The 144,179-nt window shown below is 42.1% G+C and overlaps 4 protein-coding genes, 2 long non-coding RNA genes, 6 other non-coding genes and 1 pseudogene across 15 annotated transcripts; 9 read left to right on the top strand and 4 right to left on the bottom strand.

Annotated features, from left to right (window-relative positions):
• Positions 1-19,135: 19,135 nt before the first annotated feature.
• On the bottom strand, positions 19,136-22,345 carry LOC143742379 (uncharacterized; annotated as a pseudogene).
• A 4,176-nt stretch (positions 22,346-26,521) lies between these two features.
• Positions 26,522-35,814, top strand: LOC143741613 (uncharacterized). Its single transcript, XR_013205171.1, has 3 exons — positions 26,522-27,128; positions 27,786-28,340; positions 35,552-35,814. It is a non-coding gene; the product is annotated as an uncharacterized LOC143741613 (long non-coding RNA).
• Positions 26,997-27,068, top strand: trnag-ucc (transfer RNA glycine (anticodon UCC)). The gene has a single exon. It is a non-coding gene; the product is annotated as a tRNA-Gly (tRNA).
• Positions 27,871-27,942, top strand: trnag-ucc (transfer RNA glycine (anticodon UCC)). Its single transcript has one exon. It is a non-coding gene; the product is annotated as a tRNA-Gly (tRNA).
• Positions 35,076-35,147, top strand: trnag-ucc (transfer RNA glycine (anticodon UCC)). The gene has a single exon. It is a non-coding gene; the product is annotated as a tRNA-Gly (tRNA).
• A 135-nt stretch (positions 35,815-35,949) lies between the features above and the next one.
• Positions 35,950-36,021, top strand: trnag-ucc (transfer RNA glycine (anticodon UCC)). Its single transcript has one exon. It is a non-coding gene; the product is annotated as a tRNA-Gly (tRNA).
• Positions 36,022-43,154: 7,133 nt separating this feature from the next.
• Positions 43,155-43,226, top strand: trnag-ucc (transfer RNA glycine (anticodon UCC)). The gene has a single exon. It is a non-coding gene; the product is annotated as a tRNA-Gly (tRNA).
• An 802-nt stretch (positions 43,227-44,028) lies between these two features.
• On the top strand, positions 44,029-44,100 carry trnag-ucc (transfer RNA glycine (anticodon UCC)). The gene has a single exon. It is a non-coding gene; the product is annotated as a tRNA-Gly (tRNA).
• A 28,660-nt stretch (positions 44,101-72,760) lies between these two features.
• LOC143741610 (uncharacterized) lies at positions 72,761-78,421 on the bottom strand. The gene is made up of 2 exons (XR_013205169.1): positions 76,165-78,421; positions 72,761-73,088 (listed from the first exon to the last, which is right to left on the bottom strand). It is a non-coding gene; the product is annotated as an uncharacterized LOC143741610 (long non-coding RNA).
• Positions 78,422-88,370: 9,949 nt separating this feature from the next.
• On the bottom strand, positions 88,371-131,039 carry LOC143741591 (uncharacterized). Of its 2 annotated transcripts, XM_077233857.1 has the most exons (3): positions 130,967-131,039; positions 95,233-95,463; positions 88,371-90,001 (listed from the first exon to the last, which is right to left on the bottom strand). In XM_077233857.1, the coding sequence occupies exons 2-3, from the start codon at positions 95,399-95,401 to the stop codon at positions 88,905-88,907; spliced, it is 1,266 nt and encodes a 421-aa protein (XP_077089972.1). In that variant the 5' UTR covers positions 95,402-95,463; positions 130,967-131,039; the 3' UTR covers positions 88,371-88,904. The 2 variants fall into 2 exon arrangements, with proteins under 2 accessions (XP_077089972.1, XP_077089973.1); XM_077233858.1 differs by lacking the exon at positions 95,233-95,463 and having other exon boundaries at positions 88,835-90,001; positions 130,967-131,024.
• On the top strand, positions 105,448-107,583 carry LOC143741596 (uncharacterized). 3 transcript variants are annotated; one of them, XM_077233866.1, is made up of 8 exons: positions 105,448-105,608; positions 105,784-106,006; positions 106,089-106,176; positions 106,363-106,662; positions 106,806-106,896; positions 106,982-107,098; positions 107,219-107,296; positions 107,395-107,583. In XM_077233866.1, exons 4-8 carry the CDS (start codon positions 106,475-106,477, stop codon positions 107,446-107,448), a joined length of 528 nt encoding a protein of 175 aa, XP_077089981.1. In that variant the 5' UTR covers positions 105,448-105,608; positions 105,784-106,006; positions 106,089-106,176; positions 106,363-106,474; the 3' UTR covers positions 107,449-107,583. The 3 variants fall into 3 exon arrangements, with proteins under 3 accessions (XP_077089981.1, XP_077089979.1, XP_077089980.1); XM_077233864.1 differs by having other exon boundaries at positions 106,089-106,662; XM_077233865.1 differs by having other exon boundaries at positions 105,784-106,662.
• On the top strand, positions 107,670-108,592 carry LOC143741602 (uncharacterized). The gene is made up of 3 exons (XM_077233874.1): positions 107,670-107,838; positions 108,115-108,263; positions 108,367-108,592. Exons 1-3 carry the CDS (start codon positions 107,828-107,830, stop codon positions 108,546-108,548), a joined length of 342 nt encoding a protein of 113 aa, XP_077089989.1. The 5' UTR covers positions 107,670-107,827; the 3' UTR covers positions 108,549-108,592.
• On the bottom strand, positions 121,735-124,758 carry LOC143741586 (zinc finger BED domain-containing protein 4-like). Its single transcript, XM_077233853.1, has 2 exons — positions 123,566-124,758; positions 121,735-122,399 (listed from the first exon to the last, which is right to left on the bottom strand). Exons 1-2 carry the CDS (start codon positions 124,666-124,668, stop codon positions 121,895-121,897), a joined length of 1,608 nt encoding a protein of 535 aa, XP_077089968.1. The 5' UTR covers positions 124,669-124,758; the 3' UTR covers positions 121,735-121,894.
• Positions 131,040-144,179: the final 13,140 nt, after the last annotated feature.

The following is a 144,179-nucleotide window of genomic DNA, read 5'->3' as shown; positions in this document are numbered from 1 at the left end:
GTCCCCTGGCATAGTTACAGACACTTGTCACAATGAAAAACAAGCCATACAATCAATGCGGTTTCTGGTGAGTGGTATAGAGGAACTCACATTTCTGGGTCAGACTGCCGTAACATTAATTTTAACCTCACAGCGCATCTCACCTCTCAATGCTCTGCTGACCCCGGTGGCCTCCAGTAATCAGCGCTCAACTCTCATACCTTTCTCACAAATAACACCTCCATCCGGAGGTGCCCAATGTTCGTGACCCCCTGCGTTAGGCTGTCCCCTGGCCAGGAGGATCATCCCGTCATTGAGAAGCCACTCGTACACACGTACACACTGGTGACCGCTCTTTCCCAATACAATCAGTTTTCTTCAACAGAACTCAGCTGTTTTCTGGAGCTTAGGAAAGGCACGTTCAAGAGTCACCAGAGCCATTCCGATTGCCTAATAGTGTTCACAGGGAGACAGGTTAATAACAACAGTATTTAATCACTTAAATCCATTAACTATCTTAAAAGCAGCAACTTAGCTACTTAGACTATACTCAGTGAATTTAGATCACAACCGTACATTCAGTGTACTTCATCTGTAGCCGGAGCCATCGGTCCTGAATGGTGGAGACTAAATGAGACAAAGTTGTTACTGGTCCTAAAATACGCTAATCAAAATGTCACCTCTATCGTTTAAGGTCTGTATTATTATTTTAAAGACTTCTTTAAAGTCATTCAGTTTTACATTTAAAACATTTACAAATACAAATTGCCCTCTGAATGGTAATGATTTCTTTTAACATCTCTGTGTCTATGGTTTTCAACTGAAACACTGTGCTTTACTATAAATAGCTTATTATCACTTATGACACAGGCTCAGATAACAGCTTTTAGCTGACATTGAATGAGAGAGACTCTGAGGCATTCAAGACTGGTACACTGCCCTCTCATAAACTTCGAACATCAAACTTTATCTACCATATTTTAACTCTAGCCCAGCGTAAGGCCTCTTTGCCAGAAATTACATACGTTTTCAAATAAACATAATTTTATAGTTGTCTTTTGCCCATACATCAGGGAATTTAGACATAACAAATTTCCACTCAGATTGAGTCTGTCGCACTGGCACTTTCAGCCACAGCACACACCAGATTCAGATAAGCAAACTGTTTCAGCCAAATCACAAGCATATCTTTTGAAAGTAAAACTTTAGATTCTAGTTCTTTCCTGGTCAACACTTTTCAAGCTGTTTGTTCAATCAAATGCCTTTCTACACATTTTACATTTTAGCAACCGTACTACTTTACTCGATTTTAGTTGTTAATTTCTCAATTATCATAGTTTAATACTTAATTATTAAACTATGACTTAGTTACTGAATTAATTATTTTTTTTCTAGGAGTTTATCAATCTCCAATTAGGATTCACAATAACTTTTACGAGGCTATCACGCTCTGCTTATGATACATTTTGATACACATACATCTTTTGCAGTTATCATTTTAAATCATCCTTTTAGTTACTTTTACAATTTGCAACTCATTTTTTTAATCATTATCTGTAATTTTACATTAACCTGTATTCATCAGTTCACTTATAAAAAATTACTATTATAGATCTTTCCTTCAAAAGGATTCACTTTAAGACTTCAATCTTTTGACCTTGTTTTTATCTCTTATTCTTTCTCAGACGAAAACTTTAATATCGTCATATAAACACTGATCTACTTTCAAACCCACATTATTACCAGGAATGTGCCACTATCACATTTTCAAACACCTTCTCAGTGGGCATTTAAAGTTACATGTTAGATGGTCCTGCTGACCACAATTAAAACACTCTCTGTCGGTTCCAACTTACTGCACACCCTTGAAGTGTGTCCCAAACAGGAATTCAAACAGAGCTGATAAGCAGTTCTCTGTATTCTTTCACAGTCTAGCAGTGGTGGATTCAATCACAATAGCCGAATCATAATCTTCATCATTATCATTGGCAGCACATTAATTTTCATAAGCTGCACTGAAAATCACTCAACATTCTCTAAGGTGTTTTTCAAAGTTTCTGTTTAACTTTAGTCACACTTGTCCAAGGAAATCATCTTCGAGCCATAATTTAATATACTTGCTTTTTGTAATCATCGTAAGTAATACAAGGCTAAACATTTTAATTTTTCAGTTTCTTTGTTTGTTTGTAGCCAGTCAAGTTGTTGTTTAAATTTCCAAACAGAAGCAAAACTTATCAAGACAACCATTTACTTAATAATTTCTGCAAATTTCTCTGAAGTGAGGGCTTCAGAGCACAGCTGCTTACAGCGTTCGGTCTTTTCTGTCTCACTATTAGTTTCAGGACTGCTCACACAGGAGTTCGTAGGCCGCCCCGCTTACAGTTACCAAGATCACAGCAGTTATACGATTTCCAAGGTCTAAGCTACGTCATTGCTTACAGGATAAATGATTCTCATTGGCTATGAAATAGATAAACACAGTAATTTTCCACACATATACAGATAGACTGAAGCATATCTCCATCGATTATGCAGCTGAAGTTAGGCACGTCATGACCTTCCAGGTCGCAGATTTGGGTTGCTGGGCGCCAGCATGTCCAGAACAACAACTCAGTCAATCTCCAATAATGCCAGTGGTTCCTTAACCTGTAACCAAGAAGACTAACACACACACCGACACACAGCTTTTCCAAGGTTGGATTTGGCCAGGCTCTCACTATAAACAGGAGAGTCCTCTCAAAACATCAAGATAATGCGTTCTTTCTCTCAAGGATAGCTAAACTTTAGTCTAACTGGAAAGAAAGGCTTTAACAAAGAAATGGCCCCTTAAACTATTGGCTTCAATGACCCCTATATGTTTTAACACATTGAAGACCTTTCTCAAACACAAAACAAGTCCCTATTTCATTTCTGGAAGCTGTGTTAAATAAATAAAGAATACATGAAAAGAACATTTCAGTAATCACACTGGTAACTTATATAAATAAAGTAAAATCTCCAGAGAAGTCATTCAACTCATTTGATATTTAGAAGGAAAAATATTGATTAATACCTTAATTATAATCAATCATTAAATATACATTGAAGCAGCAGTGGATTCCAATCCACCCCCTTCAGAGCCCCGAAGAAGAGAACGCCGAAGAAGAGAACGCGGAAGCTGTGAATTATGTTCATTCATCTCTCTGTCTGAAATTGCTAAGTTACGTTCATTTATGTTCATATAACGCCGAAGAAGAGAACGCGGAAACTGTGAAGTATGCCATTCCTCTCTCTGTCTGAAACTGCTGAGTTACATTAATTTATGTTCATATCTCCCTCTGTCTGAGCCCCGAAGAAGAGAACGGGGAAGCTGTGAATTATGTTCATTCCTCTCTCTGTCTGAAACTGCTGAGTTACGTTCATTTGTGTTCATATCTCTCTCTGTCTGAGCCCCGAAGAAGAGGACGCGGAAGCTGTGAATTGTTCATTTCTCTCTCTGTCTGAAACTGCTGAGTTATGTTTCAACCCTGAAGAAGAGTGTCCTGAAATAGAGAATGTTCAACAGACTATTAATATTGTTTATTATTTAATAAAGAACATATTTTTTAACTAACATACTTTATTTTAAATTCAGTGTCTGCCTCCCTTGTGTCCACGGTCAGCTCCTTAGGGGCGGTACTCAAGTTAGGGGTGGGCGGCCCGCTGGCGCTCGCCCCGGCCTATGACATTAGAGAGTGTTTCAGTTCGGTGCATTGATGAATTTGTTGATGATCTGCACTTCACAGCAGATTCTGCATGCATATCTTCAGTTAAAAGTATAATTGTTTCTCATTTTATGAAAAATAACCAAACCATTGATGACACGATTGTTACATCTTTGGTGGAAGAATTGTGCAATTCCAATCCCCTAAGCGCAGCACTCAGTAGTACTGGTCCTCTATCCTCATCGTTCAAGAGACAGAAGTATTATAAAGAAAAATTTGAAGTTGTTGAGCCTGTTGAGTATATCCTTGAACCAAATGAGAAGAGAAGTTTCCAGTAAATCCAAATTCTTAAATCTTTGATTCACATTTTGGATAAAGATCTTAGAGAAAAAGTTCTGAGTAAAGAAAAGGACAAGTCATCTACTTAATATGAATCGTATCAAGATGGTACAATATATAAAGATAATTATTTTTATTCTGTAGAACTAAGAATTACGCTTGTACTGTAAATTGATGACTTCGACATTTGCAATCCACTGGGAACTTCAAGAAAGAAGCATAAGATTACAGCTGTATACTGGGTGTTTTGCAACATCCCACACTCATCTCGGTCAACTCTGAGCTCTGTGTACTTGGCCCTTTTTTGCATTGCAGTGGACATCAAAAGATTTGGCTATGAGGAAGTGCTTGCCCCTTTGTTAAAAGACATTGCTATCCTGGAGCGTGATGGCATCTACATTTCCTCGGTTGGACAAAATGTGAAAGGAAGTGTGTTTTGCGTTGCTGCAGACAATCTTGGGGCACAATCAATTTGTGGATTAGTGGAACATTTTTGTGGACCATTCATTTGCAGATTTTGTCTTGGACAGCGATCAGAATATCAGATAAAGGAGGTGAGGTCGGGTGCATTTCCTGCTCGCACCCAAGCACATGCAGCTCATGTATTGACTGTCAAAGAAAACCCTGCCTTGACATATTGTTTTGGTTGTAAGGAACTCAGCTTTTTGGAAATATTAATAATCAATAATATCTTGTTATTATTAATTATAAATATTTGGGTCAGTTAATTGGATTAACTTGATGTGGCTGAATTAATATTACAATCAATTAATCAGTTTTTCCAACGAACTCTTTTGATTATTAATTTATTCTAAGAAAAGGGTATCTTCCATGGCCACAGAAGAATAATTATTTCTTCGCCTGTACAGTACTTTGAGCCAGTAGCAAAAACCGTGATCGTAAAGTGACTTGTATTGCAAACAAAACAGAACCAAATACATATTATGTACAAGTTTTATTAACTAAATATAGATATTTATATGAATATAAATAAACTAAACAACATACACACATGAATACATAAATAGGTTAGTGATAGGATGAAATTGGAAACCGGAAGAGGGTCTATAAGAAGAACCATCAGAATTTCATTTTCACATTTCATTGAATTGAATACTTGCATTTGTAGTGGGAACAATTCTTGAAGTTGTTGAAAATTTAAGTCGTTGATGGTTCCGGCAGTGTCAAGTGGAAGATGGTTGAGAGTTCTCTTTCTCCAGGAACGCACGACTGGTTTGGTCAGGGCCTGGGGCCCTGTTTAGGCCATGCCGAGCACCCAGGAGAAGTGAGGAAGTCGGAAGAGTGGGTGATTGGAGTCGTTGTTGGTTGGAGTCTTTGTTCCAAAACTCCTGAGATTGTCCTTGGTTCTTTGTGAGCGAGTCTTCTCTCTCCTGCCTGAGCCCATATCTGGTTGGATCGAGGCCTGCCGGGCCCTGGGGCCCCCCTGGAGGGGGAGGGGGTTCCCCAGGATCACCAGAGCAGTGTTGCGGCTGGATGAAAGAACTAAGAGAGGGAGGTCACATGTGGACTGTCTCTAATAAGGCCTGGAAAAGATCCTCCCCTAAGGGTTGAACTCGACCAATCAGAAAGGTGACATGTCTGAGAGGGAAAGTGGCTCTTAGTTGATTTACGGATCTTTGTCCCTAGCATGATTATACCTTCATTAATGCTCAGATAGCTATAACACATCCACACTGCATTCTAGAAGAAGGTGATGTACATCAAAGTGTGAGTCATTAAATGAGGATTAATTAGGTAGGAGGCATGATACAGGTGAGGTTACATTGATCGTTAGTTGGTTGTATACCAGGATACATACCATAATATATACCTAATAGTACACGAGACAGTAAACCATTTACACTGTTTCTTTCACAGTTTTATGCATGTTCATTTATAGATCAGTTAGTCTATAATTAATGCAGCAAAGTCTGTTTTAAAGAGGGTTTCTGTTTCATAGTCTCTCTCTTGAGTATGTGGCCACATTCCTCGGAGGTCGTAAAATCTCCTTATCATGCCCTGTAACATGACACTGTTTCTGCCCTTGTGTTTGTTCATTTGGGCTGTGTGAGGAGTTTCATAAACCTTTGTATATAATGAATAATTAGTATGTGTCTGATTGGTCCATACCCTACATGGTGTTAAAAAGGCTTGCCCACTGACTGAAAATCTGAGCTACTTCCACTGTGATACTGGCTATCCACCTGACATATTACATGACATTTTTGAAGGGATTGTTCCCTTAGAACTCGGTCCGTGCTTCAGTTTTTTTTCATTTCTAAGAAATATTTCACATATAATGAGCTTAACAGTGCTATTTCACAGTTTCCATATAAGTGGTTTGACAAAACGAACTCTCCTCAGCCAGTCCCTGCTACCTTCTCCTCAAGAAAAAAGATTGGAGGAAACGTGCATGAAAATTGGGCCCTCATACGACTGTTGCCATTCATTATTGGACAACAAATACCTTTGAATGATCCAGCCTGGCCTCTGTTGATGTCTTAAGCATTGCATATCTTGACTCAAAAATTTCTGAACACCGACACGGATTCCAGGAAATGTTCCCTAATGAAGATATAATCCCGAAGCACCACTTTTTAGAGCACTATCCTGCATTGATAAAAGCTTTTGGACCAGTGACAGCTTTCTGGACGATGCGATTCGAAGCAAAGCACAGGCAGTTTAAACGGATTGTAAGGCATACTGGCAACTTCAAGAACATTCTCTTGTCCCTGGCTACAAAGCACCAGTTTATGATAAGCCACAACCTGCATTCCACAACAGTTTTGCCTGCTCTTAGTGTTGTAAGAGTAACATCAGTTCCAGTGGAGGTCCTACATGTAAATATTCAGGAGTCAATCAGGCTCCTTCTCAGTCTCAAGTTCAGCTGGCTGACACAGTCACCTATCAGGGAACGAGGTACTCAAAAGGCATGATTGTGGCCTACTGCAGGTCTTCCTGATTTTGCAGTGATTCTTCAAATTGCACTTATCGGGGAAAGAGTGTATTTTATTGTGAGAACACAGATACCCTGGTTTGATGAACACTATCGTGGATATTATCTGGAGAAGACAGACCACATAACTCTTGTTGAGCAACAACGCCTTACTGATGTATGTCCTCTGTCTGCCTATATTGTTGCAGGAAAGCAAATGGTGACATTGAAGCGCCACTTCTGACTCCAGTGTTTAGTATCATTGTACCTCTCTCTCCAGTGTTGATTAACATACCTCTCTGTCTTTTGTCTTCCTAGACATGGAGCAAACTGTGAGATTCCGGGTCCTCATCTATCATGAAATCAAGAAACTCACTCTCAGCAGTGGCATACCCTCAACTGTGGACGAGTTGGTTGCAGCTGTCAAAGAACATTTTTCCATCCCCACAGATATAAGTCTTCAATACAAAGATGAAGAATTTCATGATTTCTTTACCCTAACATCTACCATTGAGCTGAAAGATAAATGCACACTTAAAGTTGTGTATGCACCGCTGAATTTGACGCTGACAGTTGTTCCCCAGGAAAGCACCCCTGATGCCTCTGATGTCAGCTCTTTATGTGAGAGTACAAGTCTCAGTGAGAATCAGTGGATACCGTCATTCTGAGTCCCTCCCTCTCTGAAAGGTATAGCCCATGGCCTGCTGTGTTTCCCATTCCAACACTCTCACACAACACTGAACTGGCCTTAAGACAAGGAAACGAGATTTATTTAAGAGATGGTACCCCAATGACATCACCAAGTGTCAAATCAGACATCTTGGAGCACCTGGCAGAGGCCATGTTTTCCTACACAGCTTACCCCAATGATGCCCAGAGATGTGCAGTGGCAGAGGCACTAGTTGCAGAGCATCCCTGCTTAAAGGAGCCTAGATCTTTTAATGGAATGTATTGGTGGCAGCAAAGCCTAAAGTATAAGTGTGGAAACTACCGGACAAAACGGAAAGCACTTGGAAGCCCTGAACTCCTGAGAAACTCACTGAGAAACAAGTCAAATGATGAGCGAAAAGCTGCTAAAAAAATGTCAAGAAACCAAAGAGGGCAGAGGTGAATTACTTGCCCTCACACCCACATGGTGAAACAGATGACACCCTTGAGAATCTGAGACTTGACCTAATTGCTGCCCATCAAACAAAGGAATCTGCCAGGAGCACAAATGATATGATGGCCAGGACATAGAGCTGGAGAAGACAGGGAGTGGTTGCCAAGTCTCCTGGCGTGGCAGAATTTAAGGAAAGATGGCCTGCCCTCTTCGGACCATTCCAGGTAAGTGACTTATCATTCAGTTTTTAGTGACACTACTCGCTTCTGAGAACTTTTTGGAAATTGTGACTTGGACATGAGATAGTAGACTAATCTTTAAACCCCCTTAAATAACGGTCAAACATTTGCTGTCTGTAACAATGTTCAGGGAAGAAGGAGGCGGGAACCGGCGAACATTTAACAAACTTTATTTAAAATAAAATAAACAAACTAAAATACCGCCAGCAGCCCCTCGCGGACGACTGCTGGCTTACCCAAAATAAACATAACGGCCAGCAGCCCCTCGCGGACGACTGCTGGCTAAAATAAAACACAAATACAAAAACCAGAACAACTAAAATCAGGCCTGTTCCTCTCTCGATCATTAATGTCATCGCTCCCCCTTTATGCTTCCGCTCCTCCGTGAGAGATGCGAGACCGGTGTGCTATACAGGTGTTGCTCATTAGCAATCGCACCACCGGCCTCGCGCCGTTCTCTCACGTCCCTCGGCCGTCCCTCGCCACACTGTCTTACAGGTAAACGAGGAGTTCCGAAGATGTACTGCGGTTCCCTTGGAAGCATCGTTTATGTCACAGCTAGACAAGCACACCCCAAAGCTCCTAGAGCTCTTTAGTGCCAAGGGAGGAGCAACTTGTCAACGCATCAATAACTTGTTGATGGATCTGATACAGGTGAGGCAAAAGTGGTTACAAAGTTAAAATGTACAATATTAATCAATTGAGTTATCTGGCTTATCTGGGTGTTTTTTGTTAATTAGACCGTTTTTTTTTCTACGTGTTATTACTATTAATATATTATAATGAATAAAAAAGAAAAACTAAAGCAGACCTACAGTAATGATACAGGGTTGGAGTGAATTTACCAACAAAATAATTTATTCATTATTGTTCTATTAACTAGGACCCAAGTGCCACTGCAGTGAAGAAGAGAGATGTCACTCTGAGATGCATCTATGTGTATATGGGAGAGAGTGGACAGGAGCTCATCTTTGATTACTGTGTAAGTATTGTCTCAAAGCAGGTTTGGCTCAGTCTGGTGAACAGGTTTAAATTGTGCTGACTGTTAATGTGTACTGACTGAACCAGCATTTGGCAGGTAGTTGTGGAGTATTTGTTTTTCCATCAACAAATGAGATTGTTTGTCTTAAATACTTTATCTTTTATCTCAAAGGGAGCTGTAGAAACCACTGTTCACAAGGACCTGAAAATGAAGAATATGATTATCTATGTCTGCCATGAGCCAGATGCAGTAAGAATCATCATTGAGGGAATACCAGTCCTTACCAGTCTTGGAAATCTGGCCAAAGCATGCTGCTTCCTGCTTGGGTTGACATGTGTACTTAATCTTGAGTATCCATCCAAGCTATCCAAAACATTTGAGGTGTTTCAAAGACTTTTTGTGGGACTTGACACACTGGGCCCAAAACCAAGCCCCAAGTTCATGACCCTGAAAAACAAGATCCTTGCCTAGGCACTCAGACACGACACAGTCACTCTGCACTAGTGAACAGCTGTTTTCTTTGTCTGTTCAACATGGTTATATGGACATATCATTATCGGACATATCATTGAATTTTTCAGGATGTTGTTATGTTTTGTCCTTGTCATGTTTTATGCTATGCTGCAGGTCATACTTTCTGGTGTGAAAAAAACGTTTTTATTTTATACACACAAAATAGACCTGCTGTGAAGCTGCACTTTAAAAACTGGACAGTAGGTGAGATCAGTGAGTTTGACTAAAGATGTTCTCTTACGAGAGGTTCTCTAGTACTGCGTAATATCTTACGCTATAGGGAAAACCTCTTTTCCACGAGAAATTGAAGCCAAAAATTATCCTTAATTTTGAATTAATGTAAAACGCATTGCAGCAGCATGCAGACATAGGCAAGACGGCTTGCGTGCCTATTGGCTGACCTGCGGGAACAGCAGCAGCCTATCGAGAGAGGCCCTGCCTGACGCCATATCCAATGGGGGCACTTCGTGCCCACTACGTCACGTCCCGCCGAAATAGGCGTGGCCTTAAATATAGCTCGACAGGCTGATACAAACTGATTTTTCATCTCTTCAGCGAAGCTCACACATCGCTGGATCCAGAGTGAGAAGCCGCGCCGTTGAGAATAAGCCTTCTGCGGGACGAGCCTCCGAATCTGAAGCCGCTGGCCTTTACCTCGCCGCCTTCAGTCGCCGTACCTGCTACGCTTTCCGGCGTCTATATCCTTTTACCTCTACTGAGAGTGTGTGCTCGCCGCCGCGGCTCACACTCTCTCTCTCTTATCTAAAAGAGCAAGCGTCTTTTTAAAGATGCCTCATCCCTGTGGCTCGTGCCGAGCCGCACTCAGCGACGGGGACCGCCATGTCATCTGCGTTTCCTGCCTGGGTGAGGATCATGCAGCTCTCGCGCTCGCTGACGGCGGATGCAATCATTGTGAGTTATTGCCATGGCGACTCTGAGGAATCGCCTGTCATTTTTTCTCAGAGTCTGCACTTCCACCCGCTATAGTGCCGCGCCATATAAAGCTCTGTACTCAACGGGTCCTCTCGCTCTGCCGGACACCGCCCCCCTTCGCTTGGGCCCCGGCCGAAGATTGAGAAAAAGCCTGAGGCCTCAAAGTCTTCCTAGCCCTCCTAGGTAAGCAACGGTGTTTAAGTCTCGCCGCGGCCAGACTCGCACCGTAAATGTTCGCTCGTTCAGTTCTAGAAAATGTGACTGTTCCAGTGTATTCCGTTTACCACGGCCCGCTTGCCTGCACACAAAAGCTGTTTTATGGCGACCCAGATAAATCACATGAAGAATGTAATTTCTGGTATCCCGGCCATGGCCAATGGTGTTATGAGAAAATGTGACTGTTCCAGTGTATTCTGCAGTAAACAAGCCGGTACCACGGCCCGCATGCCTGCACACAAAAGCCGCTTTCACGGCGACCCAGAGAATTCACATGAAGTGTATTTTCTGTATTCCGGCCACGGCCGATGGTGTCAATTGTGCATTACATGTAGTGAATGTGCCCACAACTCAGTGCCCACAAACGCTACACAATGCATGTCCCACGTTTTCTGTGAAAACGAAACCAACACACACATTCAGTCAGCTCAGGCCGACGGTGTTTTCAGTGCAGTAAATGTGCCTGCTGTCCCGCGCCTGCTGTCCCACGCCCACATTATCTCACAGACATGTTGAACCCCACGGGGTTTTGTCCCGCACGCTCTCTCTCCACAAACTGCCTTAGAGAAATCGAGCGCGGCCAGCGACTCATGTCGAGTGTGCATTACATGTAGTGAATGTGCCGCCAACCCAGTGCCCACACACACTACACTATGCATGTCCCGCGGTTTCTGTAAAAACGAAACCAACACACATTCAGTCAGTTCAGGCAGATGGTGTTTTGAGTGTAGTATTACTGCTACGTTGCGGCCAGAACCCATATTTCATTCTACCTCTAGCTATTCATGCAAATGCGTGGGCAAAGCTTCCCGGTGTGTCAGAATGGGTGCTGAACACTATAAAAAGAGGCTATTCTCTGCAGTTCGCTCGACGTCCCCGCCATTACACAGCGCGAGTCGAAACTACGGTTAAGAACGAGGTAGCTCATCTACTTCGAGCCGAAATAGCGAAACTGCTGAGCAAAGGGGCCATAGAACCTTTATCTCAGGCTCAGAGCGAAGGGGGTCTATACAGCAGATATCTTCTGGTACCGAAAAAAGACGGGGGTCTCAGACCCATTCTAGATCTGTGACAGCTGAACAGAGTGCTAGTGAGAGAATGCTTACAACCAGGTAAGTCCTCGCGTAGGTTTGCCAAGAGGACTGGTTTATGTCAATAGATCTGAAAGACGCTTATTTCCAAATACAAATAGCGTCACGTCACAGGCGATTCTTGAGATTCGCCTTTGAGGGCCAGGCATATCAATACACAGTCCTGCCGTTCGGCCGGTCCCTGGCACCCCGTACATTTACGATGTGCATGGATGCGGCTCTCGCACCCCTGAGACTTCGGGGCATGCGAGTTTTGAACTACTTGGACGATTGGCTGATTCGAACATACTCAGAGCTAATAGAACACAGGACCATATTAATCAAGCATCTCGATAATCTGGCTCTCACAGTCAATTGGGCGAAAAGTTTGCTGTCTTCCAGTCAGTAAATGTCTTTTCTGGGCACAGTACTGGACTCGCTGTCTATGACAGCACGTCTGTCGCCGGAGCGCGGACTGGACATTCAGCGCGCCGTGAAATCCTTCCGCCGCGCCACTATAGTCCCGCTCAAAACGTTTCAGAAAATGCTGGGCCTCATGGCCTCAGCATCTTTGGTACTCCAGCTGGGTCTGCTTCGCATGCACCCACTGCAGTTATGGCTGAAAGCGCGAGTTCCACCCCAGACATGGACCTCCGGTCTGTTTCGCCTCAAGGTCGATCTGAAATGATCTGGATCCGGCAATTTGCGGTAGACCTCGGGATAAACAGAGAGACTAATATTAGCGTAGACGCCATCCTTCTTATGATGTACAAAGCTCTTTACGAGCCGCAATACAGCGAAGTGTCGGATTGCCGACATGAGTGGGTAGAACGACAGGACCTGTCCGCCTCAACTCGAGCCAGTGCGGGCTCCTCGTCCGTGACAGGCGGGTCTTCTGCATCGGCTGCACAAGCCGCAGCAGCCGCGCTCTGTTCCTCCATCAGCCAAATCAGAAGACCTGCCTGTTGCGACGAGGAGCCCGGACTGGCTCGAGTTGAGGCGGACTGGTCCTGTCGTTCTACCCACTCGCGTCAGATTGCCAACACGAGCGGATAGAACGACATGATCAGTCCGCCTCAACTCGAGCCAGTGCGGGCTCGCGTTCTACCTGCTCGTGTCGGCAATCCGACTGAAATATCCAGCTCCAGATTGCTAGTTCTGCGGGCACCAGTAAATTGAGGAAGCTCAGGAGGAACTATTGTTGTTACTATTGTATTGTTGAACTTTTATTGTTAACATAATTATTTTTGTTGATATCATTATTGAAATAAATGGTTCACATTTACGTTGTTTTCCTTATTAGTGTTTGTTATGGTATGTTTGGTATGTTAGATAAATTTGGACGACCAACATTCCATCAGTGGAACTAATGTTACTAACCTACGGTTACCTTACATGATAATAGATAACAAAAATGGTCATGCCTACATATTTTTATTTTTATTTTGCAAATCCAAATTGCATTACAATGTTCGGACTGAACATTCAACATAAATAGAAACGAGGTGTAATGCAATAATGATTTCGGCAACAAACTAGATTTTTTTTCTGTGAAATGAATTTCAAACTCTGGCGGCACCCAGCCTTGTAGACGGTAGAGTGCTTTTTCTGAATCTGATAGGCGGATACCTCCTCAGCGTTGTTCTGGATTAGTGGGAGTGGCTTGCGGAGCTGTGCAATGTGGTGCATTGTGGTAGTTGTGGTTTTCAGTACAAATACATCCTAAAGTTACTTTCTGTCTTTACTCGGTCAAGAAGGCACCAAATTCAAAAATGTTATTATATTTCGACTACATATATGACCCACTTTCAATAAAGATGAATGTTCCCACGGTTGAAATGCTCCTTTAAACGTGCAGGGCAACCACCCAGTAGAGCATTACAATAATCTAGCCTTGATGTCATGAACGCATGAACCAATTGTTCTGCATAGATATATCAAGTATATATATCAATTAGATATATCAAGTTCAAGTTCAAGTTGAGGTTTATTGTCATTACACTACATGTGGGAACATACAGTGGGACGAAATGTCGTGCCTCACAGGACCACGGTGCTACATAAGTACAAACATACAAAAATGTAACACACATTAACATTGTTTGTCAAGCAACTGGTTGGGGAACAGTACAGTAGTGCATGAAAATGTACATAAATATAATAATAGCTGAGTCTATTTTTATACATGCAGCAGTGTGTGTAAAGTGTCTAGTGCATAGTTTTTAAAGTGTCTTAGTATGTTTCAGGAGGTAGGGGTTTGAATGGGGTTTCAGAGGGTGTAGTTTGAGTTCAGGGCCCTCACGGCCTGGGGGAAAAAGCTGTTGAGCAATCTGGCGGAGCGGGCTCTGATGCTCCGAAACCGTCTTCCTGATGGTAGGAGCTGGAAGAGACTGTGGGAGGGATGGGTGGAGTCCTTAACGATACTGTTGGTTTTGCTGGAGCATCGTGTAAGGAAAATGTCTAGGATGGAAGGGAGAGGGGCACCGATGATCTTTGCAGCCGTGTTCACTGTCCGTTGGCGGGTCTTATGGTCAGCAGCACTGCAGTTCCCGTACCAAACAGTGAAGCAGCTAGTCAGCACACTCTCAATGGTGCCCCTGTAGAATGTGGTGAGAATAGGTGGAGGGAGGCTTGCTCTTTTCAGCCGGCGGAGAAAGTGTAGGCGCTGTTTTGCCTTTTTGGAGAGTGACATGGTGTTGGTGGTCCAGGTGAGATCCTCTGTGATATGCCCCCCCAGAAATTTAGTGCTGCTCACTCTCTCCACAGTCGAGCTGTCGATGGTCAATGGGGGGTGGTCAACCGAGTTTCTCCTGAAGTCTATCACGACCTCCTTTGTCTTTCCTATATTGAGGGACAGATTGTTAGTGTCACACCATCCAGCCAGCTGTGCCACTTCCTCTCTGTAGGGCGTTTCATCATTGTTGCTGATGAGACCTACCACTGTTGTGTCATCAGCAAACTTGATGATGTGGTTGGAGCTGAACTTGGCAGTACAGTCGTGGGTCAGCAGTATGAAGAGCAGCGGGCTGAGCACACAGCCTTGTGGGGCACCTGTGCTAAGTGTGGTAGTGCTCGAGGTGTTGTGGCCGAGACGGACTGACTGAGGTCTTCCGGTAAGAAAATCCAGGATCCAATTACAAAGGGAATTGTTGAGGCCCAGCAGGTTTAGTTTATTTATGAGCTTTTGTGGAATAATTGTGTTGAATGCCGAGCTGAAGTCAATGAACAGCATTCTAACATAGGAGTCTTTATTTTCTAGGTGGGTTAGAGCCAGGTGGAGGGTGAAGGAAATTGCATCGTCCGTAGAGCGGTTGGGACGGTATGCAAACTGAAGCGGGTCGAGTGTGTTGGAGAGGCAGGCTTTGATATTTTGCATGACTAACCTCTCAAAGCAATTCATTATGATTGAAGTTAGTGCTATGGGACGGTAGTCATTTAGGCAGGACACAGGTGTTTTCTTTGGTACCTGAATGATTGTTGTGGATTTGAGACATGTGGGGACGACTTCCCTGCTGCAGCGAGGTGTTAAAGATATCTGTAAGCACATCTGTCAGCTGTGCAGCACAGTCTCTCAGAACAGGTATGTTGTCGGGACCTGCAGCCTTGCTTGGGTTAATCCTAGATATGGACCTCCTTACGTCGGCTGGAGACAGACAGAGCGCCCGGTTGTTGGGCGGTATAGGCAGTCTTTGTGCAGGTATGTCATTCTGCATGTCAAACCATGAATAAAAGTGGTTGAGTGCATTGGAGAGGGATGTATCATCATCACAGGCTTGTGGCGGAGGCTTGTAGTCAGTGATGGTCTTAATGGCATGCCACAGGCTCTGTGTGTCTCTACTGTCGGAGAAGTGTTATTTGATTTTTTGAGCATATGACCGTTTTGCATTTTTAATGCCACAGGACAAGTTGGATCTTGCTCTTTTGAGGGCTGCTTTATCTCCTGATCTGAATGCTTCATCTCTGGTCTTTAGCAGCCCACAAACATTGTTGTCATACATGGCTTCTGGTTTGCACGTGTGGTGATGGTCTTGGTGACTGTCACATTATCAGTGCAATTTTTGATGTAGGCAGTCACAGTTTCAGTGTAGTCATGCAGGTCTGTGTGATTGTTATAGGTAGCTGCCTCTTTAAACATGTTCCAATCTGTGCATTGAAAGCAGTCTTGTAGTGTTGAGGTAGCATCATTTGGCCAAATTGTCACGAGTTTTTGAACCGGTTTGGCAAGTTTGAGAAGTGGTCTGTATGCTGGGATTAGCATAACAGAAATATGGTCCGAGTACCCAAGGTGGGGGCGGGGTACAGCCTTGTAAGCATTCTTTTCTGTTGTGTAAACTAAGTCCAGTGTGTTGTTTCCCCTAGTTTCAAAGTTCACGTGTTGGTAGAACTTTGGCAGAACTGTTTTTAAGTTTGCGTGGTTGAAGTCACCGGCTATGATAAAGAAGCCGTCAGGGTTATTTGTTTATTGTTCACTAATGGCACTATACAGTTCACGAAGCGCGTCTTTAGCGTTTGCACATGGGGGAATGTAAACCGCAACAATAACAATGGCCGTTAACTCCCACGGCAGATAGAACGGTCGACACTTCAAAACCATAAACTCCACCAGCGATGAACAGTGATTTGATAATACTGCAGCATTGTTACACCAGTCTTTGTTGATATACACACACAAGCCACCACCGCGGGTCTTACCAGATAGTGATGAATCTCTATCTGCTCTGTAGCAATATATTTTTAAGATGAAAAAATGCAGTTTTACAGATACTAGACACGTGACTTTCAAATGAAAGATTGGTATCAAAGAGCAGACTCAGGTTCCTAACTGACGACGAGGACTTGACAGAGCAGCCATCAAGTGTTGGACAGTATTCTAGGTTATTACGTGAGGATGTTTTTTGTCCAATAATTAGAATCTCTGTTTTTTCAGAATTAAGTAGTAGCAAATTACTAGTCATCCAGTTTTTTATATCAGCTATGCATTACGTTAATTTTGTGGATTGGTAAGTTTCGTCAGGGCGTGAAGAAATATAGAGCTGAGTATCATAAGCATAACAGTGAAAACTAATGCCATGCTTCTTAATGATATCTCCTAAGGGTAGCATGTACAGAGTGAACAGCAACGGTCCTAGTACTGAGCCTTGTGGTACACCATACTGAACTTTTGACCGATAAGACATCTCTTCATTTACTATTACAAACTGATGACGGTCAGATAAGTATGATTTAAACCATGCTAGAGCAATTCCACTAATGCCAACATAATTTTCGAGTCTATTTAAAAGAATGTTGTGGTCGATAGTGCCAAATGCAGCACTAAGATTGAGTAGCACTAATAGCGAGATACAACCACGATCGGATGATAAGAGCAAATCATTTGTGACTCAAATGAAATCCTCACAGATACCATTTCTTTCTAAAAAGGAACATAGTTGTGAGGATACTAACTTTTCTAGTATCTTTGACAGAAAAGGTAGATTCGAGATCGGCCTGTAATTGACTAATTCTGTGGGATCAAGTTGCGTTTTTTTAACAAGCGGTTTAATCATAGCCAGCTTAAACGTTTTTGGTACGTATCCTAATGACAAAGATGAATTAATGATATTAAGAAGAGGATCTATGACCTCTGGAAGGATCTCTTTCAATAGTTTAGTTGGTATAGGGTCTAACATACATGTTGTCGATTTAGATGATTTAACGAGTTTAGAAAATTCTTCCTCTCCTATAGCAATAAATGAATCGAATTTTTCTTCAGTGAGACTACACTGCACTGTCTGATGTGATACTGTAGTACGTAGACGGTTGCATAGTTTTTTTTTCTCTCTGATATTATCAATCTTAATATTGAAGAAGGCCATAAAGTCATTACTGCTGTGCTGCTTGCAAACTTCTGATCTTGAAAATTAGTTTTTTGTCAGTTTAGCAAGTGTTTTCCAATAAGTACCTTGGGTTTTGTTTATTTTCTTCTAATAGGGTTGAAAAAGAAGCAGATCTAGCAGTTTTTATGGCCTCTCTGTATGCAATCGAGCTCTCCTTCCATGAAATGCGAAAGACCTCTAGTTTTGTTTTCTTCCAGTTTCGTTCCATTTTTCTGGCTGCTCTCTTTACGGGCCCGAGTGTGCTCATGGTACCAGGGCGTTGGACTATTTTCTTTAATCTTCTTTAAGCGCAACGGAGCAACTGTGTCTATATGCTAGAAAAGAGAGAGTTAAAAGTTTCTGTCGCAATATCGAGTTCTTCTGTGCTTTCTGGAATGCTGAGATGATGACACTGATCAGGAAGATTATTAATAAAGCATTCTTTTGTGGCAGAAGTGATAGGTCTAACATATTTGTAACACGGAGTCGGCTTTGTAGCCTTGGCTAAATGAAGTTTACACGAGACTGGATAGTGATCTGAGATGTTCTGCTGCAGAATTTCAACAGCATCTACATTGATTCCATGTGATAATATTAGATCTAGAGTATGATTACGACAATGAGTAGGTCCTGACACGTGTTGTCTAACTCCAATAGAGTTAAGAATGTCTTTAAATGCCAATCCCAATGCATCTTTCTCATTATCTACACGTATATTAAAATCCCCAACAATTAGGACTTTATCTGCAGCCAGTACTAACTCTGATAGAAAGTCAGCAAATTCTTTGATAAAGTCTGTATGGTGCCCTAGTGGCCTGTAAACAGTAGCAAGCACAAATCTTAAACGTGATTTATCATTTGCACTATATATTTTTACATTAAGCACCAACACTTCAAAAAAATTATATTTGAAACTAGACTTCTTAGTAATTTTGAAAATATTACTATAAATTACAGCAACACCTCCCCCTTTGCCTTTCAGATGAGGTTCATGTTCATAGAAGTAATCTTGAGGGATGCACTCATTTAAAATAATGTAATTGTTTGGTTTTAGCCAGGTTTCTGTCATACACAGCAAATATAGGTTGTAGTCTGTAATCATATCATTAACAATAAGTGCTTTTGAAGTTAGGGATCGCTTTATTCAGCAACCCAAGCTTTATCATTTGTTCATTTGTATTATTTCTGTTTTTTATTTGTTGAACATCAATTACATTTTTACCCTTCGATGGGTTTGGAAGTTTTTTCTATTTCCTAATTCGGGGAAAAGACACAGTCTCTATATGATGTCTAGGTGAAAGAGCATCTATGTGATGGGATTTATCTGACCTTGGTGACGTGAGACAGCTGGCAGACGGTCGGTTTAGCCAGTTTGTCTGCTTCCTGACCTGAGCCCCAGATTGTCATGTTTCAGCTCTAAGACTATGTGCCATATTACTAGAGAGAAGAGCAACACCATCTCAGGAGGGATGAATACCATCTCTTTTCAACAGGTCAGGTCTGCCCCAAAAACTTTTCCAATTGTCTATGAATTCTATATTATTTTACGGACACCACTTAGACAACCAGCTATTTAGTGATGACAATCTGCTAACTATCTCATCACTCCTGGGAACAGGAAGGGGGCCATAGCAAATTACAGTGCCTGACATCGTACTTGCGAGTTCACACACCTCTTTAACATTAATTTTAGTGATCTCCAACTAGCGAAGTCGAACATCATTTGTGCTGACATGAATAATAATCTTAGAGAATTTACGATTAGCATTAGCCAGCACTTTTAAATTTGCTCTGATGTCAGGTGCTCTGGCTCCCGGCAAACATGTGACGATAGTGGCTGGTTTCTCTATTTTCACGTTCCGTGTAATAGAATCGCCAATAACTAGGGCACATTCAACAGAATTCTCAGTGGGTGTTTCACTGAGTGGGGAGAATCTGTTTGATGTTGTAATCGGAACGGAAGAGCGGTGTTTTGTCGCACGACTACAGCGCCTCACAGTCACCCAATTGCCCTGCTGCACAGGCTTTACTTCAGCCAGAACCGAACAATGTACAGTGTTCTCGCATCCAAAGTAGTATCTAAAGCCCTTGCACTCTCATAATTAACCTCAATTAAAGTTTGGATGCGTGTATCTAGTTCTGAAATCTTCTCCGTCAGCCTGACTATCTCCCTGCATTTATCACATGTAAATCGGAGAAGGCTATACTATGCATGTTACATGAAGTGCAAGTGACAATAAGAGGAGAAGATGACATGACTCCCCGTGTTTGTTGACTGATTCTACTTACCACAGCTTTGATGGATTTGTGAAAGGCACGAGAGCGCAAGCTAATTAAATAAATAAAGAGCGCATGGATGGCACTATAACAGGCTAGTGAATTAGTAACTTGTTGTGCTAGCAACGATTAAGTTTGAAGCTGTCGGGTTAATATGTGATGTTGAGTAAGTTGTATTTAGCAGTATAAACAACCACGGAAATGTAGTAAATAATGATTGAAAACAGAAAGATATACGAAGCTACAGACACAAACCAGCAGCAAGGCAGCAAGGCAGACAGGAGCAATCGAGCAAAGAACTTATTAGAACTTATGTGTCCCGCTCGTCTGTTTTCAGACAGACCGAGCAGCTCTTTGTTTTGTTTAGCGGGCGTTCTAAGGGACTAGCCGCATCAAAACAGAGCGTATCCAGGTGGTTAGTCGATGCCATAGCGCTGGCTTACACTTCTAAGGGCCTGCAGTGTCCTTTGGGTGTCAGAGCGCACTCCACAAGAGGCGTGGCCTTGTTCTGGGCGTGTTCTCATCATGGGCGTGGTCTAGCGGGATTACCTTGCAGGATATCTGTACGGCGGCAGGCTGAGCCTCGCCTTCTACATTTATAAGGTTTTATAACCTAGAGGTTGTCGCTTTACATGCTAAGCTTCTGTCGGTCTAGAATTCAGTACTATCTGCCCCGCTGCGCCGGCTCAGAATGCTGAGATTTGCTTGTGCATCGCTCACTGATCGATAGAACAACTCCATGGGTATTGAAAGACCCGTACTGCTACCCACTTCAGGCTGAACGCTGTTCACCCTGACTGTGTGGTGCACTGTTAATATGGTTATGTCCCGTGGGATGCTATTTATAGTGGGGTGGTGATGGCGCAGTGGATAAGACACATGCCTTTGGTGTGAGAGACCCGGGTTTGAATCCACTGTGAGACACCAATGTGTCCCTGAGCAAGACACTTAACCCCTAGTTGCTCCAGAGGCGTGCAACCTCTGACATATATAGCAATTGTAAGTCGCTTTGGATAAAAGCGTCAGATAAATGTAAATGTTATAGGGAATGATGCTTCTAGCCTCTCTTCCCTGACTCTCTGTGAGTCCATGGTGATTATGCACTATATGAGCCCCGGGCTACTGCCCTTGGGATTTTGGTGTCGGATCCCAGTACACACGGCTTTTACACTGTGTTCCCCATAGCGTAAGATATTACGCAGTACGAGAGAACCTCTCGTAAGAGAACGTACTCGGTTACTAACGTAACCTCGGTTCTCTCTAGAAGAGGGAACGAGTACTGCGTATCTTGCCGTGCTTACAACATGCTCTGGTTCGCTTCGGCGATAAAAAAACAGTTTGTATCAGCCTGTCAAGCTATATTTATAGGTCAAGGCCACGCCTATTTCGGCGGGATGTGACGTAGTGGGCGCGAAGCGCCCCCATTTGATATGGCGTCACGCAGGGCCCCTCTCGATAGGCTGCTGCTGTTGCCGCAGGTCAGCCAATAGGCACGCAAGCCGTCTTGCCTATGTCTGCATGCTGCTGCAACGCGTTTTACATAGATTCAAAATTAAGGATCATTTTTGGCTTCAATATCTCGTGGAAAAGAGGTTTTCCCCATAGCTTAAGATATTACGCAGTACTCGTTCCCTCTTCTAGAGAGAACCGAGGTTACGTTAGTAACCGAGTACGTTTCAAAATATTCACACACACTGTGAAGGTATTATGCTATTGTATTAAGTTGAGGTCAGATGCTCATGTTTTTGACCTGTAATGTAATTATGTACACACTGTACTGTAAAGGTGTTTTACAAACCTGCAATTTATAAGCTGAGGTCATGCTTTGTTTAATGCATGAAAACAGATGTTCTTGATTGTATTGTCCAGCTCATTGCTACTGTTTGAAAAAGGCATGTGAATTGTTACAAAAGTGCCCGTTAACTTGATATTAAAATGTTTTAATATTATGTACACAGTAAAAAACTATACTGTGAAGGTGTTCTTCTAACCTGCACTTTATAATCTGAGGTCATGCTTTACAGATGTTATTGATTGTTAACACTGTCCAGCTCATTTTGAATATGTCTTGTGTATTGGTACAAAAGTGCCTGTTGACTTCATTTTGAAACATACGGTTGCAAATGTAACAAATAACAAATTGTAACAAATGTTGTAACATACGGTGAAAAACTGTACTTTGAAGGTGTTCCACTAGCCTGCACTTTATTTGCTGAGGGCATTCTTTACACATGTTATTGATTGTTTATACTGTGTCCAGCTCATTGCTACTGTTGTGGATATGGCAATGATTTAATAAATGTTTGAAACAGACATAATAGCAACTAATTATTTGAAGCCGTTTACACTTCTAAAACAAAGAAAGGGCAAATTGGTCAAAATTAATAAATCAGAGGCCATTAACTAGTATTTATTAATTTAAATGTTACCTATTTTAATTAAGTCTAATGTGTATACCGTAATATGCTAATATTTTTGACATTGATTGTACTCAATTTATTGGCTTTTTCTGAAAATGGTACTTAATCTTTTCACATACATTGAAATGCATATTATTAAGTTATCCTTACTCAAAATATCAGTTAGTTCACTAAACTTGAAAAAAGTAGTTGGAAAATGTTGTCTTAATTTTATTTAATTTTTATTTAAACAATAGCTGAAGTAAATAAGACATTTACACTTTTTTTTAATTTCCTAGGGGATCCTGCTATTGGAGAGGGTGTAAACCGTTTTTTTTATGCGCTGGTTTAAAAGGGGATATGTATCGATAGTAGAAACATTGATCAACAATGCTGCTATTGGCTGCTCACCGTGGCCAAAGAGTGCGCTCAGTTTTTCTCATATACATATGGGTTTTTCTCCGCAGGAGAACAAGAGTTATTTCTTGAAGGTTATGCTGAATTCGAAAGCTTAATTAAACGCCAGGGAACACCTCAAAGTGTGCAAAAGCCAGGAGAGAGGGCAGGCAAAAAGTAGCAGACAAATTAAGTTTGTAGGGTCCAAGTTAAATGTTTTATCACTTATTACAGTATATATTTTTGTATTTTAATAATTTCTAAATTAATAACTTTGTTCATTGTAATGTCAGAGTCACCACCCCCACTACTAGAACAAGTAAAAGTGAAGTAATATAATATTATACATAATGGTAATTTGTACTACTTATACTAGTCTCTTTTAAAAAGGCACTGTTAATAAATGTTTGCCTGTTTATAAAAGCAACCAAGAAAAAGGCTGAGAAAAAAAGAAAAGAAAAACACACAGGTGGTGGTCCTGCACCCCCACGTTATACCCAGGCAGAAGAGCTAGCCCTTGGGTTGAATGTGAACCATCCCATTGTGAAGGGCATCCCTGGGTTCAGCTCTTCCTCAGACTCAAAGCCAGGGACCAGTAGCAGCAACACCTTCACTGCTGGTAAATTAACTTTAAATGATCTTAGTACACTGTAAAATAATTTTTTGCTGCATTAAATTAAGTAGGCCTATAATCCAAATGGCTGGTCCAGTCATATCAACTGTTAAACCTTGAGTAGTAATGAATTGCTTTGACTTGTGAAAGTGTACATGTGTGAAACTACATGTAGTTAATGTAAAAAAATATGTTGCCATGAGTTATTGATCACATATCTCCCAGTGTACTTCATGTCACGGTGTGCAGAGGCAGAGAATCCAAAAGGCGTGAAGCAAGTGAAACAAGTCTTTAATAGAAATAAGACAAAGCCGCCATAGTCGATTAACATAGGAATTCACAAATAAATTCTGGTTGAGATCGTGAGATGCTCAAGCGGCTGGTCCGAAAGGCTCGTGAGAGATGAAACCAAGACTGCTGGTGAGGCGTAGGACCCTCTGCAGCTCTCCACGGCTCGACACTGGGGACAGCACAAATCAGGTAACGTACAGCAGATAATAATTAGACAGCAATCCACAGGACAGGACAAGACAAGACAAGACTTCTGTAGATTAAACGCAATAGTCAATAGCATATGTGACGGTCAATAATAATCCGACAAGACAGAGGAGAAAGAGCTAGCTAGAAATAGAGAGGCTAATGACAAGAGATAGAGGTCAGGTGTGGGGATGAGAGAACGAGGAGCAGCTGAAGGGAATGAGTGAGTGATAATGGGTGTGTGTGTGTGTGAATGAGAGCAATGAAAAGGGAGCGGAGAGGAACCAGCAGATGGAGACAGAGAGACAGAAAAGATAGAGAGAGAACCAGGATCATGACACTTCATTGTAATGAAATTGTGTTTTCCTCTTTTGTGCAGTTTTAAACAATGTACCAACACTTTTATCTGTTCTCAAGCAAGTGGTGGCTGAAGCATGTGCAGTAAGACTTTTTCTAACTTTACATCAAAAGGGAACAAAGTACAACACTTTGTAATGACCATTATTCCCCCAATGCACAGGACAGTGAAGAAACCCTCTCAGGTGACTGTCTTTTGGAGAAAGTATCTGTAAGTGCATAAATAACTTTACTTAATTTACACTTGAATACCTATTGACAACTTAAAGAAAAAAACTGGCACTAGAGATAGAGTTGCTTCAAAGGAACTTCAGAGTAAATGCTAATATATTATTTCACACAGAGTACTATTGCTGACCTTGAATAATATCTCTTATTGCAGGCAAAAGATGACTTGATCACTGGCTTTTCTTTACAAAGAACAATTAAAATAAAACTCAAAGAACTAAGCATATTTGTCTTGTCTTTTATTAAACATTTAATGAAATGTTTTATATTTTTTTCTGATGGTGGCACTTTATTGTGTAATATGGCACATGCAACATAGAGGCTGACATTTTTTTGGGAATCCCGCGGGTCACGAGAATCCCGCGGGAATACCGCGGGATGGGAAACAAAATAACTATGTATCACGGGATTGGGACGGGAAAGGAAAAAGTGGGAGTGGGCGGGACCGGGAATCGTAATAAAACTATGATACCCAACTTTATACACAAATATACAGTTTCTATAAATAAACTATTTAAATTTTGAACTAAATTCTATTTGCCCCGTCTCTTTATGTTCTCCTGTTTGCTTTGGTGTGGCTGGTAAAGTGAATGACGTGCTCCACACACCCGTACCAGTTGGTGGCTGTAATATATGCAACATGTTGTAAACAATGCCAACCACCAATAATATAAGAGAAGCTTCCCTCATACACTGTTTTGCTGCGAAAATCACAATCAAAATGGAGTCAAACATAAAAAAACACACTGATACGACTACTGTCGGAAAACAATCAATCAGTTGTTCTCACCGACATTTCAGGGCGATCTCAAGAAGGAAATCTTAGTTCAAGAAGGAAATTTGGTTTTTATTTAAATTTTGTTCTTTCAGTTCAACAAAGTAACAAACTGTGCTATGCTCATATCTGAACTGTATTTTTTTTACTGTAACCGACAGATTCCGGTCAAAAAATCACAACACGGGAGTGGGAGGGAATATTAGTCATTCTTTTTTTATTTTATTTTTTTATTTGACCTTTATTTAACCAGGAAAATCTCTCTGAGATTAAAAATCTCTTTCACAGGAGAGTCCTGGCCAAGAATGGACAGCAGTTACAGTCACAACTTACAAATTGCAAATTATTCTGGGATTGGGATGGGATTGTATGTTTTTTCGTGGGATTGGGACGGGACAGGATTTTTTTTGTGGGAGTGGGACGGGAGAGGTTTGAAAATCCACTCCCGTGTCACCCTCTAATTCAACAATGACACAGGCCCTTTCAGGTGCAACCCTCAGGCTTTTCAGACACTGATATCTTCCCTTTAGTTGGCCAAAGTTCATTTCATTGTGTGCCCTTGTCCTGGCTAGATCTGCATTGTAACTGGTCTGGGGTTTGGGTCAGGGAATGGGGTCATAAAACACCTGTCTCCAAGTAGGATCCTGTTGTAATCACCTGTATAATGGAAAAATGCAGTTCTGTTAGGATCAGCATAAGTGTATGTAATACAGTGAGCTTGATATTTATAATTTTCCTTACCGGGTTCAAATAATGTGCATAAATGTGAATCTCTGGAAATTCTTGAGTCATGCACAGATCCTGGCCATTTTGCCTCCACATTTGTGATATGGAACATAGTCACACACCATCTAAGAGATTTTAGTCAGTCAAAATCCTTTTTTTTTAAATTTGATATAATATTACTAATCTGGAATATTAAGGATCGCAGAAGTAACTTGGCTGCACAATTACATTGTGATCCCCCTTTCTGTTCACAAAATTCCCTTCATTGAGGCCTTGATGGGACCGTGTGTGCAGTCTATGGTCTATAGTCTATGGCACCAATCACGTTAGTGAAGACTGAGGGACATACTGTAAGTCATAATCGGCATGGTCACGATTGCATAATCTTCATAAAAAATTATAATAGCCTACCTGCGTTGGCAATGTGTTGCGAGCATACTTGCTGACCGCACAATCCGGGATTCAGCCTACTTCCAACCCCCTGCGTTGGTGGTATAGTCGTGAGCATAGCTGCCTTCCAAGCAGTTGACTCGGGTTTGATTCCCGGCCAACGCATTGCCGATTGCTCAAGCTGTCGTTAAAACAGCCGTCCGGGGCCCCTGGCCAACTCGTTGCTGGAGCAAAACTATTATGTGTTTCTTTGGGCAGCAGTAAACAACTAGTACTCCCCGTCGGGGAATCGAACCCCGGTCTTCTGCATGACAGGCGGAGATATTGTCCACTATACTAACGAGGAGTTGCAAAGACAGGTAGTCGCCTCCGATCAGTGCGACTTCAGCTCACTGCAGACAGCCTTCCCATTTCCAGGAACGGCCTCATGCGTCATTTTAGGTCATCGCTTCCTGGTCGCGAGCGTTCTTGCTGACTGCACAATACGGCATCCAACGTCCATTTAAGCCCCCGCCTTGGTGGTGTAGTGGTGAGCATAGCTGCCTTCCAAGCAGTTGACCCGGGTTCGATTCCCGACCAATGCATTGCCTTTTGCTCAAGCTTTCGTTAAAACAGTCGTCCGGGGCCCCTGGCCAACTCCTTCTGTGGCTGGAGCAAATAAATTTTTGTATAGATTTTGGGCAGCTGTAAACGACTGGGTCTGGGTATGAATCTCACCCGTGTCTTCCGCGTGACAGGCGGAGATACTGTCCAATATACTAACGAGGAGTTGCAGAGACAGGTAGTAGCCCCCGGTCAGCACGACTTCAGCTCGCTGCAAACAGCCTTCCCATTTCCAGGAACGGCCTCATGCGTCATTTTAGGTCAGAGAAGCCAGTGAATCCCAAAAAAAACCATCATCCAATACCATTTAAATATGAAGTGTCTGTATAAAATGTGTTACGTTAATAAAATTAGAGAGCTTGTTTTTTAATAAAGAGCCTGGTAGGTCAGGTCAATAAGTTCATGCGTAGTTTTTTTCAGTGCTGGGTCCAAACAAAGAGAGTTTCAGTTCCTTCGCACCTGCCACTTGCTAATGTGTTGCGAGCAGACTTGCTGACCCCACAATCCGGGATTCAGCCTACTTCCAACCCCCTGCGTTGGTGGTATAGTCGTGAGCATAGCTGCCTTCCAAGCAGTTGACTCGGGTTCGATTCCCGGCCAACGCATTGCCGATTGCTCAAGCTATCGTTAAAACAGGCGTCCGGGGCCCCGTGCCAACTCGTGGCTGGAGCAAAACTATTATGTGAGTCTTTGGGCAGCAGTAAACGACTAGTTCGTCGCTTCCTCGTCGCGAGCGTTCTTGCTAACTGCACAATCCAGCATCCAACCTCCATTCAAGCCCCTGCGTTGGTGGTATAGTGGTGAGCATAGCTGCCTTCCAAGCAGTTGACCCGGGTTTGATTCCCGGCCAACGCATTGCCTTTTGCTCAAGCTTTCGTTAAAACAGTCGTCCGGGGCCCCTGGCCAACTCCTTCTGTGGCTGGAGCAAAAATTTTGTATAGGATTTTGGGCAGCTGTAAACGACTGGGTCTGGGTATGAATCGCACCCCTGTCTTCCGCGTGACAGGCGGAGATACTGTCCAATATACTAACGAGGAGTTGCAGAGACAGGTAGTAGTCCCCGGTCAGCACGACTTCAGCTCGCTGCAAACAGCCTTCCCATTTCCAGGAACGGCCTCATGCGTCATTTTAGGTCAGAGAAGCCAGTGAATCCCAAAAAAAAACATCTAATATCATTTAAATATGAAGTGTCTGTATAAAACGTGTTACGTTATTTAATTAGAGAGCTTGTTTTTTAATAAAGAGCCTGGTAGGTCAACAATAAGTTCATGCATAGTTTTTTTCAGTGCCGGGTCCAAACAAAGAGAGTTTCAGTTCCTTCACACCTGCCAGTTGCTAATGTGTTGCGAGCATACTTACTGACCGCACAATCCGGGATTCAGGCTACTTCCAACCCCCTACGTTGGTGGTATAGTCGTGAGCATAGCTGCCTTTCTAGCAGTTGACTCGGGTTCGATTCCTGGCTAACGCATTGCCGATTGCTCAAGCTGTCGTTAAAACAGGCGTCCGGGGCCCCTGGGCAACTCGTGGCTGGAGCAAAACTATTATGTGTGTCTTTGGGCAGCAGTAAATGACTAGTTCTCCCCGTCGGGGAATCGAACCCCGGTCTTCCGCGTGGCGGCCGTGGATTGTTCAGCTAAACGGCCCTAAACAGTTTCCCATTCGTTTTCAATGGTAGTGCTAAAACACTACGGATGTAATATACATTTGGCCGCTACGCCCTTTTGGCGCTGTTCCGAGTTTTTCAGAATCAGAATCAGAAAGAGCTTTATTGTCAAGCGTGCTTGCACACACAAGGAATTTTCCTTGGTACTGAGGCTTCCAGTGCACATATACAAATACAGATACAACAAGTAATAGTAATACAAATTGTAATACAAATTCTACAAATAAAATTAGAAAAAATATGAAAATACTATAAAAATATATAGTCACAGTTGGGTTTTGTCAGAATAAACATTTACAGATAATGAACATATTTACAGTATTTTGTATAGTATGAATAAATATAAATATCACCTGAATTTTTAAGATATTGCACTAAACAGGGGGAGTATTGCACTTACAGGCATATGCCTTGGGAGATATGTTAACTGTTCAGAAGGGAGATGGCCTGTGGGAAGAAACTGTTCCTATGCCGAGATGTTCTAGTGGCCAGTGATCTGAGTCGCCGTCTTGACGGTAACAGTTCAAACAGGAGGTGTCCAGAGTGAGTGGAGTCTGTGATGATTTCACCTGCTCTCTTCCTCACTCTGGAAGAGTACAGGTCCTGGAGGGATGGCAGGTGGGCACCAATAATCCTCTCCGCAGTCCGGACTGTCCGTTGTAGTCTCCTGATGTCTGATTTGGTAGCTGAACCAAACCAGACAGTGATGGAAGTGCATAAAACAGACTCAATAACGGCTGAGTAGAACTGAATCAGCAGCTCCTGTGGCAAGTTGAACTTCCTCAGCTGGCGAAGGAAGTACAGTCTCTGCTGGACCTTTTTCACAGTGGAGTCAATGTGATTGTCCCACTTCAGGTCCTGAAAGATGATAGTGCCCAGGAACCTGAATGACTGCACTGCTTCCACAGTGCTGTTCATGATGGTGAGTGGGGGGAGTGCTGGGCTGTTCCTCCTGAAGTCCACGATCATCTCCACTGTTTTGAGCGTGTTCAGCTCAAGGTTGTTATAACTGCACCAGACAGCCAGCTGTCCAACCTCCAGTCTGTAAGGAGACTCGTCACTGTTTTGGATGAGACCGATGACAGTGGTGTCGTCTGCAAATTTCAGGAGCTTGACAGTGGGGTCTTTAGAAGTGCAGTCATTAGTGTACAGGGAGAAGAGCAGTGGGGAGAGAACTCACCCTTGGGGAGCGCCATGTTTTTTGAAGACTCTGCTCACGTCCTCCACACAGACCTTAAGCTCAGGTTGGATGGCAGGAGGGGGGAGTAATGGGAGAGCAGGAGGTGATGGTGAATGTGTGAAGTGCAGATCAGACCGGGTGTGTGGTGTGAAAGAGGGCTTTTGAAACCGGCATTAAAATGAATTTAAATCGTCAGCCAGGTGTTGATTGTCCACAGATCGGGGGGATGGTGACTTGTAGTTGGTGATGTTCCTCAGGCCATTCCAGACTGATGATGGGTCGTTGGAGGAAAACTGGTTTTTCAGTTTATCAGAGTAGTTCCTTTTAGCAACTCTGATCTCCTTTGTCAATCTATTTCTGGCCTGGTTATACAAGATTTTATCCCCACTTCTGTAAGCATCCTCTTTGGCATGACGAAGGTGTTTGAGTTTCCCAGTAAACCATGGTTTATCATTAGTGAATCATAAGAATGTCCTGATAGGAATGCATGTATCCTCACAGAAACTTATATATGATGTTACAGTATCTGTGAGCTCATCCAGATCGTTGGTAGCAGCTTCAAAAACAGTCCAATCAGTGCAATCAAAGCAGGCCTGTAGATTCTGCTCTGCTTCATTAGTCCAAACAAAGAAAGGGCAAATTGGTCAAAATTAATAAATCAGAGGCCATTAACTAGTATTTATTAATTTAAATGTTACCTATTTTAATTAAGTCTAATGTGTATACCGTAATATGCTAATATTTTTGACATTGATTGTACTCAATTTATTGGCTTTTTCTGAAAATGGTACTTAATCTTTTCACATACATTGAAATGCATATTATTAAGTTATCCTTACTCAAAATATCAGTTAGTTCACTAAACTTGAAAAAAGTAGTTGGAAAATGTTGTCTTAATTTTATTTAATTTTTATTTAAACAATAGCTGAAGTAAATAAGACATTTACACTTTTTTTTAATTTCCTAGGGGATCCTGCTATTGGAGAGGGTGTAAACCGTTTTTTTTATGCGCTGGTTTAAAAGGGGATATGTATCGATAGTAGAAACATTGATCAACAATGCTGCTATTGGCTGCTCACCGTGGCCAAAGAGTGCGCTCAGTTTTTCTCATATACATATGGGTTTTTCTCCGCAGGAGAACAAGAGTTATTTCTTGAAGGTTATGCTGAATTCGAAAGCTTAATTAAACGCCAGGGAACACCTCAAAGTGTGCAAAAGCCAGGAGAGAGGGCAGGCAAAAAGTAGCAGACAAATTAAGTTTGTAGGGTCCAAGTTAAATGTTTTATCACTTATTACAGTATATATTTTTGTATTTTAATAATTTCTAAATTAATAACTTTGTTCATTGTAATGTCAGAGTCACCACCCCCACTACTAGAACAAGTAAAAGTGAAGTAATATAATATTATACATAATGGTAATTTGTACTACTTATACTAGTCTCTTTTAAAAAGGCACTGTTAATAAATGTTTGCCTGTTTATAAAAGCAACCAAGAAAAAGGCTGAGAAAAAAAGAAAAGAAAAACACACAGGTGGTGGTCCTGCACCCCCACGTTATACCCAGGCAGAAGAGCTAGCCCTTGGGTTGAATGTGAACCATCCCATTGTGAAGGGCATCCCTGGGTTCAGCTCTTCCTCAGACTCAAAGCCAGGGACCAGTAGCAGCAACACCTTCACTGCTGGTAAATTAACTTTAAATGATCTTAGTACACTGTAAAATAATTTTTTGCTGCATTAAATTAAGTAGGCCTATAATCCAAATGGCTGGTCCAGTCATATCAACTGTTAAACCTTGAGTAGTAATGAATTGCTTTGACTTGTGAAAGTGTACATGTGTGAAACTACATGTAGTTAATGTAAAAAAATATGTTGCCATGAGTTATTGATCACATATCTCCCAGTGTACTTCATGTCACGGTGTGCAGAGGCAGAGAATCCAAAAGGCGTGAAGCAAGTGAAACAAGTCTTTAATAGAAATAAGACAAAGCCGCCATAGTCGATTAACATAGGAATTCACAAATAAATTCTGGTTGAGATCGTGAGATGCTCAAGCGGCTGGTCCGAAAGGCTCGTGAGAGATGAAACCAAGACTGCTGGTGAGGCGTAGGACCCTCTGCAGCTCTCCACGGCTCGACACTGGGGACAGCACAAATCAGGTAACGTACAGCAGATAATAATTAGACAGCAATCCACAGGACAGGACAAGACAAGACAAGACTTCTGTAGATTAAACGCAATAGTCAATAGCATATGTGACGGTCAATAATAATCCGACAAGACAGAGGAGAAAGAGCTAGCTAGAAATAGAGAGGCTAATGACAAGAGATAGAGGTCAGGTGTGGGGATGAGAGAACGAGGAGCAGCTGAAGGGAATGAGTGAGTGATAATGGGTGTGTGTGTGTGTGAATGAGAGCAATGAAAAGGGAGCGGAGAGGAACCAGCAGATGGAGACAGAGAGACAGAAAAGATAGAGAGAGAACCAGGATCATGACACTTCATTGTAATGAAATTGTGTTTTCCTCTTTTGTGCAGTTTTAAACAATGTACCAACACTTTTATCTGTTCTCAAGCAAGTGGTGGCTGAAGCATGTGCAGTAAGACTTTTTCTAACTTTACATCAAAAGGGAACAAAGTACAACACTTTGTAATGACCATTATTCCCCCAATGCACAGGACAGTGAAGAAACCCTCTCAGGTGACTGTCTTTTGGAGAAAGTATCTGTAAGTGCATAAATAACTTTACTTAATTTACACTTGAATACCTATTGACAACTTAAAGAAAAAAACTGGCACTAGAGATAGAGTTGCTTCAAAGGAACTTCAGAGTAAATGCTAATATATTATTTCACACAGAGTACTATTGCTGACCTTGAATAATATCTCTTATTGCAGGCAAAAGATGACTTGATCACTGGCTTTTCTTTACAAAGAACAATTAAAATAAAACTCAAAGAACTAAGCATATTTGTCTTGTCTTTTATTAAACATTTAATGAAATGTTTTATATTTTTTTCTGATGGTGGCACTTTATTGTGTAATATGGCACATGCAACATAGAGGCTGACATTTTTTTGGGAATCCCGCGGGTCACGAGAATCCCGCGGGAATACCGCGGGATGGGAAACAAAATAACTATGTATCACGGGATTGGGACGGGAAAGGAAAAAGTGGGAGTGGGCGGGACCGGGAATCGTAATAAAACTATGATACCCAACTTTATACACAAATATACAGTTTCTATAAATAAACTATTTAAATTTTGAACTAAATTCTATTTGCCCCGTCTCTTTATGTTCTCCTGTTTGCTTTGGTGTGGCTGGTAAAGTGAATGACGTGCTCCACACACCCGTACCAGTTGGTGGCTGTAATATATGCAACATGTTGTAAACAATGCCAACCACCAATAATATAAGAGAAGCTTCCCTCATACACTGTTTTGCTGCGAAAATCACAATCAAAATGGAGTCAAACATAAAAAAACACACTGATACGACTACTGTCGGAAAACAATCAATCAGTTGTTCTCACCGACATTTCAGGGCGATCTCAAGAAGGAAATCTTAGTTCAAGAAGGAAATTTGGTTTTTATTTAAATTTTGTTCTTTCAGTTCAACAAAGTAACAAACTGTGCTATGCTCATATCTGAACTGTATTTTTTTTACTGTAACCGACAGATTCCGGTCAAAAAATCACAACACGGGAGTGGGAGGGAATATTAGTCATTCTTTTTTTATTTTATTTTTTTATTTGACCTTTATTTAACCAGGAAAATCTCTCTGAGATTAAAAATCTCTTTCACAGGAGAGTCCTGGCCAAGAATGGACAGCAGTTACAGTCACAACTTACAAATTGCAAATTATTCTGGGATTGGGATGGGATTGTATGTTTTTTCGTGGGATTGGGACGGGACAGGATTTTTTTTGTGGGAGTGGGACGGGAGAGGTTTGAAAATCCACTCCCGTGTCACCCTCTAATTCAACAATGACACAGGCCCTTTCAGGTGCAACCCTCAGGCTTTTCAGACACTGATATCTTCCCTTTAGTTGGCCAAAGTTCATTTCATTGTGTGCCCTTGTCCTGGCTAGATCTGCATTGTAACTGGTCTGGGGTTTGGGTCAGGGAATGGGGTCATAAAACACCTGTCTCCAAGTAGGATCCTGTTGTAATCACCTGTATAATGGAAAAATGCAGTTCTGTTAGGATCAGCATAAGTGTATGTAATACAGTGAGCTTGATATTTATAATTTTCCTTACCGGGTTCAAATAATGTGCATAAATGTGAATCTCTGGAAATTCTTGAGTCATGCACAGATCCTGGCCATTTTGCCTCCACATTTGTGATATGGAACATAGTCACACACCATCTAAGAGATTTTAGTCAGTCAAAATCCTTTTTTTTTAAATTTGATATAATATTACTAATCTGGAATATTAAGGATCGCAGAAGTAACTTGGCTGCACAATTACATTGTGATCCCCCTTTCTGTTCACAAAATTCCCTTCATTGAGGCCTTGATGGGACCGTGTGTGCAGTCTATGGTCTATAGTCTATGGCACCAATCACGTTAGTGAAGACTGAGGGACATACTGTAAGTCATAATCGGCATGGTCACGATTGCATAATCTTCATAAAAAATTATAATAGCCTACCTGCGTTGGCAATGTGTTGCGAGCATACTTGCTGACCGCACAATCCGGGATTCAGCCTACTTCCAACCCCCTGCGTTGGTGGTATAGTCGTGAGCATAGCTGCCTTCCAAGCAGTTGACTCGGGTTTGATTCCCGGCCAACGCATTGCCGATTGCTCAAGCTGTCGTTAAAACAGCCGTCCGGGGCCCCTGGCCAACTCGTTGCTGGAGCAAAACTATTATGTGTTTCTTTGGGCAGCAGTAAACAACTAGTACTCCCCGTCGGGGAATCGAACCCCGGTCTTCTGCATGACAGGCGGAGATATTGTCCACTATACTAACGAGGAGTTGCAAAGACAGGTAGTCGCCTCCGATCAGTGCGACTTCAGCTCACTGCAGACAGCCTTCCCATTTCCAGGAACGGCCTCATGCGTCATTTTAGGTCATCGCTTCCTGGTCGCGAGCGTTCTTGCTGACTGCACAATACGGCATCCAACGTCCATTTAAGCCCCCGCCTTGGTGGTGTAGTGGTGAGCATAGCTGCCTTCCAAGCAGTTGACCCGGGTTCGATTCCCGACCAATGCATTGCCTTTTGCTCAAGCTTTCGTTAAAACAGTCGTCCGGGGCCCCTGGCCAACTCCTTCTGTGGCTGGAGCAAATAAATTTTTGTATAGATTTTGGGCAGCTGTAAACGACTGGGTCTGGGTATGAATCTCACCCGTGTCTTCCGCGTGACAGGCGGAGATACTGTCCAATATACTAACGAGGAGTTGCAGAGACAGGTAGTAGCCCCCGGTCAGCACGACTTCAGCTCGCTGCAAACAGCCTTCCCATTTCCAGGAACGGCCTCATGCGTCATTTTAGGTCAGAGAAGCCAGTGAATCCCAAAAAAAACCATCATCCAATACCATTTAAATATGAAGTGTCTGTATAAAATGTGTTACGTTAATAAAATTAGAGAGCTTGTTTTTTAATAAAGAGCCTGGTAGGTCAGGTCAATAAGTTCATGCGTAGTTTTTTTCAGTGCTGGGTCCAAACAAAGAGAGTTTCAGTTCCTTCGCACCTGCCACTTGCTAATGTGTTGCGAGCAGACTTGCTGACCCCACAATCCGGGATTCAGCCTACTTCCAACCCCCTGCGTTGGTGGTATAGTCGTGAGCATAGCTGCCTTCCAAGCAGTTGACTCGGGTTCGATTCCCGGCCAACGCATTGCCGATTGCTCAAGCTATCGTTAAAACAGGCGTCCGGGGCCCCGTGCCAACTCGTGGCTGGAGCAAAACTATTATGTGAGTCTTTGGGCAGCAGTAAACGACTAGTTCGTCGCTTCCTCGTCGCGAGCGTTCTTGCTAACTGCACAATCCAGCATCCAACCTCCATTCAAGCCCCTGCGTTGGTGGTATAGTGGTGAGCATAGCTGCCTTCCAAGCAGTTGACCCGGGTTTGATTCCCGGCCAACGCATTGCCTTTTGCTCAAGCTTTCGTTAAAACAGTCGTCCGGGGCCCCTGGCCAACTCCTTCTGTGGCTGGAGCAAAAATTTTGTATAGGATTTTGGGCAGCTGTAAACGACTGGGTCTGGGTATGAATCGCACCCCTGTCTTCCGCGTGACAGGCGGAGATACTGTCCAATATACTAACGAGGAGTTGCAGAGACAGGTAGTAGTCCCCGGTCAGCACGACTTCAGCTCGCTGCAAACAGCCTTCCCATTTCCAGGAACGGCCTCATGCGTCATTTTAGGTCAGAGAAGCCAGTGAATCCCAAAAAAAAACATCTAATATCATTTAAATATGAAGTGTCTGTATAAAACGTGTTACGTTATTTAATTAGAGAGCTTGTTTTTTAATAAAGAGCCTGGTAGGTCAACAATAAGTTCATGCATAGTTTTTTTCAGTGCCGGGTCCAAACAAAGAGAGTTTCAGTTCCTTCACACCTGCCAGTTGCTAATGTGTTGCGAGCATACTTACTGACCGCACAATCCGGGATTCAGGCTACTTCCAACCCCCTACGTTGGTGGTATAGTCGTGAGCATAGCTGCCTTTCTAGCAGTTGACTCGGGTTCGATTCCTGGCTAACGCATTGCCGATTGCTCAAGCTGTCGTTAAAACAGGCGTCCGGGGCCCCTGGGCAACTCGTGGCTGGAGCAAAACTATTATGTGTGTCTTTGGGCAGCAGTAAATGACTAGTTCTCCCCGTCGGGGAATCGAACCCCGGTCTTCCGCGTGGCGGCCGTGGATTGTTCAGCTAAACGGCCCTAAACAGTTTCCCATTCGTTTTCAATGGTAGTGCTAAAACACTACGGATGTAATATACATTTGGCCGCTACGCCCTTTTGGCGCTGTTCCGAGTTTTTCAGAATCAGAATCAGAAAGAGCTTTATTGTCAAGCGTGCTTGCACACACAAGGAATTTTCCTTGGTACTGAGGCTTCCAGTGCACATATACAAATACAGATACAACAAGTAATAGTAATACAAATTGTAATACAAATTCTACAAATAAAATTAGAAAAAATATGAAAATACTATAAAAATATATAGTCACAGTTGGGTTTTGTCAGAATAAACATTTACAGATAATGAACATATTTACAGTATTTTGTATAGTATGAATAAATATAAATATCACCTGAATTTTTAAGATATTGCACTAAACAGGGGGAGTATTGCACTTACAGGCATATGCCTTGGGAGATATGTTAACTGTTCAGAAGGGAGATGGCCTGTGGGAAGAAACTGTTCCTATGCCGAGATGTTCTAGTGGCCAGTGATCTGAGTCGCCGTCTTGACGGTAACAGTTCAAACAGGAGGTGTCCAGAGTGAGTGGAGTCTGTGATGATTTCACCTGCTCTCTTCCTCACTCTGGAAGAGTACAGGTCCTGGAGGGATGGCAGGTGGGCACCAATAATCCTCTCCGCAGTCCGGACTGTCCGTTGTAGTCTCCTGATGTCTGATTTGGTAGCTGAACCAAACCAGACAGTGATGGAAGTGCATAAAACAGACTCAATAACGGCTGAGTAGAACTGAATCAGCAGCTCCTGTGGCAAGTTGAACTTCCTCAGCTGGCGAAGGAAGTACAGTCTCTGCTGGACCTTTTTCACAGTGGAGTCAATGTGATTGTCCCACTTCAGGTCCTGAAAGATGATAGTGCCCAGGAACCTGAATGACTGCACTGCTTCCACAGTGCTGTTCATGATGGTGAGTGGGGGGAGTGCTGGGCTGTTCCTCCTGAAGTCCACGATCATCTCCACTGTTTTGAGCGTGTTCAGCTCAAGGTTGTTATAACTGCACCAGACAGCCAGCTGTCCAACCTCCAGTCTGTAAGGAGACTCGTCACTGTTTTGGATGAGACCGATGACAGTGGTGTCGTCTGCAAATTTCAGGAGCTTGACAGTGGGGTCTTTAGAAGTGCAGTCATTAGTGTACAGGGAGAAGAGCAGTGGGGAGAGAACTCACCCTTGGGGAGCGCCATGTTTTTTGAAGACTCTGCTCACGTCCTCCACACAGACCTTAAGCTCAGGTTGGATGGCAGGAGGGGGGAGTAATGGGAGAGCAGGAGGTGATGGTGAATGTGTGAAGTGCAGATCAGACCGGGTGTGTGGTGTGAAAGAGGGCTTTTGAAACCGGCATTAAAATGAATTTAAATCGTCAGCCAGGTGTTGATTGTCCACAGATCGGGGGGATGGTGACTTGTAGTTGGTGATGTTCCTCAGGCCATTCCAGACTGATGATGGGTCGTTGGAGGAAAACTGGTTTTTCAGTTTATCAGAGTAGTTCCTTTTAGCAACTCTGATCTCCTTTGTCAATCTATTTCTGGCCTGGTTATACAAGATTTTATCCCCACTTCTGTAAGCATCCTCTTTGGCATGACGAAGGTGTTTGAGTTTCCCAGTAAACCATGGTTTATCATTAGTGAATCATAAGAATGTCCTGATAGGAATGCATGTATCCTCACAGAAACTTATATATGATGTTACAGTATCTGTGAGCTCATCCAGATCGTTGGTAGCAGCTTCAAAAACAGTCCAATCAGTGCAATCAAAGCAGGCCTGTAGATTCTGCTCTGCTTCATTAGTCCAAACAAAGAAAGGGCAAATTGGTCAAAATTAATAAATCAGAGGCCATTAACTAGTATTTATTAATTTAAATGTTACCTATTTTAATTAAGTCTAATGTGTATACCGTAATATGCTAATATTTTTGACATTGATTGTACTCAATTTATTGGCTTTTTCTGAAAATGGTACTTAATCTTTTCACATACATTGAAATGCATATTATTAAGTTATCCTTACTCAAAATATCAGTTAGTTCACTAAACTTGAAAAAAGTAGTTGGAAAATGTTGTCTTAATTTTATTTAATTTTTATTTAAACAATAGCTGAAGTAAATAAGACATTTACACTTTTTTTTAATTTCCTAGGGGATCCTGCTATTGGAGAGGGTGTAAACCGTTTTTTTTATGCGCTGGTTTAAAAGGGGATATGTATCGATAGTAGAAACATTGATCAACAATGCTGCTATTGGCTGCTCACCGTGGCCAAAGAGTGCGCTCAGTTTTTCTCATATACATATGGGTTTTTCTCCGCAGGAGAACAAGAGTTATTTCTTGAAGGTTATGCTGAATTCGAAAGCTTAATTAAACGCCAGGGAACACCTCAAAGTGTGCAAAAGCCAGGAGAGAGGGCAGGCAAAAAGTAGCAGACAAATTAAGTTTGTAGGGTCCAAGTTAAATGTTTTATCACTTATTACAGTATATATTTTTGTATTTTAATAATTTCTAAATTAATAACTTTGTTCATTGTAATGTCAGAGTCACCACCCCCACTACTAGAACAAGTAAAAGTGAAGTAATATAATATTATACATAATGGTAATTTGTACTACTTATACTAGTCTCTTTTAAAAAGGCACTGTTAATAAATGTTTGCCTGTTTATAAAAGCAACCAAGAAAAAGGCTGAGAAAAAAAGAAAAGAAAAACACACAGGTGGTGGTCCTGCACCCCCACGTTATACCCAGGCAGAAGAGCTAGCCCTTGGGTTGAATGTGAACCATCCCATTGTGAAGGGCATCCCTGGGTTCAGCTCTTCCTCAGACTCAAAGCCAGGGACCAGTAGCAGCAACACCTTCACTGCTGGTAAATTAACTTTAAATGATCTTAGTACACTGTAAAATAATTTTTTGCTGCATTAAATTAAGTAGGCCTATAATCCAAATGGCTGGTCCAGTCATATCAACTGTTAAACCTTGAGTAGTAATGAATTGCTTTGACTTGTGAAAGTGTACATGTGTGAAACTACATGTAGTTAATGTAAAAAAATATGTTGCCATGAGTTATTGATCACATATCTCCCAGTGTACTTCATGTCACGGTGTGCAGAGGCAGAGAATCCAAAAGGCGTGAAGCAAGTGAAACAAGTCTTTAATAGAAATAAGACAAAGCCGCCATAGTCGATTAACATAGGAATTCACAAATAAATTCTGGTTGAGATCGTGAGATGCTCAAGCGGCTGGTCCGAAAGGCTCGTGAGAGATGAAACCAAGACTGCTGGTGAGGCGTAGGACCCTCTGCAGCTCTCCACGGCTCGACACTGGGGACAGCACAAATCAGGTAACGTACAGCAGATAATAATTAGACAGCAATCCACAGGACAGGACAAGACAAGACAAGACTTCTGTAGATTAAACGCAATAGTCAATAGCATATGTGACGGTCAATAATAATCCGACAAGACAGAGGAGAAAGAGCTAGCTAGAAATAGAGAGGCTAATGACAAGAGATAGAGGTCAGGTGTGGGGATGAGAGAACGAGGAGCAGCTGAAGGGAATGAGTGAGTGATAATGGGTGTGTGTGTGTGTGAATGAGAGCAATGAAAAGGGAGCGGAGAGGAACCAGCAGATGGAGACAGAGAGACAGAAAAGATAGAGAGAGAACCAGGATCATGACACTTCATTGTAATGAAATTGTGTTTTCCTCTTTTGTGCAGTTTTAAACAATGTACCAACACTTTTATCTGTTCTCAAGCAAGTGGTGGCTGAAGCATGTGCAGTAAGACTTTTTCTAACTTTACATCAAAAGGGAACAAAGTACAACACTTTGTAATGACCATTATTCCCCCAATGCACAGGACAGTGAAGAAACCCTCTCAGGTGACTGTCTTTTGGAGAAAGTATCTGTAAGTGCATAAATAACTTTACTTAATTTACACTTGAATACCTATTGACAACTTAAAGAAAAAAACTGGCACTAGAGATAGAGTTGCTTCAAAGGAACTTCAGAGTAAATGCTAATATATTATTTCACACAGAGTACTATTGCTGACCTTGAATAATATCTCTTATTGCAGGCAAAAGATGACTTGATCACTGGCTTTTCTTTACAAAGAACAATTAAAATAAAACTCAAAGAACTAAGCATATTTGTCTTGTCTTTTATTAAACATTTAATGAAATGTTTTATATTTTTTTCTGATGGTGGCACTTTATTGTGTAATATGGCACATGCAACATAGAGGCTGACATTTTTTTGGGAATCCCGCGGGTCACGAGAATCCCGCGGGAATACCGCGGGATGGGAAACAAAATAACTATGTATCACGGGATTGGGACGGGAAAGGAAAAAGTGGGAGTGGGCGGGACCGGGAATCGTAATAAAACTATGATACCCAACTTTATACACAAATATACAGTTTCTATAAATAAACTATTTAAATTTTGAACTAAATTCTATTTGCCCCGTCTCTTTATGTTCTCCTGTTTGCTTTGGTGTGGCTGGTAAAGTGAATGACGTGCTCCACACACCCGTACCAGTTGGTGGCTGTAATATATGCAACATGTTGTAAACAATGCCAACCACCAATAATATAAGAGAAGCTTCCCTCATACACTGTTTTGCTGCGAAAATCACAATCAAAATGGAGTCAAACATAAAAAAACACACTGATACGACTACTGTCGGAAAACAATCAATCAGTTGTTCTCACCGACATTTCAGGGCGATCTCAAGAAGGAAATCTTAGTTCAAGAAGGAAATTTGGTTTTTATTTAAATTTTGTTCTTTCAGTTCAACAAAGTAACAAACTGTGCTATGCTCATATCTGAACTGTATTTTTTTTACTGTAACCGACAGATTCCGGTCAAAAAATCACAACACGGGAGTGGGAGGGAATATTAGTCATTCTTTTTTTATTTTATTTTTTTATTTGACCTTTATTTAACCAGGAAAATCTCTCTGAGATTAAAAATCTCTTTCACAGGAGAGTCCTGGCCAAGAATGGACAGCAGTTACAGTCACAACTTACAAATTGCAAATTATTCTGGGATTGGGATGGGATTGTATGTTTTTTCGTGGGATTGGGACGGGACAGGATTTTTTTTGTGGGAGTGGGACGGGAGAGGTTTGAAAATCCACTCCCGTGTCACCCTCTAATTCAACAATGACACAGGCCCTTTCAGGTGCAACCCTCAGGCTTTTCAGACACTGATATCTTCCCTTTAGTTGGCCAAAGTTCATTTCATTGTGTGCCCTTGTCCTGGCTAGATCTGCATTGTAACTGGTCTGGGGTTTGGGTCAGGGAATGGGGTCATAAAACACCTGTCTCCAAGTAGGATCCTGTTGTAATCACCTGTATAATGGAAAAATGCAGTTCTGTTAGGATCAGCATAAGTGTATGTAATACAGTGAGCTTGATATTTATAATTTTCCTTACCGGGTTCAAATAATGTGCATAAATGTGAATCTCTGGAAATTCTTGAGTCATGCACAGATCCTGGCCATTTTGCCTCCACATTTGTGATATGGAACATAGTCACACACCATCTAAGAGATTTTAGTCAGTCAAAATCCTTTTTTTTTAAATTTGATATAATATTACTAATCTGGAATATTAAGGATCGCAGAAGTAACTTGGCTGCACAATTACATTGTGATCCCCCTTTCTGTTCACAAAATTCCCTTCATTGAGGCCTTGATGGGACCGTGTGTGCAGTCTATGGTCTATAGTCTATGGCACCAATCACGTTAGTGAAGACTGAGGGACATACTGTAAGTCATAATCGGCATGGTCACGATTGCATAATCTTCATAAAAAATTATAATAGCCTACCTGCGTTGGCAATGTGTTGCGAGCATACTTGCTGACCGCACAATCCGGGATTCAGCCTACTTCCAACCCCCTGCGTTGGTGGTATAGTCGTGAGCATAGCTGCCTTCCAAGCAGTTGACTCGGGTTTGATTCCCGGCCAACGCATTGCCGATTGCTCAAGCTGTCGTTAAAACAGCCGTCCGGGGCCCCTGGCCAACTCGTTGCTGGAGCAAAACTATTATGTGTTTCTTTGGGCAGCAGTAAACAACTAGTACTCCCCGTCGGGGAATCGAACCCCGGTCTTCTGCATGACAGGCGGAGATATTGTCCACTATACTAACGAGGAGTTGCAAAGACAGGTAGTCGCCTCCGATCAGTGCGACTTCAGCTCACTGCAGACAGCCTTCCCATTTCCAGGAACGGCCTCATGCGTCATTTTAGGTCATCGCTTCCTGGTCGCGAGCGTTCTTGCTGACTGCACAATACGGCATCCAACGTCCATTTAAGCCCCCGCCTTGGTGGTGTAGTGGTGAGCATAGCTGCCTTCCAAGCAGTTGACCCGGGTTCGATTCCCGACCAATGCATTGCCTTTTGCTCAAGCTTTCGTTAAAACAGTCGTCCGGGGCCCCTGGCCAACTCCTTCTGTGGCTGGAGCAAATAAATTTTTGTATAGATTTTGGGCAGCTGTAAACGACTGGGTCTGGGTATGAATCTCACCCGTGTCTTCCGCGTGACAGGCGGAGATACTGTCCAATATACTAACGAGGAGTTGCAGAGACAGGTAGTAGCCCCCGGTCAGCACGACTTCAGCTCGCTGCAAACAGCCTTCCCATTTCCAGGAACGGCCTCATGCGTCATTTTAGGTCAGAGAAGCCAGTGAATCCCAAAAAAAACCATCATCCAATACCATTTAAATATGAAGTGTCTGTATAAAATGTGTTACGTTAATAAAATTAGAGAGCTTGTTTTTTAATAAAGAGCCTGGTAGGTCAGGTCAATAAGTTCATGCGTAGTTTTTTTCAGTGCTGGGTCCAAACAAAGAGAGTTTCAGTTCCTTCGCACCTGCCACTTGCTAATGTGTTGCGAGCAGACTTGCTGACCCCACAATCCGGGATTCAGCCTACTTCCAACCCCCTGCGTTGGTGGTATAGTCGTGAGCATAGCTGCCTTCCAAGCAGTTGACTCGGGTTCGATTCCCGGCCAACGCATTGCCGATTGCTCAAGCTATCGTTAAAACAGGCGTCCGGGGCCCCGTGCCAACTCGTGGCTGGAGCAAAACTATTATGTGAGTCTTTGGGCAGCAGTAAACGACTAGTTCGTCGCTTCCTCGTCGCGAGCGTTCTTGCTAACTGCACAATCCAGCATCCAACCTCCATTCAAGCCCCTGCGTTGGTGGTATAGTGGTGAGCATAGCTGCCTTCCAAGCAGTTGACCCGGGTTTGATTCCCGGCCAACGCATTGCCTTTTGCTCAAGCTTTCGTTAAAACAGTCGTCCGGGGCCCCTGGCCAACTCCTTCTGTGGCTGGAGCAAAAATTTTGTATAGGATTTTGGGCAGCTGTAAACGACTGGGTCTGGGTATGAATCGCACCCCTGTCTTCCGCGTGACAGGCGGAGATACTGTCCAATATACTAACGAGGAGTTGCAGAGACAGGTAGTAGTCCCCGGTCAGCACGACTTCAGCTCGCTGCAAACAGCCTTCCCATTTCCAGGAACGGCCTCATGCGTCATTTTAGGTCAGAGAAGCCAGTGAATCCCAAAAAAAAACATCTAATATCATTTAAATATGAAGTGTCTGTATAAAACGTGTTACGTTATTTAATTAGAGAGCTTGTTTTTTAATAAAGAGCCTGGTAGGTCAACAATAAGTTCATGCATAGTTTTTTTCAGTGCCGGGTCCAAACAAAGAGAGTTTCAGTTCCTTCACACCTGCCAGTTGCTAATGTGTTGCGAGCATACTTACTGACCGCACAATCCGGGATTCAGGCTACTTCCAACCCCCTACGTTGGTGGTATAGTCGTGAGCATAGCTGCCTTTCTAGCAGTTGACTCGGGTTCGATTCCTGGCTAACGCATTGCCGATTGCTCAAGCTGTCGTTAAAACAGGCGTCCGGGGCCCCTGGGCAACTCGTGGCTGGAGCAAAACTATTATGTGTGTCTTTGGGCAGCAGTAAATGACTAGTTCTCCCCGTCGGGGAATCGAACCCCGGTCTTCCGCGTGGCGGCCGTGGATTGTTCAGCTAAACGGCCCTAAACAGTTTCCCATTCGTTTTCAATGGTAGTGCTAAAACACTACGGATGTAATATACATTTGGCCGCTACGCCCTTTTGGCGCTGTTCCGAGTTTTTCAGAATCAGAATCAGAAAGAGCTTTATTGTCAAGCGTGCTTGCACACACAAGGAATTTTCCTTGGTACTGAGGCTTCCAGTGCACATATACAAATACAGATACAACAAGTAATAGTAATACAAATTGTAATACAAATTCTACAAATAAAATTAGAAAAAATATGAAAATACTATAAAAATATATAGTCACAGTTGGGTTTTGTCAGAATAAACATTTACAGATAATGAACATATTTACAGTATTTTGTATAGTATGAATAAATATAAATATCACCTGAATTTTTAAGATATTGCACTAAACAGGGGGAGTATTGCACTTACAGGCATATGCCTTGGGAGATATGTTAACTGTTCAGAAGGGAGATGGCCTGTGGGAAGAAACTGTTCCTATGCCGAGATGTTCTAGTGGCCAGTGATCTGAGTCGCCGTCTTGACGGTAACAGTTCAAACAGGAGGTGTCCAGAGTGAGTGGAGTCTGTGATGATTTCACCTGCTCTCTTCCTCACTCTGGAAGAGTACAGGTCCTGGAGGGATGGCAGGTGGGCACCAATAATCCTCTCCGCAGTCCGGACTGTCCGTTGTAGTCTCCTGATGTCTGATTTGGTAGCTGAACCAAACCAGACAGTGATGGAAGTGCATAAAACAGACTCAATAACGGCTGAGTAGAACTGAATCAGCAGCTCCTGTGGCAAGTTGAACTTCCTCAGCTGGCGAAGGAAGTACAGTCTCTGCTGGACCTTTTTCACAGTGGAGTCAATGTGATTGTCCCACTTCAGGTCCTGAAAGATGATAGTGCCCAGGAACCTGAATGACTGCACTGCTTCCACAGTGCTGTTCATGATGGTGAGTGGGGGGAGTGCTGGGCTGTTCCTCCTGAAGTCCACGATCATCTCCACTGTTTTGAGCGTGTTCAGCTCAAGGTTGTTATAACTGCACCAGACAGCCAGCTGTCCAACCTCCAGTCTGTAAGGAGACTCGTCACTGTTTTGGATGAGACCGATGACAGTGGTGTCGTCTGCAAATTTCAGGAGCTTGACAGTGGGGTCTTTAGAAGTGCAGTCATTAGTGTACAGGGAGAAGAGCAGTGGGGAGAGAACTCACCCTTGGGGAGCGCCATGTTTTTTGAAGACTCTGCTCACGTCCTCCACACAGACCTTAAGCTCAGGTTGGATGGCAGGAGGGGGGAGTAATGGGAGAGCAGGAGGTGATGGTGAATGTGTGAAGTGCAGATCAGACCGGGTGTGTGGTGTGAAAGAGGGCTTTTGAAACCGGCATTAAAATGAATTTAAATCGTCAGCCAGGTGTTGATTGTCCACAGATCGGGGGGATGGTGACTTGTAGTTGGTGATGTTCCTCAGGCCATTCCAGACTGATGATGGGTCGTTGGAGGAAAACTGGTTTTTCAGTTTATCAGAGTAGTTCCTTTTAGCAACTCTGATCTCCTTTGTCAATCTATTTCTGGCCTGGTTATACAAGATTTTATCCCCACTTCTGTAAGCATCCTCTTTGGCATGACGAAGGTGTTTGAGTTTCCCAGTAAACCATGGTTTATCATTAGTGAATCATAAGAATGTCCTGATAGGAATGCATGTATCCTCACAGAAACTTATATATGATGTTACAGTATCTGTGAGCTCATCCAGATCGTTGGTAGCAGCTTCAAAAACAGTCCAATCAGTGCAATCAAAGCAGGCCTGTAGATTCTGCTCTGCTTCATTAGTCCATCTTTTTACAGTCCTTATTACAGGTTTAGCTGATTTCAGTTTCTGCCTGTAGGTCGGTATGAGATGAACCAAACAGTGATCAGAGAGCCCCAAAGCTGCCCGTGGGACCGAGTGATACGCATTTCTTATTGTGGTGTAACAGTGGTCCAGTATATTACTGTCTCTGGTGGGACATGTAACGTGCTGTCAGTATTTTGGTAGTTCACGGGAAAGATTTGCTTTGTTAAAATCCCCAAGAATGATTAAAAGAGAGTCTGGGTACCTTTGCTCCGTTTCAGCTATCTGTTCAGCCAGCTGTTGTATCGCCGCGCTCACACACGCGTCTGGAGGGATGTATACACTCACGAGAATGAAAGAGGAAAACTCCCGAGGCGAGCAGAAAGGTTTACAGTTTATGAAATGTGCCTCTAAATTAGGAGAGCACATCTTCTTCAGTGTTGTTACATCTGTACACCAACTTTCGTTAATGTAGAAACACAATCCACCACCTTTCGTTTTCCCCGTTAGCTCCGCGATGCGATCCGCTCGGAACAGCTGGAAGCCCGGCAGATTTATTGCGTTGTCCGGTATGGCTTCACTCAGCCAGGTTTCAGTGAAGCACAAAGCAGCAGAGTTTAAAAAATCCTTGTAAGTGCGTGTGAGGAGAAGAAGTTCATCCGTTTTGTTAGGAAGGGATCGGAGATTCGCGAGATGAATACTGGGGAGTGGAGTGCGCAGGCCACGCTCGCGGAGTTTAACCAGCGCGCCGGCACGCTTCCCGCGTTTGCGTCTGAACGCGCGTTTGAACAACACCGCTGCCCCTCCGACGAGAATGTCCAGCAAAACGTCAGAATAATCAAAAACTGTAGAAAAGGTTTCTGGTGTGTGTTTCCTAATGTCCAGTAGTTCGTCTTTGGTGAAACTGATAGGAAAAGAATGACTAAACGCAGAACAAACGAAACAAAAACAACACAATAGCTGGAGAACTCCACACCGAGGCAGCCATCCGCGGCGCCATTTTGAATCGAAGAGCGTTTTTGAAAACTTTTATTCCAGACAAACTTCTGCGGAGACATCGACTCACTACCATCATTCACACTGATTTTTCATCTATCAAAGGTAAGATATGTTTTTTGAGATTAATTTAAAACTAAAGGGTAAATTTACTGTCATTGGTACAGTAGCTACCATCGGTTGCATGATAAGAGATGGCGTGTTATGAAATGAAGCGCCAAATAATTCATTAACTGTCACGGTGTATGAATTCATTGTCTCTCTCTCGTCTTGCGTGCTGTTGTGTGTGTGTGCGTTAATTGTGGGCGCGGTCACTGATCAGCGATGATCAGCAGCGCCAGCTGGCTTCAATCTGTTTTTTCCTTTATTTGTTCAGTAACTGGTGTCTCATGTTGTCAGATCGTTGTTCTTCCCGGTGTGTTCCTGTTCCTGTGCTGTTCTTCCTCCTGTGGATTACCCTTGTGTCGTCGTCGTGTTTCTTCGATTTTCCCTTGCACTTCCACGGATTACTGAGTACCTCACTGGAGATTCATCACGGGACTGAGCACCTCACTGGAGATTCATCACTGGACTGGAAGCACCTCACTGGAGATTCTTCACTGGTTGTCCACCGAGGTCCCTGTGTCACCCACCATCTGCGCTGGTGTCCGTCCGATCCACCATTCTGACCAGCTGTGTTGGTTCCCTTGTTGTGTGCTTGACCGTGTTGTTCAAATACTTACCAATACAAATAAAGCGTTTTTGCTATTGCATCCTTCTCCAGCTTCTGTCACAGAACGATCTGACCACATTATGGATGCAGCAGGCGCAAGAAGTTGGGATGAGTTCGCTTCGAGAAGCATCACGCGAATGGAACAACAGGAAGAGAGCATCGCCAACACAGGTCGGGCGGTCCAAGCGCTTGTTACGCAGGTGTCCGAGCTCACCCAACAACTACAACATCTGAGAGTTCCCACTGCGCCACCCACACCGCCCGTTCAACCCGTACCACCAGAGCGGCATCATCAACGCGAGCCACGCCTACCTACCCCTGAAGGATACTCAGGTGAACCCGAGTTTTGCAGAGCATTTTTGACCCGATGTTCAATGCATTTTTCATTACAGCCGCTGACGTTCTCCCAAGAACAAACTAAAGTGGCGTTCGTTCTAACGTTACTGTCTGGCAAGGCGGCTCTTTGGGGAACGGCGGTGTGGGAAAATCAAGATCCATGCTGCACCTCGTTCCAGGCACTCTCCGACGCAATGAGAAGGGTTTTCGATCGTGCGGTGGCGGGTAGGGAGGCGGCCAGACTACTCGCCGATCTCCGCCAGGGTAATGGCTCGGTGTCGGAATATTCCATCCAGTTCCGCACCCTGGCCGCAGAGTGCCGATGGAACGAGGAGGCGCAGTGGGACCGTTTCCTGCATGGGTTGGCTGACCGTGTCCAGAGGGAGATTTACATGCTGGACCTTCCTCAGACATTGAACGGACTCATCGAGCTAGCGCTGAGACTCGATGCACGGCTGAGCAGGATGGGTCGGTTTCAGCAGGATCATCAGTATCGCAGCACGGAGGATTCCCGGGTCGGCAGCAGGGACACGGTCAGCCCCATCCCCGATTCTGAGCCCATGCAGGTGGGTAGAGCTCGGCTTTCCCGGGAGGAGTGCGAGAGGCGGAGATCCCAGGGACTTTGCCTATACTGTGGGAAGGCGGGCCATTTCATTCATGCCTGCCCAGTAAAAGATCAAGCCCGGTAGTAACTTTGAGGCTACTATCGGGTGGGATCTCCGCCGAGAAGACCTCATCACCATCATCATCTACCCTCCTCCCGGTAAGACTAAGGTGGGCAACCTGCACACACGACACCAAGGCATTACTGGATTCTGGGGCGGAAGGTAATTTTATGGATTTTGGCCTGGCTAAAAAACTTTCTATTCCCATTTCTCCACTTGAGCACCAGATCTCCGTTAATGCCCTCAACGGCCAACTCCTCCCCGACATTTCTCACACTACTGAATCCATCACTCTCATCACATCCGGCAATCACATTGAGACTATAAAATTCCTCCTCATGGACTCACCACTCGCACCAGTTGTACTTGGTCATCCGTGGCTCACTTTGCACAATCCCAGAGTCGATTGGGGCCACAATTCAGTGTCTTCATGGAGTAATAAGTGTCATGAGTCTTGTCTCGTATCTGCGTGTTTGTCTGTACCTGTTTCTGTGTTCCAGGAGGAGGCAGTGAATTTGTCTAACGTGCCCGAGGAGTACCAGGACCTGAGAGAAGTGTTCAGTAAGTCTCGAGCTGCTTCTCTTCCTCCTCATCGTCCCTATGACTGTGCTATAGACTTAGAGCCTGGTAAGTCTCCGCCTAAGGGCAAATTCTATTCACTTTCTGTTCCAGAGAGGGAGGCTATGGAGAAATATATTTCTGATTCTCTAGCATCCAGATTCATTCGCCCTTTTTCATCTCCAGCGGGAGCGGGGTTCTTTTTTGTGGGGAAGAAGGATGGGTCTCTGCGACCGTGTATTGATTACCGAGGGCTGAACAACATCACGGTAAAGAATACTTATCCTTTGCCGTTGATGTCTTCAGCCTTCGAGCGATTGCAGGGAGCATCCATTTTCACAAAATTGGATTTACGTAACGCTTATCATTTGGTCCGCATAAGGAAGGGTGATGAATGGAAGACCGCGTTTAATACCCCTAGGGGGCACTTTGAATATTTGGTTATGCTGTTCGGGCTGTCCAACTCCCCAGCGGTCTTCCAAGCACTCGTCAATGACGTGCTGAGAGATATGGTCGACCAATTCATATATGTTTACCTGGATGACATATTGATTTTTTCATCTTCTCTCCAGGAACACGTTCAGCACGTCAGACGAGTGCTTCAGAGGTTACTAGAGAATGGGCTTTTTGTCAAGGCGGAGAAATGCGTTTTTCATGCACAGTCTGTTCCTTTCCTAGGGTTCATCGTCTCGTCTGAGGGAATGCGTATGGATCCTGACAAGGTTAAGGCTGTGATTGCTTGGCCTAGTCCAGAATCCCGTAAGGCCCTGCAGAGGTTTCTGGGATTTGCCAATTTCTATCGGCGTTTTATTCGCAACTTCAGCCAACTAGCCGCGCCTCTGACTGCCTTGACCTCCCCCAGAACGACGTTCAGGTGGTCCGATACAGCCGAGGCTGTGTTCGCCAAACTTAAGAGCCGCTTTGTTTCGGCTCCCATCCTCGTTACCCCTGATCCTTCACGTCAGTTCGTGGTGGAGGTCGACGCGTCAGAGGTGGGGGTAGGAGCAGTTCTTTCCCAACGTTCTTCCACAGACGACAGGATGCACCCCTGTGCGTTTTTATCCCATCGCTTATCACCTGCCGAGCGTAATTATGACATTGGTAACAGAGAGTTGTTGGCAGTCAAGTTAGCGCTGGAAGAATGGCGTCACTGGTTAGAAGGCTCGGGTACCTTTTATCATATGGACTGATCATAAGAATCTGGAATATATCAGAAGCGCCAAAAGACTCAACTCTAGGCAGGCTCGGTGGGCACTTTTTTTCGACGTTTTGACTTTTCTCTCTCGTACCGCCCGGGTTCCAAAAACATCAAACCCGATTCTTTATCTCGTATTTTTGACCAATCCGAACGCCCGTCTACTCCCGAGTGTATTTTACCTGAAGTGGTCCCCACTCTCAGATGGGAGGTCGAGTCGAAGGTCATGAAGGCCTTAGAAGGGGTAACGCCTCCGCCTGATTGCCCACCGAATCGGTTGTTTGTACCAGAGGAGTGTCGGTCCAACGTTATTCAGTGGGGGCATTGTTCCAGTGTGGCTTGTCATCCAGGAGTTAACCAGTTATTTGGTCAGGCAACGATTCTGGTGGCCACTTATGGCTCGTGACATCCGCAGTTCTGTTTTGGCTTGCTCTGTTTGTGCCATTGGTAAATCCTCCAATCGACCCCCAGATGGGTTACTCCAACCGCTGTCTGTCCCTTCGAGACCCTGGTCCCACATCGCACTAGATTTTATTACCGCCCTCCCGCCCTCCCAGGGCAAGACGGTCGTTTTGACTGTTGTGGACCGGTTCTCGAAGGCGGCTCATTTTATTCCCTTGCCCAAATTACCCTCTGCCAAGGAGACAGCGGTAACTGTCATTGATCATGTCTTTCGCTTACATGGCCTTCCGATAGATGTGGTTTCTGACAGGGGTCCCCAATTTGTGTCCAAATTTTGGCAAGAATTTTTTAAGTTACTGGGAGCGACTGTCAGTCTTTCTTCGGGGTTCCACCCCCAAAGCAATGGTCAAACTGAGAGAGCCAACCAAGATCTGGAGAGAGTGTTGCGATGTTTGGTTTCCAAGAATCCTTCCTCCTGGTGTCAACAATTGTCTATGGTGGAGTACGCCCACAATTCGTTACCAGTGTCATCCACGGGCCTCACTCCGTTTGAATGTAGTTTAGGTTACCAGCCACCAGTTTTTGCCAGTACGGAATCCGAGGTCGCGGTCCCCTCCGCCCACGCCTTCGTCCAGAGGTGCCGCCACACTTGGATGAGAGCCCGTGAGACTCTTCTCCAAGTGGGGGCGCGCACTAAGGCTAAGGCCGATCGCCACCGGTCGAAGCCTCCCGTATACGTCGTGGGTCAAAAAGTGTGGCTTTCTACTAAGAATATTCCTCTCCGATCCGTATCTAATAAACTTGCTCCCAAATTTTTTCTTTCCTGTCACCAAGATCATTAGTCCGGTGGCAGTCCGACTCAAACTTCCTCCTGCGTACAGGAGAATTCATCCCGCCTTCCATGTGTCTAAGATTAAACCTGTGTTTCATGCACGCATTAATCCGCCAGTCCCGGTTCCTCCCCCGCCGCGTCTCTAGATGGGGAACCAACTTATTCGGTTAACCGTATTCTGGACTCGAGACGGAGGGGACGCGGATTTCAGTACCTGGTGGACTGGGAAGGTTACGGTCCGGAGGAGAGAAGTTGGGTTCCTGCTAGAGACATTCTGGATCACTCCCTTATCGATGATTACAATCGACAGGTAAGGCCGTCTGGGAACGCCAGGAGGCGTTCTTAGAGGAGGGGGTACTGTCACGGTGTATGAATTCATTGTCTCTATCTCGTCATGCGTGCTGTTGTGTGTGTGTGCGTTAATTGTGGGCGCGGTCACTGATCAGCGATGATCAGCAGCGCCAGCTGGCTTCAATCTGTTTTTTCCTTTATATGTTCAGTAACTGGTGTCTCATGTTGTCAGATCGTTGTTCTTCCCGGTGTGTTCCTGTTCCTGTGCTGTTCTTCCTCCTGTGGATTACCCTTGTGTCGTCGTCGTGTTTCTTCGAGTTTCCCTTGCACTTCCACGGATTACTGAGTACCTCACTGGAGATTCATCACGGGACTGAGCACCTCACTGGAGATTCATCACTGGACTGGAAGCACCTCACTGGAGATTCTTCACTGGTTGTCCACCGAGGTCCCTGTGTCACCCACCATCTGCGCTGGTGTCCATCCGATCCACCATTCTGACCAGCTGTGTTGTTTCCCTTGTTGTGTGCCTGACCGTGTTGTTCAAATACTTACCAATACAAATAAAGCGTTTTTGCTATTGCATCCTTCTCCAGCTTCTGTCACATTAACATGATCGTTTTAATTATTCATGTGTATAGTTTTCATGTCATGACGTTAAATAAATAATCTTGTCAGTCCGTTTCTCAATATTTGTAATTTTTTCAAAACTCTACACAGTTTTCCAAACCAATTTTCATCTAGGCCAGTGTTTCTCAACCTCTCCTGCAGGGACCCCCTGAAAGGACATGTTTTTGTTTTAACCCTGACATGGCACACCTGATTCAATTAAATAAAGGCTCAAAGGCTTAATGTGTAGCTGACTAATTGAATCAGGTGTGCCATTTCAGGTTTAAAACAAAAACATGTCCGGTCAGGGGGTCCCTGCAGGAGAGGTTGAGAAATGCACAGCAATTGATTTCACATTCAAAGTGCACTGTATCTATCAAAACACTGATAGCCTATATCTCAAATCAGCTCATTCTTACAGAACACTAGCAAAGTTTTTCAACCAACAAACACACTTTGTCAATCATAAAACACAGACAAAAAAAAAACACTAACATCAGGAGCATTATACAATGTTTTATTTTTTACAATTTCTTTACAAAACAAAAAGAGTCTTTAATGTGTAATGTGTAATTCACTGCAGTTTATGTTATTGATGTTTACATTACAGTACATAATGATCCTTAAGTTTTCCCTTTTGAATGGATAGTAATGAAATTGAAAGACTAACGTTTGTGTAGGTGTTCAGATTCATCTAATTGCTTTGATAGTAGACAAAAACAATTTTTTTAGACTCAAAATATATTTTCATTACAATATTACTGTAGAAATGTTGCATATTTCTGTCTTATTCAGTTTTGTATTATGTTATTACGTCGAAGGGAGAAAATAATTCATGTAATTTGAAAGATGTAGTCATTGAATGCATTTCGTGCCAGCACAATGATAAATGATCCACAGTTGAGCCCACATAGATTTCTTTTGTGCTCACTGTGTGAATAGTTTTGCAAAAGTGACGAAAGAATTGAGAAATGTGTAAATTAAACCTAAAATTATCTTATTCTTTTAAGGTAGATCAAGATGCAGAAGAAAATTATGTTCTTCCCAGGGAGAATCTGTGTTGTGTTCCGCAAGGGACCACTCGGATTTCTCCTCCAGGAGCCGTCTAACGAAGCTAGGCGGATTAAGGACGACCTCACTCAGCAGGACAAGTCTGTGGCCACGAGGGAGGACCTTGTGCGGCAGAATGCTCTGGCTGTGGTCCGTCAGAGAGGAAGGGATGCCTCAGACAAGACGGAATTGTTGGGAGACTATATCCTGCAGTTTGGGAAATATAAAGGGAAGTCTTTCAGGTGGCTTTTACAGAATGATGTTGGGTACACTACATTGTTGTTAATTATGCTCTTAGTTTTGGAGAGATTCATTCTCTTCTCGCCTATGAGGCCAGTGGAGTGGGTGTTGCGGCAGCCTCATCGGAAGATGACCAGCTGGTTGGCTTTGGTTCCCGGGCCAAGAGCACCTGGAAGGAGATATGGGATGGCAGAGCTGATGGCTATGCAGACTTCATCTTGGGGAAGAGCTGCGTCCCAGGGACACGCATGTACAAGTTGCAGCAGTACCTGCGGAAGAGGCAGGAAAAGCTGCACTGCTTCGACATCTGCTGAGCATGCCTCAAGGGCCCCAGCTAAACCCCTTGGTAGGTTATCCTATTAACGTTTTTGTTCACATTTTTTTAGATTAAAATTACTATTCATGTATGACCAGACTTTTAATTATTTCCTCTATACATCCATGTTTAAATATACATGTGAAAATGCGTATAATTCATCCTAAATTTGGAAAACAAATGATTGTCTGTGCCAGAGTGATGGATGACGATGAAGAGTTGGAGAGGGCGATGTTGGGCATCTCACTTTCTAAGCTACAAGTGCAGAGCTGTAAGTACACTGTTATTACACTGACCAAATGTCAGAATTAAAGATGATCTATGGTCTATTTTGTATCTGCTGTCTTCCACATTTATTTCTCTGTGTTTGTGTGTAACCAGTTGCTGTGCCAGTAGCTGCAGCTGTCAAACCCAGAGTGTCATCAGGAGCAAAGAAAGGTGTTTAAATAAAAGGTTTCAGGGCTGGAGTACAATTCTTGTACATAATGAAATGACCTCCAAAACTGAACCTTCACTCAACTGGTTATATTGTTTGTGTTCTGGCCATGTTCCCCTAACAATATGGTTGAATGCTGCTGTTATACTAACTGTCCTAAGGACTATGAATTGATCCTACCATGATGAACTGATTCCAACCGCAAGGAGGGTAAATATGCACTTTTTGTTTTCCATTCATGATGTATTAAAAACAAATTAAGTAGCGTTGGGTACTAACACTTGAATGCATGCTTGTTCATTGAGTTCTTACTAACACCAACACTTGCATATATTGTGAATTCTGAAATGACTGATGATTTTGGCTGTTATAGTTTTATCTGAGGCACTGTCCAAACCAAATCCTGATACAACTGCTGAACTGCAAGCATCACCAGTTGATGGTACAAACACTGTGATCAGGTTCATGTAGTCAAATGTTGAGTTAATTTTGGTTACATAAAAATAATAATTGGTATATTTACGTTCATGTAGCTCCAGCCTCTCCAGGGCTTAAGAGGAAAACACCTGTGCCCCTTCCAGCAGAGCTGGAGTTCCTAGTAAAGGAGACAACAGCAGAGATGCCTGAGTCAACTCTAGATATGTTTCCATTTTAGTTTAGCACTGATACTCAATTACACTCTGCTAAATGTGCAGATCTGCCCAGGATCTGCCTTCCTTCTCTTTACCTCTGTACCGATGAAACGTTGTCGGGATAATCCCGATTCACGTGGCTACGCGGAAGCGCTAAAATAATTCTCAGAGCCACCAGGCACTGTTTTATGCAAATGAGCGGCCGGATCGCATTAAAGGTTTTCTGTTAGAACGGTGTCGTGTTAGCGGCCCCTAAGTTAATAACTAATGATCGTCGCGACGGAAGTGAATCAATCAAAACTGACTTTAGCTGTACAATAACTTTATTCAAGAGCTGCTGTAAAGCCCAAACAATCTCTGTTACTTTAATTTCCTATTATCACTGTAAAGCTGCTTTGAAACAGTCCATATTGTTAAAAGCGCTGTATAAATGAAGGTGACTTGACTTGACTAAATGCATAGCAGATCTAACTCTGTATCATTTTCACAAACACAACCAAAATTAGTTCATCACATCACGATGCTAATAGCCGGTACAAATGCAAAACATAAAGACTGCACTTCTTTTTAGGACCCCGCACAAGTGCTGCTGGCACGTCTGCATGCAAAGCGCTTGCCTTTGAGGACAGTGGCGATGATGGTAAGAATGAACAGCATGTAAACAGCCACTCCATTTTGTGAACTCCTGACACTAAGATGTTGTCTTAACTCTGCTTTAATCATTTTCTTTTTCACACTATGCAATCTATAATAATAATCAGTGCAGTACATTCTTTTTGTCCTATCCATTTTTCTTTTTAAATCCTAGTTCCCTCAGCTCAGCCACCCATTCCTGTTCCTGTTCTCCTGCCTGGGCATGACCATGACATGAGCAACTGGAGCTGTTCTCAACACCAGAAGCTGTGGATGAGGATAGAGCTTCAGGATCTCGGGCTGTGGCCTGTGTCTCGTTCAGTACGTAACCCAGGGAACACAATTTCACTGTGGCGTCTTCCTCCCGCACTGTGGTTGCAGCCGTTGTGTGTGCTGACGCGCAATATTAACACCAGACAGAAGATTCACGTCACCAGATGGAAAGAAGCGTAAATGGATGGAGAAGCATAGGTTACTGTAAAGCTACGTCTTAGTTGGTGAGTATCTTAGCGAAAGCCGAGTACAAATCAGCATGAAGTTTTAACATCTACTCTCGTGTAATGGAAATCATGAAGATCTGGATACGTCCAGTGACTGCGGTGAATAGTGCTGCTGGCAACAAGGGAAAGACCTTGTGACAGCCTGGAGAGACAGCTGACAGGAGGAAAGAGACCCCAATGGGGCTGGTAAGGGTTAACTACCCTTGTCGGCAGTATCCAGCTCTGTGTTAACAGGACGCTTGGAGACACCCGCCCAAGGCTTCTAAAAAATTAAAGAGGAAAATACCCCTAGAGTCTGCGAGAGCAGGGGCGGAAGATGACTCAATGGTGGACAACATGGTTAACGACTTTGGAATGGAAACGGATATAAGTATAGAGAGTACTTCACAAAAGACTAGTTCAGGTTCTGCAGTTAGCAAAGCCATTGAACTCCAAGCTTGTGTCTGTGGCTGGAGAAAGGCGACAACGGTCAGGGGTTTGAAGATTCATCAAGGGAAAATGAAATGCTTGAGGGAGAAGGGACAAGGGCCTCGCATTGATCAGTACTTCTTACGAAGTCAGTCAAGTCAGTCGAATGAAATCCAGCGACAGGAAGCAAACCACAGTTCGCAGGATATCAGCACCCCTGTCATAGAGGAGAGGAGGGTTTGCACAGTTAGTGATGAACACATTGATTCTTGTGAACCCGGTCAGACTAACCAGCATAAGAGAGAAAAGAACCTCAACGGGCATAGGCCTGGGGTTAGATGGCCAAGAGCTTGTGAGAAAACTGCATGGGACACGGTAAACACAGATCTATGCTTTGCATTAGAAAGATTAAATGGTACAGTTGAAAAGAAGCTGGATAAATTTGGGGACATCATTTACGCATATGGAAGTGAGAGGTTTGGTGTGGAAAAAAGGAAGGAAAAAGTACAAACTACTCCTGGATTGTCTAGACGGCAGCAGAAAATTGAAGGGTTAGTTAGAGAAAGGAGACAGCTGAGGAAGCAATGGAAAAGAGCGGAACAAAGTCAGAAGGAGGGACTCAATCTCTTACAAAGGGCCATAAAAGATAAGCTTGCAACATTACGCAGAGCTGAGCGCCTACGGAAACGCTACAAAAAGAAGGAGCGTGCGAGGGCTAATTTCTATAAAGATCCATTCAAATTCGCAAAGAAGTTATTCACCAGTGAGAAGAATGGCACTTTAAAAGCATCTAGGGTTGAGCTAGAGAGATATTTGGAGGAAACACATACAGATGTAAAAAGGCATAAGCCTATGTCTATTCCGTCAGACATCCCACCTGTCAATCCACCAGAATACCAAATGGAGGTCTGTGCACCTAGGTGGAAAGAGATAGAGCAGGTTGTGAGAAAGGCAAGGGCTTCATCATCTCCAGGGCCTAATGGAGTTCCGTACAGAGTGTACAAGAGTGCTTCAGGAGTTCTACGAATTCTGTGGAAATTGGTAAAAGTGGCTTGGGAAAAGCAGGTTGTACCTAGAGCATGGCGCAGAGCAGGGGGAGTCTTTATACCCAAAGAAAAAGATGCTACAAGCATCAGTCAGTTTCGCCCTATTTCACTATTAAACGTCAGAGGCAAGATTTTCTTCAGCATTATTGCTCAGAGATTGTCAACCTACCTATTAAAGAATGGCTTCATTGACACTTCAGTTCAAAAAGCGGGCATTCCAGGATTCTCAGGATGCTTAGAACACATCAGTGTTATCTGGCAACGAATTCAATCAGCAAAAAAGGAGAGGAAGGAGCTCCACGTGACATTCCTGGATTTGGCTAATGCATATGGTTCAGTGCCACATGAGCTTCTTTGGGCATCATTTGATTTTTTCAGGGTACCGATGTCGATAACAAATTTAGTGAAAGCCTATTTTGGAGATTTGCAATTTAGTTTCTCAACTCCAGAATTCAGCACTACATGGCAATGCTTAGAGGTTGGAATAATGGCAGGATGCACCATTTCTCCACTGGCTTTTACCATGGCAATGGAAGTAATCATTAGGGCATCAAAATGGGTAGTAGGAGGAGAGCGCTTGGCTTCTGGGATGCGACTACCACCAATCAGAGCATACATGGATGACATGAAAACCATGACTACAACTGTAGCCTGCACTAATCGGTTATTGGGGAAGTTAACAGATAATATTGAATGGGCATCTCCATATTCAAGGAGCATCTCCATAATTAAAGGCAAGGTAGTAGATAAAACATTCTTCATTAATGGTGAGGCAATACCAACAGTTTCTCAGAAGCCAGTGAAGAGTCTAGGGAGATGGTACGATGGGGATCTAAAGGACACAGTTCGAGTGGGAGAAGTTAGACGACAAGCAGTGGAAGGGTTGAAGAGCATAAACAGCTGTGCTCTTCCAGGCAAACTGAAACTCTGGTGCTTTCAGTTTGGTCTACTGCCAAGGTTGCTGTGGCCACTGACTGTGTATGAGGTTTCTTTGACAACAGTGGATAAGCTGGAAGCGTTAATAAGTTCATACATCAGGAAATGGTTGGGAGTTCCACGCTGCCTCAGCAGAGTGGGACTTTATAGTAAAGGAGTATTGCAGCTGCCAGTCTCTCCTTTAACCGAGGAGTTTAAGTGTGCCAAGGTCAGACTGGAAATGACTTTAGCAGAGTCACGCGACAGATGTGTAACGGAGGCAGCCCCTGTGGTAAAAACTGGTAGAAAGTGGTCAGCAAAGAAATCTGTAGTAGAGGCAAAGGCTGACCTTCAAATTGGGGATATCGTGGGACAGGTACAGCATGGAAGAGGGGGTTTTGGGCTCAGTTTAGCTCCTCCTAAATGGCACAAGGCAGGCCCAGCCCAAAGGAGGAAGCTGGTAGTCAACGAGGTGCGAAAGCAGGAGGAGAGGATGAGATGTATAAAGGCAATTTCCCAGGCCAAGCAGGGAGAGTGGATGAGATGGGAGAGTGTGGAACAACGCAAAATGGGCTGGCAAGACCTTTGGTCAATGGAAGAGAGTAGGATCAGTTTCCTTATTAGGTCAACATATGATGTTCTCCCATCACCGCAGAACCTAAACCTCTGGGTAGGAGAGGATCCATCTTGTCCTTTGTGTTCATCACCTACCACATTAAGGCACATTTTGACAGGATGCAAGGTGGCTCTTAGCCAGGGTCGGTTTACTTGGCGCCATGACCAAGTATTGCGATGTTTGGCTTTAGCATTGGAAGGCAAGCGTAGTATGACCAATAAATTGCCGCCTGTTCTAGCAAAACATAACACGCAGAAGACAATATTCCTCCGCCCAGGCGAGCAACCACCAAGAAAAGGTGCTAACACCAATTCTCGCCCAGGACAACTGGAAGCTGCTAGGGACTGGAAGATGCTGGTTGATCTTGATCAACGGCTTATTTTTCCACCTGAGATTGCCACCACTAACCTACGACCAGATATAGTTTTGTGGTCTGGATCAGCACGCATTGTTCAACTGATAGAGTTAACAGTGCCATGGGAGGATGCGGTAGATGAGGCATATGAGAGGAAGAAACTGCGGTATGCTCATCTGGCCACTGAAGCAGAACAGCGAGGATGGAGAGTCCAGGTTTATCCAGTGGAAGTGGGTTGTCGAGGTTTTGTGGCACACTCTACAACCCGGTTCTTTAGAGACGTCGGATTCAGTGGCCAAGAGTTGCGTCGTACAGTAAAGAACTTATCTGAAGCAGCAGAAAGGAGCAGCAACTGGCTGTGGTTGAGACGGAAAGATTCTAGCTGGCTGTGTACAGGCCGCCATGCTACGGTTTCGTAGAATTCTTGAAAACTTGAAAGGTCTGTTGGTTTATTTGTATAGGTTGTATAGTATTTACAGTCATTACGTTCCTGTGTATATTGCGTGAATGACGGGTGGTTGGGTAGATATTGTGTTTTGTGGTAGGTGGTATGCCATACGGAACCGTTGCCAAATCAAATCAGCATGAAGTTTTAACATCTACTCTCGTTTAATGGAAATCATTTACATTTAAATGTGTCTTTGTTTTGTTTTGAGTGTATGGTCAATAAATAAAGGAATTAAAAAGATGGGCACAAAACCTGTTTGTCGCGCCCCACTTGTCATGTCTCTATTCATCACAAGTGGGCCGCGCTCGCGCCCCACACTTTGAGAAACGCTGAGCTAACTTATGAACTTAACAGCTAACTTTGCAATGGGGTACCTCCGTTTGGTCAGGATTTTTCCTCTTTTTGGCTGGTGTCGACCAACAATGAAAAATCGTTGTCTGGCAGCCTTTCGGTGTCCTTTTCATCTTCACCGTTAGCATGCACCGTCAGCTTTCTCCAACCATTCATCCCAGCGACTGCGCAAAATAGTGAACAAACTTGGTAGAGAAAGCGGGTTGGGTAATACCAAGTAGTCGGTGCAGTGGACGGGGGGGGGGTACAGATTATTTAAAATATAGTACTATCTTTCTTGGTGGCAAATTAATTTAATAAAGAAAACGAACAAAAGTATTCATTCGGAATATTTCATATTTAATTTAATCTGAATTATGTGATGATATTGGGGGGGTTATATTAGCTGGATCTGATTTTTGAGGGGGTCATGACCCCCGTAACCCCCGTGCAAATTACGCGCATGCGTGCAGTGAGAGGTGCAGTGAGAGATGCAGTGAGAGGTGCAGGTGCAGCGAGAGGTGCAGTGAAAGGTGCAGGTGGAGTGAGAGATGGAATGAGAGATGCAGGTGCAGTGAGAAATGGAGCGAGAGATGCAGGTGCAGTGAGAGATGGAGTGAGAGATGCAGGTGCAGTGAGAGATGGAGCGAGAGATGCAAGTGCAGTGAGAGATGGAGCGAGAGATGCAGGTGCAGTGAGAGGTGCAGTGAGAAATGCAGTGAGAGGAGCCAGGGGCGTCATGCAAGCCAAAATTCTGGGGGGGCACAATCTGAGGCAATAGTTTTCCGACGGTTAGACTAGGCTAGCTATCGATAACGTTACACTGACACAACTTAAGTTAATGCTCTGAATTCGCAGCTAACATCAAATCCATAGCTTTTTGATCAAGTTAAAATTTCCAGGTCAACCACAAATAATCCCACTACCTTTTAATATCATCCGATAACTAATTCAATGCCGATTTGTTGCTTTGCCCACTTACCACTTCAAAAAACATTGCCAGCTCAATGTGCGAGACGAGTGAGTTGCTTGAACATACACAGCAAAGATTCTAGAGCGCTGATTTGATATACACAGACACCATATTAGGAAAAAGGGGCAGGCTGATGCTGACCGATTTATTACACATCCAGAAGAATCAGGCATGTGATTGGCTAAGGACAAAAAAGCAGGAAAATATACCGATTTTGTTTTATTAACATTAATTAATAAATGTTTTATTAACATTATTTCTCCCAATAGATAGTTAATAGATAGTTTTAATTGTCATCATTGACTCTCTCAAGTTGTTTTAAACCTTAATAAGTTTCTTTCTTCTGTTGAAGTTATTTGGAAGAATGTGGTTAACCAAACAGTTGATGTACCCCAGTGATTTCCATAGTATATTTTTTGCTATAGAAGTCAATGGGGACCAGCAACCGTCTGGTTACCCACATTCTTCAAAATATCTTTTTTTGTGTTCAGCACAAGAAATAAATTAATATAGGTTTGGAACAATATTACAGTGAATAAATAATGACAGAATTTTTATTTTTGGGTGAACGATCCCTTTAAGGTCAAAGGGCTGCATGTTTATTATTAGGGCTACTGTCTCTTTAAGACCTGTACGCGACGCGTCTAATATACACGCATTTGACAAAGAGATTTCTCTCAATTTCCTCGGTTTGCTTTCTGTTTAGACATAATCAACTTTGCTTATGTATTTGTGTGTAACCTTGTGTGTATTTGAAAGTATTAGCGAAATAAGACTCGAAAGATAACTTAGTAACCAGGCGCTGTTAGACAGGCTTTTTTAGTGCATGTGCGCGTAGGGTGTTTTTGCTCAATAAAGCGCATGTTAGAACAGCGCATCTGCAGTGAATGACATGTTTAACCGGCAAGGCTTTAAAGCACATGCAAATAATTAACTTTTGTGAACTCACTGAACTGATGTGTCCCGTTCCTCTGCGTTAACATTTGATGTGAGTATTTGTCGCGTTGTACACAAATGCTGTTGAGACGGAGGCGCCAGAACTGCAACTGATAGAATGCACGATATACATATTTCTACAAAAGCAGTCAGCTTGTTTGGAGCAAGGATCATAGCGCAAATTTGAACTATATCGATATATGCAATATGGTCTAATTCCATATCACATTTAAAAATATATATATATATTTTTTATATCGATATACCCCCATAATAGTAATAAAGTTGTGACAAAAAAATTATCAGGGAGGAAAAATCTGAGGGGGCACGTGCCCCCTCACTTTGAATGGGCATGACGCCACTGAGAGGAGCAGGGCCAGGGAGAAGAGCAGGCCCAAGGAGAGGGCAAGGTAGAGGTGTAAGAATGCGTGGTGGTGGCATTCCAAGGGCTGCAAGAACAGCAGTCAGTGATGAAATTCGTGATGAAATTCGTGCCAATATCATTGACCATGTAATCAACCACGGTCTTTCACTAAGAGAGGCTGGTAAACAGTAGATTGAAAAAAAAATATTTGCTTTTTACTGGAATGCTTTTGAATGTGAACATTACTGTACACATGGACATACAGTTCCCAAACAAGAAATTTAGTGTAAGATTGAAAAAAAACTGTAACTATTTGCATTCTGCATTACAGTATAATTGAAAGCTATAACTTTAAAATATTATTATAAGGCTTTAAATAATATAACAACTTCTAATTTAAGTTAACTTAAAACAATCTTCACATAAACCCATTATATTAAATGCCACATTTACCTGTGCCTTCAATACACTTTCAATATAAATTTATTTTCTATTGGCCCAGTCAGACCAGGTCAGATTTTTATTTGCCCTGTCAAAAAGCACAAAAAGTTATTGTTTTCATAGTTTATGACTCATCTAACCTTGTAAACAGTGCTTTATGATGTTTAGGTAGGTATATCAGGTAAGATATATGCAGAAATTGAATAAAGTAAAAAAACTATCAAAAACTTCACAGGCTTCACTGCATAAATTATAAATTAATATACATTAATCCTTCATAATAATTAATTAATCCTCTAAAGCTAGAAACATTGTTCAGTCAAGAGCAGTGAGTGATTTACTTTTTGTTTTGTTCTTTGATTAAAATGTATGACAAACAGTAAAAATTATTTATATATATACTTTTTTTTTTGGACCCACCTCCTCTTCGGAGGACAAAAAAAAATGATTTATATTTTGAAAGCACTACTAAAAACAAATTCAGTTTCTTTAAAAAATATATATATAAATTGATCAAAATCTTTGTGCCTTGCATTTAGGAATTGCTGTGCTCCATTTAAGATCCCAGACTGCATCCCTGGTGAACATCTACACTGGGATGCCTGGAAGACTACCCCTTCACTTGTTGCTGGGGCCACCTCTGGACCGCTGGAGAACACCTGTGCCTCACGGTCACATTTCAATCACAGCATTGTGGTGAAGCTGGACTTGTTCCACTGCCTGAGGCGTTTTTCACGGGAGTGCACCTCTGAGCATCACCCTCTGTTCAGCACTTTTTGCCAGCTCCTCTCCGCAGCCTTCTCTGTGGTGGATCAGGAGGATCTAAAGAGGCTCCAGGATGCCTGTGGTATCCATCCAGCCAATCCCACCAAACAGCACATACGGGAGCACTGCAGGACCAAAATACCACAACCCACAGAGGTGCTGGACAGAGTGGAGAAAGTCCTGAAGCATCTGCACCAGGCCATGGACCACAACAGTGTACCACTCTTCAAGCCATCCATGCTGAAGACTTGGCGCATACAGAGAGTGCACATTCTCCGCGGTTGCCTCAGTGACCCTGAACTTTCTGAGGGCATAATGTACTGTTATGGTGGAACTCTTCAGCTAAACCACGTACCCGGTGAAGGCACCAAAGTCCCCATCTGGATCCCCGTCAGAGGTACGTCACAGCAGGAGGGGTACCACTTCCACCATGGAGACATCACTGGGACTCATGTCTCCACTGAATTGTTCCAGGCCCAGGGCATGACAGGGGTGGCACGCTGGAACTACCAACGGCTGGTGGACCTTAAGCAGCCAGGTGTCATCCTCCCTGCTGTGTTTGACCCAGCACTTATGGTGGAGTTAAATTCTGCCTCAAAGAGAGTGACTGGGCAGGAGAAGTACCTAGCACTTCATCTCTCTGACAGAGACACCGGAGAGAGGTTTGGCCTAGAGTACACAGAGCCAGGCTGCCGTCCAGTTCCTCTGGATTGGGACAAACACCGAACCCAAAAGAGAGATGAACCAGCTGCTCTTGTGCCTCTGCCTCCTGTGCAGACATGTGGTCCTGCCCAAGCCCAGTCTCCAGATTCAGCACTCTCCCCCAGCTGGACACCTCTTTCCGGCACGGCATCCCCAAAAACGGCACCATCCATCGGTCGTTCGCTCTTTGCTGGTGCACTGCTAAAGCAGGAGATGCCGTCAGAAGACAACCAGGCACCTCCAGCAGCGATGGGTAAGTTAACATAATCATTTTAGACATACATTTTTGCATTATGTTTTAATGTAACATCATGATCATTTGATACACTGTTATTGCTTTATTGTGTTCCAGAAATCTCAAATGCCATGCCCCTCCCGCAGGGGTCCTCGCCTAGGAGCGCTCGCACAGGACCCATAAAGACGGGTGGACGGGTTTTTGTGTTGGACCACACACGCTGGATGCCGAACATGAAAGAAGCTATCGACAGCTTGCTGCAGAAGTACCAAGGGGAAAAAGGACATTATGAAGCTTGTGGATCGAGAATATACTGATCAGGTCCATCAGTCTGTCACAGATTGCAATAGCTTGATGCACCCCACAACCAAGCTGCACATATCCCGCTATGTGAAGCACCTGGCAAAACTCCTCAACACCAGTTCTTCTTTGAACACAAGCCAGGAAAAACTTCTGGAGACTCAGCAGCTGTGGCACTCTTTAACAAAGGGGAGTGAGATGGCTAGTGTTCCTGTGGTCACCATGGAGTCGGCTATTGTGAACCCACCTGCAGCTGCCCTGTCCACACCTCTGATACAAGACTCCATTGAGAAGATTTTGGAGAGCATCTTGGAGAGACAGCAGCAACAGCATTGATCAGAGCAAAAGAAAAGGCAGACAAAGACGTGTCTTGCTTGTGGACAGCCCAAGTCTCAATATGAGACTGATGGATCCTCCATCAACTTTTTCCACCAGCAAGGGCCTGTGCGCTACTTCTATTGTTCAAAGAAGGTGCATTAAAGTTATGCTGCTGAGAGACTCTCTAACCCCAACATGCCTTTTGGAGAATTTGCACAGACAGAATTCTTCAAGAGGGAGCTGGAGGCCACCAAGAAACGGGTGGAGGAGAAGACGGAGAAAAAGAGGAAAAGGCCAGACTCCCAGCAAACGGGCCGCCGGTGCAGATTCTGCCACATGGACCTGAAACAGGGGCCAAACAGCCCACACATCCATACCGGCTTCCCTGGAGTGGCAGGGAAATACATTGTAAGGGGTATACAGTTAAAGACCCAGAACCAGATATGAAGAATGAAGACCCAGAGTCAGAATTATAAAAAATTAAAGAAAATATTTACTGAAGATAGTTTGCAGTTTCATCAGCAGAAGTCAGCTTCAATACTCGCACAGGAGTTCGTAGGCCGCCCCGCTTACAGTTACAAAGATCACAGCAGTTATACGATTTCCAAGGTCTAAGCTACGTCATTGCTTACAGGATGAATGATTCTCATTGGCTATGAAATAGATAAACACAGTAATTTTCCACACATATACAGATAGACTGAAGCATATCTCCATCGATTATGCAGCTGAAGTTAGGCACGTCATGACCTTCCAGGTCGCAGATTTGGGTTGCTGGGCGCCAGCATGTCCAGAACAACAACTCAGTCAATGTCCAATAATGCCAGTGGTTCCTTAACCTGTTACCAAGAAGACTAACACACACACCGACACACAGCTTTTCCAAGGTTGGATTTGGCCAGGCTCTCACTATAAACAGGAGAGTCCTCTCAAAACATCAAGATAATGCGTTCTTTCTCTCAAGGATAGCTAAACTTTAGTCTAACTGGAAAGAAAGGCTTTAATGCATTTGATTGGTTGTGTGTCCTTTCGCGATCGTGATTCACATAGGTGAAGCTGTCTCTGTAATTGCCCACTTTGCTTGCGTGTGTGCGTCCCGCTCAGGAAATTCGTTACTTGACTTTCTGAAACGGGGCTTTAGGTAGCCTAAAAATATTAATAGTCCATTGTTAATTATGGACATACGAAATTGGCTCAAGCAAGATATAAATGTAAAGGACAAAAACTCGTACAGGGCATTCCCCCCCCCCATATTTTGAATTTTGGCCATTCTAGCTGCATAAATCACTAAATGCACGTGCCATGGTCTGAACTATAGGGTAACATCACAGTATAGGCTATGCGTGGCATGTTTTTGTTTGTTTTCTGCAAAGTGAGGGACATAGGCTACTCGATCATGCCAGATCGTATATCGTTTAACATAAAAGCAATTACAATATTGTCGTAGACAATAGGTGTCGCTCAGCCCTATTTTGAGGTACTATTTTCAGACTGATAACAACTTTTGGAGCCATTTCCTATGTTTATGTAAGCACCCTCACTATTTTCAGAAGCACCCTCAGTGATTTGGTTCTAGAACCGGGCCTGACGTGCATTCATACCACAACATAAACACGAGACGAGAAGGAACAGAGAATGTGTCTACCGTGACAGTACCCCTCCTCCTAAGAACGCCTCCTGGTGTTCGCAGACTCCTTATCCTGTCGATTGTAATCATCGATGAGGGAGTGATCCTTGTATCTCTAGCAGGCACCCAACTTCTCTCCTCCGGACCGTAACCCTCCCAGTCCACCAGGTACTGAAATCCGCGTCCCCTCCGCCTGGAGTCCAGAATACGATTAACCGAATACGTGGTCTCCCCATCTACGAGTCGCGGTGGGGGAGGAACCGGGACAGGCGGATTAATGTGAGAATGAAACACGGGCTTGATCTTTGACACATGAAAGGCAGAATGTATCCTCCTGTATTCAGGAGCTAATTTGAGGCGGACTGCCACCGGACTAATGATCTTGGTGACAGTAAACGGGCCAATAAATTTGGGAGCAAGTTTATTAGAGACGGTGCGAAGAGGAATGTTCTTGGTTGAAAGCCACACTTTTTGACCAACGACGTATACGGGAGGCTTCGACCTGTGGCGATCGGCCTTAGCCTTAGTGCGCGCTCCCACCTGGAGTAGAGTCTCACGGGCTCTCGTCCAGGTGCGGTGAAACCTCTGAACAAAGGCGTGAGCGGAGGGGACCGCGACCTCGGATTCCAGACTGGGAAAAATTGGTGGCTGGTAACCTACGCTACACTCAAATGGAGATAGGCCCGTAGCCGACACTGGCAACATGTTGTGAGCGTACTCCACCATGGAGAGTTGTTGACTCCAAGAGGAAGGATTCTTGGAAACCAAACATCGCAACACTCTCTCCAAATCCTGGTTGGCTCTCTCTGTCTGGCCATTGCTCTGGGGATGAAACCCCGAGGACAAACTAACAGTCGCCCGGAGTAATTTGCAAAACTCTCGCCAAAATTTGGACACGAACTGGGGTCCCCTGTCGGAAACCACGTCAATCGGAAGGCCATGCAAACGAAAAACGTGATCTACGACCGTAACCGCTGTCTCCTTAGCTGAAGGTAATTTGGGTAAGGGAACAAAATGGACTGCCTTCGAGAACCGGTCCACTACAGTCAAAACGACTGTGTTACCCTGAGAGGGCGGGAGGGCGGTGATAAAATCTAAAGCGATGTGGGACCAGGGTCTCAAAGGAACCGACAGCGGCTGAAGTAACCCGTCTGGGGGTCGATTGGAAGTCTTACCAGTGGCACAAACCGAGCAAGCCAAAACAAAATCGTGAATGTCGCGAGCCATAAGTGGCCACCAGAATCGTTGCTTGACTAAAAAGCTAGTACGATTAACTCCTGGATGGCAAGTCACGTTGGAGTTATGACCCCATTGAATAACGTCGGACCGTAATCCCTCCGGCACAAACAAACGGTTCGGTGGGCAACCGGGCGGAGGCGTTACCCCTTCTAAGGCCTTCTTGACCCTCGATTCGACCTCCCATGTGAGTGTGGAAACGAATATAGTTTCGGGCAAAATACACTCGGGAATAGACGGGCGTTCGGAAAAATCAAATATGCGGGATAATGAATCGGGTTTGACGTTCTTGGAACCCGGACGGTATGAAAGAGAAAAATCGAAGCGACCGAAAAATAATGCCCACCGAGCCTGCCTGGAGTTCAATCTTTTGGCGGTTCTAATGTATTCTAGGTTCTTGTGATCAGTCCAGACAATAAAAGGTACCCCCGACACTTCTAACCAGTGGCGCCATTCCTCCAACGCTAACTTAACTGCCAACAACTCTCTGTTACCAATGTCGTAATTGCGTTCAGCTTGGGATAAGCGATGAGATAAAAACGCGCAGGGATGCATCCTTTCGTCTGTGGAAGAGCGTTGGGACAACACTGCGCCTACTCCCACCTCTGAAGCGTCGACCTCCACCACGAACTGACGTGAAGAATCAGGGGGGACAAGGATGTGGGCTGAAACAAAGCGGCCTTTCAGTTTGGAGAACACAGCTTCCGCTGTGTCTGACCACCTGAACGTCGTTCTGGGGGAGGTCAAGGCAGTCAGAGGCGCGACTAGTTGGCTGAAATTGCGAATAAAACGCCGTAGAAATTGGCGAATCCCAGAAACCTCTGCAGGGCCTTGCGGGAATCTGAGCTTGGCCAATCTACCACAGCCTTGATCTTCTCAGGGTCCATCCGCACTCCCTCAGACAAACGATGTACCCTAGGAAACGGACCGACTGTGCATGAAAATCGCATTTCTCCGCCTTGACAAAAAGCCCATTCTCTAGCAACCTCTGAAGCACTCGTCTGATCCTGGAGAGAAGAAAAAATCAATATTTCATCCAGGTAGACATATATGAACTGATCGATCATATCTCGCAACACGTCATTGACCAGTGCCTGGAAAACTGCCTGGGAGTTGGGCAGCCCGAAAGGCATGACCAAATATTCAAAATGCCCCCTGGGGGTGTTAAACGCAGTTTTCCATTCATCCCCCTCCCTAATGCGAAAACCAAATGATAAGCGTTACGTAAATCCAATTTTGTGAAGATGGACGCTCCCTGCAGCCTCTCGAAGGCTGAAGACATCAACGGCAAAGGATAAGTATTCTTTACCGTGATGTAATTCAGCCCTCGGTAATCAATACAAGGTCGCAGAGAACCGTCCTTCTTCCCCACAAAAAAGAACCCCGCCCCCGCTGGAGAAGAGGAAGGGCGAATGAACTTGGTTGCTAGAGAATCAGAAATATATTTCTCCATAGCCTCCCTTTCTGGAATAGAAAGTGAATATAACTTGCCCTTAGGCGGAGACTTACCTGGCAGTAAATCAATAGCACAGTCATAGTGACGATGCGTAGGGACAGAAGCAGCACGAGACTTACTGAACACCTCCTTCAGGTCCAGGTACTCCGCGGGCACGTTAGACAAATCCCCTGCTTCCTCCTGAAACACAGAAACAGGCACAGACGAACAGGCAGCCACGAGACAAGACTTATGACATTCCTTGCTCCACTCCAGTACTGATCTATGGTGCCAGTCCACTCGGGGGTTGTGAAGGATGAGCCAGGGATGTCCGAGGACGACGGGTGCAAGAGGTGAATCCATGATGTAGAATGAAATAGTCTCAGAATGGTTGCCGGAAGTGGTGGGGGTAATGTCTTCAGTACAAAGGGAAATGGTGGGAAGTTCTTGTCCATTAAGTGCATGAACTGCAATTCTGTGAGTGAGGGGTCTGAGGGGAATTTGAAATTTCTGTGCAAAAGTGTGGTCCATAAAATTACTTTCAGCCCCAGAGTCCAGAAGTGCATGGCAGTCGTGCTGTTGGACTGACCACCTTAGTCTTACCGGAAGGAGTGTGGAGGTAGATGTAATCGATGATGAGGTCTTCCTAGCGGAGATCCCACCCGATAGTAGCCTCAAGTTTACTATCGGGCTTGGCCTTTTACCGGGCAGTTGTATGCGTGATGTCCCGTTCCTCCACAATACAGGCAAAGGCCCTGGGATCTCCGCCTCTCCTTCTCCTCCCGGGAAAGCCGAGCTCGACCCACCTGCATGGGCTCGGGATCGTAGACGGGGCTGACCACGTCCCTGCCGCTGGATCGTGGAACGTCGGTCCCTCCGAACTTACCCGCAGAGCTAAGTCGACCAACCCATTCAGAGTGGTGGGTAGATCCAGGGCGTAGATCTCCTTCTGGACGTGGTCAGCCAGCCCATGCAGGAACATATCCCACTGCGCCTCCTCGTTCCAGCCGCACTCCGCCGCCAAGGTCCGAAACTAAATCGAATAGTCTGAGACCGATCTCTCTCCTTGCTGCAGTTCCGCCAGTCTTCTAGCTGCCTCTCTTCCAGAGACAGCCCTTTCAAAGACCTTCTTCATCTCGGCGGCAAGGGTCTGGAACGAGGCGCAGCATGGATTCTGATTCTGCTACACCACCGTTCCCCAAAGCGCTGCCTTCCCAGTCAGCAAGTGAGGACGAAAGCCACTTTTGCCTGTTCCGTGTCGAATGTGCGAGGCTGCAAAGCGCAATCCATCGAGCAGCGAGTCAGAAACGCTCTGCAAAAAGCTGGCTCACCGGAGTAATGCTCAGGAACCGGAAGACGAGGCTCTGACTGGGGGGGTCTCTCTGGAAGTGTGGGAGGAACGGCCGGTGTGGGCGGCGCAGTGGGACCCTGTAGGCGTTGGATCTGCTGGGTGAGCTCGGACACCTGCGTCACCAAAGCTTGTATTGCGCGACCCGTGTCGCCGATTTCTCTCTGCTGAGAATCCATTCTCCTGATGCTGTGATGAATAAATTCCTCCATGGATCTCGGAGACGCGCTCGCTGCTTCCATTTCTCGGTCAGATCGTTCTGTCATGGTGTATTGAGGAACGACTGGAAGCAAATGCAAGTAAACAGTTTTAATGATGATAAGGATACAGTACAAGCAGATGTGAACAGGGGACGCAGGGACTTCGGTGGTCAGGATCCGTGATGAAGTGCTGAAGTGAGGTGACGGTGAGACGACAGATGAAACCAAGCGACGAAGACGAAGAACAGGAACACAAGGCAGGAACTGGACACCGGAACACCAACACGGACGACATCAAACAACGATCTGACAAGGATTGGAGAACAGCGGTAAGTATAAGTAGAGTGGTGAGATTGATTGCAGCTGGTGAAGTGGATGAGGATCAGCTGAAATGGATCAGGTGATGTCATACACTCACGCCCACTACACACGTGCATTCATACCACAACATAAACACGAGACGAGAAGGAACAGAGAATGTGTCTACCGTGACAATCACAGAGTTAACCAATAAGATAATGTATACATTACATCATATAGGAATACAATACATTGAATAACAATATATACATCCATATATGGTCAGTTTCTGGCTAGATCACAGTAATGCAGTTTGTAGTTGTGGGAAGACAGAGGCAGGAACCGGCGAACATTCAACACTTTCAATAATAAAATAAAACAAATACAAAAACAAAAGTATAAGCCAGCAGCCCCTCACGGACAACTGAAGGCCACACAAAACAGAAACAAAACAAGTTCAAGTCATCACTCCTCCTTTTATGCTTTCGCTCCTCCGTAAGAGATACGAGACCAGTACGTCTCACAGGTGTCGTTCATCATTAATCACGCCACCGGCCTCGCGCCGTTCTCGCGCGTCCCTCAGCCTCGCCCTGCTCGCCACAATCACCACACATACATTTGGATCCAGGAGGGTCCTTATACTGCTTTAGAATAGGAGACCATTCTCCATCCTAACCTAGTTCCACATAATGAAGAAGAGATGAACTAACAGATTAACATGAACTAAGAATGAACAATAATTCTTCAGCATTTATTAATCTTAGTTACAGTTTTTTTCAATCGCTAACAAGCGCTTACCCATACTTCAGATACTTTTTCTAAACTCTTAACACAGACTCACACCTACAAAACACAATTGGCCAAATGGATAGTTTTCTTCTCAAAAACACATTTTGTTAAATATATACTAACTCTTCATTTCAAAATAGAACATATCTTTCTCTGCACACACTAACTTTACCAAAACACTGGAAATCTGACTCAGAATGAAATTATTCTGTCAAAGAATAACACTTGTTTTCACTTCACAAGGTACATGCAGTCAATCAAAGTACACCAGGTTTCAAAATACTGGCTATTGTTGACATTACAAAAACTTCATAGACTTTTGTGTTTCAGTTTTACAGGTATTTGCATGCAAAACATGCAATCCACCGTTTTTACACTAAATGTCTTGGTTGGGAACTGTATGTCCACATGTACTGTAATGTTCACATTCAAAAGCATTCCAGTAAAAAGCAAATCATTTTTTTTTCCTTTACTGTTTACCAGCCTCTCTTAGTGAAAGACCGTGGTTGATTAGATGGTCAATGATAGTGGCAATTTCATCACTGACTACTGTTCTTGCAGCCCTTGGAATGCCACCACCACTCATTCTTACACCTCTACCTTGCCCTCTCCTGCTCTTCTCCCTGGCCCTGCACCTCTCACTGCATCTCTCACTGCACCTGCACCTCTCACTGCATCTCTCACTGCACCTGCACCTCTTACTGCAGCTCTCACTGCATCTCTCACTGCACCTCTCACTGCATCTCTCACTGCACCTGCACCTCTCACTGCATCTCTCACTGCACCTGCACCTCTTACTGCACCTCTCACTGCATCTCTCACTGCACCTCTCACTGCATCTCTCACTGCACCTCTCACTGCATCTCTCACTGGACCTCTCACTGCACCTGCACCTCTCACTGCACCTCTCACTGCATCTCTCACTGCATCACTCACTGCATCTCTCACTGCATCACTCACTGCATCACTCACTGCACCTCTCACTGCACCTCTCACTGCATAACTCACTGCATAACTCACTGCACCTCTCACTGCATCACTCACTACTACATCACTCACTGCACCTCTCACTGCACATCTCACTGCACCTGCACCTCTCACTCCACCTGCACCTCTCACTGCGCCTGAACTTCTCACTGCACCTGCACCTCTCACTGCACCTCTCACTGCATCTCTCACTGCATCTCTCACTGCACCTGCACCTCTCACTGCATCTCTCACTGCACCTGCACCTCTCACTGCATCTCTCACTGCACCTGCACCTCTCACTGCATCTCTCACTGCACCTCTCACTGCACCTGCACCTCTCACTGCATCTCTCACTGCACCTGCACCTCTCACTGCACCTGCACCTCTCACTGCACCTCTCACTGCACCTCTCACTGCATCTCTCACTGGGCCTGCTCTTCTCCCTGGGCCCCTTGCTCTTACTCTTTCACGTCCAGACATTACAGTGTTTGCTCTTACTCTTTCACGTCCAGACATTACAGTGTTTGTCTTTTTCTGTTTCTGTGTCCAAAAACATAACTCCTCAAAGTCCTCCGTTTACTGTATAAGTGTCAATGTAATAGAAAAAAATAACCCCTGCTACTGAGTCTAAGCCAGACTGGAATCAGCTATGGTTGGCCCAATTTACCCAACATAAATCAGCTACGGTGTGTCAATTATTCAATTGTTTGTTTATAATCAGCTAAGATATATTGTTTTTGAACTGATATAATTGCAGAAGCAGATGTTTTTATACTGTATCTAAGGTTTGGAATATTGTTTTTCCTATTGTGGGATGGTGTGTGTTAACATTTGTAAATACTACAAAAACAATCCATAATTTGTTGGGAGGTATAGCTTGTCTGTTAAGAAAATGTAAGCATTGTGGAAATGTGTTCAATGACTGCATATTGTGTGAAAACGACATGAAATGTGTTGATGGTATGGCCACAAAAGACCGATGCTGTGCTAATTGTGTTTAGAGTTTTGAAAATGTGACAACTGGTTGGACAAACGCTTGTTAGCGACTGAAAAAAACTGTAATATTAATTTCAATATAAAATCAAATCAAATATTGAAATCAAAGGTTGTATTTGCTAGCATTAGTTAATGCAGTGTAAACTAACATGAACAAACAATGTCGAGTCAAGTCACCTAATCTTTAGATGGCTGTTTGGCAGAAAAGCGCCAGCAAAATAAATGCTAAACTCCACCTCCTCAATATCTTTCCTGTATATATTACATGGGCTTACATATTGTCCTGTATATATTGTTTGTATACACATACACACACGGGCTGTCAACGTTGACACGTTAAGACATGCAATACATTTTTTTCCAGTTTAAAGCTTTAAAATATTTAAAGCTATTAACGCAGCATCCTTTGGCTAGCGTTACATTATATAATCACACTCTTATTCATGCAAATGCTTTTAAACCATTCAAGCAACTTCAACGTTTGACACTCACGGAACTATCAAGACCCTTTTGCTGGAACTTCAAGAAATGCTTTCACTGCAAAGGCCGTACAAGAATACATTTAATGAGGTTCTCTGAAAATTCTAAGCTGATGGTTCTTTTTATGTACAATTAATCTTTTCCGTAGCTTAGTTTCATTCTGTCATTTACCATCTACCCATTTATGTGTAATTGTTTGTATGTTAGTTGTGTTCGTGATTTAGTTAAAACTTGTGCACAATATCTATTTGGTTCTGATTCTCTGCTTACAACAAAGTTTATTTTACGATTTAGATTTTGACTGGAGGCTCTTAGTACTGTACAGTAAGAAAGACCTTTCCCTTTCCCAGAAATGAAAATTTCTTAGAATTAATAAACAATTAACACAATGTTCACAGGACGAACAGGTTAATTGATTGTAATATTAATTTTACTACATTAAGTTAATTCTATAAACTGATCCAAATATTCATAATCAATTATAACAGGTTATGATTGTTTATTAATATTTATTATACCTCCAGCAAGTCTTCTCCAAGCTCTGACCAAAATTACTTAAAAAATTCAACTGGCAGAGCATCAATCCCTGGTGCTTTTCCCAGCTCCATACCTTGGAGGGCTTTACACAGTTCCCCCATGGTCAAAGCACCTGAAATCCTTGCGTTGACTTCTTCCGACACTTGAGGAAGATTATTTAAAAAAAAACAGTGTCATCCCTATAAGCTGGACCAAGCACATTTTTATATAAAGACTCATAGAAAATGACTGCTCACTTAAGAATGTCTTTGGGGTCAGTTAATAATGCTCCAGATTCAGAACGTAAGGCATTAATGACCCTGTTCTGTCCATTTTTCCTTTCCAAACTGAGAAAAAAAACTTTGACAGTGCATCCATCAAAAACTTGACCTGACCAGAGCACCCCTAATAAGTCAGATAACTGAGTCTTATTTCCATATCGCTTTAATTTCCAGGCAAGTAAGCCAATTCTTGCAGTTCTAAAATATCAGTTTCTAAGGTATTCAATCTCAGAGTTACCTCTATAGTGACATTCTGAGAGTATTGTTGACAAAACTGCTTTATTCTAAATTTAACAATTAAAAGGTTATTCAGTTGTTAAGGACACATCTAAATCAGCATCGTCATTCATAATCATGTAAACGAAACGCCTAAACGAAACATGTTTTAGTAAAGGTAATCCACTGCCGATAGGGATCTTTTTAACGGGAGAGACCAGTTTGCCATAACGAGACAATTTTTTTGCTAATATCTCATCACTTAAGAACGGTGGTACATTGAATAATGTGACTTTCTTTGATGGTGTAGAAAGTGGAAACACATGGGTAAAAAGATCATCAACAACTATCCCTGTTTCAACTAGTTTGTTAGCTTTTTCAACAGTGCTGGGAAATATAACAGTACAGTTATTCATCCTGGAAGCAGACAATGTGCTATCATGCCCAATATCGCCCACTGCCAGGCAGCATTTCTCTAAACTACACTAACAGACGCCACTTTCACTCCATGACGCCGGGTCAGTGAACTCAAACATTGTGAGCGCAGGGCCGTCATGCTCCCGGTAAAAATAGATAATAGGTAGCAGGCGGCCCAAAACAACAACAATGTAAACCAAAAAAAAAAAAAGTAAAAGAGAAAAGCCAAGAAAAAGGAAAAAAGATTCACTCTCAGAAATCCAACCACGCTCACTCCACACGTTCACCCCCAGCAATCACACCAGAAGAGAGAGAGAGAGAGAGAGAGAGAGAGAGAGAGAGAGAGAGAGAGAGAGAGAGAGAGAGATGTAATTAGTAGTTAGTAATTATTTACTTTTTTTGAGTATCTTACCCAGCACCTTAGAGCACTAATTTGTAGAGTGAGAGAAGTTGTTACATTTCTAACTAGGTCAGTTACAAAAAGAATACCTTGACGATCAAGCCTGTATCGTTTTATTAACTCCCTGTCATCATATAACTCCAATACATTATATCTTCGTTAGAAAGTGTGTAGTCTCCTCTGCTGCCATCTTGTTACTCTTAACTAGATTAGGATACCTCTCCAGCACCTTTAAATAATTTAGTAGCTGAGGCCTAGTCTTAACACTTAAGATTAAGTGTGATCCATAAAGGTTCCTAAGTATAGAAATAAGAATACAATTACACCATTCATAGAAGACTGTCTTAAGACAAACCTTTTACTCCGAGCAGCTTTATATACAAATGGACCACATTTTATAAATAAATGTAGATTACGTGTTCAAAAACTTGTTCTAGCCTATTTATAAAGATAGACAGATAAACAGATAGACAGTGTTTAGTTAATACACAACCCACAGCTGGAACCAGCTTCTAGATGTCAGCCCAAACTTTTACATTAACATTTAATTTAGCACATGCTTTTATCCAAAGCGACTTACAAATGAGGAGAGTAATAGTGTAATACAGCTGACGTCAAGCAGACGAAGACAATGACGTAGTGAACCCAAGTGGAGTGTATTTACAGTGAAAATTAATGATGTTAAGCCTTGTTCATTTTATCACCTGGCTCCTCAGCACGAGTCTCCGCTGCCTGCACGCGCACCTTCCCAAACGGACGAGGCATTTATACTTGACGTGCTCGCCGCTGTACTATTCTGTGAAATGACAGGGGGTGACTCAGAGTAATTGACCCTTCGCTAAGCCACGCCCAAAAATCGCCACTGGCTAATCGTGTCTTAGCAACCGTAACTAGGCGCGGGAGGTCTGGCAAGCTTTCGAGCGAGGGAAACATGCTGAAGCGTTGTGCGTATGGATTGTGCAAATCTGATATTCAGGTATCCTAAAAGTTTGGACGGGGGAGTGGAATTTTTTTCCTTCCTGAAAATCTAAAAGCCAAGGGGAGAAAGGCTGGGCGTGGATCAAGCAGTGGGAGACCCCATTCACAACTAAATATCGACAGGATTAACAAAAAACACCTATTGCTTGGAAGTTGGAAATAATGACGGTTCTTTGTTCATAATGCATATATTTTAACGTAAAATAAGACGATTAAAGACAAGACGGAGGCTCAGTGACATACTTTAAAATATATTTCAGCATTTTGTGAATCGACGGCCTACTACCCCTGACTGAGTAACTTTAAACCAATCCGATCGCGGCTCTCCCGGTGTTAGTGTAATTCCACAAGATTTATGGATAAAGTGTTTGATTTATAATTATTAGATTATTTTCACATTCCACTGACCCTGCTGTCCAAAACATAGCTGTTCCTCAATTTGTGTATTTCCCATTTGAATGGTCAGCATATGAGGCGGCGGCTGCTTGCGCTGGGACTATAGGCTTTAGCTTCAATTTTTATGAAATTATTCTCTAATCGGTTGCATATTATGTCGTGGATATACAGTCATGGTCCGAATGAATGGCACCCCTGGTAAATATGATCAAAACTGGCTGTAAAAAATAAATCTGCATCGTTTAGCCTTTTGATCTTTCATTCAAAAAATTGCCAAAAGTCTAACCTTTCATTGAAGTAAAAGAATTGAAAGTGGAGGGGAAATCACATTATGAAATAAATGTTTTTCTCAAAAACAGGTTGGCCACAATTATTGGAACCCTTTTATTAAATACTTTTTGCAATCTCCTTTTTTAAGATAACAGCTCTGAGTTTTCTCCTATAATGTCTGATGAGTTTGGAGAACACCTGACAGGAGATCAGAGACCATTCCTCAATACAGAATCTCTCCAGATCCTGTAGATTCCCAGATCCATGTTGATGCTTCTCCTCTTCAGTTCACTCAACTCATCAGGTCAGGGAACTGGGACGGTCATGGCAGAAGCTTCATTTTGTGCTATGCAACACATTTTTGTGTTGATTTTGATATTTGTTTTGGAATCTTTGTCCAGATGGAAGTTCCAAACATGGCCCATTATAAGATTTCTAGCAGAAGCCGTCAGGTTTTGATTTTTTATCTGTTGATATTTGATAGAATCCACGATGCCATGTATATGAACAAGAAGTCCAGGACCTCCAGCAGAAAAAATATGCCCACAACATTAAAGATCCAACGGTACATTAAATTGTACACATGGGGTACTATTTATCCTTGTGTGCACCAAACCTATCTATCGTGTTTGCTGCCAAAAAGCTTTTTTTAGTTTCATCTGACCACAGAACCCTGTGCCGTTTAAAGTTCCAGTCATTCTGACAACTGAATATGCTGGAGTTTGTTTTTGGACGAGCGAGGAGGATTTTTCTTAAACCCTCCCAAACAACATGTGGTGATGTAGGGGTTGTTTGATTTTTTTAAAATAGGCTTTCTGACCCCAAGACTCAAGTAATCTCTGCAATTCTCCATCTGTGATCCTTGAAGAGTCTCTGGCCACTCAAACTCTCCTCCTCACCGTGCATTAAGGCAATATATACACACGTCCTCTTCCTGGCAGATTCATAACATCTTTAGTTGATTGTAACTTCTTAGTTATTGCCCTGATGGTCAAAATGGGGATTTCCAATTCTTTAGCTATTTTCTTACAGCCACAGTAACTGTCAGAACTATATTCTTTGGTTTTACTCATTGTGATGGATGAATAAGGGAATTTGGCCTTTGTGTTTCCTCATATCTAAACTCGTGTGAAACAAGAAGTCACAGCTAGACAGTTTCATGTTCCTAGTCACCCAAGGGCCTATACCATGAAGCCTGTTTAGGTGGCTAGCCAGCTATTTTTCAGTTTAGTTTGCGTCAACCCTGGGTTTTAGGGACCATGAAAGTGGTTTGGCTTTTAGCAGTGTTCATCGCCAAAGTAACTTACGCTCCACGGCTAACCTGGTCCGGGGCAGGTTATGTTCTAGGTAAGAGGTTGCCAACTGAACTTGGACCAATCAGCTGTGAGCAAAGTGACACATGACTGATGCGATAAAGTCAATCCACCTGTTTCTACTCCAGATTAAAGGTCACTACATAGCAAATGATTTTTAAAGACAAAATCGTCTGTTTTTTAGTGATGCTTATTTAGAATAATAAATTTGTATGACTTAGATATTAGTTATGTAATTATTATACCCTTAATCACACATGTACAATTTTAGTTAATTATTATTAAGCAGTATAAATGAATAAATATATAAAGGTAATATAAATTCACTTTAGCATCAATAGATGAAGCTATAAAATGACTACATGTGAGCTTAAATGTTCAATTCTCTCTATACCATTATCAACTGTATAAAATAACTTCACAACTTTTACTTGCACTGATATACAGTAGCGAGACTTTTTCTTTTAGTTGTCCTCTTTGATAGATAGCTATTTTCTTCTTGCTGTGTAAATTTGTTTAAATTCTTAATATTTTAATACTTTTATTTAACAAGTGAATTGCGTTGCTTCTCTCGCAAGAAATTAATCTCAATTTCACTCTCTCAACATGTGATTGGCTGTTCGATACTGATTTCACACTTAAACTCCTAAACTCAGGATCAAAGCCTGAGTTGACAGAGAAAGTTGATGATCAGTATCATGGTACCAACAAAGCCTGGTTGGATTGGTTTGGTTTTGTCAACTCTAAACTAATCCTGTAACCCTGAGTTTGTTCAACTACCATCATGGTACAGGCCCCTGGTGTTCTAAAAAAAGGTAAACATTAATGGGAATATACTTCAGAGATATTTTACTCGTAAAAAATTCTAGGGGTACCAATAATTGTGGCCAACGTGTTTTGGAGAAAAACATTTATTTCATAATGTGATGTCTCCCCCACTTTAAATTCTTTTACTTCAATGAAAGGTTAGATTTTTGGCAATTTTTTGAATGAAAGATCAAAAGGATAAACGATGCAGATTTATTTTTTACAGCATGTTTGGATCATATTTACCAGGGGTGCCATTAATTCTGACCATGACTGTATCCCTCGAATGCATACCGCAGTCCCTTTTGTCTTGCTCTTTAAGATATTTCACATGTTCGCCAAAAATTACTAATTATCTCATTGGGAATGTCTGACACCAGTGAATACACCATGGGCGTAGGTTTGGTCTCAGCTTTGGTGGGGAGTTATGTTATTTGGATATTATCAATCAAATAATGATTCATTATATTTGAATAACCAACACTGTTAACTTTCGCCTTTTTAACATTGCCAACATGTTTTTCCAGCACATGTGTCTAGCAAGTAGGCTACACTCACAAATACATTACATAAACAGAATGTAGAAACGAAAAATGTCTCAGATGATCCACTGTTTATGACTGCAAGATTCTAAGTTAAGGTAGGCTAATTAACATTCAGTGACTTGCTAACGTAGCATTCTATCATGATAGCGCGACTTCTATGAGTCTATCCGTGCTGCACACCCCTAATTAATGCTCCTAACCTTGAAAGATTGCAGAAGCTAGGTTTAACTGTAACAATATCCTGGGTAACCAGGATCACCAGTTAATACTATTTTCCACAGTAGAATCTGCATTTGAAAGCTGGTCAGTCACTACTACTGCTAGTTATTTGTGTGGCTAGTTATTTTTGCCTACTTACACTCTGCTGAAAGAAAAAGCTTTGTATGTCCCCTTTCTTCTTCTTGGGTGACATAGCTGATCTACAAGTACAAAAAGGGGCAAAAAAACGGAATATTAAAATGTTTTACTCTGGCCTTCGTATATGGCAGGTAGAGAGACAGCCCTGGTAATTTACCGTCGGCGTCGTCACGCGCGCACACACGCACGCACCACCCGCTCGCTGCCAGTGAGTGCAAGCACAAAAAGTAGTCCCGGCCCGCGCGTGTAGCCTGCCTGTCAGATACCCCGCCGCCAATCAAATTACGGCGTATCTTGTACTGTCATCGTCCTGGCCCGATGGAATCGATCCATATAGCAGCGCAAAGATCCAAATGCAGCGCAAATATCAAAATAGCAGTTCGAAGGAGCTTGATAAATATTGGTGGGGACAAATTTGTCATCTCAAAATATTGATTGGGACTAGTACCTTGTGTCCCCCCCTAAACCTACGCCCTTGGAATACACACTGTAATAGACGTGCCAGGCGCGAAAGCTTGACAGGCGTAGCAACAGTAACGAGGGAGGACGAGGCTTAGGGAAGGGTCAATTGTCCTCTAAAGTAAACCATCAGAATTTAGCGGTGACAAGTAAGGTACACTTGTGAATGTTTATTTGAGTACACCATCAAAACCACACTACAAAAGAATTGTATAGCAGTAAACCTTGAGATTGATTATTACTTGTGACATTAGAACAAAATAAATAGATATGAGTACTGTGGCGAGTAGAACGAGGGCTGTGGGAGAATGGCGCGAGGCCGGTGGCGTAATTGATAATGAGCAACACCTGCCCGACGCACCGGTCTCGTATCTCTCAAGGAGGAGCGGACGCATAAAAGGAGGAGCGACGACAGTGAAGGACGAGAGAGGCCAGGCCTGGATTTTACTTGATGTTTTGTTTCTGTTTTATGTGGCAGCAGTCGTCCTGGAGTAGCGTTTCTCAACGGGGGCGGTACCGCCCCCTTGGGGGCGTTTGGACAGTGTCGGGGGGCGTTGGGAACGAGGCAGCTGAGAGGGGGGCGCTCAGGCACAAATGGGGGGCGTTATGTCTGACTGTGGCACTATATACTCACTGTTATTATCACAACTTTTTTAAGCCTCTGACAACACATACAATGTTAATTTGAATGCATGGGCGTTTTAGGTACAGCATTGATTTCCTCGCTGCTGCTCAAATCCATTCCACCTTCATTCGGAGTCCCACCAGGCCAGACGATCCAATACGCACGTGCAGTCCCAAGCGCGAGTCTCAGGTTCCTATGAGAATATTAATATAAAATATCATATCGTAGAACATGTAGCCTACCGGTATATGAAATAGTAGCCTAGGCGTCATTTAGCCTACAGGGCGGTTTTGAAACACTTTTAAAACATCTCGCGGCACGGATGTACCAATACAAATAAAACATATCCAGTTAACTAGCAGCATTCGTTTCATTCGTTTGTTAAATAAGAGACGATCTAGCGCTGAAATGTGTTGTCTTCACTCGGACGCGCACTTCAGTCCGTTACGGAAAGTGAAAGTCTCCCTAAAAGATGTAAGAAATAAAAAAGCGAAACGGATGTATACTATTTTTGAATCCCTTTCTTTTTGGAATTTTTTGTAATGTTTCCCCTTATAGTTTTTTTTTTCTTTCTGTCTATTGTTTCTTTGATGCTATTATGAATGTAATAGATATAATACTATGTGATCCTCCGTATGTGTATGTTATATATTGTTCTTGTTATGCAATAAAAAAAAAAAAGAGAAAAAAAAAAAGAAAGTGAATCAGGACATCATCACATCTTTGTATACATTTTTATTTATTTACATCAGTAAGCTAACGTTACAAGACATCGTCTTTCAAAACATTACCTGCGCAAAAGAAAAAAAAAAGAATGAATGAGTCATTCGCACTTTTGAAAATGCCCTTCCGAATGCGTCTCTGTCCGACATAATTCCATAGCGTCCATGTTTTAATGTAAAATAAAATTATGTCTGTGTTAATTAATTAATATTTAAATGTTGCTAGTAGCCCACTCAGACTTGTCCCGGCTAGTTACCGGCAAATTATCTCCATGGCAACGCTTAAAAACAAATGCCGCAGCCGGCAGAGTGGTAGAAAGAATGTGTCCAATCAAAATGTACACAAGCTTCGCGGTTTAAGATTAATGTGTCCAATCAAAATGCACACAATCACGTAAACTAAAACAATTTTGACATCAAAACACATTTAAACATCATGGCGGAAAACAAGAAGAAGTGCAGACAGTATAGTGTCGAGTATATTAAATATGGATTTATTCCCTCACCCACGAACATCCAGCTCCCTATGTGCCTGCTTTGCCAGCAGGTTTTTTCTAACGAGGCAATGAAACCGTCCCGTCTTAAGGAGCACCTTACTAAAATTCACCCGGATAAGGCATCCAAGGATGCTGCGTTTTTCCAGAACATCAAGGAGCAGCTTTCGAAACAGTCCATCTCCAAGATGTTCGCTAGGAAGGTAAACCAGACAGACAGTGGGTTAGTGGCCTCCTATAACATCTCTCTTATGATAGCGAAGTCCGGGTTGCCATTTACAGCGGGGGAGAAGCTGGTTATCTCAGCGATTAAAGAGGCCATCTCCACTGTCATGGAGAGAGACCCATCGCCAGTGATGCAGGCCATCCCGCTCAGCAATGACAGTGTGGCTCGGAGAATAAAGGAGATGGCTGAGCAGCAGTTGTGTGCCACACTACGTGAACATCCATTCAGTATCCAGCTAGATGAAACCACGACCATGGATAATAATGTTCTGCTGATGGCATATGTGCGTTATATGTCTGAGAGGGATGTGGCCGAGGATGTTTTGTTTGCCAAATATCTCTCCACTGACACACGAGGGGAGACGATCTTCAGGGCTCTGAGTGACTACCTGCTGGAGAACTGTATTCCCATCGCCAACATCCTCGCCTGTGCCACAGATGGAGCTCCCGCTATGGTTGGCAGGTACCGTGGCTTCGCAACTTTGTTAAAGGAGCGTGTGCCGCAGGTGTTAACAGTGCACTGCATGTTGCACCGTCACAATTTAGTGGCCAAAAATTTAAGTCCTTCTCTCCACCAGTCTCTGAACATCGCTGTCAGGGCCATAAACAAAATTAAGGCCCATGCTCTGAACGACCGGATCTTCAGGCAGCTGTGCGGGGAGAACGATGAAGCGTTTCAGCGCTTGCTGCTCCACACCGAGGTACGCTGGCTATCCAAGGGCAACTGTCTGGCTAGGCTGTGTGAGTTGTTCACAAGTGTCCTGGAGTTCCTTGCCGGTGCCAACGCAGGTCTAAGGGACACGCTGTGGTCGTGTCGCGCTGACATATTTTACCTGGCAGATTTTTTCGGGAAGATGAATGAAGTGTCACTCAAGCTCCAGGGAGATGCCGTGACACTGGTCCATTCAAAAGCCACCATCTGCAGTTTCCTCGCCAAGCTGGAGCTGTACAAACTAAATTTGAGCAGGCGTCAGTTCAGTAATTTTCCTCAGCTGGCCAAGGTAGCCTATTATTAGCTATTATTAGTAGTAGGAGTATTAGTTATATTTAAATTTACAAAGGCAGCCTAAAAATAAAATCAATAACGTTAACTGCCTTTCTGTACTTACATTCAGGTGGTTGATGAGCTGACCGATAACCACCTGCTGCGTTACACGATCACTTGAGGGCAGTGAAGGCGGACATGGAGATCCGTTTCAGGGACCTCGAACAATTGGATGTCCCTGAGTGGGTGATGGAGCCATTTGAAGGGGATGTGTCCAGGAGTGAGGACGAAATTCAAGAAACTCTAATCGACCTCCAAAATGATGAGTAATGACCGTAATTAATTACTCACACTAATGACCGTAATTAATGTTGACTGTTTTGGATGCCTTTGTCTTTTTTCTTTGGTTCAGTTCTGGTGTCTTCTTTGTTCGTCATTTGAAATCAACTGGCTGTTTGGCTATTCAAATTTGAAGCCTATATTGCCTAATTAAGTGCGCGAACGACGCTGCCTTTTCATTGGCCATTTAGGTTATTGTTCATGTGATTGGTTAATTTAAAAAAAAATTTAAATCACTTTTAAACGAACAAATTCAAATCGAAAGCTAATACAGTCTGATGTAACCCGTATGAAAGGTGCATTTCTCTCTAAAGGCGCATCCGCTTTACAGCAGAGATGGAGATTTGCTTGCAGCCAACACTAATTTATAAAACACTAGTTTACTAATAAACTATACATTTAAAATTACAAACTCGTTATTTTTTCAGACACATTTATTATCATTAGCCAGTAAATAAATCAGATCTCTGTATGGTTCCAGAGACATGGCTCTTCTCATTCAGCACTGCGGGGAAAATATAATTTCCAGGTTCTAATTTGGCCTTAGAAAAACAGTAAAATCTAAATTTAGTATTTTAAATGTTTAATAAAGGGGCACAATGTCAAACAAAAATATGTAAATATGTCAATTGCATTTTATACAACAACCAAAAAACCAACAAAAGCAAAATACAACAACCGTTAATTTTTCGTTTTTCAATTACGGGTTAGAAAGGAAAAACGAATGGATAGTAAAAGTAAAAGGACCTTATATTATTAAAACATTTCAAATAATGCATTTGTAGAAAAAGTTTGATAGAATTGGGTCCGTGTACTTTTGTGTCCATTCCTTTTTCCTTTTTAACCTGTAATTGAAAAATGAAAAATTAAAGGTTGTTTTATTTTTTTAAATGCAAATTTGCATACCAAAATTTGAATTTGAAATGTAGGCTACACAATGCTACGCAAATATATATATATATATATATATATATATATATATATATATATATATATATAATGTATTTTCATATTTTTGTTTATGACTTTTTGCCCCTTTATTAAACATTTAAAATATTCACAAATTAATATGGAAACAATTTCTAAGGCCAAATTAGAACCTGGAAATTATATTTTTCCCGCAGTGCTGAATGAGAAGAGCCTCTAACCATAACTGATTTATAGATGTTTTATAAGTTAATATGATAATAAATGTGTCTTCACATTGACCCATTTTAATTGTTTATTAATAAACTAGTGTTTTATAAATCAGTGTCGCTGTCGGCTGAAAACCTCTCCATCTCCGCTGTAAAGCGGATGCGCCTTTAGAGAGAAATGCACCTTTCATACGGGTATTTGCTTTCGATCAGATTTTTTTAGTTTAAAAGTGGACATTTCAATATAGGTAGGCTATATTTTGTTTGTTCATATTTGAGACGCGCTCCAGTTCATCAAAGTGCGCCTGATAGTTTGATTTTATTTACAAAAGCACATTTTCTTGTTATTGTGAGTTTAAATAAAAGTTGCAAATTATGTTTTTTTTTTTTTTTGTATGACCAGAAATTATATAGCTAGTATTTTCAGTTGTTTCCACTGTTGATAGGAAAATGCACGTGATCTTGCCTGCATGCAGCAAGCGCCACACTCCGCACACACACTTGGATATGCGTAAACATCTTGTGTTTATTTGTGATAATCTTACTACTAACTACTAACTTGTATTGTGAGAGACATTTGAAGAATTGCTTTGTTGTTCTCCTTTTTTTTTGGATAAAAGCGTCTTCTACATAGCCCAAATGTAATAATAATAATGGTAATAATGGTAATTATTATTATTTGCGTTTATAACTATAAATTAGTTAACTGAAGACATAATATGTTAACCGACGCCTCGGTTGAAAACATCTCAACTTTTCAGAATGCCGCAAGTGCACAGCAAGTCATAATGACAAAACCCATCTGATCAGCTTCGGCCTTTCCGTAACAACATCGAACGCTCGGCCGGACAGCTGATCATAGCTGTACAGGGCAGGTTTTTTTTTCTCATCTCCATAAATATATCTACTAGTAAAGCTAATGCAAGGGCTAGAAATCAATCAATCCTTTGTATCAAATGCAATGAATCCTCGTCATTATGTCATGGAGAGCGCAGTTCATGCTTTCTTAGCAACAACAGACGGGAGCGCAAGCGCTTGTGGAAAGGAGAAAACGATGCGGCCCTTATGTACACTTATTAGGTGTACTTTAGTAATTCAGAATAAGACAAAAGCACGGTTTTGAAAATGGATATACTGACTCAATACATAAATGTTTCACAATTTAAATACTTAAAGTTACGGATTTCATAATAATAATAATGATAATTATAATTTTAAGAAGAAAATAAGGACGTCAATCATACACATTATTATTGTTTTTATTATTATTATTATTATAACAGAATGATAATCAGCATACATTCAATAAAGACATTTAGCCCTTTTTTGGTGGTGGTGGGGGGCGGTCAGGGTTCTGGATCTTGGAAAGGGGGCGCTGGGCCAAAAAAGGTTGAGAACCACTGTCCTAGAGGGTCGAGCAGTATATTCATGTAGATTGAATTTATTTATTATTTATTTATTTTTTACCAGTGCATTAATTCACTAAAGATTGATCAAATAATGCAGTGGAATGCTCATTATTCAATTTAGTTTAAGCCCTTTTATCTATCATTTTAATTTATATTGTCCTTTCATAGCAATATTGAAATGTATGAATCAAATAAATGAGTGATGCCTCTACTTTCATACAGATACATATACTGGTACAATTTTAAATTGCTGAGCAAGTACAAAATCTTTTCACACAAAGAACACAACTAGCATCTCACATCTGAATGATTTATTAGGTGTGATGGTAAGTGTGATGACAAAATATATTTTTTTATACTGATCACAATTAAGTGGCCTCCCTCAAGAGTAAATGCACAGGTGATTTGTGAACTCTCATGTGAGTCTTTAGGTTTGCTTTGTTTGAGCAAGTTTTTCCACAGTGATGACACATGAAAGAATTCTCTCCAATGTGAGCCATTACATGATTCTTAAGTTGATTGCTGTCTGTTAAACTCATTCCACACTGATGACATATAAAACGGTTCTCTCTTGAGTGAATCCTCATGTGGCAATTAAGGTTTACTTTACGTCTGAACCTCTTTCCACACTGATCACATGTGAATGACTTCTCTCCAGCATGAATTCTTGTGTGGGCATTAAGGGATCCTTGATGTGTAAAGCTCTTTCCACACTGAGAGCATACGTAAGGCTTTTCTCCAGTGTGAATTCTCATGTGGACTTTAATTGTTGCTTTATGTGAAAAACTCATTCCACACTGTTGACAGGTATAAGGTTTTTCTCCAGTGTGAACTCTCATGTGTTTTTTACGGTTTCCTTTTTCAGAGAAACCTTTTCCACACTGTTCGCAGATGTAAGGCTTCTCTCCAGTGTGAACTCTCATGTGGACTTTAAGGTTTCCAGGTTGACTGAAACTCTTTCCACACTGAGGGCATGTGTAATGGCTCTCTCCAGTGTGAACTCTCATGTGGATTTTAATTGTTGCTTTATGTGTAAAACATTTTCCACACTGTTGGCAGGTGTAAGGGGTTTCTCCCGTGTGAAGTCTCATGTGGACTTTAAGACTTCCTTTTCCAGTGAAACTCTTTCCACACTGAGGGCATGTGTAAGGCTTCTCTCCAGTGTGGATTCGCATGTGATTTTTAAGGTTTTCTTTTTTAGTGAAACCTTTTCCACACTGAGGACATGTGTAAGGCTTCTCTCCATTATGAATTCTCATGTGGTCTATAAGGTTTCCATGTTGATTAAAACTCTTTCCGCACTGAAAGCAGGTGAAATAACTTCTAGTTCCAGTATTTTGACATCTTTTTTGTGAGGACGTCTTTTCAGTCTGTAAACAATATTGTTCTGCAGTTATGAAATCATGATGTTTCTCTTCCTTTACATCATTCAGTTCTTGACTGTCCTCTTTCAGTGGCATCCGATCTAAGGTAAAAAACAAAACAAAAAAAAACACATGTTTATCCCCAGTTTAATGGCACAAAGCAACAGACATCAAAAGGTTTAGACCAGTGGTTCTAAATATTTTTGGAACCATTATCCAGGCCCCTTATCACCCCCATCAAATGAAATATAGTCTAAAATTTTGTCCTCTAAATATTATTGTTGATTATTATTTTTTTGTTTATTAGCCAATCACAGATGGTACTGTAGTCCCTATTGCATTAGCTGTTTTTCTTATTATTATTCCTCCCCAATGGTAGACTATGGCAGCCCTATGAACCATACCATCCGAAATTATGAAATTTTGTCTTCTATTTTGACATTTTTCATAAAGTGTGATATTTTATAAATTATTTGACATTGGCACAAAATTTGGTAGTGTTCAGCAGACACTTTCTTTTCTTTTTAACAAAAAAAAAAAACTTACAGCATTTTAAATGTTGTCTGAAATTAATTTTCTCTGTATAAATACATTCCTTGGTTTTAGACAGGGGTTCCCTGCTCCTAGAGAGCTACCGTCTTACAGAGTTCAGGTCTAACCCCAATCAAATAAAATCTGAAGCATGGTGTTCAGGGTTACTTGAAAATTACAGGGAGGTGTGTTGAAGCAGGAATTGAACTCTGGTTCAACAAAGTCCCTGGTTTATGATGATTCTATCGATGCAATTTGACATTTTTCATTCGTTTGTCCACCATTTTTAAGTATTTGCAAAAAAAAGTAATTGATACGCCTACAAATCTATTCCAATTTTCTCCAAAATCTGCTCTGATGAACTTTAGACTAAGTTTACTTACTTTCGCTAAGCCGGACCCCGCCCCTTCCCTGTAAGAGTTGAGGGGTGTGCAGGCCAGCGTCGACGAAGAACTGCTTCGCCTCGTCACCAAGGCCGTGGAAGACCTCGGCCTCGATTGGTCGCTGCCCGAAAAACCCACACCAAGCAGGCTGGACGGCTGTTTCCTGCCCGGTCGTCTCCACGTCTCAGACGAGGCCCGCTCCTTTCCTGCCAGAACTGTATGAGGAGCTATCTAAGAGCTGGAAGGTGCTATTTTCTGCCAGGCTGCGGTCTTTTGTCTCTTCAACGCTCTCTGTTGTTGACGGCGCGAAGGACAAAGGCTTACCTCTCCATCCCTCCGGTCGAGGAAGTGGTAGCCACGGTAGCCTCCGCTGGATGGCAGGCTAACCCCGCTCTGCCCTCGAAAGCCTGCAGGACTACTTCAGCTCTCATTGGTCACGCCTACGGGACGGGCATCTGCTTCGCAGAACAGGAGTTGGCCATCCTCGCCGCTTCACCGTTCCTGCTGCGCTATCCGGCGCTCATATCCCTTTCTATCTTGAAGATTCTATCTTCTATCGCCGGTCAGGCCGCTTCGGCCCTTCACTCGATGGCTGTGCTTCAGACTTACCAGGCCAACCTTCTCCGAACTATGGACGAGCCGGGCCCGAATCCTGAAAACTTAACTGATCTCAGAAGCGCGACGGACTTAGCTCTACGAGCCACCAAGTCCACTGCACAGGCCATCGGGAGGAACATGGCGGCTCTCACTGTGACTGAGGCACACTTATGGCTGACTCTGGCCGACATGAAGGAGTCCGACAGAGCCACCTTCCTCGACACGCCCGTCTCTTCGTCCGGTCTCTTCGGCCCGGCGGTCAAGGGTTTTGCCAAACGCTTTTCGGAGGTGCAGAAGACGTCGCAAGCCATGCGACACTTCATCCCTAGGCGCTCCAGCTCCGCGACAGGTCGCTCTAAGAAGCAGCCGCCTAGCCGCAGCACAGCGCCCCTGCCTCCTCCGCCAACAGAGGGACTCTCAGCAGCGCTCACGTTCTTCGAGCCGCCACAGGGCGCCTCCCCCTCGGGGACCACGGCCCAAGATTGCGCTAAAGCCCGAGCCCTCAAAGTCTTCCTGACCCCTCGGAGAAGACGAAGATGGCTGAGTCCCGCCGCGGCTGGACCACCATCAGAGAAAATATGTCTCGTTCTCTCAGTCCCCTCAACAGAGCCGGCTGGAGAAGTGTATTCTACAGTCAACGAGCCCGTCACACGACCCGCTCGCCTGTATCTAAAGGCCGTTTTCACAGCTACCCACATAAATCTCAAAAAGAGCACTTTGTCTCTGTGTCCGGCTCACGCCGAAGATGCTGTGATTGTAGGAAATGTGCCCACTTCCCAGTGTTCAACCCTACACATAAGCACGGCCCGTTCAGTGTCACACACTCACTCACGGCCCACCCAAATAAATCTGGCTCATTAGGTTATTTAGGTTATGTGGTGAATTAGGTGAATTTAGGTTATGTGCCCACTGTACAGTGCTCACTTCTACTCACAAACACTGTTTGTCATATGACACACCGCCCGGCTCACGCTGTGGATGTTATAAGTGTAGAAAAAGTGCCCACTACCCAGTGTTCACCCCTACACATAAGCACGGCTCGCTCTGTGACTCACGCGCACTCAGATTGCGTTCGGTGTGTAGAGAGCGCGTGCTCACATGCAAACACCGCAGGCTATGGGTCACACACACGCAGCGGCCAGAGCCCAGATATCATTCTCCCCCTAGCTTTGAGTGTGAAAGCATGGGAAATGATCCCGGGTGTGTCACAGTGGGTACTGTACACTATAAAGCGAGGCTATTCGCTGTAGTTCGCTCGCAGACCCCCGCGTTTTCGGGCCAGGGTCAAAACTACGGTGAAAAACTAAGTTGCACATCTACTTCGTGCCGAGATAGCGAAACTGCTGGGAAAGGAGCTATAGAAACCGTCCCTCTGACACAGAGCGCTTCAGGTTTCTACAGCAGATATTTCCTTGTTCCCAAAAAGGATGGCGGTCTCAGACCCATTCTAGATCTCAGACGCTTGAACAGAGTCCTCTGGCGGAGATTCTAGCCCAGTCAGAGGCGGAACTGATAGAGCGCACAGGGCTATATTACACACACATTTACAAGCCTTGGGTCTCCAGGTCAACTGGACCAAGAGTTCGTTGTCTCCCAGACAGACAATCTCTTTTCTGGGAACAGACTTAGACTCTGTATAAATGACGGCGCGGCTGACGTCACAGCGCGCGCTGCAGATAAAATGCTCAATAGCCCTTTTCAAGGTCGGCAGTATTCTCCCTCTCAAGAGGTTTCAGAGGATGCTAGGCATTATGGCTTCAGCCTCGGCAGTGCTTCGGCTGGGTCTGCTTTATATGCGCCCCCTCCAGCGCTGGCTGAAAGCGCGGGTCCCGCGTCGAGCATGGACCTCGGGCAATTTTCGCCTCAACTGTGTGACAGCACTGGAACCCTGGAAGGTGGCAGACTGGTACCGGTCAGGCGTAGATCTGGGAACGATCTCGAAACGAAAAGTAATCTCGACAGACGCCTCCAACTCTGGTTGGGGAGCCCTCTACGAGGGCAGGCCGGTCTTCGGCCTGTGGGCAGCCCATGAAGGGCGCTTACACAAACTGTCTAGAGATGAAAGCGGTCGAGAACACGCTGGGGCACTTTCTCCCCTTCTTAAAGGGCCAGAATGTCGTAGTCCACCGCCAGGGCGGTCTCAGATCAAGAAGCCTCCACGCGCTGGCAGAACGCCTCCTCATGTGGTCTCAACACAACCTACACTCACTGACGGCGGCACACGTACCGGGCTGTCAAAACGTGGGTCCGGACATGCCAGGTGGTTCAGTTGCTATGGGAGTCGTTCGGCAGAGCGAAAGTCGATCTCTGGGTCATCGGAGAACGCGCACTGCCCAATATTTTTCACGAAAGACAGGGATGCGCTGGCCCATGACTGGCCCAGCCTCGCCCTCTATGCGTTTCCCCCGATCGCGCTGTTACCTCAGGTAATCAAGCGAATCAGGGAGAACAATTGCTCTGTGCTCCTCGTGGCGCCGCTCTGGAGGAAACAGGTTTGGTTCTCAGAGCTGATGCAGTTAGCGAGCATGGCTCCATGGCCTCTTCCGATGAGGAAGGATCTCCTCTCTCAGGCCAAGGGCGCGATTTGGCACCTGTGCCCCAGCTTATGGCCCCTGCACGTATGGGCCATCAACGGGTATCCACTGATCTCCCAGTAAAAGTGCTTAATACTATTACACAAGCTAGGGTGCCCTCTACTAGACGGCTCTATGCTTCTAAGTGATCAGTGTTTTCTAGCTGGTGCTCAGCTCAAAACCTACACCCACAATGCTGCAGCGTTACGGAGATCCTCTCCTTCCTACAAGAGCTTTTGGATGAGGGCAGGTCCCCCTCCACGCTCAAAGTGTATGTTGCGGCCATCGCAGCGTTTTAGAAACCTTTTCATGGCCAGTCACTGGGAAGGAATGATCCCATCATCCGTTTCCTTAGAGGTGCTAGGAGACTAAACCCTCTTCGACCCTCTATGGTTCCGGTCTGGTCCTGGACGCTAGGAGGAGCGGTCCCTTCGAACCCCTGCAGTCAGTAGACCTGCGGGTTCTATCTTTTAAAACCGTTTTCCTCATGGCTCTCGCCTCAGTCAAGCGAGTGGGTGACCTGCACGCGCTCTCTGTGAGCTGGACGTGCATGGAGTTTGGGCCTAACGACTCTAAAGTCGTCCTCAAACCAAGACACGGCTATGTCACCAAAGTGCTCTCCACCCGTTCAGAGTGCAAGTCATCTCCCTGTCAGCCCTACCTGGGTCTGACGGTGAAAGCGACGTTAATCTCCTCTGCCCGGTCAGGACGTTGAGGATATACGTCGAGCGGTCAGCTGCGTTCAGGGAGTCAGAGCAGCTCTTTGTTTCTTCGGTGGCCGTACCAAGGGGCTAGCCACCTCTAAACAAACTCTTTCTAGGTGGATAGTTGATGCTATCGCGCTGACTTATAGGTCTAAGGGCCTTCAATGCCCCTTAAGCATCAGAGCCCTTTCGACCAGAGGCGTGGCCTCTTCATGGGCCTGGTCCAGTGGGGTTTCACTCCAGGATATTTGTAGGGCGGCAGGCTGGGCCTCTCCGTCTACATTTATAAGGTTTTACAACCAAGAAGTTCCGGCACTGCAGGCTAAGCTGTTTTCGGTCTAATGCCTGACTGACAGGCTATAATAATCAGTTGCTATACAGTTCAGGCCGACTTCGGTCCCTCCTGTCTGTGATTATGTGATAAGCACTGGTTCCTATAGTTGTCTTCAAACTCTCTTCAAAACATATAATTCATTTCTGTACTGTACCTGGACATTTTCATAAAGATCAAATGACTGAGTTCAGCTTTGAGATTGAAACCAACCTGTTTGTTCCTCAGTATCTTCTCGTTTCACTCTGAATGTTTCTTCAGTCTTCTTGTCTTCACTCTCCTCTTTAATAAACACTGTCTTTGTTTGTTTCCCATCTTCTTGTTTCACTCTGAATGTTTCTTCAATCTTTATGTCTTCACTCTCCTCTTTAATAAACGCCATCTTTATAATAGTGTCTCGTGGATCTCAGTCGCTTCACCAAGAGTTTTTCCTGTGTGTTTTTCCTGTTTAAGATGAGAATAATTAACAGAAAGAAAAATAAATCCAAACTAAATCTCTGTGTGCGTCTCAATCAGCTCTAGTTCAGTAGTTCAGCGCACTGGTAAGAGAGTCAGTGTCAGTCAAAAACACTCAAAACTACCACTACAAAGACTCTTCACATTTAGTTGTGATTTATATTTGTATATTGATTAGAGTGATAGTTAAATGGTCCAACTCTGGTCTGATATGCTTAAAACAGAGAAGTTTTTCCTCTGAGTTGAGTTTTCCACGTACAGACGACACCATTGTCAAAACGTTCCCAATCCACACGGATCCGCAAAAACGACTAAAAACTCTGTATGCTGCTGCCAGGCCATTAAATGGTGATGAAACACTATAGGCTGAACACGTAATACGCATGTGCATGTGTTACGGCTGTACTTGGTGTCATCTCTGCCGTGTATGTGCTTCCCCTGCAGGTGTGCCGTGGAGCTGAGGGGTAATCAGGTGGATTGGGTGCACCGGTGTGCCTCTTGATAAGAGCTTCCTGCTTGGCGTCCTCGGCAAGCGTTCCTTTGTACATCGATCCCTGGCCAGGACCGAGATGTTGATCGGCGTTGCAGCGTTGTGGCGTTTTGATAAGAATTTGAAGAATGTGAAAATAAAGAGATCCTTGTAATCACCGTAAATGCTTTCTCCTCCTTCATCGTTGCTCCCTATTAAGGGCGTACTCGTCAAACTAAAATTCGTGTTTGGATTTGTGTGAATTTTTTGGAAAAACTTTGTCTTTGAAGGAGGATAAAAGGTAGGATATTTGAATGGATTACATTTGTATATTATCCAACTATTTTGTAAATTGGTAAAGTTGGAACGCTCTTAGATTGATAGGCTCTATAACATAATTTGTTTGGGGTATATTTAGGAACAAAACTTCCCTTCTAGGTATAGTGTGTGTTTTCGGACACGCAGTTTTTTGTTTTAGTTTGTTATTTTTGGGTGGCTCGGGAGGAAAGCCGGCAACAAATCCAACAACAGCGTCTACAGGTTGAAAAGCGGCGACTAGATTTACACGAAGGTGGTAAGCCAGGGGGGGGGGGGGGGGGGGGGGCAAGTGCTGATACTGCTTCGACGAAACTGAGTGTGGCTCATAATTTACGTTTGGTACCGCCGTTTAATGAGTCAGAGATGGATATTTTTTTTCTCCTATTTGAGCGAGTCACAGTAGCGTATAAATGGAGTGATGTTGAACGCGCTATGCTCCTTCAGTGCGTTTTAACAGGTAAAGCCCAACGAGCCTATTCTACGCTATCGGATGCTGACAGCCAGAATTATGAAGCCATTAAGGCGACGGTGTTAAAAATTAATGAACACGTGCCAGAAAGCTATTGGCAACAGTTTCATACGTTAGAGCGAAGTTTGAATCAGACAAATGTTGAGTTTGTACGGGAGTTGGCTGTGCAGTTTGATCGTTGGTGTATGGCGGCAGATATTACAACAATGGATAAGCTGAGAGAGTTAATTCTATTTGAACAATACAGGAATACACTTCCCGAGATTATAGCTACTTATCTTGCGGAGCGTCAGGTTAAAACTGCTTCAGACGCTGAACTGCTGGTTGATGATTGGGAACTTATACATAAGCCTCGTGCTGAAAGATTAAGTGAGCGCCAGGTTTATACACGGGTAAATTCTTCCATTATACCTATAAGTCCAGCCAGGCGTTTTGTGGAAAAAACATCAAGTGACTATGATACATGTAATTGTAGTTTGGGAAAAGGACATTGGAAGTCGAATTGTCCAGTGCTTAAGTCAAAGACTTCAAGCGCAAAATTTGTTAGACCCGCCTATTCCACGAAGCCTGCTGTCTTGGCTTCTGCTGTTCCTGTGGTAAACCAGTCTGTTTTTCTACCAGTCGCACACTGATAGCTAGCTTTTGATTTGCGGAATTGGGCTTAATATATTATCCGTACCCCTGCCTAAAATTCATTTGACCTGTGACCTAGTGCAAGGAGTAGTGGATCTTGGTATACGCCCTATTCTACCTGTTGATGGCGTCTCATTGATCCTTGGAAATAACTTAGCCGGCGGACGCGTTTGGGTTAATAAATCGCCCTGTTTAGTTGTGACTGATGCACCGTCTTGTACTGGTGATCCAGATGAGAGTGCGCTACAGTATCCGGAAGTTTTCGTTGCGTGTGCGGTAACTCGTTCTGGTGATCAGCCTAGGGCTGAAAAGAAAGTTAGTGGGTCTGAATCGTGTTTCGTTCTGAGTGATTATCCCATTGTGGTTTCTTGGGAGGAGTTGTCAACTGAGCAGCAGAACGATGAAACATTAAAACCACAATTTGAACAAGTTGTTGATAGCACTGAAATTCGGAGAAGAGCACAAGGCTATTTTATTGAACAGACTGTTTTATTGAGAAAGTGGTCCACGCATGCTGTTGATGGTATGGGAGATTCTGTCATTCAGGTCGTGATACCAGTTAAGTTTCGCTCATTAGTGTTGAAAATGGCTCACGATAAGTTTGCCGGTCATGCTGGTGTTCAGAAAACGTATGATCGGATTCTTCGATATTTTTACTGGCCGCGTATTAAAAAGGATGTTAGCAGTTTTATTAAGACCTCATACATCCCAGCTTACCAGTAAACCGAACCAGTCGTTAAAGCCAGCTCCTTTGCGTCCAATTCCGGTTGTATGTCAACCGTTTGAACATCTTATTATTGATTGTGTCGGTCCACTACCTCGCTCGAAAGCTGGAAATGAGTACTTGTTGACGGTGATGTGTCAAGTTACGCGTTATCCAGCTGCTTACCCATTGCGCTCTATTAAGGCGAGACACTACAGGTGAATATGGTAATTTTTTTTAACTAGCAGATATCACCATGAAACTTTGCCAGTTGATTACCTACATTAAGTTGAGAAGAAAATGTATTACAAGTTTTCTGTAATTTAATGTTTAAATATGCAAATGAGGCATTATCTAATAAAATATGCGCTAATTCGCATATATTTAAAAAAACGAAATCTGAGTATTGGATAAAGCCAGGTTCAATTTTTTTTTTCATTGTGTTCACATGTTAGATGGGGAAAAAATTACAGAGGGATTTATGGATATCTACTTTTGTTATCCTGTAAATCAGAATATACTGCCAATAGCCTTAAAAAATGATTTTCCCCATGTTTTTTGGAATACAATGTTATATAAATCAGGCTAGGAATAATATATTTACAAATCCCTCTGTAAATGTCTTCATAATATAAGTAGGTACAAGACTCGAAAGTTTGGTGTATATAGGTGCTACTGAAGTGGAGATTTCGGACTTGGAGTATGAGAGAAAAGTCATTTTGAGAAAACGGGCTTTAAAGATTTAGCATCAGCCAATGAGATTGCGCATTTAGAGTAAAATCCCCTGTTTTACTTTCACGATTGGTTGCTGATAAAAAGGAAATGACCATATTTGGATCCGACAATATTGTACACGAGAGAGAGAGAGCTTTCTAACGGTGTGTGTGATGACAGGGTGCAGATCGCGATCGCGGAGCAGAGGGATGATTTATAACGACAACTTTTGATGAATTTATGAGAAATCTACAGACGCAAACAGACAAAGTGTAGTAAAATAAAGACCTAAATGTGTATTTCGGACTTTTTTTCAAAAGGACACATGATATTGCTGCAAAGTGCACCAGTGACCGAAAAGGTCAAAATGTCAACATTTTAAGAGAAGCTTACTCACATTTGCACATGTTCTGGTGCTCCTTCAGGGTCTTCTTTTTGATACAATATTATGTCACATGACATACCAAAATGCATTATGGTCCAAAATGGACATTTATGTCTGTTATCCAGGAATGACATTAGAGAAATCACAATTTGAAGACAAAAGTCTTTGTCATAAAAATTTAAATAAACTTAGTATTATCACTATATTTGTAGGTATCGTTGAAAACATCAATACAATTATGCCCAAGTAGATTATAAATACTTTTAATTATATTTTTTACATTTTTGTCGTATTTTTGTATTCAGATTTTAAGCAGGGACAGTTACCCGGAATGACATTTTGGGACTTTTGAGCTCAATAGTTCCTTCAAGATTAATTATTCATATTGAATTCGCACATGAGTAATTAAAGAAGGGGAAGTTGAGTCTTTTAATGAAGTGCATTTAAAAATGTATATATTTTTAATGTAATTAATATTCTTTGGACACCGGAATTGACACGCCACGTCAGTGACCCAGAGATAGAAGGGACGAACCAAGGACGGGGCTGAGCGTGCACCTGAGACCCACAGAGACGGATTGATTGACAGCTGCTGTCAGACTCTAAAACGGAGAGCGACTGGAGTGACGCAAGTAGCATTGCAACAGAGCAGTCATGCGAAGTCGAGGACTTTTCTCCCCCACCTTCACCTGAAGTGGAGGATGTTGAATTGAGGTACGTTAATTCTTTCCAGGATTATTATTACTATTATGTTCAGTATATTTTGCTGCTATGTGAAAAAAATATCCAGCAAAACGCATGTTTGACGACACCAGAGGGTTAACTTTAGCCTAACGAACATAAATTGTGATTAAAAATATATGCTTACTCACATCATAAGGATCGTTTTCAATATTCGTAATTACAACTCCTGACTCCCTACAGTAGTTTTGACAGAACCAGATGCTTTTATACCAGGGGCTGCCAAGGGCGCGGTGAGCTCGCACCAAGGGCGTGACAGAGTACCGTCACAGAGTACCCTACGTCACAGAGTACCCCTACTTCAGGAGCTTTCCATTTAACCTGAAGAGGGCAGCACTCAGACGTTTTTACACCATATATTTGAAAATTAAAACACTTTATACCCAAATGTCAAAAAATGTACTCGAATCAAAGAACAGCATTTATGAAGCTCCATTCTTACAGATCATTAACTAAAAAAAGTTGTTTCAGTGTTTAGTTACCCTTTAAGTATTTAATTGCCAAGACATATATATATATTTATCTACTGGAATAGAGCGGTGTAAATATTGCATAAGGCCATCCTCAACCTTACAGTAGTCTACTTGTGACACTCCATTTGACACGATTTCTGTTTAGCAATCGACGATTGTTGTTATGCACTGGGATAACGTAGTTAACGTTACAGTCACTGTGCTGTAAATTTAGATACCTTCACTGCATATTTCTGAAATGAACGCGCCTTAACGCGCCTCTCCGAAACCCATTCAAGACGGATTTGAATCTGATCGCTCAAACCACTTCAGGAGTAGGTCTGAGACTCATTCCAGACGAAACTGGACAAGTGTAAATGCATCTGGTTGGTGAAACCACATATGTAAATTTTACTCCTCCCAAAAATGCTAAAAAATAAACATGTGAGAGCGTGTTATAGGCTATATGTAATGTTATAGTAAGATATGACGGCGCTATGTAACCCCCCTTCACCCGGGTCCCACTCGACCCGCTCCGAGCGGGCCTCAAACCCGGGTCTCCGGCATGAGAGTCAGGCGCTCTAACAAGGAGGCTAAAGACTGCAGCCTCTAGCATCTGTCGCCAGAGCGCCTATTGAGATCAGAAGAGTGAGGTTTTACTCGCACAGCAACTACTAGCTGGCCTCCGTTACACTCACCCCCCTAAAACTCACTCCCATTCAGGTCACGGCACCAATGTAACCCCCCTTCACCCGGGTCCCACTCGACCCGCTCCGAGCGGGCCTCGAACCCAGGTCTCCGGCATGAGAGTCAAGCGCTCTAACAAGGAGGCTAAAAACTGCAGCCTCTAGCATCTGTCGCCAGAGCACCTATTGAGATCAGAGGAGTGAGGTTTACTCGCACAGCAACTACTAGCTGGCCTCCGTTACAGCTACAGCAACACGCATTACCGCAGATGAGAAGCTCAACATCTATTCATCAAGCCAACGAGCAAACTATCACAAATCATAGTGAAAGTAAGTCGCAGACGCTTAACACACAATCATCATCATTTAAAGTAAAGAAATTAAATGAAATGATCTTACCAGTGCTGTTGCCGCTCTCTCTCTTATTGCGATCTTTGCTTTTTATTTTAGCTGATGCTAAATAAAATGCAGCTCATATCTGTTGCTTTCGGTGACGTGAACTCCGTGAAATCTGCATATAGCGCGGGAATTGAAGTCAGATCGTATTTATATCAGTTTTGCAAAAACACATTTATGTGACCAGGTGTAAATGGAATCGTTTTGATAAATCAGATAGCCATCCGATCTGAGAAAACGCATGAAGTGGCCAGGTGTAAACAGCCCCTAATGGCCCTTTCAGGCAGGATGCGGAATGCGCTGCACTATGAAACCCATTTATTGCAATGGCTTGCGCCGCGCGAGGACGTTTTGTTGCTGAGTCCAAACCAACAAACGCGGAAATCAAATTGGCTTGCGCAGCGCAAATCACTTTGTATCTGAAGGGCTATATTTTATTTCTCCATTTTAATAAACAAACTATTCAGTCAGATAGGTATTTGTTGTGAGAGAACAGTTACAATTTCAAGCATTTTCAAGCATTTTATCCCAAATTTAAGCACTTTTCAAACCTTGAAAACACAACATCAAAATTCAAGCATTTTCAAGGATTTCAAGCACCCGTAGGAACCCTGTGTATAAGTCATGCCATTTGTCACTTTGACGGTGTCTGCATGATTAAAATATGTGCAATGAATGAATTGTAAAATACTTTTCTTACTTGGTATTTTTGGGTAACATATCTAAAGATTCTTAAATCAAGATGCATTTTCTACATAAGAAAAGTGACCTTTTTTTATCCTGCAAATTATCTGCTAATTGGGTAAGAAAAATAATCTTGTTTCCGTTTGTATTAAGAATATTTTTCTTACCCTGTAGGCAGATAATTAGGGCCCAAGCCTTGAAAAGGCGAAGGCCCTATTTTTTCCTAAGGATTATTATTATTAGGGCCCAAGCCTTGAAAAGGCGAAGGCCCTATTGTTTTCCTAAGGATTCTTCTTCTTCTTATTATTATTATTATTAGGGCTATTATTAGGGCTATATATATATATACTATTTTGAGGATGAAAAATTGCCAGCGGATTTTTGATATCTCGAACGGTTTGGCCGTGGCGAGGAAACAAATTTATGGCGAATAATGGAAACAAGAAGTGTGTTATAACTTCTTTATACATTAATTAATCTTGATGAAACTTCAGCAGTGTGTTCGTTGGCCAGGCCGGTCACATGGATGTAAATATTGTGAGTCAAAGTTATAGCGCCACCAACTGGCAGCAGGAAGTGTGTCACTTTCAAAATGCTTTGAAATCACCCTCTTATTTTTACCCGATTTGCTTCAAACTTTATGTGTAAAATGTAAACACACGCCAGATGTAGACCTGTGAAAGGATTATTGATACCTTATATAATGTTGCCATGGCAACGCATCAAACTTTAATACTCTTTTTGGATGCTTTTGAGACTCTTAACATTCTTCAAATTGCATGAAACTCGACAGACACATCTCATTTATTACCTAGTAGACATGTGCAAAGTTTCAGAAACGGGCATGGTACAGGGGCTCAGTAGCGCCCCCTTTTGACAAAAGTGGGGGGTTAGTTTTATCTACAAAACAACAAAACTCGGTATGTATATTGTACTCTTCAAGCCGGACAACTTTCTGATTTAAAGTCATTAGCTCCGACCAACAGGAAGTCAGACATTTTGCTTTGAATGTGGATTTTCAAGCATTTTCTCTCCCTCTCTGTCTCTGCCTCTGCGTCTCTGTGTGTGTGTGTGTGTGCGTGAGATTTGCTTTTATTCTTGTTTTTCAAGGTTTCGGGGGCTTTTGGGGCCCTTAACGTGCTCGAAAACTCTTGAAACTTTGCACACAGTTCAGAACCCGCGGCCATCAGGGACGGGCTGAAGCTGGTACCCGGGCATGGCAGGGGGGCTCAACAGCGCCCCCTGGAACGGGGTTTGAAAACTTGGTTCATATATCAAACACACTTGCATGAATTAATATAAAACTCGGTACACATATAGATCTCATCGAGCCGAACAACTTTCGTGCTCTAAGTTTTACGCCAGCCCAACAGGAAGTCGGCTATTATGGGTTGTTTGGAAAACGCATGCTTTGGAATTTGAAACACTTCTCCTAGAGATTGCATCCGATCGTCAGCAAACTCGGTGTGCATGAAGTCAAGACATTGAGGATGCTAAATTGCGGACGGATTTTTGATATCTCGAGCGGTTTGTCTTATAACTTCTGCATACATTGACGGATCTTGATGAAACTTCAGCAGTGTGTTCGTGGTAAGAGGCCGATTACATGGATGGGACTATTGTGAGTCAAAGTTATAGCGCCACCAACTGGCAGCAGGAAGTGTGTCACTTTCTAAATTCTTTTGACAAAAGTGGGGGAGTTAGTTTTACCCACAGTAACAAAACTCCGTACATATATTGTTCTCATCAAGCCGGACAACTTTCTAATTTACAGTCATTAGCTCCGACCAACAGGAAGTCAGATATTTTGGTTTGAATGTGGTCATTTTCTCTCTCTCTGTGTGTCTCTGTGTCTGTGTGTGTGTGTGTGGGGGGGGGGGGGGGTTTAGATAAACCATACATATATATATATATATATATATATATATATATATATATATATAGCTGCGAGCAGCGGTGAAGGGCCCGAGCCGGTGCCACCGCCACCCCGGCTTGGGCCTGTAATCGCTGCTCGCAGCTATATTTATACTTGTTTTAGGTAAAATGCATTTAATTTGATCACAGACTCAGTAAAAAAAAAAAGAAGCATTTTTGCAGCGTCAATGAATGAATGACGCATTTAAAGAGCAACATGCAGGTTGAATTTATTTCTGCAGAGGTATTTTAAAAACACATATGTAGAAATTACTAATGAAATCTCATTTGATATTGAGATTTTGATGAAAATGTACTAGGCTCTGGAATACGCCTTTCCTGCTATAGCAACGCGTCATATGACGTAGGCCGAGGTAAATAAAAGAGCTTGCGTCAGCTTTCTCATTGTTGGGTGTTGGTGTAGTTAGAGCAGTATTGAGAGAGAGAAAGTTTTAGATCGAGTTTTAGAGAAGCCATAATGGTAAATTATTGTGTTTATGCTAGTTGCAGGAATTCCAGCCTGTCAGGACATCGTGTCCATCATTTTCCTTCTAGGAAAAACAAGGCTTTTCGGTCTTGAGTGCGTTTTGTGCAGGTGAAGAGAGCAGACTTCACTGCCGTGTCCGTTACCACACACTCGGTCGTTTGTGGCGCACTTTTCACTCCCGAGAATTATCGAACTGGAGATTTGATGGAGTCTCGGATGGGATTTCGGAGTAAGGACCACGTGAGGCTGATTACTGATGCTGTTCCCTCGGTGCACTCGATGGGATCAAGTCCACCGTCAAAGTTTACACCGGATTTTGTCGCGGGCGGGACTAGAGGACCAAGTACTAGCGGTAGCAAACATTCTGTGCAACGAAAACGAGCACTTAGCAGAGTAAGTCTTACTTTTAATTATTTGAACTCTTAATTTGTGTAATTTCGTAATAATAATAATAGTATAATGTTTAGTATAATGTTTTTATATAATGTATTTTTTATTGTATTAAATATTTAATATTTATTTTGTATAATAATACAGCGAGAGGGAGAGAGACTGAACTTTAGGACAGGTTGTCGTAACGTAACTGTCTGCCTTCTGAAATGAATTTAGTAGTTTGCACAATCCTTTAACGTTAGCTATTGGCAGGAAGCTAACGTTAGCCCAACTCTCCCGTTTCCCCCGCATTTCAATTCAAACTGTTCTCCCACTGCCTTCCCGTCTGATTTTGTATCCCAGTAGGCTAATGTTATAAGTTACTCTCCATTAAATTGCAAGGTCCATGTATTACCCAATATGTAGTAATCCCCTAGATTTTTTTGACTTGTCAGAGTTGCTTTGGTTTTATATCTCTTTTTTATTAACTGATTTATTACTGGTCTAGTTTGTAACTAAGCTTGTATTCTATGTTATTGTGTTTTTTCTGTGTTTTCAGATTTTGGCAGAGAGTGCAGCCAGTAATGAAGGGATAGACGCACCTAGCACTGTAGATTTCGAAGAGACAGAGGGCTTCTCTCTACACAATACTGAACCAGTCCTTTATCGTGGGTCACAGTGCAACATCAAATGTCTGCAACGTTCATCAGGTACTGTAACTTGTATGTATCATTAGCTGTATATGGCACAAACATTTACAAATTACTTCTAATGGTAGAAAGAAGACATTTCATACTGGACTGTAGTGTTGTGGCTGTGCATGTGTTGTGACCACTGACTATGTGATGTTGTGCAACTAACAACATTAATCTATTTTTATCTTAGCTGTTCAGGTAAAGCCTGAAATGGTTAGTGTGGGGGCTCCGACTGAATGGTTTAAGCAACAAACATCAACTCCACTGCACAGTTCTGTCCAAAGTGAGGACGAATCCTATGATGTCATGGACCATTCTGATCTGTCATGGATCCCAGACGAGGAGATGAGTAGTGAGACATCTGATGAGAAGAATGCAGAAGAGCCAATACAGGAATCACTCAATGACATCAAGTAAAAAAATAATACCTATTTTTATTGTGATTGTGTGTGGTCACTGTCAGCATTAATGAGCATTCTCCTTTTCTTTTTCCAGTGTGGCTGACAAGTTCATTGTTTGCCTAAGCACGCTGATATGTCTGTTCACTGTTTGCTCGGTCTGCTGTGGGGAAACCCAGGGACAAGTTGAGTACAAGGAAGGGACTTACATAAAAATCAAGCAGGTAAGATGATATTTTTGAACTGTTTGTCTGGAGTTGAATCATGGCCTTACCCTGGAAATGGAAGCATGATCCACTTTTAATTTGGTCTGTGTATATACTGTATACATTAGTTGTATTAATTTCCTGTTTCATATATATATCGGTCAGGCCTGCACAGCATGTGGCTATCAGCGTCACTGGCAGAATCAAAATATGCTGCACCGAAACATGCCAGCCTGCAATCTTCTACTCAGCGGGCTACATTCACTTTTCGGGCTGCATGGCTACTCAGACCATCAGAATGCTGAAGCTGTTTGGGCTGCAGTGCATCAGTGCCAGCACTTTTTTCCACCATCAGCGCCTCTACACAATTCCTACCATCATGCAGGCCTGGCAGAATGAGCAGAGAGGGATCATCAGAGAGCTGAAGGAGATTGGGGGTGGACTGATCCTCTCTGGTGACTTCAGGTAGTTTGATTTGGCTCTTATTGCTGATACAGAAAACAGGCCAACACAGTATTAACAGATACATAATGTTTCTCTTTTTTTTTTCTTTTTTTTTCATAAATAAAAATAAAAATAAAACATCTGAATGTTTTTGACATTCATAGATCAGACTCTCCTGGACATTGTGCCAAATATGGAACGTATTCCTTGATTGAAGACCGAATAAACAAGGTTTTGGATATTCAACTTGTCCAGGTAGGTTAATATCCTAGACACAATAAATCAGGTGTCAGGTTTAAAAGCTATTGATATGACCAAATTATTAATTTTTTTTTGTTAGAGCTCAGAAGTCCCAAGCAGCACCTGGTGTGAGATAGAGGGTCTGAAGCGCAGTGTGCGGTTCCTGAAGGACCAAGGCATGCAGGTGTCAGCCCTAATAACTGACAGAAATCGGCAGGTAAAGATGCTTGTACAGACCAGAATAGATAGATGGACCTCTATATCATAACATATACTGTAAAACTGTACTGTGAACTTGAATTAAATGTTCTCATTCTTAATGTGTTGCATATTATAGGTTGCTAAGTGGATCCGTGAGGAGTTGTTGTTCCTGAAGGAACGAGGCATTTCTACGACATCTGGCATACTGGGAAAAGTATGTAACGTAATGTCGCTGCCGTAGTTTTGCTTAGTTTGGATGTTATTTGTGATTCTAGTAGCTTTCTCAATATTTACGTTTCTGCTCTGTAACAGGTCTACAAAAAGCACTGGATGCTGTGGCCAAGGAGAAAGATTGTGAGGACCTGAAGCTATGGAGACCCGCCATCATCAACCATTTATACTGGACTGCGTCTTCAACCCCAAATGGCGATTCTGATAAGATGGAGGCCAAGTGGCAGAGGATGCTGAACCATGTTCAGGATATCCATGAACACAGCTATCCTTCATTTGTCAGCTATCCTGACATGTAGTCAGTGTTTTGTAATAATAATAATATTAATCATAAAATACACTGTTTTATACAGGATCAACAGCTGCAATAAAGTTGGAAAGTGTTGCTTCCAGAAAGGCCCAGCTGAAGGATATTCGACAGCTCTCACCACAACACCAAACATTTTCCTTGGAGGCATTCCATTCACTTATCCTGCACTTTGCGCCAAAGCACACCGGCTTCTCTTTTCTTGGAATGTACAGCAGGTAAATGTTGATGAAGGTTAATGGTAGGGGTGCACGATATTGACAGAGATATTGCGATATCGATAATGAATATTGCGATATGGATATTAATTTTGATATTTTTAAACGCATGTAAAACTACAAAAGTTATGAGAAAACGGCTCAAAATAGATTAACAAATAAAACAAGTTTTCTTACAATATAAGGTTCATTTCAACTGTCTTGGACTGATACAACATGAATAAATAAATAACCATGTATACATACTAATACTCAAGTGTACCATTTTTATTACAGACTTCTCTTAGCGGCCCTCCACTTCAATAACAATGGAGACAGAGACTCAGCTCGAACGAACGATGGTGAGGTGCGCTATGCAGTCCGTTACCCCCGGTTTCGTAAGGGTGGCTGGGTCGTCCGACCCATAAAAGAGAAACCATCATACGGTGAGCAGTTTCATGATCAGTTTCTACTGATCATTTTTTTAGGTGACTCATTCAGTTAACTAGTTGATTAATTGTGATCTCAATATTTGTTTCCCTCATAAAGAATATGCATCGGCCCTGATGGTCTCCCTGAGAGAGGGATACATAAGGTCACCACAGGCCCTCAAAGAAGACAGCGCCATCGTGTCCTCAGCTGCACCTGCCCCTCTTTCCACGCATCACAAAATCGCCAAGGATGAAGCAGTCGGCCACCATCTTGAACGTCATTCACGTTTTAAGTCCTAATTACTGTCAATGAAATTAGGAATACATTTTATACACCAAGACAATTTGTGTAATTTTGTGTTTATTTTGTGCAAAAAAACATTTATTGATTGTCTCCCATATGGGGCCATTGGAAGCCTCTGTATGTTCCTCCTTCCTCTGGAAACTGCCTCCTGATCGCGACCACAACACAAGCAGGTATCGCCTTCCTGATCTCCCTGCCCAGAAACCCATATGCCCATCGGACTGCCTGCCTGTAGGCTGTGTATCGGAATTGCCTAGAGCAATGAAGGGGGCAATCATGATATTAACAATCCTGTTATAGTCACTACACTGAAGTGATGGAAGTATTTGATGTAACATTTTCCGTTATTTTATTCCATAATGGTAATGTTAATTGTAGAGCCTCAAGTATGTATGCACATCTGAGTTAGAAAATCTGCTAAACCCTCAGCATCAATAATGCACAATCTTTTGACACAAAATTTGTGTAGAAAACTGACAACTATAATAGATTAGGTGTATAATAATATAATAGTGGTGTTAAAACTTCGTCTAAACATACTCTGGTCTGTTGACTTGGAGAGGGCCATGCTCCTGCCTGAAGTTGAAGTATGCTACCTGCAGTGAAAACGGGTTGAGGCAACACTCAAAGCCGGGATGGAGCATCAGGCAGGTAATATCCGTGGCCGGAACTAAACCCTCAACTATGGCCCAATAGGGCATCCACCTCTCGACAACACATGCTGTCCACCGCCGACGCCATAGACTCACAATGTCCGCACAAGCACCTAGCCAACAAAAAGCTATCAGGGAGACCCTTGCCTCTCTTCCTAATCTGCCCCTATCCTGCAGGCAAAACCGCGTACTGGAGTGCTATTGTAGCTTATGTATTGTCATTATTAATTTGTTGTTATGGCATGGTATTTAGTCAATGTAGATAGTGCTAACCAGCTTGAATGGACTGCATAATCACTGTCAGCGTAGAATATGAGAAGACAAAACGTTGCTGGCTTAAATTAAGACAATCTAAATGGATGTTTAATCAAGAACAAGGTCGAACGTATGTTTGCTAAAGCAGATTTATTGCAAAACACCAAGGTACTAGCCATACAGTAGATGAACCAGAGTTAGCCACGGTGCTAACTTACATGAACTCACCAAGTCATTTGCCCTATTTGCCACTGGTTTTCTTGACACCACAACTCTACTTCTCTCCTCTGCCCATTGTTCCTCCCCCTGATCTCCCCCTGACTATCTCGCCTAGGAGGCTCATAATTACAGGCCTGTGGGCCATCATAAGCATGTTCGTCCACATCGGAGAACTCAGTTTCTTCATTTGCATCCATTGTAATCTGAGCTTGAACTTGACCAGACTCCCTCGCCGATCGTCACTTCCGGTTAGTGCTTTACAGACGCGGAAGTTATTTTATCACAATTTATCTCAAAATATCGTTAATGGCTAAATATATATTACTCCAGTTAAGAAAATCTAATTGTTCTATCATCAACATACACTATGCTATATAGGGGTGTCCAACCTGCATGTTGCTCTTTAAACTCCGCTTAAGCTTTAAAAACGGGGAAGAGACCGAAAAAACTCTGGGTTTACCGAAGAAAACCTGCTTCTGACCAGGTTAGGTTCACAGCGTAAATTACCATGTTAACTGACTCTGAGTATTGTTACCTTTCTTTCAGAAACGGGCTTGACTTACCCTGCTTTCTCGGGTTTGACATACCTCCCATCATGGGCGTAATTTCCTATGGTGACAGGGGGGACATGTCCCCCCCACTTTTCAAAATCCCATTTGTGTGGGCGGAGGGCGGAGCATCACGAGCTCGCAGGACGTGTGTCAGGACAATCTCTCATCTCACGGAATGATAATATCAAAACATAAACTCTCAGTAGCGATGTTCATTTCGATGCCCACAGAGCCAGATAATAAATGCTGTATGGAGACTGAACAGGTATAGTCTAGTTTAATTACGGTTATAACTTGTCTTTCCATCTTTCTTTTATCCACTATTAGTACAAGCCTGTTGTAGCGGACCGCGTCCGAATGTTGTAAAAATATACTGATGAGTTCAATTAAGTTTATTGTACATCACACAAAAGATGAAGCGTCAATTACACTCTAGAAAATCACTGTAGGAGCTGAATAAACACTGTAACGATATAAGAAGTCTGCATTAAAGTATTATCCATAAACTCTCTCCCTCTCCCTTTCATTATTAGGAACATACACAGCAAAGTACAAAAAACACTCGTGACAACTTACAGTAAACATATTATACACACCTTTTCAGGGGGTGCTTAATAAACTGGTAAACTGTATATCCGTAAAACAACTCCTATGAACTGTAATAAAGTGCGCGCTCTCACTTTCATTACTGCCATGATCAATAATGTTAGGCCTATGGCTCCAGTAAATAAACAGAGCTATGGGGATTAATACATCCAGCTACACAACACCGACAACACTTGGGAGACATTCTTGTCAGTGCATGCAGCAATGGCGGATGTGTACAACTCTCAACTCGCTGTGAACTCGATCAGGGCGGTTCTATGTTAGAACGGCAGTGTCTGTCAACACTCGTGGGCGGGGCCTGTGGCTTAGTGACGTCACTAAAGCCGCATTCTGAAAACAGGTCGTTGGGAGACACTGCTTATGATTTATGGGGATTTTAAAAAAAGGAGTGGGTGGATTTTTATCACTGCTGGGTGAATTTTGCATAATAGGTCCCCTTCAAGGGTGTTGCATATAATCTCTTAAACAGTTCTCTAAGGTAAGGGAAACATTTAAGTGTTTCACGACAGCGATTCTGGATTCACGTTATAAAAGACTGTTGTTGCCATAGATACGCAAAACACTATCACTAGCAATTTCGCAGTTTCATCAAAAAAAGTAGGCTAGGATATCGGAATGGATAAAGAAAACAAAAAAAGAAAGCCTAATTGGACAGAGGAGGAGAAATGCATTCTTCTTGACGAATATGATAAAAGAAAAACAAATTTGAAAAGCAAACTAAATCCCAATGTAACTGCTGCAAAAAAAAACAGAAACAGTGGGAAGAAATAACGGAATAACAGTTCAGGAAGTCCTTAAAAAATACGAAAACATCTCTGTGGTCGCAAAAAAGAGCTAAGCGCTTAAAAAAAGAAACCAACAAAACAGGTAAGATCAAGCAATATTACGCTTTTAAAGGGTTAGTTCACCCAAAAATGAAAATTCTGTCAGTATTTACTCACCCTCATGTTGTTCCAACCCCGTAAGACCTTTGTTCATCTTCGGAACACGAATTATGATATTTTTGATTAAATCTGAGAGCTGGATCACTCCTCCATAGGCTTCTTAAGGGATTGAAGCTTGCCAGCCCCGAAAAGTTATTAAAGATATCGTTAAAATAGTCCAAGTGACTACAGTGGCTCAATCTTAAGTTTATCAAGTGACGATAATACTATTTATGGGCAAAAAACCCCAAAGATAACGACTTAATTTCAACTATTCATTTCCTTCTCTATTGGCCTCTCGTCAGTTAACTTAGTATGATAGCGTAGAGCTACGTCACACGAAGGCTCACTATTGGTCGACGCTGGTCATGTGTGTGATGCGTGTGACGTACAACAACAGAAGAACTGCGCTATATCACTAGTGTACTGACTCGAGGCCTACAGCGAAGGAAACGAATAGTTGAAATAAAGTCGTTATTTATTTATTTTTTGCGCACAAAAAGTATTCTCGTCGTTTGATAAACTTAAGATTGAGTCACTGTAGTCACTTGGACTATTTTAACGATATCTTTAATAACTTTTAGGGGCTTCAGTCATGCCAAGCCATGCACGCAGCAGCCTGCTTGATTTTATGTTATAACAGTGGTTTGTGTGTTAATGCTTTAATAACACAATTTATGTGTTAATGCTTTAATAACACAATTTATGTGTTAATGCTTTAATAACACAATTTATCAGGAGCATTTATAGTGATGTGTATGATGGTGACACGTAGGCTAACTTGAAAGTATTTGGAGGTGCAGAACAGAGGAGGAGAAAGAGAAAGTAACATAGAAAGTAGTTGAGAACGTCAGTTGTAACGACCCACGTATTAAAATGGTCGGGTTTAAATCGGGCTCTTGGGCTCATAATTATAGTTAATGTGTCGGGCCGGGCTCGGACACAACGTGCACGGGCTCGGGTAGGGTCGGCTTGATTTTTTGGGCCCGATCTAAGCTCTAAGTTGAGCACGGAAACTCCAATGTTTGGGTAAGATGATGACACACACAACTGGATGTTAGCTGGCTGAGCAAGTTCAGCATCACTGAAGATTAAACATTTAAAATAGCACTCATATTCATGAATGACTGTGTATTATATTATTAGCTTGCTAATCGCTAGTAAAGCTAATTATTAATTAGCCATCATGCTGGGTAAACTTGCATGAGTGCTATTTTTTAATGTTTAATCTTCAGTGATGCTGAACTTAACATCTTACCCAAACATTGACACAATTTTCACAGCTAAAGCAAATTCCTGACAGGAGAGCAAACAATTGCATCGAGAGCAAAGAAAAGCGTTTTGAGAGAAACACTTTTTTTTTAGAGATAGAAAATGTTTTCACACTGATAGCAAAAAATATATATTTGAGATTTTTTTTCCAAGTATTTTGAGAGAGATTTTTTTTCTCAGAAATAATTTAAAAAAAAATTATGTCCTATGAGAAAACACTTTCTCTCAAAACTTTTTTTAGTCTCAAATATTATTTTTTGCTATTGGTATGAAAACTTTTTCTCTCAAACTTTTTTTCAGATCATTTATTTTCTCGCATATAATAAAGACACATTTCTAGCTCCATAGTTCCATAAATTCAGCCATGTCGTCTTATTTTTGTCCGCGTTACTCTTAAAGCCCATGTTGCAGGTTAACCACCACTGTCGATTAATGGGTACATAAATCATTCAAGATATGTGTATCATTTTTAAAATGTCTCAAAAATGGTCTAAAAGGCCAGTTTTTTACGGTTTTGGTATTTACGTTTTTTTTTTACTCAATTCTGTGATGACGTCACGTTGGGGAGAAGTGGAGGAAAGGTAGCCTCAGCCTAGTATTAGAACTATGGCGACTGACTGGGATGAGGAAGAGGTGGCAAGAGCCAACATGTATGATGGCCCGCAGCCGTATAATTTCGAACCTGCCAGACGTGAGAGGGCAAAAGGAATTGCCAAGAACTGATGGCCGTCAAAGCCTGCATGGTCCGAGGAGAATGAGTGGAGAGTTGGTGAAGTGTCCTGGTGAGTTGCTATCATTTAGCAACGCAGCAATGAGCACTGGAGCTAGTCTACGAGGAGCAGTGCACAATAACGACACATATTTTCTTACTGTCATTGAATAGCACCGAGTGAAAAAAATCAACGTTTCCTTTATATCTAGTGGCAGTGAACATGACGTTAGTTCAGATAAGTACGGGCAACCTTTGTCAGTGTCGTAGTACTGGTAAACTTTGTCTTTGTCATCTAGAAATAGAAGGCATCATTTACATTTACATTTATTCATTTAGCTGACGCTTTTATCCAAAGCGACTTACAATTGCTATATGTGTCAGAGGTCGCATGCCTCTGGAGCAACTAGGGGTTAAGTGTCTTGCTCAGGGACACTTTGGTGTCTCACAGTGGATTCGAAACCGGGTCTCTCACACCAAAGGCATGTGTCTTATCCACTGCGCCAGGCATTCATATAAATTTTTTATCTTACAGTTACTGTAAATTCGGCCTCTAGTTCATAAACGCCAGAGGAGAACTGGCCCCCGACTGAGCCTGGGTTCTCCCAAGTTTTTTTTTCTCCATTGGGTCATCTGATGGGGTGTTAGGACACCATTAGGTCACTGGATGGAGTTTTTTCGGTTCCTTGCCACTGTTGCCTTTGGCTTGCTCAGTTGGGGATATTCAAGTTAATTAACCAATCATACCATTGATCAGCTCTACCAAACTAGGATGTCTTTTTTTCCAGTAATAAACAAACATTGTTAAGTTGTTTTGATTGATACTGTGAAGCAGCTTTGATACAATCTGTATTGTGAAAAGCGCTATATAAATATATTTGACTTTACTTGACTTGCGCCATCATGCTAGCTATATGGGCGTTTCTAAGCGTTTATCCGTTTATCTCTTCCTCCGGTGAAAATATTGTTGCAAACGTACCCGCCGCGTGCCTGACGATGTGTTTGGCGGGTGCTTGTATGGGCGGTATAAAGAGAGAGATAGGCAGACAGCAAGATAGCATAACGTTAGCATAGATAGCTAGCAGCTAGATAGATAAATAGATAGAAATATATAATAGGTAGATTGACAACGTAGAGTTGGTCGCACGTCAGAGGCGCCCGCGCCATTGGATGTGCAGTTGCCGGATATACTAGCCTATCTATCTATATCTATATATATCTGTCTGTCTATCTATATATCTAGTCTATCTATCTATATCTATATGTATTTATCTATTTATCTATAATCTGCGCTATATGAATACTCTCGCCTACTACTCGTCTCTCTAGTCACTCTCAATGCTCTCAAGGCGGGCTTTGGTAAATTCTCTCCCCAAGGTGACGTAATGCAATGCATTGTGGGGGAAAGGAGAATCGTTGCAAACCGCTGTAAGATAGTACCTACTTTTTTGTATTATATTCCGTTTATAGTTAAGTGAAAAAAACAGCATTTAAGGGAAATTCCTTAATAAACATAAGTGTTTATGACGTTTCACTTAAAGTTGCAATGTGTAAAATTTTTGAGTATCTATTAACAGAAATGCAATATGACATCCCTATGTGTTCAGTGGTGTATAAAGAACTTACTTAATAAACCGTAATGTTTTTATTACCTTAGAATGAGGCATTTATATCTACATAGGTGCAGGAATCCCCTTCTATGAAGGTCGACATATTGTGACGTCATGTTTCTACCGTAGCCGACAGCGAACAAACAGCGTTACAGGGGGCGTTTCGTCACTACCTTGAAAGAGAACCCACAGAAAGCTAGAAGCTAGCCATAAACACCGTGAGTAGTGACTTTTCCCTTGTCAGTGGTGTAAAATATGTAGTTGCATTGTTTCATGTACTTAATTCTTCTCCCTCGCTGTGTTATGGCTTTGCTATGTGGGGATAAATGTGCTGGTTACGTTCGTGATACAGCTGATTAGTACTCTTGTCATTGACCGTAAAACAGTTACAGGAATCACCAACCCGTCGATCTTGGAAGCATTTTAAGTCGATCCAGTTTCCAAAATCAGAGAAAAAAAGCCTATTGTGTGTAGTAAATGGTGTCTAGGGGATGCGAGGCGCGCGCGCTGTTACAATCACGTCATTTTTGCCGCACGCACCTTTGGGCTCATGCGGACGCTTCCAGTATAAACAAGGCTTAACGCTTTAACCAGCTCAGCCACAGTAACAGCTCATATTAGCCAGCTAAACTTTTACTACCCTGTTAGAAAAAAAATATAGTTGCATAGTTTCATGTGGTTCTTCTCCCTCGCTGTATTATGGGTTTGCTATGTGGGGAGAAATGTGCGGGTTACGTTCGTGAGACAATCAACTAATTACTATTATTATATTACGTATTAAGACCCTTGATCCTCACCTGACTATGGCTTTGTAAACTTTATCCATGATGTGGTTTATAATGGACTGTGGTACAGAAACTTGGTTTACTCTGACTATTCTCTGACGTCTCAGACAACGATGTTTGTCCCGTTTGAGACACCGTAGCTTCTTCGAAAGGGAGGGGTGAGCAGTGGGCTGAGCCCTTAGTGTAAACTCGCAACCGAACCGCTAGATGTCGCTAAAAGTCACACACTGCACCTTTAAAGAAACCCTTAAGTAACACTTACAAGTTTTTTTCTGCAACACCCTTAGGTTTAAGAGAAACATAAGGGCGAACTTAAGGAAAAATTACACTTAAGGTGCTTTATGCAACCGGGCACAGGCTCCTATCTAAATGAATGGGCAAAGAGTCAGAACTGCACTTTCACTGGTTACCGGGACATAAAAACTGCATGTATAGAAACAGCAGTAAAATATGATAAAAATCACTGGAAAAGTTTGATGACTTTGCCCCAAAATAGTGTTTAAAACACCCTTTTCCCCACAGGATATACTTTTACTACGCAAGCGCAAGGGTTCTCTCCCTCTCTGTCGTCCGCGCGCTACACGGTTTGAAGCACAGTATGTGCGAGCTCTTGCTCGCTCGCTCTAGATTCCGGGAGATTTGAACTAATTTGCGAGCATCAGGGAGCCGCTATCAATATGGGGGAGACTCCTGGAACTTCCGGGAGATTTGGGATGTCTGATATTTACACAACTCACACATACACTACATATCAAATCTGCCGCCTTTTCAAACAGTAACACATTTTCCACTGTCGCAAACCTCAACTGTGCGTTACGGATTTTCCCTATGTAGTTGTATTGAGGATTGAGGAAGTGGCATGTCTCTATATAAATAGTCTCTGCTTTAACACACACTGCTGCTGCTAGGTAACTTCAGACTGTTAGCTAAATATGTAACCTAATGTAGAACATTCAGTGTAGCTTACTAAAAAAACATTCTGTAGACCTACCATGAAAACGAGTCTGCTTTAAAACGCAGCATTTTCTGTCAGCAACGAAGTAGTGCTGTCAACGTTAACGCATGAGATTAATTTTTATCCAGCTTTAACGTTCAAATATTTAACACATTTAACGTAGCATTCGTTCTTAATTTCATCCTTTAGCTAGCGTTATATGATCATGCTCTTATTAATGCAAATGCTTTTAAACCATTCATGCGTGACAAGACAAAAGAGAATGCCCTCAGTGAATGTCCTCCTGACACACAGGACGCACAGAGAGACGCTCGCCAGTATCGAGTTCTCTTTCTCGCTTGAACTAACAATAACACGCACATTTATGCCAAAATGTCAGTTTTGTCGATTATCTCACAAGAACAGTCTTAAATTAGTTAAATAAAGTCTTAAATGTAAGTAAATAGTAAGAGAATAAGACGCGAGATCCTGTCAGCAGCGGAAGATCACTCTAAGGCATATTTTGGAATTCCGCCTGAATTTAACACACCCAAGTTTAAATATTCACCCTACACACATACAGTGTAGGAAATTTAAAAAATTGCACAAAAAACACAATATGCAAAATGGCATAAATTAATGAGACCAAGTAACATTGTTTGTGTTTTGTGAATAAAAGCACAAACATTTTATTTTCCTTTCAGGAGACACTGATAACTTACAAAACAGTCTTGTAGATGGTCTATTAAAACAGACCACTTGTACAAATTGAAAACATAAATAGAAATATGAGGGTGGGTGTGGGGGTCTTAGGCCCATCTCTCAGATGTGTCTCGGCTGTAACACAAAGTATATCGTTTTTATTACACAAACTGGTTGTTTGCATGGTTTTATATATATTTATAATATATATGCATCAAAATTAGCCAAATCATTTTATTCAAGTTTGATTTTATTCAAATACTGAATACGCAACTCATGTTTGCTAAAAAAAACATAAATGCTAAATCAATTTTCCACATATTCCGTCAAGAAACAATTAGTTGCCTCAATTACTAGGGCTGGGTAAAAATATCGATTCATCAATGCATTGCAATTATTTCTGTTTCAGCTTCTGACTGGACCAAGCGTGCCGCACAAGCCCTGAAAAGTGAAGCCAAAGCGTCTCGATCGCCCCCCGTGACCAGGCCTAGTATAGCTCATAAACCCCGCCTCCCCATGTTATTCAATGGGACGTGAGACCAACTAAATTAAATTACACTTCACATAACTTTTTTCCAAAGATAGTTTTTGTCATTTACTGTAGTTTTCATCACGCTGATGTAATTTCAATTGTTTGTTTTTAAAATAAGTTTGTTTTTAGTTAGTTATTTGATGCTATAAAAACGGTGCTGTGGCGTACATGATTGACAGCTGTGATTGACAGGTTCTCTGAGCAAAGTAGTCACTGAAGCAACAACAGACTTTTTTTCGGGATCTTTGGAGGACTGAGGAGATTGGAGCTTTAAATTTAATATCTACATTTCTATAGTTAATTATTTCACACCGACATAATCGTTTGTTCTGCAGCAGAAGCGCGTGCTTACGCTTGATTCAGCGAGAGTGAGGGCAGGACCAGAGCGGGACGTTGATTTCGCGGCTTTACTTCCTGCTCAGTACTGCGCAGGTCTGGTCCCGAAATCGCAACTGCGCAGACTCAAGTCCCAAGATGTCAGCGCCATATCGGGACAATGGCGGCTTCACTTCTCGCCAATGGAAGAGAACGAAGGGGCATCGTCCATCTTTTTTTACAGTCTATGGACTGGACTAGATGGATGATTGACATATAATTGGAAAGCTGACATCCTCAGCTTTGAACACGTGCCTGATGTGCAGGGGTGTGAAGTAACAAATTACATATACTCACGTTACTGTAATTAAGTAGTTTTTTTCAGAAATTGTACTTTTTTGAGTAGTTTAAAAATTGTGTAATTTTACTTTAGTACATTTTAAGTGATGTATCGGTACTTTTACTCCGCTATTTTCCTTCTGTTTGTGGTCGTTACTCGTTACATGCTTGTTTTAATTTTATTTTATTTTTATCCATCAACGTGATTGGATCGAGTAATCGGTCTCGACTGTCATCAAATTAAGCATAGAAAACTTTAACCGCCTATTCCTGCTGTTACTCGTGACTGCTGTGGAAGTGCATTCTTCACGCATCAATTCAATCCAGATATCAGCGTCTTCCTCTAATATACTAAAGGTACATTTCACATTTCTGCTTAATATGATATTTATATAGGCTGGCCTGTCTGCAGGGCCTAATATTTGGTCTGAGGTTGGGGTATTGCGTGACGAGTTCATAATGCGGTGAATTCCCGCTCCCATTTACTTCAAAATCACATTATAGAGAGACGCGCGTCACGATCTGTGCACTGCCGCGTCTCGCGCTTGCCATGCCGCCAGAGTCAAAATCAGTGCACTCTATGAACCATGGCGTTAACTTGAACTGCATTTCTGTCAGTGCGTGACTACAGCTCGTTAATAAACAACGTTTTTTGATAAAACAGCTTCGCCGAGACTACAAAGAGACATGCATTTGTGTGTGTGTGTTTGTTTGTTTCTTTTGTAAAAGTATCCTGGATATAACTTCCCTATGCACAATTTTCCTTACAAATTATATTATCAGCATTACAATGTGAGTAAATGTAGCCGTGTAAAATGTAAGGGATGATGCCACCCTAGAACAATGAGCATTTACGTTTAAATTGAAACATATTTAATAGCATGGAATTAAAGTGTGTAATTAGTCTATCTCACTATCTTAGCCTTTTTCAGTGCATTAGGTGAAGTAATCTGATAATATTAGTGATTCTCATTTACCAAAACACTAACACAGATAATAGTTTCAATGTATTTTGCCTTACTGAAACCTGGCTTAAACCAAATGATTATTTCGGTCTAAATGAGTCTACTCCACCAGGATACTGTTATAAGGATGAGCCCCGTCTGATCGGTCGTGGCGGAGGTGTTGCAACAATCTATAGAGATATTCTAAATGTTACTCAGAAAACAGGTCACAGGTTTAATTCGTTTGAAGTACTTGTGCTAAATGTTACGCTCTTAGATGTAAGAAATAAATCCCTATTATCTCTAGCCTTGGCTACCCTATATAGACCTCCAGGGCCCTATGCTGATTTCCTAAAAGAGTTTGCAGACTTTCTCTCAGATCTATTGGTCAATGTCGACAAAGCAATAATTGTTGGAGATTTTAACATACACGTAAATAACACAAATGATGCTTTAGGGGCTGCGTTTACAGATTTATTAAACTCCTTTGGGGTCAAGCAAACCGTCAGTGGTCCCACTCATCGTCTAAATCATACACTAGATTTAATTATATCATATGAAACCAACCCAACCGATATAGATATTGTAGCCCAAAGTGATGATGTCACTGATCATTACATGATAACTTGCATAATACATACTGCTGAAATTTGTCATGTTGCGTCATGTTGCGCCACGTTATCGACCAGGCAGAAAAATCCTTCCAACCACTATAGATAGATTCTCAAATAGCTTACCTGATCTATCTCAGCTGCTCAGTGAACCCAAACAAACAGATGAACTAGAGGAAATGACTTGCAGTTTGAGCACCAATTTCTCTAGTACACTAGAAATTGTTGCACCAATTAGATTAAAAAAGGAAAACTAAAGCACCATGGTACAACAGTGCTACGCATGTTATCAAGAGAGAAACTCGTAACTTAGAGCGTAAATGGAAACAAACTAAATTAGAGGTCTTTAGAATTGCGTGGAAAGACAGTATGTCACGTTATAAAAAGGCTCTAAAAGCAGCCAGGGCTGAGCATCTCCGCAAACTAATAGAAAATAACCAAAATAATCCAAGGTTTTTATTCAACACCTTAGCTAGACTAACAAATAAACAAACATCACCAGAGCAAAATATTCCGTTACAGTATAGTAGTAATGATTTTATGAATTTCTTCAATGAGAAAATAGAAAGCATCCGAAACACAATTGTAAATGTACAATCTTTTATGTTGTCTTATGATTCAGCCTCAATTATCACCCCTCAAGAACAACTACACCGCTTTACAACTATAGGACAGGAAGAGCTAAATAAACTTATCATTGCATCTAAACCAACAACATGTTTATTAGATTCAATACCCACTAAACTACTGAAAGAAGTGTTACCTGTAGTGGAAGAGCCTCTTCTCAATATTATTAACTCGTCTTTATCTTTAGGTCATGTTTAGGGATGTCCCGATACCACTTTTTCACTTCCGATACCGATACCGATGCCGCACCTTTGGCTTTTGCCGATACCGATATTAATCCGATATTTTTTTTTTAACTAATAAAAAATATAGCACTTTTCTCAATTAGCCACCTAAAATATACCTCCAGTATAGTCCACAACAACAGTTTATTATAAAAGATTGCCACCCTTTATTCAAATGTTACAAAAAATTAAAATACAAGTACTTCAGTACTACAAACAGGTTTAAAGTTAAAACAAACTTAAACAGCAGCATACTACATTGTAAATAACCAAATAAATACAAAACTGTCCCTCACAGTTCAGCTATGTGCAAATCACAGTAATAAAAAAAGGCACTGAAAGACCTAAATATGTATAACATAAATATAACATTAACAAACAGTTTAAACCTTACCCTAACTTTAAACAGTTTAAACCTTAACAAACTTCCTGACCTAGCTGCATTATTAACAATTATACAAATTAAAAAAAAATCACTTTCACGGGTGCAGTTTCCCTGTAACAAAGTTCTTGAACATGTTTTACGTTTGCTCACATAACCATGAGGGGCAGATTCTTCTTTAGGAAGATTATTTTTTCAGCGGTCTCTGACGTCAGCCTGTTCCTTCTTTCATTAATCACATTTGAGGCTGTGCTAAAGAGCCTCTCACTCTCTACACTTGTGCAGGGAGCACAGATAAACTTAACTGCCGTGGCTGCCAGGGAGGGCAGTCGAGGTTGGTTTACTTTCCAGTAAAGTAAGGGATCGTCCGACCGTGGAATATTTGCCTCACTTAGGTAGGTCTCCACTTGAATTTGTGCACTTGTGGTTATCTTTGGAACAGGTAATACTTGGTTCTCCTCCAGGATTTCATTAAAGATGCTGCCAAGGCTGCTGGTACTTGTGCCTAACGCCTCCATCCGTGGAGTTTTGTCTGCTGGCTCAGAGTCAGAAGCTGAAGTTTCAGATGTAGTCTTCAACACTTCCTCCATCTTTCCTACCTCCGCCAGTAATGCTTCCTTTCCAAGTCTCAAAGTGTCTGCATTTGTGAAGTACCTGGTATAATAAAATATATAAAATATTAATAATCTAGTATTTTCTTAATATCAAGGTATTTGCCTGCTTGGAAGACTTATACAGTACTTGACGTGGAAATAATGAAATGGTAGTGCAAATTCCATACAGAGGTATGAGGGATTTGTTACTCTCTCTCACACACACACACATACAACACAGGTATGAGGGATTTGTTGCCCCTCTCTCTCTCTCTCTCTCTCTCTAACACACACACACACACACACACACACACACACACACACACACACACACACACTTCCATACAGTGGTATGAGGGATTTGTTTCTGTTTCTCTCTCTCTCTCTCTCTCTCTCTCTCTCTCTCTCTCTCTAGGGCTGGACCCGAATATTCGGTGGGTTGGTATTTGATATGCGCAGAACAGTGGAGTATGGACAGAAATGCAAGCCTGCGCTTGTATTTTGGGTTAAGCTGCGGTGCTTTGACGTTGTGTAAAATAGAATAGAAACAAAATGTATTATTTTTCAAACGAGACTGCGACGCCACGTCACAATTTCGTTTTTCTTTATTTAAATTTCGTTTTTCTATATTTAAGTTATTCTTTTTTTATTATTATCGTTTTTAATTTAAATTTCGTTTTTTTTATTTCGTTGTTATGTTTTATTAATTTCGTTTTTATTCATTTAAATTTCGTTTTTGTTTTATTTAAATTTCGCTTTTATTTATTTAAATTTCGTTGTTATGTTTTATTAATTTAAATTTCGTTTTTATTTATTTAAATTTCGTTTTTATTTATTTAAATCTACCCTACTTTGAGTGTGTGTTTTATATTAGTTTTCGGAGCATAAACTCTGCTCGCGTGATCCGGCATAAACTCTGCTCGCATGCCGCTTCCCACTCGCGCTGTTCTGTAGTTTATTAAAAGTTTATTAATACCATACAGAGGAATGAGGGATTTGTTTCTCTCTCTCTCTCTCTCTCTCTCTCTCTCTCTCTCTCTCTCTCTCTCTCTCTCTCTCTCTCTCACACACACACACACACACACACACACACACACACACACACACACACACACACACACACACACACACACACACACACACACACACACACACACACACACACACACACACACACACACACACACACACACACACACTAAATAAAGTTAACAGAAATTCCCTTACCTGTCTTTGTAACGTGGATCCAGTAGAGTAGCAACCGAGTATAATGGCTCAGATTCCACGTCATTAAATCGTCTGTTGACTGCGTCAAGGAGGGTACTTTTCATTGTCTTAATCCCCTGATCATCCTCGTTTTCCCGACTGAGAACACGTTTCAGGACACACACAACGGGGATGACATCAGCTAGAGATGCGGAGGAGGCACTCACTGCCCTTGTCATCTCCTCGAAAGGGGCCAGAACCGTGGAAGCCTTCTCCAGCAGCCCCCACTGGTTTGCTGTCAGTGTGGCTGGCAGGTCGTATTCAGCTGTATATGCAGATAGTGTTCGTTTATGCGCAATGAGGCTTTCAATCATGTACAGGGTGCTGTTCCATCTAGTTCGGACGTCCTGCTGCAGACGCTTAGGATGCATATTTAGCTCCACTTGGATGTCTTCTAACCGTGCATAGGCAAGCGGCGAGTGTTTAAAGTGGCCTACAATTTTTCTTCCATTGGCCAATGCGTCACTTACACTCCGCTGCGACAACAGCCCCTCATGTACAATTAGCTGCAGTGTGTGCGCGAAGCATCCTAAACTGGCCACGCCAAGTTGATCCATGGCCTTCTTCATGTTTTTTGCATTGTCCCTTAAGATTACATGGACTTTGTTTTTATTAATCTTCCATTCACGCAACATCTCCTCAATTGCTGCCATAATAAAATCCCCCGTGTGCGAGCCACGAAACTCCCGCGCATGCAAAATAGCTTTTTTCAAACTAAAATCAGAGTCTATCCATTGCGCGGTCAGACTCAACATGGACATTGGACTCACCTCTGAGCTCCAGATGTCTGTTGTGAGACTAATTGCACTTACATTCTCCACAAGTTTGGAGAGAACATCGCAAACTTCGTTGTACATCTGAGGGATTACCTTTTCCGTGATATAATGCCGACTGGGCAAAGTGTAGCGAGGCTCGAGATGCTCAAGTAGGCGTCGAAATCCCACATTTTCTGTCACTGAAAGGGGTTGGTCGTCCAGGACAATAAACTGAACTAGTTTCTCGGTTATCAATTTGGCCTTGTTGCTGCACGGGGGAAGTTTCTCTCGACTTTGTATTGATTCCATCAATGTCTGCTGTCGGACTCGGGGCGTTTTGCTCTTCTTTGCAGCAGTTGCTTGCAGAAATTCCTCATACTGTTCCGCGTGGTGTTTTTCCAAATGCCTAATTAAGTTAGTTGTGTTAAACCGAGCAACAGCACTGCCACCCCTCGAAACATTTGCAGTGCAAATTTTGCATTCAGCCGTTGGACTTTTTTCCTCTTTAAGGTTGAAATAATTCCACACCGCTGACATGGCCATTCTGTAAAATACCGTAGCTAACTCTCATACTCATGCGACTATAATTGGCTACTACTCTCATCACGTGACAGGCTGCGCCGCTAAACTGGATATCGTTCATATTTTTTTCTCCCCTCCGATCTCCGATCTAGCGTTCTGGGCCGGTATCGGCGCGATACCGATGCTGTGGATCGGATCGGGACATCCCTAGTCATGTTCCAAGAATATTCAAACTGGCAGTAATAAAACCTCTCATTAAGAAACCGCAATTAGATCCTAATAACCTAGCAAATTACAGACCCATTTCAAATCTTCCATTTATGTCTAAAATACTAGAAAAAGTTGTGTCCGCTCAATTATGCTCTTTCTTGCAAGAAAATTATATCTATCAAAAATTTCAGTCAGGATTCAGACCGCATCATAGCACAGAAACTGCGCTAGTTAAAATTACAAATGATTTAGTTTTAGCTTCTGACCAAGGCTGTATCTCAATACTAGTTCTACTTGATCTTAGCGCTGCGTTCGACACTATAGATCATAAAATACTCTTGGATTGACTACAAAACTACACTGGTGTTCAGGGACATGCATTAAGCTGGTTTAGATCATACTTATCAGACCGTTATCATTTTGTCTGTTTAAATGGGAAAAAATCGAAGATAACGTCAGTAGACTATGGAGTGCCGCAAGGATCTGTGTTAGGCCCTCTGCTATTCTCAATATATATGCTGCCACTTGGTAATATTATAAGAAAACATGGAATTAATTTCCACTGTTATGCTGATGACACTCAATTATATATCTCATCACGACCAGATGAAAACACTAACTCATCTAAATTGACAGTGTCTCAAAGATATAAAATGCTGGATGACGTGTAATTTCCTGCTATTAAATTCAGATAAAACGGAGGTATTACTTATTGGTCCAAAAAACTACCCACAAAACCTTGTACAATACAACTTTAATTTAGAAGGATGTCCTGTTACTTTATCACCTACAGTAAAATACCTGGATGTTATACTAGACCGCAACTTGTCTTTCGAAAATCATATTTCATATGTTACAGGAATAGCCTTTTTCCACCTTAGAAACATTGCTAAGCTACATAACATGCTATCTGTTTCTGATGCAGAAAAGTTAGTTCATGCATTCATGACCTCGAGACTAGATTACTGTAATGCTTTATTAGCTGGCTGTCCTGCATCCTCAATAAACAAGCTACAGTTAGTGCAAAATGCAGCTGCTAGAGTTCTTACTAGGTCAAGAAAATATGATCATATAAGACCTATTTTATCATCTCTACACTGGTTACCTATTAAGTTCCGTATCAATTACAAAGTACTATTACTGACCTATAAAGCCCTAAATGGTTTAGCTCCTGTGTATTTAACAGACCTTCTATCGCCCTACAATCCATCGCGTTCTTTAAGATCACTAAATTCGAGGCTTCTGGTCATTCCTAGGATATCTAAGTCCACAAGAGGAGGGAGGGCGTTCTCGCATTTAGGTCCTTAACTCTGGAATAGGGGTGGGCGATATAGCCTCAAAATTCTATCACAATATTTCAAGAATATTTGCGAAAATGATATTTATGACGATATAGACATTTTTTTTGTTGTTGAAAATTTTCTTATTATGTTTATCTCACCTAAATGTTTGCTTACTCATTGCGTTTTTACAATGTGGTAATTTTGTTGTTAAGAGTTTACACAACACAAGGAAGCTTGATTTCAATCTTTGAATTAAATGTTAAATGTGTGTAGGTCTAACACCAGTATTCCGAAATACTACAGAAACATAATAAAGTAATCAAATGTAAAATAGCACATAGTCTTTTAGTTCTGTTTCCTGATTAAATTAAATACATAGGCTAATAATTCTCATTCATTACAATTAAAGCTATCTTTTGTTGTTTTGACGACAACATTAATGACAGACGCATAGCCTATGGCTGCTGTCACTTTTACAGCTAGTGCACGGATCCATTGCTGTTTTCATTATACTGTCTGTCACACTGTCACATGCGTTTTATTTATAACCGACTGTGTTTATGAGTATACTTACCAAGACCGGAAGTTTTACACAATTTTGCGTTTTTCCCCCCATTAAAGCGATATAATCCGCGAAAAATAACTTTAGTTTCTCGCGAGCTGTAGGCTCCTCTATGTATGCACGCAGTGCAACTCTCTCAGAGAGTGCGCGAGTAGCTTACTGGATAGTTTAAAACCGCATGAATGTTTAAACTGATAAGAATTAAGAAGACTTGAAAATTATAAACTTTAGTTACGATACACTGATGGCCCGATTGTGCAAGAGACCATTCAGTCATGTCCCGACTCCTAAACGCGCGCGAGAGAAGACGTGTGTCGGCAGCCCCGCTGAACACTCAAGCTGTTTATGAAATTGCTAAATCGTCATCGGAGGCTGACAGGCTGCTCTCGCGCTCAAACAGGTGTTGTTGTTGTGCGTGCTAGGGAACGTAAATGCGCCATACGTCATTGCGTCGCTATATCACTGATATCGCGATATGACACTTTTTTTATCATTTAAAAATGTATACCGGTATTATCGTGGACGGTATGATATGGCACACCCCTACTCTGGAATAGCCTTCCTGATATTGTTCGAGGCTCAGACTCGCTGTCCCAGTTTAAAACTAGATTAAAGACGCATCTCTTTAGTCAAGCATTCATATAATGCTTACCTTTTATACCACTGTTGAATCAGATCGAATGCATTAATATTATGAACAGCAGCTATGCTAATTATCTCCCATCTGCTTTTCTGCTGTTATCTCGGGACGCTAGTCCCGAGGTAAATAGCGTTCGACAGCTCCAGTTTGTATCCAGCCTCTCACGGAGACTTCAGATGCCCCAACACCTGCGATAAGATGACTAAACGCCTGTGAAGAGACGACTCGACGCCTGTGAAGAGACGACTCAACGCCGGCGATATGTTATGCCCTAAAATACTACATGATTAACTAACTGTACATTTCTGAAATGCACATTCTGTAAAGCTGCTTTGAAACAATAAGTATTGTGAAAAGCGCTATACAAATAAATTTGAATTGAATTGAACATTGGTACCGTTTTGGAGAGAAATTGGGTATTTTTTAATCTCTCTATTTAACCCATCTCATGATGTGTGATGCTAAACTATCATATGAGTTTCTAAAGGTTTTTGAATACTTTGCACAGTTATGAATATTGATATTTTATGTGCAACAATAGCATGCTCAGGCCCAGTGGCTTTTCGCCTAATTTTAAATGCTTTTCCCCCCCAAATAATATGATTTAAATGGTGATGAGTGTATTGATTTGATGCATTTTAAAAAGATGGATGATAGATATTCTTCAATCCTTCTGACAAAGAAGAAAATATAATGTGAATTACAGTATGTGCAATTTTTTTAGAGGACGCTTGCACGTTTTGATGATGATGTGTAAATCGCGTGTTTCTCTCGTCGAACGCGTTTTGTGTTCTGGACATCCACGACATAACAGTGGATTATTTACCAAGAGGAGCTCACAGAAAAGTACAAATGGGCTCATTTGAAAGAAAACATCCTAAGGTAAAAGATGATATAGAGTTTGTGGCTGATTTTAGCTTAGAGCACCTGTAATCGAAATAGAAATTAGATGTTTGTCTTTGTTTTTTCACAGAAATAATATTTCACTGCGCGATTATTTTGAAGATAATTTGAACTATGATGTTAAAACAATAAAACAAACTACACAGTCACGTTTCTGAGAATGAGAGCTTTCTTTTGATATATGTTTTGTGAGATACGTAAAAAATACATATTCATATTTACATTTCTGCATCGCCATTTTGGGGGAGGAGCGATTTTGTGACGATTGTTTTTTAAAGCTTTATATTAATTATTTGTGTTCCATATACACACATATAATTATATTCTGTGTAAAGATGAGATTTTAAGATTTAAAATTATACTATATATGGGGTGATAGTATCTCCAGAAAAATTAAAAAAAAATAAGTTTAAATATAATGATGTAGCTCTATTGCCCGCCCACGGGCAATTAGAGTGGAACAGGAGTGACAGCAGCCACTCATTCTCTCTGTGAGTAACGTTAACCAAAGAACAAAGGGAACAGAGAAAATTACTCACTGCTCTTGACTAAAGAACAGACTAATCAAATAAAATAATATTTGAAATTTATTTATTTAAATTAATATTTAATTGTAATGGTTTGATAACCATTCTGAAATTTCTGTATATGTATATTACATGTTGGAGAGGAAAGGCACAGCTGTTAGACAGAAAGTCAACATAATATGACATTTATTATGGGTTTATGTGAGGTTTGTTTTAAGTTCACTTAAATTAAAAGTTGTTATATTTTTTGAAGCCTAATAAATGTTTAAAATGGGGGGGGGGGGGGGATTATTTTCATCGAGACATCAGTAGCTATAATATCAGTGATACTGGCCTTCATCCATAAAAATATGCCAATAAACAATTAGCCGATTTAAAATATTCTGTCTTTATGTTGTTTCTACATTACAGTGGAAATTGAGTCTCACATTATTTGAAGTTTATTTACACACAAAACATTAGCCTAATAGCTAACATTTTTTACTTTATAAAATGATTCTCTGAAGTCTTGGTGACCGGCCCGTACAAGACATACTTTTCTTATACATAGCATACTATTCTTTTCGGCAGAATTTATCATTATAATCAAATTATTTCCTGGATTTTGTATCATTGTCCCTAAATGTCTGTAATGGAATTCAAAATCAAAAATATTTTTCCCCATTTTGTGTCCGGTGAAGCAGTCGATTCTGTTTCCTACCGGAATTCCTGTTCCCCCTGACAACGCATGCCTAGCAGTTACAACAAAGCTCAGCTGGATGTACGGAAAGCGAAAAGGGGCAAAAGCATTGGCGCAACATTTAAATGTCTTGCTACACTGCAGCATAATAACATGGTTCTCACACTCCAGTAATATTTCTGTGAATTGATTGGATTAATCTTGCACTTGTTCCTAGGTTTTGTATTATGTTTGAATATATTCAGTTGAATATTGCCCATACAAATTGCCTTATCTGTCCGTGTTGACGTCCAAACTCAATGCCTCATATTATTGTCTTATAATTATTTATAAATATTGCAAAACGACAGGTTTATAATATACAACTTTGTAAACAGTATACAAAATGTATTAACAATATATTCAATGTCACCAAAATAAACATGAGAAAAGAGTTCCTCGTATTATTGTCACAAGGGAAACACATTTTCAGGTGACACCTTTTATGTTCTCTGTATGAAATAAAAATAAATAAATACCTGTGCCACTTTAGTGGAGAGGCAGAAACTTTTGATGACTCTGCAGATATTCTTTGGGTTATATGGCTGAGCATTTTTGGTTGGTTTAATAAAAAAGTAATAGCCTAATGAATTGACCATTGCTTTAAAACCCTTTTTTTTAATTGTTAGCCTACTCCTATTTATTTTTCATAGATTGCCTGTGATGACTGTGGGCGATGGTTCCACGTAAAGTGTGTGGGCAATCCATCCACAGAAGATGAATATAAATGTGTTTCTTGCAATAAATAACTAAATTATGAAGCCATTGTTTTTGGAGTTTGTTTACCCCTCCCCCTTCTGATAAACCACACATTTACAATTCTGAATAAATTGTCTGAAATGTTTAGTTATGAATAATAATTTTAATGATTTGTAGATTACATTTAATTTATTACACTTTCATAAAAACATTTGCAGTTCGTTTGTTAAAGTTGTCCTTATGCATTTACACTCTCTTGACCAGCGTGTCTCGTCAGCGTGCTCGAATCACCGAATCATTAGGGAAAGCATTTGGTTCAATTGACTAAAAAAGCTCCGTTTCTCCATCCAGTGACCGAATTCGTGTTAATGATGAACTGGAGCGAAATGAGACGCGCGTCTGTTACTCGTATGTTGAAGCGCACCCACAAGAAATACGTTCACTAATAAACCATTAGAATGTAACATACAGATAAAAACAGTAAAGTAGTAACATTGAACGGTTTGTATTGATTTAAACACTTGAAATGGTTAAAGTACAAACCTTTCTTCAGCCGATTCACAACAGACGAAGGAGCGTGGCGCAGCCTAATGGCGTCATATCACCAGGCCAAAATTAGAGTCCTGTCCACACGCTAAAATTACAGTATTTATAATATTCATATTGGACATCATTGTATAAAAAAATGCAAATAATGACCAAACCGACTGTCTAAAATGAGTGTTAGAGTTCATAGCAAAGTTCATACATCAGTACAGATACACATATAAAAGTCATGTTTTTCTAATATTACATTTTGAACAAATACCCGCCAATTAGTATAAAATATCTAAAAATATGATCTTCCAAGAATCAGTTAAAGATAAATAAATGGCAAAAATGTGATTCATTCAGTACCAAAAAAGTATTGATAAAAGTGAGTATTTCTAAGATTTTTTAATGAAAGTAATAAGCCAAGTCGTTAATGTAATTTGAGTTGCAGCATATATGCAGAGAGATTCAAATTGCTCAGACACAATTTACACCTGCTGAACTCCACAGAAAGCTCTGCTATTTTAATTCTTTTAAATCACATATTAAAGTATTTTTTACAGCATAATAATCTAACAGTTACTTCCAATTCACTTAAATTTCTGAAAAGAGGTTGGGTCTTAATAAATTTGGCTTTACAAAGAACTGTACTATTATTAACCGCTTGAGCGGAATGGTCCCACATATGGGATTTTAGGAATGTACAGTGAAGTCACACACTGCAAAAAAATGCTTTTCTTACTTAGTATTTTTTTCTCTTTCCAGTCCAAATATCAAACATTTCTTAAATCAAGATACATTTACTAAAGTAGTAAATGACATAAGATATTAAGTCTTGTTTTCTGGGGAAATAAATAAAAATTAAGTGAGTTTAATTGCTTAAAACAAGCAAAATTATCTGCCAATGGCGTAAGAAAAATAACCTTGTTTCTATTTGAATTAACATTATTTTTCTTACCCCATTGGCAGATAATTCTGCTTTTTTAAGCATCGACTCACTTTATTTTGATTAATTCCCCTGGAAAACAGGACATGATATCTAATGTCATTTTACTCATCTTGTAAATGCATCTTGATTTAAGAATTTTTTGATATTTGGACTGGAAACAAGTTAAAAAAAAAGCATTTTTTTGCAGTGCATAACTGCCAGAGACAAACACGCTTGTCATATATCACAACTATTTAGTGTTTTCAACCACAAAATATTTATTTTAATTTTCAGGGATTTAAATACACAAAAGTAATAGAAAAACAATACATGTATTGGTTGTAAAATACACACTGATGTCTATGGAAATTATTTTTAAATTATAAATTGACCAGGTGATTTATTCATATCAGATTCCCATTGTGTAAGTAACTTTAAAGTTTACTCTATTCTTCGCCCACTTCACCAGCCATTTACTTTCATGTATTTCGGGATAAGTGGATAAATTTGCGTTCATCCACATCCATTTTGCGAAAGTTTGACAGATCCGGTTCTCTGAATTGGGCTGCGTACTAACATGGCGGCGCCATTTGTGCAGTATAGATCAGCTAATATAAAGGTTTTTAACACCATTCACCTTTTTTAAAACACATTCACATCCACATATTTTGAGAATTGGAATACCAGGTAGTTAAGTTTGTGAATAATTAAAGAAAAACAAAAAAAGGCGATACATCTGTCATACAGCGCTATTGTGGCCTTATAAAACTCACACTGGGGGGGTCAGCTAGAATGTTTTAAACTTATGTGAAAAAATGCCTGAGCTGTCGATTTGAAATATTTGCTCCGAAACTGATGTAAGAAGCATAATCACTGCACGTGATCACTAGTTAAATTATACTGCATTCGTGTGGTGAAAATTCACGTGAACGCTGGTCGGAAAACGACACAGAAAGTTGAAGAACATGGTGCCTCATCCACACCGTCTGAGAGGGTTTTCTCATGTGCAGGACGTGCAATAAGAGGTGTCGTATTTTGCCAGAGAAGGAAAATATGGTAATATTTCTGCAAAAGAATTGCAGAAATTTTAAGCTGGTTTGTAGCATGCCAAGAATACCTACTACTTTGCTGTTGTTAGTATTATAACTGTTATTAGTCTCTGTTAAATTATTGTAGTTGGGTTAAGTGGCTTAGGTTTTATTGTGAATTTATGTAATTTTTTTTGTGTTTTGTATTTCCTTATATATTTAAGGATACTTTAAACTTATATTAAATTGTTCAATTTAAAGAATAAAAAAAAATTCAATAAAAAAGCCATTATTTAATGTCATCCAATTACGTTTTGTGGCTCTTTTTTTAATTAAAGTATCAGTTCAGGCACCGGTAACGTTTTAAAAGTATCGTTTTGGCACCGGTATGTCAATACATGACACCAACATGTCATTGTCAAGTATTTTGGACAAATTAAATCATAGCCATAGAAAGTCAGTGGGGTGTGGTAGCCACATGCACAACGAACTACACAGCCTTTAATCATAGATCAAAATATTTAGAAAATTGCTGGAGAATCAATAACTAGAAACATGTAACTACACACAAATCCGTTTTTCCACCATCGTGGCAAACCGTCTCCTCGCTCAACTGTTCCATTCGGTGTCGATCCAGCCCAGCTGGTACGGATATGGTTTTATTTCAGCGAATATAATACAAATACATCAGTCGTTGCCTCTGTAACGCAATAGTTTACAGAAAATATGAAATGTAAATATTGAGTAATATTTAATATGTAATATTTAATTATGGAGGATGATCAGATATTTCTTTTAAATTTATTATTATTTACGTTTACATCGCTCAAATAGTGCGCTTATCTACAAATAAACTGGCATCCAGGCAACTGAATAATGACCGATCCTGAGTGGCTATGTCACCGCACTCATTCTACCAGCACGGTTCCATTCTACCAAAATTTTAGACAGAGAACGGTTTGTAACCGTGCTGTACCAGGCTCAAGTGGAAATATAACTGGAACTGTTCCGTACCATTCTTAGAATGTTCGACCTGACGGTGGAAGAGTAATCAAGACAACTAACAAGAGGTTAAAAACTCAACCAAATTCAAGCTCCAATAGTGAGAGTTTGGGGTGTGGTTACTGTAGCAGACTCACCCAGAGGGTGTTTGGCCCATTGACATAAAAACACAAAGCCTCAAGTCAAGTCCCCTTTATTTATATAGCACTTTTTACAATACAGATTGTTTAAAAGCAGCTTTACAGAGATAACAGGAAAATAATGCAACAAAGTTTGTTTCCAGAAGAAAATCGCGTCACAGTTCAGCTTAAGTAAGTTCAGTGATGGATCATTTTTGTTGTAAAAAGTTATTAATTTAGTTCATTTATACATAAAGCCACGCACATCCTGATTTTGCTGAGTTAGAAGTGTTCCTGGGTCAATATATTTTGTTGATCCTGGAACAACATTCCTGTCCGATAATGTAATCCTAACCGTATTCCACTCTCTAAACTTAACCCTACCCATAAGTTATCCCTAAAATCAGAGGGAAATGATAGGTGAATAACACTGATGTAGAATGTAGTTAACCCTGGTTATAAGCCTAAACTTGACATAAACTGTAAACTTGTCCCTCAAATCTGATTGGTTGATTGGAATGTTGTTCCAGGGTCAACAAAGATGATGATCCAAGAACATGTTGCACTTGGTGAAATCAGGCTCTGCTAAAGCCACTGTGGAGAAAACCGTGATGTCATCGCCCAGCTCAGTTCAGTTCTCATATTATAATGATGTCAATGCTGACAGAATATTGTTGAATATTAAATTAAAAGTCATCAACTAAGAAAGCCAAAAGCCAAAGATGAAAAAAGGCGACTCAGTGGGGAGCTGTGTTTTTTCTGGATAAAAAGCACTATAACGTTTACATTTCTCAGCCCATTTCAATGGTTTATGGTCTGCATGGACTACAAAAAAAGTTCTGCCTACATGAGACAGTGGTGTGTCAACTTCAACTTAATAGATCCCCAAAAGACTTTATGAATAGTAGTGTTCATGCTGTGGTGAGGACAGACAGTCGGTTGCAGGCTGCAAAGTTTAGGAAGTTACATAATGTGGATTTACTCTCAAATTGCATTGTTGACATAACAATTGAATGGGACAGATGTGATATGCCAAGTAGTACCGCATTAGCAATGTAACTCAGACAATAGATATAATAGAATATCAGTTCAAATATTTGAGTTCTATCCAAATATCATAAAAGTAATGACTCGTAAATCTAAATGTTTGCGGTACATTTCTATTCTCTTGGTGGACACACTGCTACACAGCATCTGCATTAAGCACATCACTAAATTCTGGGAACTTTCTGGGATCCAGAACCGGGATGGGCATTCATGTTTAAATATTAACCTTTTCTTAATCTACGAAACATCAAACAATGCCTTATTTGTTTAAGAAAGGTGTTTTACAGTCTTGCATTTGATGCAGGAGTAAAATACTAGCATGCAGCAGCAGAGATGTTACTGCGACTAAGCATAGTGGACATGAGAAAATGTATAGCCATTTAACTGGGGCTTTATTACTTTATTTACCAACTTCCAACAACACTTATCCAAGGCTGATGTTTCATTTACTTGTGCGTGTGTGGGCTGAGTGCAGCTGAACATGTTAGTCTTGCTCCATTATTCACCCGTTGTCCAAATGACTCCACATTTACAAATAAGAGTATAGAGGGTATGATGACGATTATCAAACGACGATTGACGATTATCTTGACGATTATCAAACGATGCTAAATCATCATAATATTTGTTCAGGTGGTTGTGGGGGGGTTCTTTTCCCATCTCTATTAGCCTGTAACGTGTTGACCATTTGTTAAAGCCACACATAATGCGGGTTTTATTTTTTATTTATTTTTTATTTATCCTTTATTTTACTAGGTGATGTCCCATTGAGATATTCAAATCTCTTTTACAAGGGAGCCCTGGGGCAACAATTACACAAGTTACACAGAATCACATAAACAAACACAACAAACAAAACAGATTTACAGTACATGTAAAACAATTTAAGAATGACTTAATGTGGTCATTGAAAACATGTGCATTGTTCAATTTTGGAACATTAAAGTAATTGTTTAAAATGTTCAAGTGGGATAAAAACAGGAAGCTTAAATACTTTTTGGAGCAAATTCCAACACCAAGGAGCAGCATAACTAAAAGCAGTCTTACCAAATTCAGTTGTTATGCGTGGGATATTTAGAGCCAGAATGTTAACGGAGCGGAAATTGTAAATGGAGTGATTCCAGGTCAACAGACTAGTAACATAGCTGGGTAAATTACCGTTAATGACTTTATAAATAAAAATTTGCCAGTGGAACCATCTACGCAGGCCTAAAGAGCTAAAACCAGTCGCCTCATAAAGACGACAGTGATGAGTACGTGACTTGGCATTCTTAATAAACCGTAATGCACCATGGTAGACTGTGTCAAGTGCGTGCAGCGTGGTAGAGGCAGCATGCATATAAATAACATCCCCATAGTCCAAGACTGGTAAGAAGGTGGCACTGATCAATTTCCTCCTAGCTTGGAGAGTAAAACAGGATTTATTTCCAAAATAAAACCCAAGTTTTACTCTCAGCTTTCTCACTAATTGATCAATATGAACTTTGAAGGTTAGCTTTCCATCAATCCACAGACCAAGATATTTATAAGATGAAACATTTTCAACACGCTTCCCATCCAGTGTGGAAATGGCTAGGGCGGTTGATGCGGGTACTGTGCGAGACTTTGTAAACTGCATCACCTTAGTTTTACCAGCGTTTAAAACCAGTCTGAGATCAATGAAGGTGGCCTGTAATAAATTAAAAGATTGCTGTATATATATATACTGTAACAATATAGTACTGTGTCGTCTGCATAGAGGTGTATTTTGCCATTATCTACTACAAAGGCAATGGTGTTTATGTAAATGGTAAATTTTTTATTAAATCTGGGAGCTGGATCACTCCTCCATAGGCTTCTTATGGGAATATCTTAATTCTTGTTATGAACATGAACAAAGGTCTTACGGTTTGGTACAACATGAGGCTGAGTAAATACTGACAGAATTTTCATTTTTGGGTTAACTATCCCTTTAAGTTGGGTGTTTATTAAAGACTCTAGGACCTTTGCCAGCACAGACAATTTAGAAATTGGCCAGTAATTATCGAGAATGGAGGAATTCCCCCCTTTCAACAGGGGCAGCACACGGGCTGATTTCCAAACATCTGGTAATTCATTTGAAGACAGGGACAAATTAAAAATGTATGTAATAGGTTCCACAGTTCCACTATAATATGGCAGATAGTTTCAGTAAAGCAGGGTCTAGACCATCGGGACCGGCTGTTTTCCTAGTATCAATTTCCTTAAGAGCCTTACGCACTGCAGATGAGGGAATGAGTTTAAAGTCGAATCCCTCACTGACAAGAGAAGCAGGTGAATTGTGTTGGAGAGGTGAGGAAAAATGTCTGTGTGAGACTTCTTCAGGATATGATTGTTCAAAAATATCCCCTGCCTTAATGAAATGGTCATTAAAAGCATTAACAATATCATTCTTGCTTGAGAGCTGTTGAGTGTCTTTAACTATTTGTTTAGGGAGAGCAGAGTCACTGGAAGGTATTTCCAGGGATTTTATTGTCTTTCAAAATTTAGATGGATTACTTAGGCTTGAGGGCATTGATTTGAAGTAGAAGTCAGATTTGCACTTTCTTATAAGGTAAGTGCACTTGTTCCTAAGATACCTGAAATTAGTCAAGTCAGATTGGAGGTTTGTGGTCTTTGCTAAGACCCAGGCTGCATTTCTCTCATGAATCAGAGAAGACAGTTCATTGGAAAACCAGGGGTTATCACGCCCTTTAATTATATAGCATCTTAGGGGGGCATGTTTATCAGTAATCGAGAGAAAGAGTGAATGAAAGTAGTTCCATGCCACATTTTATATCCGGTATAAGGTAATTCTAGAGAAATCACAGATGTTTAATTCCTTAAAAAAGGCTTGTTCTACAAACCTTTTAAAATTTCTTTTAATGAGGATGCGAGGCTTGAATTTAGGGAGCTTGGTGTCCCTAACACATGCTACGTTGCAGTGGTCACTGATGTTGTTAGAGAATACCCCTATTCCTTTATATTTCTGAGGAGTGTTGGTGAGTATTAGATCTATCAATGTTGACTTATCTGGGAATTTTCTATTTGGACGGGTAGGGGAGGAAACAACCTGGGTAAGATTTAGCTCATTACAGATATTTTTCAGACAGTCGGAATTAGCAGAGAACCAGTCCCAGTTCAGATCTCCCATAAGCACAATTTCCCAATCCCGTAATTCGACTAATACATCAGCCAGAAAATTTAAGGCCTCCTTTGCAGCAGAAGGAGGCTTATAGCAGGCAATGACATTAAGGAGTGATGTGGAAGAGAAAGAAATATCACTAGACAAAAACTCAAATATTTTAGGACGGGAGATTTAGTTACTCTGCCATTAAACCTGGTTTTAATGTAAATGGCAACACCGCCGCCCTTACTTTTACGATCACTACGAAATAAATTATAACCAGTAATATGGATAGAAGAATCATCAGAGACAGATTTCTTCAACCAAGTTTCAGATAAAACCAAAACATCAGGGTCTGAAGTAGACAACCAAACCCTGACTAAGTCTAACTTCAAAAATGTATGAGGAGGAAGCCAAGACCATTTCGTTCTTTGAAATCAGATGGGCTAGGTAAATTAATACATGGGGGTTGTTGTAGAAATTTTAATAGTCATTGATCCCTAACAGGTATTATAGGAGAGATAACCTATTCAATGTATAAAAATATATGTGTGTACGTGCTTGAGCGTGACGTTTCAGGAACATATGGGACAGGAACTCTGACCTCAGGGACGGTCAGTTTTGGCCAGTTTATTTCAGTACCAGTTTGTGTCTTTAAGTAGAAACTGAACAGCAGTGAGGACTTTATCTGGGTGGGTGAAAGGTACAGCGGCTGAGGAGGAACCTTGAAAAGAGTATAAAGGCTGTCTCATATCTTCCTGTTGTGTGTCACTCTCTTGCACAGCGTAACTTCTGTGTACTAGACTGAACCTATTCTTGCAAGAATAAATACTTCTCTATTTATTAATTTGACTCTGAGTGTCTCCTACGCAGTGATATGATGGTTTGTTAATTTTTGCCACAACAGAGTGTAGGCCCAGGATTTGACTTAATGTTACCTGACATCAAAAGAAGTAGAATTATTAAAAGACGATATTTTAATCTAACAGCTTTGGAACTGTGTGAATCATGATTATGAGGTTGGCAAGTTGATATCAAAGCTTTCCATGACATTTTTACTAAAAACACAAAAATATATATTACAAAGAAAAAAATTATGTTTAATGACTGGCTGGTATGACTGGTATAACGCAGTGCATGAAAAATTGAACTCTGAAAAGAGTTCAGGATGTAAGCCATTTATGTCGTCAGGGACTTGGTCAAATTAAACAGTATAAAATGCGGTAATATTAAAAGTCATTAGTAGGAGAACAGTAAGAAGCAGGATGTATATGGCATGCATTGTTGATCTGTAGCAATGTGCCCAGGGTAATCCACGGAAACGGGAAACAGCTGATTGAGTTTGTGCTGCGAAAGAAAAAAAGCGGAGTAAACAAATGAACCAATGCGGTCGTTTTGGAGTCTACAATGCCATTGTGCAAACACTGATGGCAACAATTTGCCAAACAACTTTTCTTTTCAAGCAAGTTTGAGTGCGAAGCTAGACCACTCCGGGTAAACAAGTAGCCCAAACTTTGCGTTGAGTGCGAGGTGAAAAATGCTCACGCATCAGCTGAATGCGGGAGAGAAAGTTGTATCAGCGATCGACACTGTTTCTTATTGCATTCACAGCAAGAAATGGTAAGATAAGAAACATAGAAACATACCTTTCCTTAGTAAGAAGAGTTAGAATAACTCTGTATTATATACTATATTGTAGTTTGGTTCAGTGTAGGTGTGGATGGAAGAGGACAGAGGTCGGCGTGACTGGGTCTCGTACGGCTTTATTTATACACAGAACGTACAAAAACAACAATTGCGCCACATGTGCCTTCACCGTAGTAAATACTATAGCAACGTTCAGAAACTCTCATTCAAAAACTCTTTCCGCCATAAAAGCACTCAGTCCATTTGTCAGTCTCACCTCTCTCATATCAGTTGTCCGTACGAGTCCTCAATCCTTCTCTCTCTCGTTCTCTCGTATCAGCCAGCTTATATCCGGTCTCCCCACGCCAATCAATGCAATCAGACACAGGTGTTTGTCATTTTGCACTTGACCTACTTACTTACCGCTCGGCTCCCTCCTCGCTCTCTCACTGCAGACTTCGCTGAACCACGCCCCCCTCGCCACATGCGTCCACCACCCGACTCAGGCCGGGGAGCCATCCGGCCTGCAGCCTCAACAACCCCCCCCCCCCCCCCCCCCCTCCTGGAGAGGAAGTCAGCCACAGCCAACTGTGCACCTGGCCTGTGGATCACCTGAAATTTAAAAGGTTGTAATGCCAGGTATCTTTTTGGTATCTTTCATGCGGTGGAGCCATTGCAGGGGAGCATGATCCGAACAGAGGGTGAACTCCCGTCCCAAGAGATAATAGCGGAGGGTGAGAACGGCCCATCTGATGGCAAGACACTCTTTCTCAACTGGACGTTATCTGGTGCTTCCTTTTTTAGTTAGGTCAGTCAGCGGGCTAGCGAGGTCTGAATAATTAGGCACAAACCTTCTGTAATATCCCGCTAGCCCCAGGAACTGCCGAACCTCCTTTTTGGTCTTAGGCCTCGGACAGGTCGCAACTGCTGCTGTCTTATCAATTTGGGGACGCACCTGTCCATGACCCAAGTGGAAACCCAGATACCTAACTTCCACCCGCCCAACTGCACACTTCTTTGGGTTGGCTGTGAGCCCCGCTTCCAGCAGCGTCCTGAGGACAGCTCGCAAATGCTGCATATGCCGCTGCCAGTCGTTGCTATAGATGATAATATCATCCAAGTAAGCAGCAGCATATGCAGTATGCGGCCGGAGAATTCTGTCCATCGGGCACTGGGAGGTCGCTGGAGCCCCGAACAAGGGAGGGAAGAGTAACAAATTGGTGTAATCCAAACGGCGTTGTGAAAGCGTTTTTTTCTTTGGATATTGGAGTTAAGGGGATCTGCCAATATCCTTTCGTCAAATCCAGTGTCAAATAAAATCGAGCGGTACTGAGCCGATCAAGTAATTTGTCAACCCGAGGCATTGGATACGCGTCTAATTTCGACACAGCATTCGCCTTGTGATAATCCACACAGAACCGGACCGAGCCATCGGTTTTAGGCACTAAAACTATCGGGCTTGCCCAGTCACTGTTGGATTCTTCTATTACCCCTGTAACGTATCTGGACAGTCTCACATGACAACCATTCTGAGTCTCAGGAAGGCTTGTCAATTTTGTTTATTTGTTTAAGTTTTGTTACTAGCTTAAGCGCCAGAAAGTCTGGGGTGAGATTGGTTTTCTGACATCATTTACGACTCTGCGATACTCCCCAGATACCATCGCACCCTCCTCTCTACTCACTTTGGACCATCAAAGGAATTCCAAGACCCCCCACCCCCCAGTGTTGTGTGCTCCCCACAACGCAGAGAGACATGACACACACACACAGACACACACACACACACACACATAAACCTTTCATTAATCTCCTTTTATAAAGACTTTACCAAGATATATTCGATATGTTTTTATGCTTGCCTTTTTCTCACGTCATATTGGGATTACCATGATTTCCATTACACGAGAGTAGATGTTAAAACTTCATGCTGATTTGTACTCGGTTTTCGCCAAGATAACCACCAACTAAGACGTAGCTTTACAGTAACCTATGCTTCTCCATCCATTTACGCTTCTTTCCAAATGGAGATGTGAATCTACTTCTGTCTGGTGTTAATAGCTGCAGTGTATTTGCACACACAACGGCTGCAACCACAGTGCGGTCCCCTCATGACAACCGTCTGGATTGAGCAGAGTAGGGGACATCTCTAGGGTCTTCAAGTGGGCACCTTCCGTCTTCAGTGTTTCATCGACTAGCCCACGACACCTCAAGAGGGCTCCCAGAGTCACCCCCCTCCATCCCCCACTCAACTCAGCCCAGCTTACTGACCTTTACATCCCTCCTGCTGCTGAGGTTGCTCCTTCCTCGTAGTTCTCATGTAACCTAACCACAATCTCTCACAACCTCTCCACAACCCGACCATACGCGCCAACCCGTTTGACTAAGGCTGTCGAGCCCCACTGCGGACGTTAAATCGGTCAGTGGCAATGGTTCCGTATACTACCGCAAAACACAATATATGTCCAAACACTAATCCTCATTCACGCAAAATACACAGGAACGAAATAACTGTAATTACTATGCAAGCTATACAAATAAACCAACAGACTCTTCAAATTTTCAAGAATTTTTCGAAACCGTAGCATGGCGGCCTGTACACAGCCAGCCAGACTCTTTCCGTCTCAACCACAGCCAATTGCTGCTCCTCTCTGCTGCTTCTCTCCATCCTCGCTGTTCTGCTTCAGTGGCCAGCTGAGCATACCGCAGTTTCTTCCTCCCATATGCCTCATCTACAGCATCCTCCCATGGCACTGTTAACTCTATCAGTTGAACAATGCGTGCTGATCCAGACCACAAGACAATATCTGGTCGGAGGTTAGTGGTGGCAATCTCAGGTGGAAAAATAAGCCGTTGATCAAGATCAGCCAGCATGTTATCATAGCATTAAATGAACTATAAATGCTTGTAATTATGCATTAAGATGTATCTCTGCATTCGACGCCCTTTTTGTGCAGTTCTTGATACCTACAGAATCCCCTGGGGCTGACCAAGCCATATATGTATATGAAAATACCGTAAAATGTATTTTACAATGTGTATTATCTTTTTAAATGATTCTGACCACGTTTCTGTCACTCCCATAAACCATGCAAATTAGGTTGTTAGAAGAAGCAAAGAAATCTTTTCCCGCCACAGATTGCCGAATGTCATTGGTCAATTTGCTCCTGAGGAGGCTTGAACCGAATTCCTTTAAAGAGACGCGCCAAACTTCTCTTACTCTCTTCCAGTAAACTCTTAGCACTATGTCTTACCTTCTTCATCCCTTCATGAACCTCTTCAAGGCTCTTCAAGCCTACTCTTCGTTTGTTTTGTTTGTTTCTTTCTTCAAGTTTTTATTTTACATTTTCGGATTCTCCTTTGTTCATTTCCACCAACGAGTGAAATTGACTTAGCCTGAATCATCTGGCAACTTTACCTGCAACACGGACCTCTCACGTGAAGAGCTCAGAAGGACTCCGAAAGAACACGTGCTCAACCTCTGAGGCCAAACACAAAGGCACGCTTTCTCAACAGCACAAGAGAGTTATATTTGCAAGTATTCGTTTATTGAGTTTTCAAAGCATTAATATTTGTTAAACCCCTGTTTATAGGGAGATTGTGTTTTCCTTGTTGGTTCTCTCAATGGTTTTTGTCCAGGTAATGTGCCATTCTGTAACCCTTCTTCTCCCTTTTTCTATCACTCTCTGACTTTCATTGTTTCATTGTTTTATTGTATTGTATATACATTGTATTCCCTGTAATCTTAGTCACCGATATACGTAGTATTTACTTTATTAAAACCATATACACTCATTTATTGATTCTGTTTGTGCTCATATTTAAGTCCCTTTAATGTCCGATCAAAGCTACGTGCTTTAAAAGTTGCTGATTCTTAAACAGTATTTGTTATAGAACGAGAGAGAGAGAAGTTTTCCATGGCCAAGAAGAACAGTCTCTCTTGAAAGTCTATAAAATGATAGCCTTTTGCGATTTGATAAAAGATCAAGTGGTCAGTTTGCTGGAAGAACAAACCATTTGATAACCAATTAATTACATTAGGGGGACCGATGTGAACCAGTCGTTCTGTTTTGTGGCGTGGGCGAGCGAGCCATGGGTTAGCATTCTGAAATTGTATTTCCTCAAATGTTTGTTCATCACCCGGAGGTCCAAGATTGGACGGAGAGAGCCGTCCTTCTTTGGGACCAGGAAATAATGAGAATAAAATCCCTGATTTATCAGATTGGGGGGCACCAACTGAATCGCTGCCTTGTCTAGGAGGGAGGATATTTCCTCTTTCAGAATGTGTGAGGCGCTCTCTTCTGTGTGTGAAGAGAGAACGGCATTGAAATGCGGGGGTTTCATAGCAAACTAA

Source organism: Siphateles boraxobius, unplaced genomic scaffold (genome assembly GCF_051911475.1).
Source record: "Siphateles boraxobius isolate OS27281-9 unplaced genomic scaffold, OSU_SipBor_1 19, whole genome shotgun sequence".
Classification (NCBI taxonomy): Eukaryota; Metazoa; Chordata; class Actinopteri; order Cypriniformes; family Leuciscidae; genus Siphateles; species Siphateles boraxobius.
The sequence above is the reverse complement of the archived record's forward strand: the minus strand, read 5'-3'. Positions and strand labels throughout refer to the sequence as shown.

Coding starts and splice junctions, on each gene's coding strand:
- LOC143741591 (XM_077233857.1), bottom strand. CDS start 95,401: ATGGCGTTTATTAAAGAGGAGAGTGAAGACATAAAGATTGAAGAAACA. Junction 90,002..95,232: donor AGATACTGAGGAACAAACAG/GTTGGTTTCAAT, acceptor TTTTTACCTTAG/ATCGGATGCCACTGAAAGAG.
- LOC143741596 (XM_077233864.1), top strand. CDS start 106,256: ATGGCCTTACCCTGGAAATGGAAGCATGATCCACTTTTAATTTGGTCT. Junction 106,663..106,805: donor ATCCTCTCTGGTGACTTCAG/GTAGTTTGATTT, acceptor TGACATTCATAG/ATCAGACTCTCCTGGACATT. Junction 107,297..107,394: donor CATCTGGCATACTGGGAAAA/GTATGTAACGTA, acceptor GCTCTGTAACAG/GTCTACAAAAAGCACTGGAT.
- LOC143741602 (XM_077233874.1), top strand. Junction 108,264..108,366: donor AAAAGAGAAACCATCATACG/GTGAGCAGTTTC, acceptor TCCCTCATAAAG/AATATGCATCGGCCCTGATG.
- LOC143741586 (XM_077233853.1), bottom strand. CDS start 124,668: ATGGAATCAATACAAAGTCGAGAGAAACTTCCCCCGTGCAGCAACAAG. Junction 122,400..123,565: donor GATCCACGTTACAAAGACAG/GTAAGGGAATTT, acceptor TTATTATACCAG/GTACTTCACAAATGCAGACA.